Source organism: Phyllobates terribilis, unplaced genomic scaffold, assembly GCF_046119375.1.
Source record: "Phyllobates terribilis strain yellow unplaced genomic scaffold, ASM4611937v1 Scaffold_13__5_contigs__length_258822181, whole genome shotgun sequence".
Classification (NCBI taxonomy): domain Eukaryota; kingdom Metazoa; phylum Chordata; class Amphibia; order Anura; family Dendrobatidae; genus Phyllobates; species Phyllobates terribilis.
Genome location: NW_027362773.1, coordinates 227,584,393 through 227,697,312, shown reverse-complemented (window position 1 = coordinate 227,697,312; position 112,920 = coordinate 227,584,393). Strand labels below are relative to the sequence as shown.

The following is a 112,920-nucleotide window of genomic DNA, read 5'->3' as shown; positions in this document are numbered from 1 at the left end:
GTGTCTGAGGGGTAAAATTTCTCCTTCTGGAGAGGGTCAAGTCAGTGTAGGGAGACTTATAGGTCATGCAATGCTCCACTGGGAATTTGAATATGCAAATATCCTCTTCGGAGAAGAAGAGGACTGTAACGCTACTGCCACCTATTAGGAGTAACAATCCTAAAAGTCAATATCGACCCTTTAGAGGGTTTTTGCCATGCTTCGGCATGTTTGCCCCTCAACAGTGCAATAAGGAACAAATGATTAAACACAAGTTGTAAATGGAGTTTTTGGTTTGCCTTCTTATCTCATAAGTCTCTGTCAGGGATCGACAGTGACCACACAATATCCCACCGCTGCCGTCACTTTGTCCGGGTTTCATCAGGGATTCATGCACACACGACCCCGATTACTCACTACGTAGGTATCGGCAAGCGCGCAGTGAGCATATGGTGTATACACCTCCGAATCCCAACCCATGGAATATGTGTATATGTCCCCGTACGATCACCACTAGCTTCACGATAGCCCAATTATTATTCGCTGCCACCACCGACCCAGTTTGAAATAGAATACAGGCCTGGTCGTACTGAAAAATAGGAATAATCCTGCCTGAAAATTAATTGTGAAGGGAACTGATGCAGTGGCAACTTCATGCCAGGATGGTCCTCAGCCCAGTTCACATACACCTATGCTTGGTAGAATTAATGGTATAATAAAAAGTAAAATAAGCAATACATACATTGTGTGAACAATTATTAGGCAAGTGAGCTTTTGGCCATATCATCATTTTATGCAGATGTTCCAACTCCAAGCTGTATAAACTTGAATACTTATTGGATGAAGCAGATCAGGTGATGTGTACTTTTGTAATGAGAGGGTGCCGTCTAAAGATACAACACCATTTATGAGGATGTGCAGAATTATTAGGTAGCTTGTTTTCCTCAGGCAAAATTGGCCAAAAAAAGAGATTTACCTGACTCTGAATAGTAAAAAATTGTTACAAGTGTTACAGAGGGAAGCAGCACTCATGAAAGTGCTAAAATATTGGGGTGCGATCACAGAACCATCAAAAGTTTTGTTACAAATAGTCAACAGGGTCACAAAAAAGTGTTGAGAAATTTAGACAGGAAGATACAACTGTTGTTGGTTTAGGAGGCATGGGGAACCTGTCAGGTTCCCTTTAACATGATTCCTCCCAATATAATGTAGCTTACATATTGTATGTGACTTTCTGACATAGATCAGTTTCACATGAATGCGTTTCAGGTGTATTTTTGCACCATTTTAAGGCTAGGCATTCCTGACCATCCATATGTTTAGTGAACTGAACTGACAGCATCAGAGATCCCATGATGTTCTCGGTCTGGGTTATTATTATTATTAATTTATATAGCGCCATTGATTCCATGGCGCTGTACATAAGAAGGGGTTACATACCAAGTAAAAATATCACTTACAGTAAACAAACAAACAATGATAGACTGATAAGGAGGGAAGAGGACCCTGCCCTTGCGGGCTTACATTCTACAGGAATGGGGAAGGAGACAGTAGGTTGGGGGATTGCAGTAGCTCTGATGTTGTTGGGGGTGGCAGCAAGCAAGGTCATGGCGGGCTGTAAGCTTGTTTAAAGAGATGGGTTTTCAGGTTCCGTCTGAAGGATCCGAATGTGGTGGATAATCGGACGTGTTGAGGCACAGAATTCCATAGGACGGAGGATATTCGGGAGAAATATTGGAGGCTATTGTGTGAGGAACGAATAAGTGTGGAGGAGAGAAGGAGGTCTTGGGAGGACCGGAGGTTACGTGAGGGAATATATCGGGAGATTAGTTCAGAGATGTATGGAGGAGAGAGGTTATGGATGGCTTTGTAGGTCAGTATTAATAGTTTGAACTGGAGGAATGGGAGGGGGGGTCGCAGAGGAGTAGCAAGGCGAGAGATGAACCAGTCGCGCAGCAGAGTTAAGGATGGACTGGAGGGGTGCGAGAGTGTTTGCAGGTAGGCCACAGAGGAGGATGTTGCAGTAGTCGAGGTGGGAGATGATGAGGGCATGCACAAGAAGTTTAGTAGATTGAGGGTTGAGGAAAGGACGGATTCTGGAAATATTTTTGAGCTGGAGGCGACAGGAGGTGGTGAGAGCTTGGATGTGGGGTTTGAAGGACAGGGCAGAGTCCAGGGTTACTCCAAGGCAGCGGATTGTCGGTACAGCGGGTTATTGAATCTGTATATACAGTACATTCACCATAAGGTCCACACGCAGATCATTATTGTGAAGATCAATGACACAGTCATGAGATACAAAACAAGGACCAGTCGATCCACGATCTGTGCTACTATCAACCAGTCTGATTGCGCTTCTTTTTCTTCCTTAGCAAAATTCAAGTCATCACGAATTTTCAAAATTTGTGACAAAAGTTTTTTCAAAAGTTTAACTTCTTGGCTATTTGTTTCTTTTTCAAAATGCTTCTTTTTCTTTCTGTCTTTTTCTTCGTTTGTCACAACTTTTTTCGCACTGTCAGGTTCTGTAAAATGACAAAAAGCTAAATGAGCCAATGATTTTTTGTCTAGGTAAATTACATTTTCCTTTTTTTTTTTCTTACACTCACCATTATCTACAGTGACTAATGTGACAAGTTCAGCTGTTATAGCTTTCTTGAAGCATAATATTCGTGCCAAATATCTAAAGACAACTTTCTTTATCCAAAGTGGGAGAATTGCATTGGTATTGGACTGCTCCAGCATGTATAAGGTAGCAATAGTTCCGAGGATACTGAGGACCATCATTGCCATACAAATACAACAGAAAATACCTAAAATGGATCAGGATTACAAAAAAAACAGAAGAATGTTCAATTTACAAAAAAAAATTAAATCCTTTAAATCTGTGATAATTATTACTATTTTTGAAACATTTCAAACTACAATGGTCCTTGAGGGAACATACCTAACATAGGAGTGTTATCCGAATTGGGCAACATGTCATTCAGAATCAAAAGAAGTACAGAAAACCCTAAAACAATGGTAATTTTAAAACCCAGCCTTTCGGAGTAACTCTGAATGAACATACTGGCAACGTCTAGGAAAACCAGGAAGCATGCTGGGATGATGAGGTTGAGTATATAAATCATAGGAGTTCTTCTAATATAAATCTAGAGAAAGAAAACAGCTATTAGCACTTATGAAATATCCTACAAGTTAACCATCCTTTATATTATTCACATAACATTGATCGAAAATTGAAAAAAATAATAAAATTATCATTAGCCACATCTATTCCTAGAGCTAAATGAAGGCATTCATACTATCCTTATTGAAAAAATGCCCAAGTATGGGATTGACAAGACTACGGTTAGGTGGATTCATAATTGGCTCAGCGATCGTATTCAGAGTGGTAATAAATGGTTGCACATCCAATTAAAAGAGTGTTATAAGTGGGATACCACAAAGCTCTGTCTTGGCCCCAGTGTTGTTCAACATTTTTATAAATGATCTAGATAAGGAAACTGAAGGTAAACTAAACAAATTTGCAAACCATGCAAAGCTAGGTGGGATAGCTAACACTTGAGAACACAGAGAAAGGATTCAGAAGGATTTATATAAGCTTGACCAATGGGCAGTGACTAATAGAATGGTATTTAACAGGGAAAAATGCAAGATTCTAAATCTGGGCAAGAAACATGAAACATATCTACAGAATGGGAGGAATAGAACTAAGCAACAGAACGTGTGAAAAAGACTTGGGTATACTAATAGATCACAGACTGCACATGAGTCAGCAGTGTGATGCAGCAGCTAAAAAAGGCAAACACAGATCAAGGATGTATTAAGAGAAGCATAGCATCTAGATCACGTGAAGTAATTATCCCCTTCTTCTGCTCCTTGGCCAGACGTCACCTGGAATGCTTTGTCCAGTTCTCGGCACAACATTTTAAAAAAGACATTGAAAAACTGGAACAAGTTCAGAGAAGAGCTACCAGGATGGTGAGCGGACTGCAAAGTATGTCCTTCGAGGAACGATTAAAGTATCTGGGAACGTTTAGCTTGCAAAAAAAAAGTTTAAGAGGAGGCTTAATAGCTGTCTACAAATATCTAAAGGGATATCACAGTGTAGAGGGATCAGCCTTATTCTCATTTGCACATGGAAACATGAGAAGCAATGAGATGAAACTGGAAGAGAGAAGATACAGATTAGATATTAGAAACAACTTTTTGACAGTGATTAATGAGTGGAACAGGCGGCCACGAGAGGTGGTGAGTAGTGTTGAGCGAGTATGTTCTGTCCGAGTATGCTCGGGCCGAGCTCCGAGTATTTATAGCTGCTCGGTGCTATGGTTAAATCGCTCCCGTGTGCTTGATTTGCAACTGTTTGACAGTTTTATTACATGTGAGGAATGTGTAATAAATAGACATTCCTCCCATGTAATAAAGCTGTCAAACAGTTGCAAATCATGCACACGGGATCGATTCAACCATATCACAGAGCAGCTATTAATACTCGGTGCTCGGCCCGAGCATACTCGGCGAAAGGGTTAATAGAACATACTCGCTCAACACTATTGGTGAGTTCTCCTTCAATGGACGTCTTCAAACAGAGGCTGGACAGACATCTGTCTGAGATGGTTTAGTTAATCCTGCATTGAGCAGAGGGTTGGACATGATGACCCTGGAGGTCCCCTCCAACTCTAACATTCTATGATTCCAGCATAAATTAGATTAATTGCTTACGGACCACCCAATGACTTAAAGCTTCAGGCCGGTCTGCATATTACTCTGAAGTGACATTTTGAAACAGCATTGCAGAGTCAGAAGCTCCACAGAGATCATTCCAATACAGGATTGGGAAACACTCTGTCAGAAACACCCAGACTCTCTATAAAGAAGGCAGGAATGGTTTATAATCATCTCTACCTTCCTGAGCACTGTATAGACAGCACTGAATGAGCAATGTTTGTACAGTTTAGGAAGTGCTGATAGTATTTCCTCCCCCTGTCCTAACAATCATGTGATCGTCGGGTGCCAGGAGGGAGCAGTTGCTGCTTGACCTTAGCAGACCCCGATCAGCTCTCCAGTGCAAGCAGGAGGCTGAATTTCCACTGTAATAGGGCCTGGCATAATAGCAATAATAAAAATGTATTTACATTTTGAAATTCCTCCTAAAGGTCTTTTATGACCTAATGGGGGCCACAATGTGTGAAATAAAAAAGTAAATAAAAGATTGGGGAAAAAAAATAAAACAAAGAGAATAAACCCAAAAACCTACAGAAAAAAAAAAAGTATAGCGCCTCAGAGTAAAATGAAATAACTTTTATTAAATTAAAAAGAAGACATAAAAAACAAATAGAAAAGTGGAGAGTGTACACAGAGATACTATGTCACTCAGGCAACCCAGTGTATAATAGGGACTAATGTCATGTAAATTCCAAGATCCAATAAATGTGTACCGTAGTTAAAATGATACAAAAAAAAAAAAAAAATCAAATAGCTGCTGATATGAAGCGTTAGATTAATCCAATGGCTGATGGCAGCAGTAATAATTAAAAAAAAAAAAGTCTAGAGATTAAGGCCGAGTGGCCATACAAAAGTTTGCATTTCACATTTAACAATAGTTCAAATAGTGTCAAACATTTAGGCTGCGTGCCCACTATGCGTTTTTTAAGAGTTTCCACAGCGGCAATTCCGCTGCAGAAACGCTTAAAAAACGCTTGGTAGAAGGCCTGCCATGTTCCCCAATGATAATCCGCATGTGCTGTGCACATGCTGCGAAAATTTCCGCTGCGGTTTATCATTGCGAAAAAATCCGCAGCACTACCAATTATTTTGCGGAATCGCGGCGTTTTCGCCGCCATTGATTTGCATTAGAACGCATGACATCCGCATCACTACATGTGTGTGGCACCCCAGGGGTCTGGTTTCCACAGTAACAGCAATGTTATGTCTGAGAGCAGGTGGGAGGTCTCTTGGTCAGGGATCCTGTGCATGCCACACCTCCTGCCCAGTCCTGGGAGGGGAAGAACTTCCCCTATATAAACCTAGGGCTGAGGCAGGGTGAGTGAGTAGAGAAGAAGTAGAGACAGAGAAGAGAAGCAGCATAGGAAGAAACAACAGGAGCTCTGTGGGAGCAGTACTACAAGGAGTGAGGGGCTGGCAGCTGCAGAGCTCGCCTTGACTGAGAAGCTATCACCGGACCCGGAGTCCGAGGCTGTGGGGACTAACTCCTATCCAGCAGCAGAAACCGACCGGCAGGGGATTTCAGGTCCTCTGGCCAAGAAACCCGAAGGCACGGTCACACGCGTGGGACCAGCACCGCCGTTGTGGAGCGGAAGCTACTAGAAGGCCCCGAGTCACCGGCCATACGGGTGAGCACCACACGGTACACTCAGGGACGTGGGCTACTTATACCCGCCTCTAGCAAGGTAGCCAGAAGAGTACAGTTAGTTTGGGAGGCCTACAACTCCGCCTGGCCAGGGGAGATCCCATCTGCTCAAGGACTGACCAGGCCCCAATCGCTAGCCAGTACTCCGGGAGGGTCTATCTTTGTCACCAGTAAAGACCCTGAACTACACCGTACCGTCTCCGAGTGGTTCCTGCTACCCCCATCATCCACGTCGGCTGCCCTGAGGCCATACCCCTCCCGTTGGGGGTGATACTATCACGCTGCACAATCCTACCACCGGCCTCAGCGGTCTGCCCTGCAGCGGCAGCTCCTTCGCTGCATTCAACGGGTGGCGTAGTCGTACAACATCTACCACTAATACAGCGCCACTTAGTCTGACTCCCTGGGCACGGACCGGGTCACCGCCACGAGACTACAACCCTCAACAGATCCGGCTCCGGGTAAGCTCCCGCGTGCGCAACGCTGCGCGACACAGGCCCAGGGGTGCGTCAACTTTTGGCGTAGTCGGCAGGATTTCGTGCCCGCAACCACCGGGTACTGCGTGCCTGAAAAAGACTGTTCAACTTACCTGTGGTGAAGATTCCCGCCATCCGGCGCCATCTTCCGCTTCCTTCCCGCCATCGGTGGAGTTTTCCCGCCATTCGGCGCCATCTTCGGCCTTCTTCCCGCCAGCCGTGGAGTTTTCCCGCCATTGGACGCCATCTTGAGGATGCCGCGCGGGAAGAAAAGGGGCGTGGACTCCGAAAGCGCGCGAGAAACTGAAGCCCCGCCTCACGTCCGGACGTTGCGTAAGGTCCTGGAAGGAGCCCAGCAGACGCCGACGTCACAGGAGCGCGACAGAAGGTCCTCAACCCTGACGATCCACTGCGGAGCCGCGGCCTACGGAAGAGGATCATCGCAAAGTAGGCCACGGTCCACTAGGGGGGAGAAGGATGTCGGATACGGAGGAGAGCTTCACCGCTTCAACCCCCGCCAGCGCCACCGCCGTTGCGGTCATGCCTTTCACCATGCCCTATATCCCGGGGGCAGCCTGGCTACCCCAGTACTCAGGGGAGTCACATACCCTGCATGACTTTAGAGAAAAGCTCGATAGCCTCTTCCAGGTGTATCCCCTCACAGAGGAGCAAAAAGTGAGCATCCTGGTGGCCCAATTAACCGGGGCAGCCCAAAGGGAGGTAAAGTCCTGGCCACCTGGGAGGAGGACTGTCGCAGAGATACTAACCCGGCTGAGGGACACCTTTGATACCCGCACCTCAGCCGAGATCAAGCTTAGATTCTACCGGTGCAAATAGCGGGCACATGAGAGTATAAGGGACTATGCCCTGAACCTACAAGAGGCCCTGAGAGCCATTAAGCAGACCGACCCTGACGGCGTGGGAGACGAGGACAGGCTGTTGACTGAACAATTTATAGAGGGTTTATATTGCAATGCCCACCGAACCCAGTTGCGGGCAATGGCCTTACAGGACCCTCATCTGGGATTTGCACAGTTCAAGGACAGAGCCATCCGGGTGCTCCGAGAACCAGCACCAGGTGGCGTTGTGACCCACAGACGCCCCACTACCACTTACCACCAGGAGGCGGCGCCCTTGTCGGCAGGGCCTGTGGGAGCTGATGCGCAGGCTTTGAACAATGACCCGGCTCCAGACCTGCACCATCAGGTCCAAGAGCTAGCTAAAAGCGTTGCTGCGCTAACCCGAACTGTGCAGTCTTTACAGGTTTCCACTCCAGGGAAGATCCAGCTGGCATCCGGACCGGAGGACATCCCGTGGCGTCGACCAAGGAGGACCCCACCGGCCAGAGGAAGACCCAGCGACCGATACAACGAGGACAGACAACCCATCTGCCGCCGCTGCAATCAACCCGGACATATGGCAAGGTACTGTCCTTTAAACTGGCACAACCTGGGGTAGAGGGCCAACCCCCAGGAAAAAGATCATCAGGCCTATCGAACTGGCGCGACAGATATGTGGGAGGACGTCCAGTCTTGCCTGTGGTACTGGATGGCATCCCTATGAGTGCCCTATTGGACACCGGGTCACAGGTCACCACTATCCCGTACGTGCTCTTCAAGCAGTACTGGAATGACTCGGATATCACCCGCTACCCTGACGACGACTTGAGTATCATCGCTAGCAATGGTCAGCCCGTGCCACAGATTGGATTTAAAGAGGTGACCATTAAAATCGGTAGAGTCGAACTGGCAGCACAGGGACTGATCATTGTAGACATTGACAAACACGAGAGTCACCCAAAGATAACTCTAGGAACTAATGTAATTGAAAATTGTCTTGCAGAGGTGATTTTCCTTTTACAACAGGTTGCCAAGAACGCCAGCTCCGGCCAGCAGCGAGTGCTCCAGAAAGAGATCCGGGCACTGATGCGACGGCAACAGCTAGAACTCTCCGGTGGTGAGATTGGTAGCGTGCGAATGTGTGACCCTTTCCCTATTGCCATGCCCCCGAAAAGTGAAATGATGATTTGGTGCCGGGCAGCTATTGGTCTGAGAGGTAGAGATTACCAGGCAATGGTAGAACCAGTTTACTCAGACAGTAGGCCCACCATTTTGACAGCACGGGGGGTGGTCAATGTACGCCATGGGAGGGTGCCCGTTCGCATAATAAATATCGGGAAGAGGGAAGTGTACCTGCCCCGGTATGCCACGCTAGCCAAATTGTATACCATCAATCAAGATTCCATACAGTCTGTAGAACCCTTGCCTCCATCTTCCCCGGAGGAAGGTAACGGCTCTCAGAAAACAATGGAGGACTGGTGTCAGCAACTACATTTGGGTACTGACTCCACTCCCTCACACCAGAAACAGGGAGTCTATCGGGTGGTTCAAGAGTACGAGAGAGTGTTTAGTAAACACCCGTTAGACTTCGGGCGAGTCAAGGGGGTAGAACACCACATCCCCACGGGAGACCATCCTCCCATAAAAGAGAGGTATCGACCCGTACCCCCTGCACACTACCAACACGCCAAGGGGATGCTTAGAGACATGAAGGAGGCTGGGGTGATCAGGGATAGCTGTAGCCCCTGGGCAGCTCCACTAGTCTTAGTCAAAAAGAAAGACAACACCATGAGGATGTGTGTAGATTACCGGAAAATCAACCGTATCACACACAAGGATGCGTACCCCTTACCAAGGATAGAGGAGTCTTTGGCTGCTTTAAGATCTGCTAACTTCTTCTCTACCTTGGATCTCACTAGTGGGTACTGGCAGGTTCCTGTAGCAGAGGCGGACCGGGAGAAGACCGCATTCACCACCCCGATGGGACTTAGCGAGTTTACCTGCATGCCGTTCGGACTCTGCAACGCACCAGGAACCTTCCAACGATTAATGGAGTGCTGTCTGGGCCACAGAAACTTCGAGACGGTCCTGCTGTACCTGGACGATGTCATCGTATATTCCAAGACGTATGAGGACCACCTGAAACACCTGGCGGAAGTGTTCGAAGCTCTGGCAAGCTACGGCCTAAAGGTGAAACCCTCCAAGTGTCACCTCCTGAAACCAAAGGTGCAGTACCTGGGACACGTGGTGAGCGCTGATGGAGTGTCTCCCGACCCTGATAAGATCACCGCAATTAAGGAATGGCCAAGTCCCTCCAGTGTAAAGGAAGTGCGGCAGTTCCTCGGGTTGGTAGGCTATTACCGCAGATTCATCCCCGGTTTCACCAAAAAGGCAGCTCCTATGCAGGACCTCCTGATAGGCCAGTCCCGGAAGGCCAAGAACCAGAAGCCGCCCTTCAAATGGGAGAAGTTAGAAGAAGAGTCCTTCCGCCAGCTGAAGATGGCCCTCACGGGGGATGAAATCCTGGCGTACCCTGATTACAGCCAGCCCTTTATCCTCTACACCGACGCAAGTAACATCGGGCTAGGAGCCGTACTGTACCAGATCCAGCAGGGGAAAGAACGAGTAATCGCTTACGCTTGCCGAAAACTGCGACCCACCGAAAGAAACCCTGAGAATTACAGCTCATTTAAGCTAGAGTTCCTGGCAGTGGTGTGGGCAGTCACCGAACGCTTTAAGCACTACCTCGCTTCTTCCCGGTTCACCGTGTACACGGATAACAACCCGTTGACACACCTGGACACGGCAAGACTCGGTGCCCTAGAGCAGAGATGGATGGCCCGTCTGTCCAACTACGAGTTCACAATCATATACCGGGCAGGACGCTCCAATACCAACGCGGACGCCCTGTCCAGGATGCCAAACCTACCGGACGTAGGAGAGGATCCAGAGGGACTGGAAGAAGTCGAACTCCCCGCGTTCCACCGTCATGGGACTATCCAGTATTCCCATCGGGTAAGGAGTAAGCAAGCCGCTACGTTTAACCCCTTGCCTCACTACAACTGGGAGGAAACGCAAGACAGTGACCCTGCCGTCCGGCTGGTAAAAGAGATGCTGACTCGGCCAGAGGCTCGCCTTGACCCAGACGCTCCGGAGGAAGCCAAGCAACTGTGGGCTGAGAAGAGTCGACTGTTCCTTTACAAGGGGAAGTTGTGCCGCAGAATGGTTAACTCCCGGACGCATGAACTAATCTGGCAAGTAGTGGTGCCACGGAGAGACGCAGCCATGGTGATGGAGGCATACCACGACGGGGCTGGACACTTCGGATGGAAGAAGCTGGAGTTCCTGCTGCGTGGGCGGTTCCACTGGGTAGGCATGAGGGGAACCATCGAGAGGTGGTGCAGAGACTGTGGCCCGTGCAACCTAAGAAGGAAGGACCGTGCCAGCCAGAAGACTCCCCTGCAGTCCATCGTCACCCGGCAGCCGTTGGAACTGGTAGCCTTGGATCATGTAAAACTGACCCCAAGCAGAAGTGGCTACGTCTACGCGTTAACCATTGTGGATCATTACTCCCGGTTCTTGGTTGTCGTCCCCGTTAAGGACTTAACGGCTCAAACAGCAGCTAGAGCCTTCCAGCAGCACTTCTGCCGTCCACACGGGTACCCGGACCAACTGCTGACGGACCAGGGACCTGCCTTTGAAGCGGAGGTCTTCCAGGAATTCTGCAATCTGTATGGCTGCCGGAAGATAAGGACGACACCCTATCATCCGCAAACTAATGGACTTTGTGAGAAAATGAACCAGGTGGTAATGGATCTCCTGAAAACGTTGCCCCTGGAAGAACGCAGTCTGTGGCCTGAGAAGCTGCCCGATCTAGTGGACCTATACAACCACATCCCGGTAGGTTCCACCAACTGTACCCCGGCTTACCTAATGAGGGCGAGACCTGGTAAGTTACCTGTTGACCTGGAAATGGGAGTCCTGACACCCGAGGACACTTCACCAGAAGCAGACTGGGACACAGAGAGGCAGCAGCAGTACCGGAAAGTACAGGAGAGCGTGGAGCGAAGTCTCTGTCAGGCTAGGGAAAGACAAGAGAAAACTTACAACCAGTATGCTCCCGCTGTTCCCCTGGTACCCGGAGAGCAGGTCTTGAAGAGGAAAAGACGGCTCCACAAGTTGGACGACCAGTGGGAGAAGGACCCGTACACCGTACTGCCCTCAAGCCACGAGAACCCGAAAGTCTGTACCATCAGTAAAGACGGAGGGGAGACCATAGCCATTGTATCCCGGGATCACCTGAAGAAGTGTCCTGAACAGCTACGGAACCCTGAAGAGGAACAGGAAGACCATCGACCCGTAGGGGAAAGGGAAGATATGGTTAGTACTGTGCTCGGAGACTTCCCTCGGTCCTGGACTCAAGTCAATGGTGCAGTTGTGGTACCCGTCCTCACGTTCCTCCAACCAGCATCCCAAGTGCCTACGGAGCAACAGGTAGAGCTGGAAGAGCAGCCGGTCCAGGAGGCAGAAGACTCCACACAAGCAGAACAGGAGGATCAACCCTCTGCTTATAGTGAGCCTGCCGTACCCCTAGTGAGTCAAAGAGCCGGTAGACAGCTGCCCAGTTTACCCTTGACAGTTCCTACACCCTGTAGTTCGGGGCTAGACAGTCAGCTCCGTAGGTCTACTAGGGCCACTAGAGGCCAGTTACCCGCACGTTGGAGGATTTGAAGTGTATAAATTGTTTTATTTGTGGTTACCTGTTTTTCTTGTTGCTTGTGTATAATTATGTGTTTCTAGTTATTTATAGGAGTCCTTGGTGGATTTACCGGGAATCCTTGTACATGGTTGGAGCGTAACTTAGGAATGGACTAAAGACTGTTAAGGACTCGGGGCAGGACAGACCCCTACCTGGTTACGTCTCCCTGTTTTTGGTGAAATGGACACCTTTGTTTTCTTCAAAACTGCACCCGGTTGCGGACACGCCGTAACCATCTTTATGTGTTTTTCTTATTGTATTATTATTGTTTATACCTTGTTATGTTTTTCTAAAAATATGTTTAGTCCCGGAGTACTAAATTTCACTAGGGGGGAATGTGGCACCCCAGGGGTCTGGTTTCCACAGTAACAGCAATGTTATGTCTGAGAGCAGGTGGGAGGTCTCTTGGTCAGGGATCCTGTGCATGCCACACCTCCTGCCCAGTCCTGGGAGGGGAAGAACTTCCCCTATATAAACCTAGGGCTGAGGCAGGGTGAGTGAGTAGAGAAGAAGTAGAGACAGAGAAGAGAAGCAGCATAGGAAGAAACAACAGGAGCTCTGTGGGAGCAGTACTACAAGGAGTCAGGGGCTGGCAGCTGCAGAGCTCGCCCTGACTGAGAAGCTATCACCGGACCCGGAGTCCGAGGCTGTGGGGACTAACTCCTATCCAGCAGCAGAAACCGACCGGCAGGGGATTTCAGGTCCTCTGGCCAAGAAACCCGAAGGCACGGTCACACGCGTGGGACCAGCACCGCCGTCGTGGAGCGGAAGCTACTAGAAGGCCCCGAGTCACCGGCCATACGGGTGAGCACCACACGGTACACTCAGGGACGTGGGCTACTTATACCCGCCTCTAGCAAGGTAGCCAGAAGAGTACAGTTAGTTTGGGAGGCCTACAACTCCGCCTGGCCAGGGGAGATCCCATCTGCTCAAGGACTGACCAGGCCCCAATAGCTAGCCAGTACTCCGGGAGGGTCTATCTTTGTCACCAGTAAAGACCCTGAACTACACCGTACCATCTCCGAGTGGTTCCTGCTACCCCCATCATCCACGTCGGCTGCCCTGAGGCCATACCCCTCCCGTTGGGGGTGATACTATCACGCTGCACAATCCTACCACCGGCCTCAGCGGTCTGCCCTGCAGCGGCAGCTCCTTCGCTGCATTCAACGGGTGGCGTAGTCGTACAACATCTACCACTAATACAGCGCCACTTAGTCTGACTCCCTGGGCACGGACCGGGTCACCGCCACGAGACTACAACCCTCAACAGATCCGGCTCCGGGTAAGCTCCCGCGTGCGCAAAGCTGCGCGACACAGGCCCAGGGGTGCGTCATGTGCACATGCGGATATCATGCGATTCAATGTGTGGATGGTACCCGGGTTTGGAGAAGAGGAGACTCTCCTCCAGACCCAGGTACCATGGTACCTGTAAAAAAAATAGAATAAAATAAAAAATATACATTATACTTACCTTCTGATGGCCCCCGGTGTCCTTTTCCAATCCGTTCTGGCTTGCCGGCAGCTTGTGATGGTCTAAAAGGACCTGCCATGACGTAATTTAGTCATGTGACGGGTCACGCGACCGCCAACATCAGCAGGCCATCAGAAGGTAAGTATAATATTTATTTTTTACCATTCTCTCGGGTCACACTATATAAATCCATGCCTGTTGCATGGATTTATATAGTGTGACCAAGTTGTCAAACACTTTCCAAGTGATGCTAAAATCGCTTGGAAAGCGCTGTCACCCCGCATGTGGAAATGCATGTGAAGAACGCTTCACATCCGCATGTCCCTGGCAGGAAAATGCATGTACAATCCGCATGTACAATCCGCAAGTACAATCCGCATGTGTTTTTTCTGCCAGGGAGATGCAGAAACGCTCAGGAAAAATCCGGAGCATTTCTGCATCGTGTGCCATAGCCTTAAAGTGATTAGTGCAGCCAGATAGATTATAAAAGAAGTGTTAAACAGACAGATTAAATACAAGCAGTGCATAGAACACACAAATAACCTGCCAATGGAGTAAGTCAGAGCTGGGTAAGTAACATGAGTGGCAATAGAGAGAACCCAGTGCTCGTCTTGCGTATAGCTTCTTCAAGGTAAGGGGGAGTGGAGTCAATTGCATAATTGCAATAATAAAAATGTACAGTACAGACCAAAAGTTTGGACACACCTTCTCATTTAAAGATTTTTCTGTATTTTCATGACTATGAAAATTGTACATTCACACTGAAGGCCTCAAAACTATGAATTAACACATATGGAATTATATACTTAACCAAAAAAGTGTGAAACAACTGAAAATATGTCTTATATTCTAGGTTCTTCAAAGTAGCCACCTTTTGCTTTGATGACTGCTTTGCACACTTGTGGCATTCTCTTGGTGAGCTTCAAGAGGTAGTCACCAGAAATGGTCTTTCAACAATCTTGAAGGAGTTCCCAGAGATGCTTAGCACTTGTTGGCCCTTTTGCCTTCACTCTGCGGTCCAGCTCACCCCAAACCATCTTGATTGGGTTCAGTTCTGGTGACTGAGGAGGCCAGGTCATCTGGCGTAGCACCCCATCACTCTCCTTCTTGGTCACATAGCCCTTACACAGCCTGGAGGTGTGTTTGGGGTCATTGTCCTGTTGAAAAATAAATGATGATCCAACTAAACGCAAACCGGATGGAATAGCATGCAGCTGCAAGATGCTGTAATAGCCATGCTGGCTCAGTATGCCTTCAATTTTGAATAAATCCCCAACAGTGTCACCAGCAAAGCACCCCCACACCATCACACCTCCTCCTCCATGCTTCACGGTGGGAACCAGGCATGTAGAGTCCATCCGTTCACCTTTTCTGCGCCGCACAAAGACATGGTGGTTGGAACCAAAGATCTCAAATTTGGATTCATCAGACGAAAGCACAAATTTCCACTGGTCTAATGTCCATTCCTTGTGTTCTTTAGCCCAAACAAGTCTCTTCTGCTTGTTGCCTGTCCTTAGCAGTGGTTTCCTAGCAGCTATTTTACCATGAAGGCCTGCTGCACAAAGTCTCCTCTTAACAGTTGTTGAAGAGATGTGTCTGCTGCTAGAACTCTGTGTGGCATTGACCTGGTCTCTAATCTGAGCTGCTGTTAACCTGCAATTTCTGAGGCTGGTGACTCGGATAAACTTATCCTCAGAAGCAGAGGTGACTCTTGGTCTTCCTTTCCTGTGGCGGTCCTCATGTGAGCCAGTTTCTTTGTAGCGCTTGATTGTTTTTGCAACTGCACTTGGGGACACTTTCAAAGTTTTCCCAATTTTTCGCACTGCCTGACCTTCATTTCTTAAAATAATGATGGCCACTCGTTTTTCTTTACTTAGCTGCTTTTTTCTTGCCATAATACAAATTCTAACAGTCTGTTCAGTAGGACTATCAGCTGTGTATCCACCAGATTTCTGCACAACACAACTGATGGTCCCAACCCCATTTATAAGGCAAGAAATCCCACTTATTAAACCTGACAGGGCACACCTGTGAAGTGAAAACCATTTCCGGTGACTACCTCTTGAAGCTCATCAAGAGAATGCCAAGAGTGTGCAAAGCAGTCATCAAAGCAAAAGGTGGCTACTTTGAAGAACCTAGAATATAAGACATATTTTCAGTTGTTTCACACTTTTTTGTTAAGTACTGTATATAATTCCACATGTGTTAATTCATAGTTTTGATGCCTTTAGTGTGAATGTACAATTTTCATAGTCATGAAAATACAGAAAAATCTTTAAATGAGAAGGTGTGTCCAAACTTTTGGTCTATACTGTATTTAAATATTGAAATTCCCCCTAAAGGTCTTTTATGACCACATGGGGGCCACAATGTGTGAAATAAAAGAAAAAAGTAGATAAAAATTGGGGGGAAAAAAAAAATTAAGAAACCCATTGGCAGTCTGAATGTAACGCTGGAGGGTGTCGACCCACTACTCCATGGGCCGGACTTACTAGGTATCTACTGGGTCTTCACTAGAGCCTCTGATGCTGAGGATAGACTGGGCTGCCAGTAGATACCAGGTACTATTCCAGGGCAGTGCCTGGGACTGCAGCAGCAAACCAGTGGGTCAGAGGCATGGGTACAAGGTACACAAGGGCAAAGACAAATACGTGATCAGACAGTCCAAGGTCGAGGCAAGCAGCACAGGATCAGAATGCCTAGCCGAGGTGAGGAGCAGAGAAGTCAGACTGGATAGGTATACGAGCCGGGTCAATAATGGGAGAAGCAAAAACACACACACACACCAACTAACCAAAAACTAACAAGTCACTAGCAGGTAACACTACAGTAGCAGGCAAACTGACTAAGAACCAACGTTCAGGCCAGGAGTGGTGGGAGGAACTGCCTAATAAAGAGCCTGCTAGCATGGGATAGACAGGGGAACCTAATCTCTGCAGGACACAGCAGGGTTAAATTCCTGCCGAGACCTGCCATGCCCTCCTAAGCCAAATGGAAATACATTGAAATGCAGCAGTGCTGAGGAGTGCGGCAAGAGGCAAAACTCAGCGAGCCAGCCTGTCGTGAGGAGAAACCACGTGGTGACCACAGTGAGTAGGGCTGAGGATGCATGCGAGTTACCACCATGAAACTGTATTCCTGATTTCTAGCCCCGCTCCCATATTTAAAAAAAAGCATGAGCATAATATATGAAAATAATTGCTACAGAATGGTGAACACGATTTAAAATACAGGGTGGGCCATTTATATGGATACACCTAAATTATATGGGAATGGTTGGTGATATCAACTTCCTGTTTGTGGCACATTAGTATATGGGAGGGGGAAAACTTTTCCAGATGGGTGGTGACCATGGCGGCCATTTTGAAGTCAGCTATTTTGGATCCAACTTTATTTTTTTCAATGGGAAGAGGGTCATGTAACACGTCAAACTGATTGAGAATTCCATAAGAAAAACAATGGTGTGCTTGATTTTAACGTAACTTTATTCTTTCATGAGTTTTTTTACAAGTTTACGACCACTTATAAAACGTGTTCAAAGTGCTGCCCATTGTGTTGGATTGTCAATGTAACCCTCTTCTCCCACTCTTGACACACTGATAGCAACACCGCAGAAGAAATGCTAGCACAGGCTTCCAGTATCCGTTGTTTCAGATGCTGCACATCGTTAAGAAGCCTTCCTACTCTGCACTCATTACCTGTATTAATTGCACCTATTTGAATTTGTTACCTATATAAAAGACACCTGTCCACACACTCAATCAAACACAATCCAACCACTCCACCATGGCCTAGACCAAAGAGCTGTCTAAGGACACCAGGTACAAAACTGTAGACCTGCACAAGGCTGGGACGGGCAACATGACAATAGACAAGAAGGTTGGTGGGAAGGCAACAACTGCTGGTGCAACTATTAGAAAATGGAAGAAACACAAGATGACTGTCAATATTCCTCGGTCTGGGGCTCCATGCAAGAGCTCACCTCGTGAGGAAAGGATGATTCTGAGAAAGGTCTGGAATCAGCCCAGAACTACACGGGAGGACCTGGTCAATGTCCTGAAGAGAGCCGGGACCACAGTCTCAAACATTACCGTTTGTAACACACTGCGCCGTCATGGATTAAAATCCTGCTGGGCACGCAAGGTCCCTCTGCTCACACCAGCACATATCCAGGCTCATTTGAAGCTTGCCAATGACCATCTGGATGATCCAGAAGAGGCATGGGAGAAGGTCATGTAGTCAGATGAGACCAAAATAGAACTTTTTGGTATCAATTCCACTCGCCGAATTTGGAGGAAGAAGAAGGATGAGTACAACCCCAAGAACACTGTCGCAACCATGAAGCATGGTGGGGGAAACATCATACTTTGTGGGTGCTTTTCTGCAAAGGGTACAGGGTGACTGCGCCGTATTGAAGGGTGGATGGATGGGGTCATGTATTGTGAGATTTTGGCCAACAACATCCTTCCCTCAGTAAGTCGTCATGTACACATACCCTAATTATTAATGGATCCATCAAGTGTTTGGTTACATAATTGAATAAATAGCACAACCAGCTATATAATTCTGCTGGTCATAAAGCGAAAGTGAATAAAAGCTATAAAATTGTGAAAAAAACTTAAAGGGGTTGTCCCCTTTCAAAAAATATTCCATCCTTACTGCAGTTCATTATAAAATAAAAAAACATGCTGTACTCACCGTTCCCACATCCAGCACAGAGCCTCTGGTGATGTTCCTTGGGTCCTGTATTGGTAGTGATGTCATGTCGACAGCCAACCAGTGAGCTCAGCAGCTCTACCCAGGTAGATAGACTGACCCTTTCAGAGCTGCTGAGCTCACTGATTGACTGTTGTGGTGTCAGCCCTAGGAAAATTATGCAATATCACATGTCTATGAGTGGCAAAAGTATGTGACCCTTTACTATCATTATCTGGTGTCAACCTCTCATGCTGTAATAACGTCTAATCGTTTGTTTCTAGTAATTGTTCATTAGTCTCACATGTCGGTTTGGAGGACTTTCAGCCCATTCTTCACTATCCATCAGCTTCAACTCTGTTATGTTGTTAGGTTTTCTCCTATGAACTGCTCACTTCACATACTTCCTAAAAATGTCCATAGGATTAAGGTTAGAACTTTGACTTGGCCATTCCAAAACTTTGACTTTATTCTTTAACCATTTATTAATGGAATGGTATGTGTGGTTCTGGTTTATCCATGTGATCTATAGCAAACTGTACACAGGCAGAAATATCCTTTTTGGAGAGCAGGGGTTTTCTCCTTGCAATCCTGCCATGCTCACCATTGTTGTTCAGTGTCCTTCTGATAGTGGACTTATGAATATTAACATTAGCCTTTAGTTGATTAGAGGATACCTTAGGTTCCTTTGTGACCTCACAGATTATATATTCCTTGCTTTTAGAGTGATCTTCATTTCTCAAATATTCCTGAGGAGGGCAATACTGTTCTGGAATTTGTTCCATTGTGTACACAATCTGACTGTGGATTAATGGAGTCCATACTCTTTAGAGATGGTCTTGTAACCTTTCCCAGCCTGATAATTATAAAGATTTTTTCTTCTGTGGTCCTCAAAAATCTCCTTTATTCGTGACTTGATACACTTTCACAAATGTGTTGTGAAGATCAAACTTTGATATATCCCCGTTGTTTAAACAGAACAGGTCACCCAATTGTTTCTGATTGTCATTCCATTAAATAAAAACCCCAGACTTTATTTCACCTTCAAATTATCCTAAAGTTTCACATAATTTTGACACTCACAGAAATTTGGCATTGCATAATTTTTCCTTTATAAAAAAATGAAAAAAATCTAATAATTTTGACTCATTTGTCTTTATCTACTTTTAGGGCTTGTATGAACATCTGATGTAGTTTTAAATCAAATTCATCCAGAAATATAGAATACTGTTAATTGTTCACAAACTTTCAAGCACTACAATACATGAAGATAAACCAGATCCAGAATAGAGATGAACAGTCCAGAGATGGAGAATCATCATCAGAGCGCTCTTTCAGCAAAAGCTAACAGATGTATATTTACCTACACTGTAAATGACTTGGTTATATTCCTCTCCCTCAGTCACATACGACTTTTCTTGTACCGTGACAGCTTGGAGAACCCAGTCACCTTTGCTGGTAAAAACATCCCAGGCATTTTTGTTGACCACAGAGGAGTTACTTTTAGGCAACATGACGATATCTGAAACTGTAACATCAAAGAGGGTTAACTTTTGGGTTAACGTTTTTACAAAGGCTTAAACTCTTTAATATAGTTCCACCCAACATAGCTTAGATATTGTACAATGAAAAGGCTTTGTGACCTTCGGATATAGTACAGTTTCACACAAAGCAAATTACGGGTGTATTTTTGCATTACATTATGGTCAGGGAACCGAGTCCGTGGTGCTGATGGTGTTACAAAGAGCAACTTCCCTCTGACCTGGCCTGGCCATACTCTACTCTAGCCTATTAAACTTTTCTTATAATATCCAATACTCTTTTTAGGTATATTTTTATTTATTTTTCCTTAAGTGAATGTGTCACATACATTTTTTAAAATGATCAATAATACCATATACAAAGGACAAATACTGGCACACCATGCCCAGACCACATATTACCACCACAAAGTAACCGAATAATACCACATACAAGGAACAAATACCGCAACACCATGTCCAGATCACATATTACCACCACATAGTGACTAAATACTACAATACTGATCATTAAAATACCATACTAATATTACCATAAGTTCCATAATACACAGGAGCTCTGTGTATAGTGTATAGGTAATACAGGGATCATCGGTGAAATTATACACAGGAGCTCTATATATGGTGTATAGTGTACAGGTAATACAGCGATCACCAGTGACATTATACACAGGAGCTCTGTATATAGTGTCAGTGTACAGATAATATAGTGATCACCAGTTCCATTATACACAGGAGCTCTGTATATAGTGTCAGTGTACAGGTAATACAGTGATCACCAGTTCCATTATACACAGGAGCTCTGTATATAGTGTCAGTGTACAGGTAATACAGTGATCACCAGTTCCATTATACACAGGAGCTCTGTATATAGTGTCAGTGTACAGGTAATACAGTGATCACCAGTTCCATTATACACAGGAGGTCTGTATATAGTGTCAGTGTACAGGTAATATAGTGATCACCGGTGACATAATACACAGGAGTTCAGTACATAGTATGCAGTGTGTAGTGTAAGTGTACCAGGTAACATACTGACTCACCGGCGACGCCTCTAGTTGCAGTCCTCCATCTACACCTTGACAAACATGGAGGGATACACTACATTTAAAAGGAACAAATACCGCAACACCATGTCCAGATCACATATTACCACCACATAGTGACTAAATACTACAATACTGATCATTAAAATACCATACTAATATTACCATAAGTACCATAATACACAGGAGCTCTGTATATAGTGTATAGGTAATACACGGATCATCGGTGAAATTATACACAGGAGCTCTATATATGGTGTATAGTGTACAGGTAATACAGCGATCACCAGTGACATTATACACAGGAGCTCTGTATATAGTGTTAGTGTACAGATAATATAGTGATCACCAGTTCCATTATACACAGGAGCTCTGTATATAGTGTCAGTGTACAGGTAATACAGTGATCACCAGTTCCATTATACACAGGAGCTCTGTATATAGTGTCAGTGTACAGGTAATACAGTGATCACCAGTTCCATTATACACAGGAGCTCTGTATATAGTGTCAGTGTACAGGTAATATAGTGATCACCGGTGACATAATACACAGGAGTTCAGTACATAGTATGCAGTGTGTAGTGTAAGTGTACCAGGTAACATACTGACTCACCGGTGACGCCTCTAGTTGCAGTCCTCCATCTACACCTTGACAAACATGGAGGGATACACTACATTTAAAAGGAACAAATACCGCAACACCATGTCCAGATCACATATTACCACCACATAGTGACTAAATACTACAATACTGATCATTAAAATACCATACTAATATTACCATAAGTACCATAATACACAGGAGCTCTGTATATAGTGTATAGGTAATACAGGGATCATCGGTGAAATTATACACAGGAGCTCTATATATGGTGTATAGTGTACAGGTAATACAGCGATCACCAGTGACATTATACACAGGAGCTCTGTATATAGTGTCAGTGTACAGATAATATAGTGATCACCAGTTCCATTATACACAGGAGCTCTGTATATAGTGTCAGTGTACAGGTAATACAGTGATCACCAGTTCCATTATACACAGGAGCTCTGTATATAGTGTCAGTGTACAGGTAATACAGTGATCACCAGTTCCATTATACACAGGAGCTCTGTATATAGTGTCAGTGTACAGGTAATACAGTGATCACCAGTTCCATTATACACAGGAGGTCTGTATATAGTGTCAGTGTACAGGTAATATAGTGATCACCGGTGACATAATACACAGGAGTTCAGTACATAGTATGCAATGTGTAGTGTAAGTGTACCAGGTAACATACTGACTCACCGGTGACGCCTCTAGTTGCAGTCCTCCATCTACACCTTGACAAACATGGAGGGATACACTAGATTTAAAAAGGACAGGAAAGACAAGAAAGATGGAAGGGTGCCTATTTTCATGAAAAATCCAATTTTAGACTTGTGCTCATTGATGACATTGGGAGGAGCTGCAACAATGTAGAGTCAGTATGGGCAAATGTGCATGGGGATGGCCATAATGGAAAGCTGATAATTGGAGTTTGTTACAAGCCTCCTAATATAGCTGAACTGGTAGACGGTGAAATGCTGCAATGAATTAAAGAGGCAGCAAATAGTAGTAGGGTCTTTATTATGGGGAATTTTTGCTATCCAGTCATTTAATGGGATATAGAATCGTCCAGTTGTGCTAAAAGCTGCAAGTTCTTATCCACAGTTCAGGACAATTACCTCTCTCAGCTGGTAGATGAACCAACCAAGGGTGGTAATCTGCTGGATCTGGTTCTGTCAAAAAGACCAGATACAATTTCATTCTACAGGTCCGGGAGCATTTGGGAAGCAATGACTATAATATGGTAAGTTTCAATCAAACATTCAAAATGGGAAATGCAAAAACCTGCCAGTTTAGAAAAGCTGATTTCAACAAGGGAAGAGCTTAATCGTGTAGACTGGGACCATGTAATTTAAGGAAATACTATTAGAATCCTGCAGAAAATGTATGCCCTCCAGGAATAACAATAAACCATTATAGATACAGTACAGACCGAAAGTTTGGACACACCTTCTCATTTAAAGATTTTTCTGTATTTTCATGACTATGAAAATGGTACATTCACACTGAAGGCATCAAAACTATGAATTAACACATGTGGAATTATATACTTAACAAAAAAGTGTGAAACAACTGAAAATATGTCTTATATTCTCTGTTCTTCAAAGTAGCCACTTTTTGCTTTGATGACTGCTTTGCACACTCTTGGCATTCTCTTGATGAGCTTCAAGAGGTAGTCACCGGAAAAGGTTTTCACTTCACAGGTGTGCCCTGTCAGGTTTAATAAGTGGGATTTCTTGCCTTATAAATGGGGTTGGGACCATCCGCTGTGTTGTGCAGAAGTCTGGTGGATACACAGCTGATAGTCCTACTGAATAGACTGTTAGAATTTGTATTATTGGGGACAAAGTATCCAGTGTAACTATCCACTTTGTTTCAATCTGGGCCAATAGATGCTTCACATGGTTGACTTCCTTGACGTCAGCCTGGAGGTGGACGTAGATTTCTCCATCAGGACTGACGTATTTAGGAAGCCGACTGCTGTAAATTCACTCATTCATGCCTCTTCCGCACATAATCCCGCAACCATTGGGGCCGTCCCGGTTGGACAGTACCTGAGGGTGAGACGGATCTGCTCCTCTTCTGAGGCATTTGAAGATCAGGCCAGATCCCTTAAGTCTCGATTTCTCGAACGTGGCTACAGCAAGCGTTCGATCAAAAGAGGATATAATAGAGCCAAGGCAACACCCCGCTCCCAACTTTTATACGGTCAGAGAAATACCAGATCCGTTGATAATCAGACCCGTTTTATCTCCACATACACACAAAGTGGAACGAGATGCGTACTATCCTCAAGAGACACTGGCCAATCCTATTGACAGAACCCGCTTTGGTGGACACACTTGGAGATTTTCCGTCCATGACCTCTAGGAGAGCAAAAAATCTTAACGACTTGATGGTCAAGAGCCATTATGTCCCTCCCAATAAGACTTTTCTTTCAATGTTTCAACCCACTCTGGGATGCTTTCCATGCGGCCACTGCTTGGCATGCAGCAATGTCCTACGTACCCGGACTTTTGACTCTGCGGCAGGGGATAAACAATATGTTATTCGACATCGTATCTCCTGCAGTTCCACTAATGTTATCTACTATGCTACGTGTGGATGTCCACTCATTTATGTGGGCCTTACATCTAGGGAACTCAGAGTCAGAGTTCGGGAACACGTTAGGGACATTGCTGCGGCCAAGTCCATGACGGACCCCTCTAAGTTAAAAACTCTTCCCCGTCATTTTCGCCTCTTTCATAATTGTGATTCATCATCACTGCTTATCCGTGGCATAGACATAGTCCATCTTGGGGCAAGAGGGGGTAATGTGAAGCGTCTATTGGCCTAGATTGAAACAAAGTGGATAGTTACACTGGATACTTTGTCCCCAAAGGGTCTGAACGAGACCATTAGTTATGCCCCATTTCTATGAACTACCATGCGTGTGCCTCCTCCTGGTGATATTTTCTTCATGGTCTACAGTGCGTATTCGTTGAGTTCTACTTTAGCAGCTTTTATTCCCAAAAAATTTTTTATTTTTATTTTTCCCTTGGTGTGGTTTCTTATGTTTTCTAATTTTTATTTTTATATTTTGCCGATTATTTTTTGTTTAGGTCTTCCTTATTCCCCCAAGATATGCAGCTGTGCACCAACCTCACCCCAGCAACCACTATCTCTGATTTTCTGTATGCATCATAACTATGTATGGATATTGTTATATGTACTCATATGACCCATTGATATCTCTGTATCCCATTTATGAAGAGTTATCGGTGCTTGGGCACTCTATTATCACTCTGTGCTAACTTGTTGATTTATGTGGTGATGTGTCATTCATATTTATGTATCCTATTCATAGAGTGTTATTCATGTTCTGTCTCTTTAAATGCACCCTGTGTCATTTTGCCATTTACATTCTGTGCGCGTGAGTGTGGCGCGATCTTGCCCCGTTCAGCGGCGCCCGGCGTCTTCCCTTCTGTGACTACGCAGCCCACCGCTGCGTACTCCCGGAAGTGACCACCGTGTTGCCGCTGTGGGACCTGCTCGCTCCACTGCGCATGCGCCGTACTATGGATGTTATTGGCTACGTGACGGTCATGTGGTGCTCCACCTGACCGCCCACCTGATGTATTTTAAGGTCCTGCTGCCACACCAACATACCTTCCCTTGAGAAAGCCGAACAGATTACACGTGAAACGCGCATTGGGAAGCGGCTTATCCCCTTTATCTGCTGATATACTGGCTCAGGGTAAGCACTGTCACTTGCCATCCTCCTCTACTGTGGTTTGTTCTATATGCCCCAAATGGGGGGTCTTTCTCTGCTGTCTATTGGACTTCTATGGCTGAAGCACCTACCAGTGATTGAATCATTTGAATATTGCCATAGTCCATAGTCTATTTGCAGAGCTCTACTTAGTGGAGTTTTATTGCCATAGTGAGGGGTCTAGGGGTTTCATGGGTGCAAGCCATATTTATTGATGTGTGATTACTATTTTGGCATGTATCCCTCTGTAATCCCCTTTTCACCCTAGTATTGCCAGTATCCGCTGCTATTTATTCTAGCCCTCTTGCACATGTCTTTTTAATTATATGTCTTGTTTTGTCTCATATTCTGTGTTAATAAAATTTATACATTTTTTATCTTCAAACAAAAGCTCCATTCTCTCTTTTTTGTGGTATATATGTTTTTGGAGTCTAGTACTTGGAACTGCACACAACCTGTGGTTCGTATTGTGTGCTATAGGGCAATATGCCTTTGGGATTTCTTGTTGCATGTATAAATATATGTGTGGTCAATACAAAGGACTAGCACATGACTTATTTCTTCCAAAGACCATACTAAGGACCAGGAGGCACTCATTACGGGTGGAAGAAAGGTGATTCCAGCACCTAAATAGGGTTCTTTACAGTCAAAGCAGTCAGACTGTAGAATGCCCTACCACAAGAGGTAATGATGGCAGACACTATAATAGCTTTTAAAAAAGGGCTGGATGATTTCCTCGATACATATAACATTGTGGGTTATAATTAAATTAGTGACAAAATGTACAATTGGTGGAGGAAGGTTGAACTTGATGGGCCGAGGTCTTTTTTCAACCTATTGTAAGGTGGCTAATGGTCGCGTAGTCGATGGACACACGCTATCCTGAAGCGATTCCACTGAGAAATCCTCCTCAAAGAGTATAGCCCGCGTTTTTTCCCGAACATGCTTACCAAAGGAGATCCTGACCAACGAGGGAACTCCCTTTATGAGTAAGGTGATGAGGGAGTTATGTAAAGTCCTGCAATTCTCCCAACTGAGGACTTCAGTATACCATCTTCAGACAGATGGCCTTGTCGAGAGGTTTAATAAGGCTTTGAAGAGTATGCTGAGGAAGGCCATAGAAAAGAACGGTAGACATTGGGACTGTCTCCTACCGTATCTGTTGTTCTCCATCCGACAGTTTCCACAGGCCTCTACGGGGTTCTCGCCATTCGAACTCCTGTATGGCTGATATCCGCGGCTACAACCGGTCAGCCAGAGTGAGGCAGTTCAATCAGGGAGACTGAGTCCTCGTGTTAATTCCTACGGTGGAGAGTAAGTTCTTGGCCAAATGGCAAGAGCCGTACGAGGTGGTGGAAAAAGTTGGTGAAGTAAACTACAAGGTTTATCAATCGGGACGATGTAAGCCATACCAGATATACCACGTCAACCTCATCAAGCCGTGGCAAGACAGAGAGGCTGTGGAAGCTCCATGCTTGCTGGGCAAGCAGGAAAGTGACATTGGAGGAGTCGCAATAGCGGAAACGCTAACGAAGGTCCAGAAACAGCAGTGTCCGGAGTTGCTGCAGAAGAACCGGGATCTGTTCTCTGAATTACCGGGCTGCACAAGGGTCATAGAACACGAGGTTCTGACGGAGCCATATGTGCGGGTGAACTTGAAGCCCTATCGGATACCTGAGGCCCCACGAGAGTTGATCTCCAAAGAGGTGGCTTGTATGCTGAAACTCGGTGTCATTGAAGAATCCAAGAGCGGTTGGTCGAGCCCGATCGTCTTGGTCCCAAAGCCCGATGATGAGTGGAGATTCTGCAACGACTATCGGAAGTTGAATGAGGTCTCCAAATTCGATGCATATCCCATTCCACACATCGATGAGCTGATCAAAAGGCTTGGGCCAGCAAGGTACATAACCACCTTGGATTTGATGAAGGGATATTGGCAGATCCCCATGGCACAGGGAGCCAAGGAGAAGACTGCGTTTTCTATGCTGGACGGATGCTTCCAGTATGTCCGGATGCTGTTTGGACTGCAAGGGCCCCCTGCAACCTTCCAGAGAGCCATGTATCGCATCCTCACATCCCATAAGAAATACGCCGCAGCATACCTGGACGATATTGTTATCTTCAGCCCAGACTGGGAGAGTCATCTGGAAAAGGTCCAGGCAGTGTTTGATGCTCTGAGAAAGGTGGGGTTTTCAATAAACCCAAAGAAATGCGCCTTGGGGAAAGAAGAAGCCAAGTACCTCGGATATGTAGTGGGTAGAGGCGAGATCAAACTCTAAATTGCTAAAGTGGAAGCAATCCAAACTTGGCCCGAGACTGCTGTCGAAAAAGCAAGTTTTTACTTGGGATACTGCAGGAGGTTCATCCCAAACTTCGCCATGATGGCCGCACCCCTGACTGATCTCCTTAAGGGGACAAAATCAGCCATGGCCAAGTGGACTGCAGAGGCGGAGACGGCCTTTCAAAATATGAAAGTGGCTCTGTGTAGGCAACCGGTCCTGGTTGCTCCAATTTCAAGAAAGAGTTTATACTCCAGACAGATGCCTCAGATGTCGAATTAGGAGCAGTCCTTTCCCAGGAGATACAAGCGGAGGAGCACCCTGTCCTCTACCTGAGTAGGAAGCTGGCCTCCTGTGATAAAAATTATTTGGTCATAGAGAAGGAGTGCTTGCCCATAAAAGTGGCGGTGAACACGTTACGGTACTATCTGTTAGGTCGAAAATTTAGATTGGTATCCGATCATGCCCCACTCAGATTGATGAGGGAAACAAAGAGGAAAATTTCCAGGGTCATCAGCTGGTTCTTAGCCCTACAGGAGTTCAACTTCCATGTAGAACATAAAGCAGGGAAGCTACATGGTAATGCCGATGCCCTCTTGAGAATCCCCCATCTGCTAGTAGAAGGTGCCAAGCCCCATGGCTTTAGGCAGAAGGGGGAGGTATGTAAGGTGGCTAATGGTCGGGTAGTCAATGAGAGATATGTTGTTGTTTGTCTTCCATACATGAAGCAACAATTTTCTTGGCATGTATCTGCAGTCTTCGGCCACTTACTCCAATTGTGGTTAATTGTGTCGGGTCTTTGCACGCCTAGAGCCAAGTTTTTATGAAAACTGGCTTTGTCGGTAGAACATTAAATAAAAAAAGAGTATGGCCAGATGAGTACGGTGTTATTGTAGATATGGACAAGATCTTTCAGAAGTTCCGGACACTCAATTCCCTTGATGACAAAACCAAAACTCAGCGGAGCAGTGATGACTTGGCTTACTCTCCTCCATTGTCCTGTACATGGTAAGTGGTGGTGCATAGTTTCTTACAATTGTGGTACTTTCACATCTCATAGAAGTGTTGAGATTCAAAAGCCTTGGAGTCTTGGACGAACTCTGTATAGATAATGTCATCAGTAGTTTTAGCCATAAGATCTTTGACAGAAGCAACAGCGGCAAGGGTGGTGCAATGGTTCACCACTGTGAGGCCATATGTATAGCCAGAGCGAATTGGATCCAATTTAAACCGATCAAGAGCAACAATTTCACATGGTTTATGTGAATTGTTAGGGTGTAGGAATGCCTTTTGTTCTTCACACCCAGATGTTACACGTGGGTGGGGCATTTTCAGCATCAAAAGAAACCTTAAAATTTAAATTCTTTATTAGTTTATTATTAAAATAACCCCATATAAATAGACAATATTATTGGTCCTAATAGAAAAAATATGTTAAAGCTGCCATAAATATGGTGCACATATACAGTGGCATGTAAAAGTTTGGGCACCCTTGGTCAAACAAAATTACTGTTATTGTGATCAGTTAAACATATTGAAGATGAAATGATCTCTAAAAGGCCTAAAGTTAAAGATGACACATTTCCTTTGTATTTTCGGCAAAAAAGAAATATACTGTATTTTTCGGACCATAAGACGCACTTTTTACCCCTCAAATTTGGGAGGAAAATGGGGGTTCGTCTTATGGTTCAAACGTAACTTACCGGTGGTGGTGGAGCGGGATCGCAGGGCCCTCCATTCCCTCACTCCATCAGGAAGGCGGCGGCAGCAGAAGAGGTGAGGCGGGCCGGTATCTGGCTGGGAGCCAGGGCCTGGCCGAGTACCAGGGGCGGTGTCTGGCTGTGATCTACAGGAAAATGGGCGCCGGAGCTGGCGCATGAGCTCTGCCACGCCGGCGGCCATTTTCCTGTAGATCACAGCTTCAGGAAGATGGCCGTAGCTCTGTCACGCGGCTCACAGCAAGACACCGGCCCCGGTACCACACCCCGAGCCCCAGCGCCACACCTCAGTACCCCAGCACCAGCCCCCAGCACCAGGCCCAGACCCCCAGCACCACGCCCCAAGCCCCCAGCACCAGGCCCCCAGCACTAAGCACCAGGCCCCCAGCACCAAGCCCCAGGCACCAGGCCCCCAGCACCAGGCCCCCAGCCCCAGGCCCCCTGCCAGGTCCCAGCCAACAGCCAGACACTGGCTCCGCAGCATCTCACATCTTCTGCTACAGCCGCTGGGTTCCTGAGGGAGGGAACGGAGGGCCCTTTGATCCTTTTTCATCACCACCGCAACTCCTTGCTGCTGGAGCACCGGCTTCTGGCATCCAGAGTCCGCAGCATTCCTCCAATTCCGCCAGCTTCCTGAAGGACCCTGCCACCTGTGACCCCCGCTCCACCGCCCCCCCCAGGTAAGATACCTATTCAGACTATAAGACGGACCCCCATCTTTTAAAAAAAAAAATTTCACCACAAAATTTGGGGTGCATCTTATGGTTCGGTGCGTCTTATAGTCTGAAAAATACGGTATATGTTTTCATCTTTTACATTTTTAAAAATTATAAAAGGGAAAATGGGCCTATCCAAAAGTTTGGGCACCCTGCATGGTTAATACTTAGTAGCATCCACTTTTGAAAGTATCACAGCTTATAAATGATTTTTGTAGTTAGCCAAGAGTCTTTCAATTCTTGTTTGAGGGATTTTCTTCCATTCTTCCTTGGAAAACTCTTCAAGTCCTGTGAGAATCCATTCTTCCCTCTACCCGTGAAATGTTCCCCATGCCGTTGGCTGCAACACAACCCATCGGTCCACAGGACTTGTTTCCAAAAGGCATCAGACATGTGTAGATGTTCTTTTGCATACTTCTGATGTTGAATTTTATGGTGAGGACGCAGGAGAGGTTTTCATCTGATGACTCTTCCATGAAGGCCATATTTGTGCAGGTGTCTCTGAACAGTAGAACAATGTACCACAACTCCAAAGTCTGCTAAATCTCTCTGAAGGTCTTTTGCAGTCAAGCTGGGGTTCTGATTTGCCTCTCTAGCAATCCTACGAGCAACTCTCACTGAAATATTGCTTGGTCTTCCAGACTCCGTACTGTCCCGTACTCTATTGGGTCGTTTGTATGGGCCTCTCAAACCTGAGTTACTGGAGGTCTCACTACTAGAGATGAGCGTTGTTCTACTCGAACTGTTCGCCAATCTCAAATTCGAGCTGTTTTGGGCGGTGTTCGAGCCGGTCGGCGAACACGAACAATTTGAGAAAAATTCGGCTGTTCGAGGTTATGTTCGATAACTGTTCGTGCACCAAAATCATAACTGGATTTTTTCTCAGTAATGATGAAAATTAATGTTAATACGCAGTTTGAGTGTACAGCGGGGCGGGGGGAGGGGCAGGGGATGGATCTCTGCAGGAACAATGAAGATCTCCATTTTTTTTTCTCTTTCCCGCATTTGCAGTGGGGAGGTGCAATCTGTCAGCCTATCAGCAGCGCACACACGGAGCGAAGTGCTTTTTTTCACACAAGCAAGGGCATGTGTGATTGGCAGTGTATGTCACATGTCCTTGCCCTATAAGACCAAGCCATTTTCCCCGTCGCCACCATTTTCTCACTGCTGCAGCTGCGTGTTAGACGGCACCGCTGTTGCTGTGTGCGATATACCTTGTTAATTTCAAGCCAATTTTCGCACAAATATACAGATAGCTTGGGAGTAGGGAATAGTTGTGATTGCAGTCCTTTTAAGGACTAGGTTACAGCATTTCCTACGACTTTTATCAGGCAGGTCTGTGCTCTTAAATAGATAGATTGTGGGAGTAAAGACTAATTGTAATTGGAGTCCTTTTCAGGACTAGGTTACATCAGTTCCTATCAGTTTTTGCCAGGCAGGTCTGTGCCAGTGCTGTGCAAGTTTTTTTCACAGCATTTGGCTGAATCTAGCAAAGCTAATCCTTTTTGGCCTATTGCAGAGTGTGTTAGTCAGTGGAGTAGCCTATCTGTGTTGCAAGATATACCACCTGTGTATAGAATACCAATTTTTTTACTGCACCTAGTGAAGTAAAATCTTTTGGGCATAGCATCATTCTATTAGTCCATCTATACTGACCTCCATCAGGTTGCAAATTAAAAATAATTTTTTTCTGCATCTAGCTCTGAAAAAATATTTGGGCTTCTAGCAGTGTGTGGGACTTGGTCTATTAGTCCATCTATACTGACCTCCATCAGGTTGCAAATTAAAAATAATTTTTTTCTTCATTTATCTCTGAAAAAATATTTGGGCTTCTAGCAGCGTGTGGGACTTGTTCTATTAGTCCATCTATACTGACCTCCATCAGGTTGCAAATTAAAAATAATTTTTTTCTGCATCTAGCTCTGAAAAAATATTTGGGCTTCTAGCAGTGTGTGGGACTTGGTCTATTAGTCCATCTATACTGACCTCCATCAGGTTGCAAATTAAAAATAATTTTTTTCTGCATCTAGCTCTGAAAAAATATTTGGGCTTCTAGCAGTGTGTGGGACTTGGTCTATTAGTCCATCTATACTGACCTCCATCAGGTTGCAAATTAAAAATAATTTTTTTCTTCATTTATCTCTGAAAAAATATTTGGGCTTCTAGCAGCGTGTGGGACTTGTTCTATTAGTCCATCTATACTGACCTCCATCAGGTTGCAAATTAAAAATAATTTTTTTCTGCATCTAGCTCTGAAAAAATATTTGGGCTTCTAGCAGTGTGTGGGACTTGGTCTATTAGTCCATCTATACTGACCTCCATCAGGTTGCAAATTAAAAATAATTTTTTTCTGCATCTAGCTCTGAAAAAATATTTGGGCTTCTAGCAGTGTGTGGGACTTGGTCTATTAGTCCATCTATACTGACCTCCATCAGGTTGCAAATTGAATAAAAAAATTTTCTGCATCTAGCTCTGAAAAAATATTTGGGCTTCTAGCGGTGTGTGGGACTTGGTCTATTAGTCCATCTATACTGACCGCCATCAGGTTGCAAATTAAAAATAATTTTTTTCTGCATCTAGCTCTGAAAAAATATTTGGGCTTCTAGCAGTGTGTGGGACTTGGTCTATTAGTCCATCTATACTGACCTCCATCAGGTTGCAAATTAAAAATAATTTTTTTCTGCATCTAGCTCTGAAAAAATATTTGGGCTTCTAGCAGTGTGTGGGACTTGGTCTATTAGTCCATCTATACTGACCTCCATCAGGTTGCAAATTAAAAATAATTTTTTTCTGCATCTAGCTCTGAAAAAATATTTGGGCTTCTAGCAGTGTGTGGGACTTGGTCTATTAGTCCATCTATACTGACCTCCATCAGGTTGCAAATTAAAAATAATTTTTTTCTGCATCTAGCTCTGAAAAAATATTTGGGCTTCTAGCAGTGTGTGGGACTTGTTCTATTAGTCCTTCTATACTGACGTCCAGCAGGTTGCAAATTGAATATAATTTTTTTCTGCATCTAGCTCTGAAAAAATATTTGGGCTTCTAGCGGTGTGTGGGACTTGGTCTATTAGTCCATCTATACTGACCTCCATCAGGTTGCAAATTAAAAATAATTTTTTTCTGCATCTAGCTCTGAAAAAATATTTGGGCTTCTAGCAGTGTGTGGGACTTGGTCTATTAGTCCATCTATACTGACCTCCATCAGGTTGCAAATTAAAAATAATTTTTTTCTGCATCTAGCTCTGAAAAAATATTTGGGCTTCTAGCAGTGTGTGGGACTTGGTCTATTAGTCCATCTATACTGACCTCCATCAGGTTGCAAATTAAAAATAATTTTTTTCTGCATCTAGCTCTGAAAAAATATTTGGGCTTCTAGCAGTGTGTGGGACTTGGTCTATTAGTCCATCTATACTGACCTCCATCAGGTTGCAAATTGAATAAAAAAATTTTCTGCATCTAGCTCTGAAAAAATATTTGGGCTTCTAGCGGTGTGTGGGACTTGGTCTATTAGTCCATCTATACTGACCTCCATCAGGTTGCAAATTAAAAATAATTTTTTTCTGCATCTAACCCAGCCAATAGTTTTGGCCTAATACCACAGTTTGGCCACTCAGCTCTGCTCGGTTACCATCCATTGTTTTTTTGTGCAAACAACTCCAGAGTTGTGAATTAGTTAACCACCAAAATGAGTGGAAAAAGGCCTGCTGCTGGTGGAAAGGGCAATAGGCGTGTTGGGAAGGGGAAAAAAGGTTGTGTCCGTGGGGTAGGTGCAGAAGAAAGACCATCTTCCAGCCAAACTAAAATGTCTACTTCTTTTAGCGGACAATGTGATAAGATCCCTTTCTTACGGCCACGCCAATCGCTACAAATTCCAGATGAGGCACAAAAACAGCAGGTGCTTCAACGGATATCAAGTGCTCCTTTAAGTGGGCTCTCCTCCACATCAACTTCAACATCACAAATACTCCAGTCCTCAAAGGTGTCACCCAAATCGCACTTGCTTCCTCACAGCTCCCAAATCTCCAGCTGCCCGTCTGAGTATGAGGTAGAACAGATGGTTGAGTCTGCAGAGCTGTTTACTCATACTATAGCCTGGGAATCAGAGGTCGACTCCAGCGCTTCTGTGAATCCAGACGAGGAAATGATCTGCACTGATGCCCAGAATCTTTATGAGTCGGATCCAGGACCAGACGCAGAAGGTTCTGACCATAATGTAGACCCTCATTCCCAAACTGTAACTCTTGTTGGTGGAGACAATGAGGAAGACGATGATAAGACTCAAATACCTGATTGGAGCGACAACTTTAGTTTTTTGTCAGGGCAGGAACAGGTTGGCTCTGAGGACGACGGGTGTGATAACGCACAGGGTGATGATGATGAGGTCGGAGATCCCACTTACTGTCAACCCACAGTCAGCCAAGAGATGAGGTCAGCAGAGGAGGTGGAGGAAGATGCTAGTGACGACGAGGTCAGGTTGCGCCTTCCTGGACAGAGACGTAGTACTGGAAGCACGTCAACAACTGCATCCTCAAACACAACTCTGCCTCTCACCACAAGTCGTGGTGGCTCTTCAGGTCGCATGGGTGCTAAGCCTTGCATAGCCTGGGCATTTTTTCAGATCGATAAAGATGACCCAACTCGTGTTATCTGTAACATTTGTCAGCAAAAGCTAAGTAGAGGCCAAAAAATACATAGTTTGAGTACTTCATGCATGAACCGGCACATGGACATGAAGCATAAGTTGCAGTGGGAAGCTCAGTGTGCTACAATGCGGTCTAGCCGGCCGGGCCAACCACCGTCTGCCATATCTTGTGCATCCGCGGCCTCTTCATCCTCTGTGACTGGGGGGACAGCAGTCACACCTGTTTTGGGGCGCAGACCTGCCACCTCTTTACCCGCAACAGCCAGCGTGATTGGCAGGTCATCATTTTCTTTGGAGGTGGTAACACCAGCTGGTCTTGAGCGCTGTCCGACATCGATAGCACCACCTTTGGATCAAGGCAACCTAACATGTCCGCCTGCATCTTCCTCACAGACCGGCAGTTTGCCGGGGACACCCTTATCAACCCCGTCTAAGCACAATAGCCAGCCCTCGGTCCCTCAGATGTGGACAAGTAAAAGACCATTTCCTCCTAGCCATGAGAAAGCTAAGAGGTTGAATTTCACCATCTGCAAGCTCTTGGCTACAGAAATGCTGCCTTTCCGCCTGGTGGACACAGAGGATTTTCGAGACCTTATGTCCGTCGCAGTGCCCCAGTACCAGATGCCCAGTCGGCACTACTTCTCAAAGAAAGGTGTGCCTGCGCTCCACCAGCATGTCGCACACAACATCACCGCTTCTTTGAGAAACTCTGTGTGTGACAGGGTGCATTTCACCACAGACACTTGGACGAGTAGGCATGGACAGGGGCGTTACATGTCGCTGACTGGGCACTGGGTAACTATGGTGACAGCAGGACAAGGGGCTGCTGTCCAAGTCTTGCCGTCCCCACGAGTTGTGCGTCAATCCTCTTTATGTCATTTTTCCTCCACTGCTTCTGCCTCCTCAACCTCCTCTCGGTCTTCCACCTGCACCCAAAGCCTGTCTGGTCATGCCACAAGCTTTCTAACTGCGCAGAAGGGATCCTGCACACCTCCTTACTATGCTGGCAGTAGGGCTCAACGTCATCAGGCGGTTTTTACATTGAAATGTCTGGGAAATGTGAGTCACACAGCTGAGGAGTTGTGGTCAGCTCTGGAGAACCAATTTCATGAATGGTTGTCTCCACTGGACCTGAAACCAGGGAAGGCCGTGTGCGACAATGCTGCAAACCTGGGTGCGGCCCTTCGCCGGGGCAATGTCACACACGTGCCTTGTATGGCTCACGTGTTGAACCTGGTTGTCCAGCAATTTTTAGCCCACTATCCCAGACTAGATGGCCTTCTGCAGAGGGCACGGTCGCTGTGTGCTCACTTCCGCCGTTCGCATCCCGCAGCTCAGCGACTTACATCTCTACAGAAGTCGTTGGGCCTGCCACTTCACCGGCTAAAATGCGATGTGCCTACCCGGTGGAATTCAACTCTGCACATGTTGCAGCGACTGTGGCAGCACCGACAAGCCCTGGTGCAATACGTTCTGACGTATAGCCTGGGCCAACGAGATTCAGAGGTGGGGCAAAGCACGCTGGAGGAGTGGTCTCAGATCAGGGACCTATGCACCCTTCTGCACAGTTTTGAAATGGCGACGAAGATGTTTAGTGCTGACGATGCCATTATCAGCATGACTATTCCGGTGATTTACATGCTGGAGCACATGTTAAACAGAATTCGGAGTCAGGTGGTGGCACAAGAGGAGGTGGAGGAAGTAGAGGAGGAGGAGTTGTATGCGGAAGGGCTAACATCTGCAAGGTCCAGACGGTTGGCAGCACCAAGGCGGCAGGCATGTGAGGGTGGGGGAGATGGTTTAACCAGGGCGCATGGTAGCAGCCAAACTAGTGAGGAAGGTGCAGGAGCCCCGGAAGAAGTGGAGGACGAACTGATGGAAGACTCATCAGATGAGGGAGACCTTGATCACATTTCTGTTGTGCGAGGTTGGGGGGAGAGGACAGAGGAAGGAAGGAAGCATAATTGTTACCTCGCCACCAACACAACAGGGACTTGGTGCTCCTGGATGCGCAACACACATGAGTGCCTTCTTGCTGCACTACCTGCAACATGACCCTCGAATTGTGAGAATTAGAAATAATCCTGACTACTGGGTTGCCACACTGTTAGATCCCCGGTACAAAAGTAAATTTGCAGAAATTATTCCTGCCATAGAAAGGGATGCACGCATGCAGGAGTATCAGCAGAGACTGTTGCAGAATCTTACATGTGCTTTTCCACGAAATACCAGTGGTGCACGTAGTGAATCTCACAGTTCCAACTTGCCAACCGTGGGACCGTCAAGTGTTCAGCACTCAAACCGTAACAGAACCACAGTATCTGCTGGTAACATCAATTTTGCGGAATCATTTCACCATTTTTTTAGCCCATCCTTTGCAAGGCCACAGGAGACAAGAAGTCTGACACATAGTCAACGCCTAGAGACGATGGTACAGGAGTATCTCCAAGTAAACATTGAAGCCACGACTGTGTCACTGGACCCTTGCTCTTTTTGGGCTTCCAATCTGGATAAATGGCCGGAGCTAGCCACTTACGCCTTGGAGATCTTGTCATGCCCCGCAGCCAGCGTTCTGTCTGAACGTGTGTTCAGCGCTGCTGGTGGTGTGCTGACAGATAAGCGCACGCGGCTCTCCACTGATAATGTAGACAGACTCACGTTCATAAAGATGAACAAATCATGGATCCGAAACGACTTTTCTACCCCTGTGTCATCCTGGGGAGAGTAAAAGCTTGATGATTGGTTAAAATCACCCTACCAACCGTTTTAAGCTTTCAAATTACTAATCATGTTTATCTGTATCTTGACTGGAAAATAATTTGGGCTTTGTAGCAGTGTGCAGCACTGATCCTATTAGGCCATCTATAATAAGCTTCACCAGATTTAAAATTAAAAATAATTTTTAGCTGCATCTAGCCTGGAAAATAATTTTGGGGCTCCGAGATGCGCAAGACACATAAGTGCCTTCTTGCTGCACTACCTGCAGCATGACCCTCATATTGTCAGAATTCGAAGTAATCATGACTACTGGGTTGCCACACTCTTAGATCCCCCAAACTTTTCGATCAACCTTTTCATTTTAATAAAGACCAAAAAAATGGTCATTTTTGAAATTATAAGCATTAGCAGGTTGTTAGAAACTGAAATCAAACAGTTTTCAACTCAAAACTTTATTCTAGGTGATGTTACATTTTCACATAGGACCCCTTGTTCGAAAGGAGCTTCTGAACTCTCTCGTCCATTGAATTTGTCAGGTTTTGGATGGTTTCTGCTTCAATTGTTTTGCATGAGGACAGAATACCCTCCCAGAGCTGTTGCTTAGATGTGAACTGCCTCCCGCCATCATAGACACTCCTTTTAATGATGCTCCAAAGGTTCTGAATGGGGTAGAGGTCAGGGGAGCATGGGGGTCACACCATAAGTTTGTCCCCTTTTATGCCCATATCAGCCAGAGATGCAGATGTTTTATGTGCAGCATGAGATGGTGCATTATCATGCAGAAAAATGATCTTGCTGTGAAATACACGGTTCTTCTTCTTGAACCATGGCAGGAAGTGCTGTTTGAGAAAATCCACATACATTATGGAGTTCATCTTTAGCGCCTTCAGGGATCCTAAAGGGGCCGACAATCTCTCTCCCCATGATTCCAGCCCAAAACATTACTCCACCTCCTCCTTGTTGGCGCTGTAGCCGTGTTTGCGTGGGGTGTCCATCAACCAGCCATCCTCCACTCCATTCATCTGGACCATCGAGCGCTGCACGGCACTCATCCGTGAACAAAACAGTTTTGAAATCAGTCTTCATGTAATGTTTGGCCCGCTGGAGCCGTTTCTGCTTGTGTGAAGTGGATAGAGGAGGTCGACAGGATGGCGTATGCACAGCTGCAAACCTCTGAAGGACCCTGCATCTTGTTGTTCGGGGGACGTTGGAGGCACAAGCAGCTTCAAAAACTTGTCTGCTGCTATGACAAGGCTTTTTTGCCGCTGCTCTTTCAACCTGACGTAATTGCCTGTAGGAAAGAGTCCTCAATTTGCCCTTATCAGCACGCACACGTGTGTACTGTGAATCAGCTACATACTTCTTGATTGCCAAGACACTTCATCCTGATCATCGCACAATGTTGATTGTAGTCATGCCTTGACCTAAACACTCCACAATTTGTTGCTTCTCAGCAGCCGACACATCCTTTTTCTTTCCCATTTTGGCAGAAAATGTAGGCTGCTTAATAATGTGAGAGAGCCTTCTTAAGTAGTCTTGCCTTTCATTGGACACACCTGCCAAACTAATTAGCACAGGTGTCTGCAATTGCTTACAGTGATATAAAGAGCCCTGACACACATCACCATCAATGAGTTTAACTGACAAACAAACAAATTCTTCCCTTATCACTCCTAAACACTTTTTGCATAATAATTTGGAACGCGGTGTACATGTGCTTTTCCACAAAACACCAGTGGTTCACGTAGTGAATCTTACAGTTCTAACTTGCCAACCGTGGTCTGTATGGAATTGTTCAATAAAGGGCCCAAAATTAAGATAACATAGATGGGAGAGGTCTCTATGAATAGGAATTCCTAAGTATTTGATACCCTGTGAGGGCCAGGCAAAGGGAAAGTTGGACTGGATGGAATCCTATATGGATTTAGGGAGGGAGACATCGAGGGCCTCAGACTTCGCTGCATTGATTTTAAAATTTTACCATGTAACAAAGTGATCTATTTCAGCCATAACAGCAGGGATGGATATATGTGATTGAGTGATATATACTAGGACATCATCAGCAAATAGAGAGCACTTGTACTCGGTGCCTCCCACCTCAATCCACCTAATATTGGGGTTATGGCGAATTGATGAGAGCAGGTGCTCCGTCACTAGGATGTATAAGAGAGGGGACAGAGGACATCCCTGCCTTGTCCCATTGGTGATTGTGAAAGGTGATGAAAATGTTCTGACGCACCCCCTGGGCCTTGGGACACCCGGAGCCGGACCCTTTTTGGTGGATGCTGGTGGTTGTAGTCTTCGTGGCGGCGATCCGGTTCCGTGGCTCAGGGCGGTCAAACCAGTGGCGGAACTATTTATGTGGTTTTGATGTTTAAATGTCCGACTAAGCCACCCGTGGATTGCGGTCAGAGTGAACCGCCGCTACAGGGCAGACCGCTAAGGCTGGTGTTGTGGGTGCAGCAGAGCGTAGCATAACTCCCCACGGGAGGAGTATAGCCTCAGGGCAGTGTATGCGGAGGATGGGGGTGATGGTGCAGGGCAGCAGCAGTAACGACACGTAGTCAGTGATGCAGTTCAGGGCCTTTACTCACAGTTCTTATTATCCAGACCACGTCTGCAGGTAACGGCTGCCCACGTCGTACTGTGCTCACCAGGTGAGGGGCTCAGACAACTCCCAGATAACTTTGGAGCGCTTCACAGGACCCCCTTTGTGTGTCCTTTGTCTGGCCTTTCTTACCAACACTTCTGTCCGGCTGCCTCGGGCCTCCTCTTGGTAAACTTGGCGCCAGTTTCCCTGACCCTATGTGGTGCCTTCCTAGCGGGTGGAGCAAGGGGCTGCGCCATATAAAATGTCAGAGCCTCCGGTTTCTAGCTGAGGGTCGTTTCCTGCCTCCACTAGTTCGGGGACCGGTCTCCCCCTTTGGCCTGACCCCTCCACGCAGGTGGATTCGGGCGTGCGGTGGCGACTCGCCCGTCCGCACCCCTGGGATCCCTTCATTCCTCGTTCCTGGAGCCTTCTCCGCTCCTCTTCCTTCCTTCTCCCTCTTGCAGGCCTGGGCCTCTGTTACTAGGCCCGCCTCCGGAGCAGAGCTCATGCAGAGCCCCTGCTCCCTGCCACTTCTGCTCAGACTTCTCTGCACTGAACTAAGATGGTGCCCACCTTTTATACTCCCTTCTCAATGCACCCAGGAACTGCTTCCTCCCTGCTCCTGCACTGCAGGGTTCCCCTTCCTCAGTGTTCCCTCCCCCCACTCCAGCCAGGGACAGGGACTGTCGTGCCCATCTCAGGGGCATATTGGTCGCCCTGCCCCACGGCAATGTGGTGTAATGCATGCAGGTGTCGGGTCCTGATCCACACTCCATCCTTATCTGAGAGTGAGATATCACACCTCTGGGTGAGGTGCAATACGTCTGTAGCAACCGAGCCCTCGGTGCTACAGTTCCATTTATCTTCAGCCTAGGTGACGTATTGTGATACAGGGCCGTGATTTTGGCTATAAAAGGGTCCCCTAGACCCCTACCCCAAGCTTTTTAAGAGAATCATATATGGCGTGCCAGGAGACTCTATGGAATGCTTTCTCAGCATCCAACGAGAGTATCTACTTACAAATTTTTAACTGCATCTAGCCCAGGAAATACTTTGTGCCTAGTAGCAGTGTCTGCTAGTCAGCGGATTATCCCGGCTGTTAAGCAAGCTACACCACCTGTAGTTTGGACACTTAATTTTTTCAAAGGAAATGCTTCGGGACCACGGGATACTTAGTGAAGAGCATCAGGAGGCACCCCAAGGCATAGGGGCTGGGACTGGCACTAGGATGCCTTGCGGTGGACAGCCGAGCTCGATCCTTATAAAAGCTTTTTAACTGCAGCAGCTTTAGTGGACGCTACTGGAGCTGGAATTACGCGGCTGCTGGCATGAGACTTGCCCTCCAATAGATCCTTGTAAATGGATTTAAAGTGTATTCATTCAAATTAGAGGGACAATTTAAATTAAAAAGCTTAGAGCTGCCTCCACCACAGGGGGGCTCTCTCGACCCACCAGCGGACAGGCACCAGTATTGGGAGAGGGGGGCTGGCCGTCAGGGTTCACCGCGGCTCTGGCACAAACCCGGCGACACGGAGGTGGCACGGGCAGGAGCGGACTGGCCGTCTCGGCTTCTCACTTTTTGGATTTTAGAAGGGCATGACATGCCTATATCTGTGTCTCCCCCTCCTTTTACTCCTCCACCTCTTTTCTTTTCGCATGACTATATGTACTTGTCACTTTTCCATGTGTTAGTTGTGTCTTCTGAGCAGTTTGTCAGCTTTTGGACACCTTTGAAGGTGTTTTCTATGTGTTTCTATGTGTTTTTGTTTGCCTGCCATTGGTTTTAACGGTGTTCGAAGGTGTTCGACGAACAGTTCGACGAACAGTTCGGCGAACACACGGGTGTTCGACGAACCGAACCGAACTCGAACACTACGGGGGTGGCTCAATACTACTCACTACCTCTAAACCCATGCCCACTACTCTCAGGACATCTTGAAAGGTCCCTAACTTCAGCTGTAGCTGTTCTGTTATTTAGGGGGCCCTTTTTCTGTCTGGTCTCACAATTTCTAGACTGCTGCCATCTTCTGCTGCTCAGGCTATTCTGTCTTTCCATTCGCACTCTAGCGAGATTCAACTGTTCTACCTCTCGCAGGTAGGTCACTCGGTACTCCATCAGCATGCGTATATATGCAAGACTTTCTTCCGTTCCTACAGCGGAGAATGACACCATGCCGTCTTCATCTGGTATCCAGTCCTGTCGATCACGTGGACTGCTTACTCTCATCACACCAGACTTCTTTACCATCATCTGCATGGCTCGACCATTTCTCCCAATGAGCTTTCTCACCAGAACATGAGGCACCCGGATGACCTCTTCCCGCAGACTGTGAGCTTTTCTCATAAGCTCCAGTTGTCTAACTTCTTGTTCCGTCTTCAACCGGAGAAACTGCTTCGTGCGAATACATCACCAGTGCATGTCACTTAGGATCGCCACCCTCTTCACTGTGACTTCGGTCATGGACAGGACCACCAGCTGTTTAGCTTCTGAGGTCGAGTACACCTTACAGGCTCCCACGGCCTTCTTAAACTCTTCATGCACGTACTCACTGGTGCATTTGTCTCTCAAATCCTCGGGTACATCTATGAGGCACTTGTACCGAGAGGTTTCTGTCTCATCAGTGGTCTCCAAATGATCATCTGGCTCAGGTTTCAGGGGCAACTGACTTTCAGCTTCTTCACCCAGTATGCTTACCCTGAGCTGACTCACAGCTACAAATTCAAGAATTTTGGTCTTGACCACTTCCATCTCATACTTATCTTCTGTTAACACACTCTTAGCTCTCCTCAGGTCCACCTTCTCATGGTATAAAGGATTAAGTGCAACTTTTTTTCCCTTTTCCTTCTCCAAGGAGGCCTCGTTCACTGAGTGATACTTTGCCAGGCGACTTTTGAGCCCGAAAACTTCTTCCTCTGGCTCAGCTACTCGCCTCTCAGCAGCCCATCTCTGAAGCTCTTCCTGCTTCAACTGCTCCTTTAACAGTAGAGTTCTCTCAGACCTCTCTGTCTCCAATGCGCCCACTCGGCTCTCAACAGCCAGTCTCTCAAGCTTCTCTTGCTTCAAATGGGCTGTAGCGACTCCTTGAGCTCCTTGATCTCGGCTCCTACATCCACCGAATCATCCGAGCTCGCATTATTCGAGTAGGTATTTGTTTCATACCTCCCATCTCCAGTGGCCAACTCCTGGCCCTGGTCTGTGGCTTCTCCGATAGACTCCTCCATCTTTTTCCGCTCAGCTTCCAGCTTGCTGATTCTTTCCTTAAGGCACGTCTCTGCCCTCTGGAGATTATCACAGAACGTCTGCAGCTCCTTCACCTGAGCTTCCAGACCTAGGGTCTTTCTGCAGAGATCACCATTTTCATCACGGGTATCCTGCAGAGTGGTCTCAACCACTTGGCGCATGTGCTCTGCATCCGCCTTATCATTCTCTAGTTTTTCTTTAACCCTGAGGAGATCCTCATAGTCTCTCTTAATTTGTTGCAGTTCCCCACTGCGTTCACCATATTCCTTCTTGGATTCACACAGCTCCCGGTTGAACTGTTGGCGCAGTCGTTCTAGGTTTTGTTCACACCCAGAAACTTCATCCTGCAGCGCCTTCTTCTCAAGCTTTTACTGGAAAACCTCCTCCTTGGTCCTCCTTAATTTCCTGGAACATTTCCTTCCATTGGTTAATTTCCTCGTTGCTTCCCTCCAGGTCTCGCTGTAAGTTCCTCACAACCTGGTATATTTTCTGCCGTTCAGACTCCAGGCTCCGCTGGTCTGAGGACACGTTCTCCAGGTTTTCCCATAGTTGCTGTACATCACTCTGACACTGCTGCCTGATAGGCTCCAGTTCTTGGTCATGACTGGCCGCCTCCTCTTTCAGGGCTGTCAGATCCTGATCCTTCTGTCTCAGTACTGTACCGGAGGTTGCTACTGGCAACGTCACCTCCTCTTCTGCCTCTAAAAGAGGATCCACACTTGAAACAAAGGCACACAGTACTACATTTTCTTTATTTTCACTTTCAGCAAAGACTACAGGAGCAACCTTTCTGTGGCCCTTGAGCCGTCGACGACGAGAGGGAGACTCTCTCCCCTCGTCTAGCCCCTCCTGACTGACCTATCTTTCTACTTTCATAGTGTCACCATCAGCTACGGGGTCTGTGTCACTCCCCATGGTTTTGTGGACTAACAGGTCACCTCCCACTTTGACGTCAACCCCTTCTACTGGAGCTACCCCGTTATCAACGGTCAAATCGTCATTTTTAGGCGGTACCAACCCACAACCAGTAACAAATTTTGGTTTTCTATACTCCACGCTCTTGTGAAAATCCGCCCCCTTTTGAGACTCCGCCTTCTTTTGGACACCCACACCTGTAAGGGGAATTTCACAAAAAAAATCAACAATAGTCTTAGGACTCAGTTCACAACATCTCTTTCCACCTCCCCGGGCACTCTGGGACAATACTGGCGCCCCGGGAGAGTTCCCAGAATGGTCCACTACCGCCATTCTATACAGTGCCCACAGCTCCTGCCGTTCCTGCACCATGTCCTGTAGACGTTTCTCAAATACCTGCTGCGGTTTTAACCGGCACTTTAATCGCTCAATAGCATCATTTTCTTTTGCTGCTCCGTTCACAGCCATCGCGGTATACTATTCACACTAGACACTTCACCGCTTTCCCCGGAAAAATTTTCGTGGCCCCGCCGAACCACAGCAAGCCAGGTTTGAGTGCGAGGACAATTTTTGTAACCCCGCCGAGTTACAGCAAAGCAGGTTTAAGTGAGAGGACAATTTTCGTAACCCCACCGAGTTACAGCCAGATGCTTTAATTTTCGTGACCCCGCCGAGCCACAGCAAACCAGGTTTGAGTGCGAAGACAATTTTCATAACCCCGCCGAGTTACAGCAAGATGCTTTAATCTTCGTGACCCCGCCAAGCCACAGCAAGATGCTTGTATCCACTCTCGTCGTCCTGTGCCGTTGCCCCTAGCAACCGGGCTGCAGTTGCCCGCATTCTCAAACCACATGTAAGGCAGCGCTAGTCATCATGCTGGGGGACACTCACTGCACCGGGTCAATTAAAGCACACCAGCCACGTTTTCCAGTATTTCACAATCCAGCAGTTTATTACACTTCACTACTGCTTATCACCGAGTCCAACTCCGTGGCTCGCCGACATACACATATAATGTCCAGGAGCCTTTCAAGTGGCAGACAGGCCCACTTGGCTCCTGTTACAGCCTCCAGCAAAGTCACTTATAGCAGCGTTCATATAATGCAGTGTTTTACCTTTGCCGGGTTTTAGCTGCTTCAATCAGTTTTGTTCTGCCACCACTGTGACTTTATGGCTTCACAGATGGGGATCTCCAGCCCTCGTACCTTCAAAGGCTACTGGTATGTTAACACACCTTACATCCAGCTTCTGCCTTCCAGGACTCTTGTCTTCCAAGCCTCTTGCCCTCCAAGGCTACTGGGATCGCTTACACCTAAGGATCCAGCCTCTGCCTTTCAGGCTTCACCAGGCTTCACTAGGCCTCACTAGGCCTCACACTCTAGCGGTGTCCCACACATGGGAACAGGCCTCACGCCTTACACACCTGTTTCAAAACTACCAGGGTTTAGATATCTTCTAGTGCACACACAGGACCTGTGCTGATGTCACAGTCATGTGATCAGACCTTCTGTGTGCACAGGACCTGTGTGATGTCACAGTCATGTGACCATTCACCTGAGGGGGAGGTACATGGTCGGCCAAAACACACCCTGGACCATTACAGTAATGCCGCAAGCCGCTGCATTACAGTGTATATATACGTCATCGTCAGGAACAACTTCTAGACCGATGCAGTATATATACATCATGGAGCACACAGAATCAGCTGACACCCAAGACTCAGTGACAGGAGTGGTGCCTGCATCGCTCCTGGCACTTTAATCGATTGCAGCATTTAGCATGCTGGCAGAGGGAAGAAAGCCCCTTTGCCCTTGGATCAGTGACCCTGCGATATAATCGCGGGGCCCGATCGTTGCCATGGTGACCCGATGTCATCATGACATCCGAGCCACCAGAGCTAGCAAAGTTGCTAGATCATGCGCAGTGCATGATCTAATAAGTTTGCCTGGCAGTGCAACGTTGACAGTTTGCATAGCATAGGAATGCTCCTGCATCCCTATGATATACAGCGATCAGCCTGCAAAAAGTGAAAGTCCCATAGTGGGACAAAGTCAAAAATTAAAAAAAAAGTCAAAAAGTAAAAAAAAAAAGCAACATAAAATAAAATAAAAAAATTGTAAAAATATTTTAAAAAAAATCACAAAATAATAAAAAAAAGAAATATATTGTACCCATATATACATATTTTTATGTAAAAAAAACAAAAAAAGTACACATATTTGGTAATGCTGCATCTGGAATGACCTGACCTATAAAACTGTCCCCTTTAGTGAACACCGTAAAAAAATGAACAAAAAACTAGGCAAAATAAGATGCTTTATCATGATACCGCCAAACAAAAAGTGGAATAAAACGCAATCAAAAAGGCGAATGTAATAAAAATGGTATCTCTGAAAACATCATCTCGTCCTGCAAAAAAAAAGCCGTCATACAGCTCTATCAGCAGAAAAATAAATAAGTTATGGCTCTCAGAATAAAGCGATAATAAAAAGTAATTATTTTTTCTATAAAATAGTTTTTATTGTGTAAAAGCACCAAAACATAAAAAACTATATAAATGTGGTACCGCTGTAAACGTACTGACCCAAAGAATAAAGCTGCCTTATCAATTTTACCACACGTGGAGAACCACAAAAAAAAAACACTATTCCTGAATTGATGGTGTTTGTTCATTCTGCCTCCCAAAAATCAGAATAGAAAGCAATCAAAAGATGGCACATGCCCGAAAATGTACCAATGTAAACGTCAACTTGTCCCGCAAAAATCAAGCCCTCACATGACTCTGTAGGCCGAAATATGTAAAAAATAGCTCTCAAAATATGGCGATGCCAAAACTAGTTTTTGCAATAAAAAGTGTTTTTAGTGTGTGACAGCTGCCAAACATAAAAACCCGATATAAATCTGATATGGCTGTAATAGGACTGACCCGAAGAATAAAGTCGCCTAATCACTTATACCGCACAAGGAACGGCATAACAAATAAATAAAACCAATTCTTCACCTGCTTTTCATTTGTTAATTTTGCCTCCCAAAGATCGCGGTATGGCTCGGCTCACATTTATCCTGCGATCTGCGCTGAGCGCTTACACTGGGGTTTCCATGTAAATCTCTGAAATACGTGCTTCAGACGGAACCCCCGGTGGAATATTCAATATAATGAGGCAGATGGAGGCACTGTGGACGTCATAGAACCTGTGATCTGGCGGTGTCTATCTTTTTATTAGGCTTGCATAAAAATGCCGTCGGCCACAGTTTTGTGCATTTCTGAAAAGAAGGACACTGCTGAACAGAGGCCAGACGGAGTCCAGAGTAACTCTTCTGCCTCAGTATAGTGAATGGATCCCTCGGGGGTTTCATCTGAATCACGTTATTCAGAGATTTAGATGGAAACCCCGATATAAGTGCTAAGCGTAGAGTGCCGGATGCATGTGATCCAAAATGTTATGTAAAATGTTCCTAACAAAAGCTTCAAATCAATCCACAAAAAAAGCAAGTCCACACTCAGGTCCGTCATCTGTTATCGGAAATATAGGGGCTTACACATTACTGATTGTACAAAGACTCTGGAAAATCGCTATGGCACTCCCAAATCCAAATGCTGCCTTCCCTTCTGAGCCCCACAGTGTGCTTAAACTGCAGTTAGCGTCCACATGTTTGGCATTTCTATAGTGATGAGAGCCCACCTAATTTACAGGTGCCTGTCTCCGGAAGCATGAGCTGAACACAATGTACTGGTCACTACAACATACTGGGCACTAGAGCGTACTGGTCACTACAACGGCAGTTTGCAATTTTCACTCAGCAACAGCCACTGCGGCTTGTTTCTGGAAAACACCCATGGAGTCAAAATCGTCACTACAACTGTAGATAAATTCCCAAAGGGGTACAATTTCCAAAATGTGGTCACTTGAGGGGGGATTCTGCTATTCTAGCACTTAGAAGCTCTGTATATGGAGTCCACATACTATTCTAGAAAAATCTGCGTTCCAGGAGGCAAATATCACTCGCCGAGTCGCTAAGCAGCCACATATGGGGTATTTCTACATTCAGCTGAAATTGAGGGACAAATTTTGATGCCAGTTTTACCCATTTCTCAGTGTAAAAATGTAAAATTTGGGGCTAAAACGAACTTTGGGTGGTAAAAATGTAATTATTTTTTTCTTCACTGCCCAATGGTATAAAATTCTGTGACCCACCTGTGGTGTCAATATGATCACTGCACCCCTAGATGAACTCATTGAGAGGTGTAGTTTTCAAATTGGGGTCTCTTATGGGAGGTCTGCTGTTCTGGCACCTCAGGGGCTCTGCCAATGTGACATGGCACCCTCAAACCAGTCCAGCAAAATCTGAACTCCAATATGGTGCTTCTCCCTTTCTGCATTTTGTACTGTGCATCAAAAGTAGTTTTTGACCACGTGTGGGGTATCGGTATACACAGGAAAAATTTCACAACACATTTTGGAAAAATGTGAACATTTTATTTTCATGGCTCATTGTTATAAACTTATGTGAAGCACTTTGGGGTTCTAGGTGCTCACCACACATCTAGATAAGTTCCCTGAGGGGTCTAGTCTCCAAAATGGGGTCACTTGTGGGAGGTTTCCACTGTTTAGGCACATGAAGGGCTCTCTTAAAGCGACATGACGTCCGCTAATTATATAGGCAAATTTTACATTCAAAAAGTCAAATGGCACTCCTTCCCTTCCGAGCCATGCCGTGTGCCCAAACAGTGGTTTCCCCCCACACATGGGGTAACGGTGTTCTCAGGAAAAAATGGACCCCAAACTTTGTTGTACAATTTTTGTACAATTACAATTAATAAAATTTTTGTGAAAAAAAGTTAAATGTCCATTGTTTTCTTCCACAGTCCGAAAATTCCTCTGAAGCACCCGAAGGGTTAAAAAATTTCTTGAATGTGGTTTTGAGCACCTTGAGGAATGCAGTTTTTTTTTTTTTCACTTCAAATATAATGTGAAAAAGAGGTGCACAGGCAAATCCAATAATAAAAAATCTTCAAGCTTTATTCCAAATACATATCTTTAAAAATCCATACAAGGATGATGTGGTACAGGAAACGCTCTGACACGTTTCTGGCACCTACTGATAGAGCATGAATACTAAGGTGTTACAACCACATTAAAAAACACCCAAAAAAACATCAAATGTGATATGGTCCCTAAAAAAAATTATTTTGTAAATTTGGTTGGAAAATTGAGAAATCCCTGGTCAACTTTTAACCCTTATAACTTCCTAATAAAAAAAAATGTTGGTTCCAATATTGTGAACATTTTTAAACTTTTCGCCACATTTCCGATTTATTCACAAATAAACATCAGTCATATCAAATAATACCACTATCATGAACTACAATATGTCACAAAAAACAGTCTCAGAATTAGTGGGATCCTTTGAAGCGTTCCAGAGTTATTACCTCATAAAGCGACACTGTTCAGAATTGGAAAATTTGTCCCGGTCATGAAGGGGAAAACAGCCTTGCGGTGAAGGGGTTAAAGGAGCAGCAGCAAAGAACTGGGGGCATGTATATCTGCCACGATGTCAAGGAGCCAAAGTTGGCTATGTAGCAAACTCTTGATTAGATCTGTATCTTTATATACAATGCTGTCATAAATGAGTACACCCAAACAGATTCGTAAAAAAAACAAACCTTTAGCTTCCTTTCAGAATCAACATTTTCTCTGAGATAACATACTACAAACTAGTCCCTCAAGTGTGGGCCATTGATTGCAAACAAGATTTGTTATTTTTCCCACATAAAAACTTTCCTGCCTACAATTTGCCAGGGCCCATGCTGAAAAATACAAAGATTATTGGGACTCTATACTCTGGAGTGATGAGACTAAGATAAACATCTCTGGAACTGATTGCTTCAAAACTGTATGGAGTCGCAAAGGTGAGGCTTCTCTTATCTCCTTAGTCGTGTACGACACTCGGTCATTCTATGAATCACTGATCACCAGGCAGTTCTATCGCACTTTGCTTCTTTTAGTTCACCAATGGTCATTCCCATGTCACTCTTAATGGTGTCAATCCAGTGGGTTCTTGGCAATTCTTTTCTTCTTCTGCAACTGACCGATCCAAGCATGACGTCTTTCTTCAATGACTGATTCTGCATAATATTGCCAAAATAAGCAAAGTTTTATTTGGCTACCTTAGCTACCAGTGACATTTTTTGCTTGACTTAGTCCAAGACGTCTCCGTTGGTGATCCTTGCTGTCCATATAATCCGTAAAAGTCTCCTCCAGCAGCAAAGTTCAAATACATCAATTTTCTTCTTGTCGGCCATATTGAGTGTAAAAGGTGAGGAGTACAAAGAAAAGTGCATGGTACCAACAGCGAGGCATGATGGTGGCAGCATCCTTATGTGGGGTTGCATGAGTGCTGCCGGTCTATGGGGGCTACATTTAATTAATGATATCATGAATTCACTGATATATTGTTCCATATTGAAAGAGAAGATGCTCTGTGCCTTTGGTAGACGTGCACTTTTCTAATATGACATTGAGCCAAAACACACATCTAAGGCTACTGTTTTATTGTTGAAGAACAGGGTGAAAGTGATACAGTGGCCAAGTGTCTCCTGATCTGAACCAAACTGAACACCTAGGGGGAATTCTGAAGGGACAAGTTGATCATCATGCTCCAACCAGCATCCAGGATCTAAAAAAGGTCGTTCCTGAAGAATGGAACAAGATGCTGCAATATGTCGCCAATTTGTTCCTTCCATGCCTAGAACTTTGTGCTGTCCTTAACAATCATGGAGATCACACAAAATTCTAGATGTAGTAGTTTTTGGTGTGGGATGTACTCATTATTGTATTAACTAATTTGAGTACAACTGAAGATTTTGTAATGAAAGTTGTATTATTAACCTGACTTTCAAGTTATGTGTTAAAAAATATTCTATGAAACTCAGTCTTGTCATAATTTGGGAAATTGTTCTTGTGTTCAGGTGAGGTATTGAGTAAAATCTTACTTTTAAATGGGGTGTACTCATTTATGCTAAACACTATATACAGTGCCTACAAGTAGTATTCAACCCCCTGCAGATTTAGCTGGTTGACACATGCGGAATTAACTTGGCATTGTGACATTTGTACTGTAGATCAGCCTGGAAGTGGGAAATGCACTGCAGCAAATTTTTTTTTTTTTTTTTTTTTAAAAAAACGTTAAAAGTTAATTCAGAGTGTCATTTATTATTCAACCCCTCAAACCACAAGAATTCTGTTTGGTCCCCCAAAAGTATTAAGAAGTAGTTCAGGCACCAAGAATAATGAGCTTCACATGTGTTGATTAAAGATCTCTTTTGCCAGCCTTTTCTGACTATTTAAGACCCTCCCCAAACTTGTGAACAGCACTTAGACATGGTCAACATGGGAAAGACAAAGGAGCATTCCAAGGCCATCAGAGACAAGATCGTGGAGGGTCACAAGGCTGGCAAGGGGTACAAAACCCTTTCCAAGGAGTTGGGCCTACCTGTCTCCACTGTTGGGAGCATCATCCGTAAGTGGAAGGCTTATGGAACTACTGTTAGCCTTCCACGGCCAGGACAGCCTTTGAAAGTGTCCTCCCGTGCCGAGGCCAGGCTTGTCCGAAGAGTCAAGGCTAACCCAAGGACAACAAGGAAGGAGCTCCGGGAAGATCTCATGGCAGTGGGGACATTGGTTTCAGTCAATACCATAAGTAACGTACTCCACCGCAATGGTCTCCGTTCCAGACGAGCCCGTAAGGTACCTTTACTTTCAAAGCGTCATGTCAAGGCTCGTCTACAGTTTGCTCATGATCACTTGGAGGACTCTGAGACAGACTGGTTTAAGGTTCTATGGTCTGATGAGACCAAGATCGAGATCTTTGGTGCCAACCACACACGTGACGTTTGGAGACTGGATGGCACTGCTTTTGACCCCAAGAATACCATCCCTACAGTCAAGCATGGTGGTGGCAGCATCATGCTGTGGGGCTGTTTCTCTGCCAAGGGGCCTGGCCATCTGGTCCGCATCCATGGGAAGATGGATAGCACGGCCTACCTGGAGATTTTGGCCAAGAACCTCCGCTCCTCCATCAAGGATCTTAAGATGGGTCGTAATTTCATCTTCCAACAAGACAACGACCCAAAGCACACAGCCAAGAAAACCAAGGCCTGGTTCAAGAGGGAAAAAGTCAAGGTGTTGGAGTGGCCTAGTCAGTCTCCTGACCTTAACCCAATTGAAAACTTGTGGAAGGAGCTCAAGAATAAAGTCCACATGAGACACCCAAAGAACCTAGATAACTTGGAGAAGATCTGCATGGAGGAGTGGGCCAAGATAACTCCACAGACCTGTGCCCGCCTGATCAGGTCTTATAAAAGACGATTATTAGCTGTAATTGCAAACAAGGGTTATTCCACAAAATATTAAACATAGGGGTTGTATAATAATTGACCCACACTTTTATGTTTAAAATTTAATAAAATTCAACTGAGCAACATAACTTTTTGGTTTGTAAGATTTATGCTTCTGTTCATAAAACCTACTCTCGTTTGCAGTTTGAAGGCTCTAACTTATTTGCATCTTATCAAACCAGCTAAATCTGCAGGGGGTTGAATACTACTTGTAGGCACTATATATGATTATAGTCTTCAATGTACCAAGAAATTTTTATGTATTTTGAAATACTCTAAGAAAGGATATATTTACTAACAACATATTAGTAATGCTAACAGGTATTTTTTTTTTACTAAATTGGGCTATATGCAGTGTTAGTGCCTACTTTACATACAGCCCTAGCCCCAGCACACCAATCATCTGATCTCACGACTCTGGCTGAATGCCATCATGCCCCACATATACCTTCTCACTGTATAATTGCTTGCAAAGCCCTTCATAAAGTATAATGGCCCTCACAAAGCTCTTCAAATATTATAATGGCCCCCGCATAGCCCTCCAAATATCATAATGGCTCCCACAAAGCCTTCCATATAGTATAATGGGCCCCATAGTCCTCCATATAGTATACTGCACCCCATATTCCTCAATATAGTATAATGCACTTCCCATAGCCCTGCATACAGTATAATGCATTCCCCATAGTTCTCCATACAGCATAATGCGCTCCCCATAGTCCTCAATATAGTATAATGCACTCTCTATATTCCTCCATATAGTATAATGCACTCCCCATAGTCCCCCATAAAGTATAATGCGCTCCCCATAGTCCTCAATACAGTATAATGTACTCCCATAAACCTCCATACAGTATAATGTACTCCCCATAGTCCTCCAAATAGTATAATGCACTCCCCATTTCACGGGTATGTCAGAAGTGACAGACAGCCACCCTGCAGTTGGTTGCAGGAGATCTCTTTGTTTGGCATTACAGACACCTTCTTAGAGGCTGTCTTTCTAGTACCCAGCGGCTGCCTTCCTCTGGCTAATTAACACCCTGGCCTGGTTGTATAAATACCTGCTGTCTGCTAGAGGGAGGTGCCGGCGATACTCACATTACCCCTTGTGAAGGCTCGGAGCAAGTGCATTACTTCTTCCCCTCTGGAGCTATGAGAACAGGTGTTCATCTCTCTGAAGTCGACTAAAGCTAAGCTGTCTTCCCTTGTTTGTTCCCCTTTTTGTCTTTAGTTGTCAGTGGGGATCGACTAGCGCTCACCCCCCTCCCTTCCCTAGCCAGGGCCCAATGCCAGAGAAAGACAGGGTGAGGTTCGTGTGCAGCGATTGGTGAAGAACCAATATAGGGTGATATTAGATCAGCCTAGGAGGTCTCCACTCCCCCCTTCCCCTAGTGTCTGGGCTTCCTTTCCCTCTTCCCTTTGTCTTGCACTAAGTCTTTCCCCCACCTTGCGTGACACCCCATAGTCCTCCATATAGTATAATGCACTCCTTATAGTCCTCCATACAGAATAATGTGCTCCTCATAGTCCTCGATATAGTATAATGCACTCCCCATACTCCTCCATGCAGTATAATACGCTCCCCATAGTCCTCAATATAGTATAATGCACTCCCCATAGTCCTCCATATAGTATAATGAACTCCCCATAATCCTCCATACAGTGTAATGTGCTCACCATAGTCCTCCATAGTCCATACAGTATAATCCACTCCCCATAGTCCCCCATACAGCATAATTCACTTTCTATAGTCCTCCATACAGCATAATGCACTCCCCATAATCCTCCATATAGTATAATGCACCCCATAGTCCTCCATACAGTATAATGCACTCTCCATACTCCTCAATATAGTATAATGCACCGTTCATAGTCCTCCATATAGTATAATGCACTCCCCATACTCCTCCATAGTCCATACAGTATAATGCACTTCCCATAATCCTCCATATAGTATAATGCACCCCATAGTCCTCAATATAGTATAATGCACTCTCTATATTCCTCCATATAGTATAATGCACTCCCCATAGTCCCCCATAAAGTATAATGCGCTCCCCATAGTCCTCAATACAGTATAATGTACTCCCATAAACCTCCATACAGTATAATGTACTCCCCATAGTCCTCCAAATAGTATAATGCACTCCCCATTTCACGGGTATGTCAGAAGTGACAGACAGCCACCCTGCAGTTGGTTGCAGGAGATCTCTTTGTTTGGCATTACAGACACCTTCTTAGAGGCTGTCTTTCTAGTACCCAGCGGCTGCCTTCCTCTGGCTAATTAACACCCTGACCTGGTTGTATAAATACCTGCTGTCTGCTAGAGGGAGGTGCCGGCGATACTCACATTACCCCTTGTGAAGGCTCGGAGCAAGTGCATTACTTCTTCCCCTCTGGAGCTATGAGAACAGGTGTTCATCTCTCTGAAGTCAACTAAAGCTAAGCTATCTTCCCTTGTTTGTTCCCCTTTTTGTCTTTAGTTGTCAGTGGGGATCGACTAGCGCTCACCCCCCTCCCTTCCCTAGCCAGGGCCCAATGCCAGAGAAAGACAGGGTGAGGTTCGTGTGCAGCGATTGGTGAAGAACCAATATAGGGTGATATTAGATCAGCCTAGGAGGTCTCCACTCCCCCCTTCCCCTAGTGTCTGGGCTTCCTTTCCCTCTTCCCTTTGTCTTGCACTAAGTCTTTCCCCCACCTTGCGTGACACCCCATAGTCCTCCATATAGTATAATGCACTCCTTAAAGTCCTCCATACAGAATAATGTGCTCCTCATAGTCCTCGATATAGTATAATGCACTCCCCATACTCCTCCATGCAGTATAATACGCTCCCCATAGTCCTCAATATAGTATAATGCACTCCCCATAGTCCTCCATATAGTATAATGAACTCCCCATAATCCTCCATACAGTGTAATGTGCTCACCATAGTCCTCCATAGTCCATACAGTATAATCCACTCCCCATAGTCCCCCATACAGCATAATTCACTTTCTATAGTCCTCCATACAGCATAATGCACTCCCCATAATCCTCCATATAGTATAATGCACCCCATAGTCCTCCATACAGTATAATGCACTCTCCATACTCCTCAATATAGTATAATGCACCGTTCATAGTCCTCCATATAGTATAATGCACTCCCCATACTCCTCCATAGTCCATACAGTATAATGCACTTCCCATAATCCTCCATATAGTATAATGCACCCCATAGTCCTCCATATAGTATAATGCACTCCCCATACTCCTCCATACAGTATAATACACTCCCCATACAGTATAATGCACTCCCCATAGTCTTCCATACAGTATAATGCACTCCCCATACAGTATAATGCACTCCCCATATTCCTCCATACAGTTTAATACACTCCCTATACAGTATAATGCACTCCCCATAGTCCTCCATACAGTATAATGCACTCTCCATAGTCCTCCATATAGTATAATGCACTCCCCATAGTCCTCCATATAGTATAATGCACTCCCCATAGCCCTACATAGAGTATAATGCACTCCTCATAGTCCTCCATATAGTATCATGCACTGTCCATAGTCCTCCATACCGCATAATGCACTCCCCATAGTCCTCCATATAATCTAATGAACTCCACATAGTCCTCCATACAGTATAATGCACTTCCCATAGTCCTTCCTATAGTATAATGTGCTCCCCATAGTCCCCCATACAGTCTAATGAACTCCACATAGTCCTCCATACAGTATAATGCACTTCCCATAGTCCTTCCTATAGTATAATGTGCTCCCCATAGTCCCCCATACAGTATAATGCACTCCCCATAGTCCTCCATACAGTATAATGCACTCCCCATAGTCCTCCATATAGTATAATGCGCTCCCAATAGTCCTCTATACAGTATTATGGCCGCCACAATTTACTCATTGATTTAAAAAAAATACAGTACTCATTGATTTAAAAAAAATACAGTACTCACCTCTCTTCCTCATTCCCCTGCTGCTCCAGTCTTTGCAGCGAATGTTCTGAAGCGCCTGCACATCTCAGCACAACGGGCACCATGTAGTAACTTCATCGCGCCTGCTGCACTGAGACGTCAGACACAGAGGAGGAATGATGGGAGAGGGAGCATCAACTGACACTCCCTCCTCCATCATTGTTTTCAACTGAATTTGCATCCATTTGAACAGCCGATACAGTTGAACTTGCAATGATGGGCGGAGGGGGGCCCGGTGCCAGCTCCCTGGCTCATGGGCCCCATAGCAGCCAGGTGGCCTGTTGCCATTGGCGGTGTGCCACTGACTCAGGGCCCTATTCATCATTGCATTTCTGCCAGTTTTTAGGTGTGAATACCTCTCAATTTGTGTCTTTTTGATTTACAACAATTTGGTATTACAAATATTTTTGATTTTTATATCAATATGTCTTTTTCAGATGTTTTAGATAGATTTATGAAATGTGGCGCAACTCTACTCCAGTTATGTATGCTGGTTATTTCGGCACATTTTTTGTGAAATTGGATAAAAAACTTTGCAGGAAGTATAGGGATTGGACTGTAGAGGAGTGGGGTAAAGTTATTTTCGCTGATGAAGCCCCCTTCAGACTGTTTAGAACATTTGGAAAAATAACTGGAGATGAAAAGTTGAGCGCTACCATGCGTCCTGTGTCATGCCAATTGTAAATCATCTTGAGGCCATTCATGTGTGGGGGTTTCTCATCCATGGAGGGGGCTCAATCACAATTTTGTCTAAGAATACGGCCATGAATAAAGAATGGGATCTAACCAGCCTCCAAGAGCAAATTCTCCCAATCATCCAGGAGCAATTTGGTGATGAACAATGAACTTCCAGCATGATGGAGACCATGTCACAATCCAAAAGTGACAACTAAGAAATTTTGGGGCCATGGCCAGGAAATTCCCCAGATCTCAATCCCATTGAGAAACACTGGTTAATCCCCAAAAAGCATAAAAAAGCACACAGAAAATGTGATAAGCTTCAAGCACTGAAGACTGGACGGTCATCAGTCAAGGTTTGGCCCAGAAACTGATATCCAGCTGTCAGGGTGAAGGGCAGAAGTCTTGGAAAATAAGGGTCAACACTAAAAATATTGAGCCTTTGTATAAACTTGATGCATTTGTCAATTAAAGTGTAAAATCTTATGAAATGCTGATATTTGTACTTCAGGAACCATAGAAACATCTGAGTAAACCATTGAAAAATGCTGAAGCAGCAAATAAGAAAAAAACTAAATTTCAGTCAGTCTCAAATTTTAGGCCACGACTGTACATGTTCTATGGCAAGCATCGTCACTTTCAACAAAGGAGTGCCCGAGTTTTTAGACTTTTTCACATATTTTGATAAGTATAACTTATTTGGTCGGCAATTATTTGGGCAGTACAGGGAACAATATTGTACATTGTTGCTTCTGTCATGTAACCATACCTGTGTATACGTAGGACCCAAAAGACAATCTGCAGGTTTGGTTGTCGAAGGGAAAAGTAAAGACGTCTAATTTGCAGCTAACAACAATCCGCAGTGGCATTGCATTTACAATTTTCCCATTGTAGCTTATTCTGTAATATGGGATATTTGGGGAGTTGTCATCAGATTCAATCCTGGAAAATTGATATGTAAGGAATTTAATTAATATAAAGTGCTAGCACAATATATTTAACTATGAAGTCATTTTTTTTTTTAAAGAAATCAGATTGTAATAACCATAAGCTCTGTTGTTATCACTCCATGATATGTGTAATCTTTAGGCCACGTTCACACATTCAGTATTTGGTCAGTACTTTACATCAGTATTTGTAAGCTTTGATGATAAAATCATGTGTGGATTACATGCGTTTTTATTGCTTTTCCACTGTGTATATACAATAATAACTCTTAGGCCATGGCTCCACTATCCATATTTGGTCAGTATTTGGTCAGTATTTTTTCTCAGGAGTGGGAGCCAAAACCAGGAGTGGGTGATGATTTAAACAAAGTTCGGGTTGGGTACAAGAACCTGAATGTCTACCGGTCTGTCCATCCCTAGTACTTAGGCTATGTTCATACTGAGTTTTTAAAGGGAACCTAGTCATTAGCTTCATGCTGCCTGAACCACGAGCAGCGTGAAACAAAAGCTGGCTATATGATTGCAGCTGTGTGTATTTTACTTTGTGCATACACAAGGAATTGGGCAGGGAGTTGCCCCTCGGAAACTGCACTAGTCAGGTCTCTCCCCACATCTGTCCAAGCTATTGTATGTGTTTTCTGAAAAGCTGCAGAGTTTCCCAGTAAAACCTACATGTCAGCAATTACATAGGCAGGGTCTGATTCATACTGCCCGTCGTCCAGTCAACATGAATTTAATAACAAGTTCTCTTTAGGCTATGTGCCCACGATGCAGAAATGCTCTGGATTTTTCCTGAGCGTTTCTGCATCTCCCTGGCAGAAAAAACTCATGCGGATTGTACATGCGGATTGTACATGCAGATTGTACATGCAGATTGTACATGCGTTTTCCTGCTAGGGACATGCGGATGTGAAGCGTTCTTCACATGCATTTCCGCATGCGGGTTCACAAGTGCTTTCCAAGCGATTTTAGCATCACTTGGAAAATGCTTGTCAACTTGGTCACACTATATAAATCCATGCAACCGGCATGGATTTATATAGTGTGACCCCAAAGAATGGTTAAAAATAAAAAAATAAATATATACTTACCTTCTGATGGCCCCCGGTGTCTTGCTTCCCTCCGTCCTGGCTGCAGGCACATCGCGGTACACTGAAGGACCTGCCGACGTCAGCATCGCGTGACCCGTCACATGACTATGACGTCAGCACAGGTCCTTCAGTCCACGGCGATCTGCTGGCAAGGGAGGACGAGCGCAGCGGGGCCATCAGAAGGTAAGTATAATATTTTTATTTTATTTTATTCTTTTTTTCACAGTTTTCTATGGTACCTGGGTCCGGAGGAGAGTCTCCTGTCCTCCACACCCGGGTACCATCCGCACATTGGAACGCATGGAATGCGCATCTACATATACAGTGATGCGGAATCCATGCATTCCAATGCAAGTCAATGGCGGCGAAAATGCAGCGCTTCCGCAAAATAATTGGTAGTGCTGCGTTTTTTTCCGCAATGATAACCCGCAGCGGAAATTTCCGCAGCATGTGCACAGCACATGCGGATTATCATTGGGGAACATGGCAGGCCTTCTACCATGCGTTTTTTAAGCGTTTCTGCAGCGTTTTTGCTGCTGCGGAAACGCTTAAAAAACGCATCGTGGGCACAGCCTTAAAGAACTTTTTGATGTGGATTTAAGGCTGTGTGCCCACGATGCGTTTTTTAAGCGTTTCCGCAGTGGCAAAAACGGTGCAGAAACGCTTAAAAAACGCATGGTAGAAGGCCTGCCATGGTCCCCAATGATAATCCGCATGTGCCGTGCACATGCTGCGGAAATTTCCGCTGCGGATTATCATTGCAGAAAAAAAGCAGCACTACCAATTATTTTGCGGAAGTGCTGCGTTTTCGCCGCCATTGACTTGCATTGGAACGCATGGATTCCGCATCACTGTATATGTAGATCCGCATTCCATGCGTTCCAATGTGCGGATGGTACCCGGGTGTGGAGGACAGGAGACTCTACTCCGGACCTGGGTACCATAGAACCTGTGAAAAAAAGAATAAAATAAAAAATAAATATTATATTTACCTTCTGACGGCCCCGCTGCACTTGTCCTCCCTTGCCGGCAGATCGCGGTGGACTGAAGGACCTGCGCTGACGTCATAGTCATGTGACGGGTCACGCAATGCTGATGTCGGCAGGTCCTTCAGTGTACCGCGATCTGCCGGCAGGCAGGACGGAGCGAAGCAAGACTGCGGGGGCCATCGGAAGGTAAGTATAGATTTATTTTTAACCATTGTTTGGGGTCACACTATATAAATCCATTCCGTTTGCATGCATTTATATAGTGTGACCAAGTTGTCAAGCACTTTCCAAGTGATGCTAAAATCGCTTGGAAAGCGCTTGTCAACCCGCATGCGGAAATGCAAGTGAAGAACTCTTCACATCCGCATGTCCCTGGCAGGAAAAACGCATGTACAATCCGCATGTACAATCCGCATGTACAATCCGCATGTACAATCTGCATGTACAATCTGCATGTACAATCCGCATGTACAATCCGCATGCGTTTTTTCTGCCAGGGGAGATGCAGAAACGCTCAGGAAAAATCCGGAGCATTTCTGCATCGTGGGCACATAGTCTAAATTTGATTTGTTTGGAGTAACCTTCTTATTCATTTCAAAGGGAACACCACTTTTTATTATATTTTTGACGTTTTTTTTCCCAGATGCATTTTTGAAGAGGTTTTGAATTGTTCATTATGTCCATACTTTGAATTGCAGCCTTTTGACTTGTTTGGAGCAGATTGTACAAAGATTCCAACACAGAACAGTGACATCACTTTTTTCTGCAAGGAGGGTTTCAGAACTTTGATGTAAAAAACCCTCAAAAATGTACTGCATGAAAAGCAAAATGGATTATTTACTGGAAAAAAATAGGATTTTTTATTTGGATTTTGTAGTGAATCCACTCCACATAAGGCTCTATGTGAATGACGCGCCCCCTGGGACATATTCCTTTTTGAGGGGAATACCCGGCACCGGATCAGATGGGGGGTTGTAGTCTCCGAGCGGCTGCGACCCGGCCCGTGCCCAGGGCGTCAAGCTCAGTGTTATGTGGCAGTCCTACAGATGTTATTAAGAGTTCTTTTGTGTCGACTACGCCACCCGTTGTGATGCGGTCACTGTGGCCGCCGCTGCAGCAGGGTCCGCTGAGGCTGATGGTGGGTGCGCAGCTTGGTGGGATAACCCCCCAACGGGAGGGGTATAGCCTCAGGGGGGACAGGTGCAGAGGATGGGGGTTGTGGTGGTGCAGTGCAGACGGCAGTGAAGACAGAGTCGGGTTGTGCAGTTAAGGGTGTTTACTTACTGCAGATGTTGTACTGGTCACTCCAGCTTCGAGTGACCACCCGAGCCGTGCTGCGTCCACCAGGTCCTGGATCCAGCCAACCCCCAAACAAGTCCGGAGCGTAGCCCTGAGCTCTCCTTCTGTCCCGTTCTCTGGCCGTCCCCACCAGTGATCCACCTAGGTCCAGCTCCCTCGGGCCTTCTGTTGGGACACCCTTGGCCTTGGGTTCCCTGACCCTTCATGTGGTGTGCCTTCGGGGTGGATGTGGTGGGTGACCGTGGCAAACGCTGCCCACGGTCTCCGGTCTCTGGCTGGGGAATGTTTTTACCCCCACCAGCTTGGGTTCCGGTACCCTGATGCCGACTCTTCACCCGGGGTTTTAATTTGGGATCTTAGAGTCCTTTTTCTTCTGTGCCTCTGGGTCTCTCTCTCTCCTCTCTCACTCTGGGTCTTTCCGTCTCCTCTGCTCACTCTGGCTTGTTCTCTGCATCTGACTTGTTCTCTGCATCTGACCCTGTTCTTAGTTGGTGCCCACCTTATATACACCCTCTATGTGTGAGCTCAGGTGACCAGCACCCAATGAGCTCCTAACTTTACCCAGGCTGCTCCCCCTATCTGCCCCTACACTACTTGGGATGTACCACCCCCCTCCCACTCCAGCCAGGAACAGACTCGGTCGTACCTGCACATTTCTAAGTGGGAGTACCGTCGGTCTGCTCCTCGGAAATGGGATGTGTGTAGTGCATGCAGCCTACCGAGCTCAGTTCCACACTCCATCCTTACCCGGGAGTGGAATATCACACCTCTGGGTTGAGGTGCAATACCCCTGTAGCAGCCGAATCCTCAGGGTGCTACATGAACGTGCCTTGAAATGTTACTACTCTGAGGCTGATTCCAATTTGTTACTGTCAAGTCAAAAGACTGCAGAACACCACATGGAAAAAAACACTTCCAAAAATGCTTCAGGAAAAAAAGCCATCGGTGCATATGTGGCTGCTTTTTATGGTAAGGAGCCATGTCCACCAGTGGGGGTGATTAAGCGCACGTTTGTGGTTCAGTAAAGTTGTATTGGCAAACTTGTGTGCTTCTTCAGCACCACTAATGGTGTCTTTGCCGGTAGGCGGCAGTCACACCATTGGACTGTACCCACCCTGTACCCAAGTGCCACAGATGATTACACACAGCATATTTATTTTATCTGCTTCATATAAAAAATAGCCTTACATTTCATAGATGTACAAGTCTGGTGTCCAGAAGTAATCACTTGAGACAAACATTTTCTTAATCCCACAAAAAATATCTGGGTTCCATGAGACAAATTCATCTTTCCAAGACTGTAAATGAAGGAAATTCAATTTCAGGGAGAAAAAAACAGACAAAATTAGTGTTATTGAAACATGTTATTCTAGAACATTTGATAAAGAAAGAATGTAAAAATGGTGCAAACAACTATATATTTATATCACTGTAGATATATACTGTATATATATTGTATATACACATACATGTGCATACATAATGCACACACACACATCTGCATAGGAATGAATGTAAGAAAACATGATAAATATATACATGTAAGAAAAATGTGTATATAGACATACTGTATGTGTCCACAATGGAAAAATTATAATGATAAAAAATAAAAACCGCTATACACATTTGTTTATATATAAAAATATTATCATTGCATGGACATAGATACCTAGTGGCTATATTATAATCACATGCATACATCTAGTATATCTCTTACTGTTCATTCTGTATATACTTTTTCTATGCTCGGTGCCTTTTATTATTGGGGTTCCCACAGTGTCTCAGCCACCATTCTTTCTTTGTGTCTGTATGCTGGGATTTTTACATGTCCTTTTTAATGATTAAATGTTTTTTACATTTAAGTAAAAGAAAAACAATGTTCTGAGAGGTGGACAACTCCTTTAAGATGCACACACAGCGCTTTGAACTTTTTTCCATAACATTTTGATTTGAGTTTTTATTTTTAACAGTTTTTTTTCTTCTTCTTTTAGGTCAAAAAGTCGTCAAAAGATGTTACTTTACATTCTATAGTGTAATACAACACACACTACATGCAATGTGTTTTAGTTTGTGGCATATAAAATGTGGTTTTGTTTCAAGACACAGCCAAGGGCGTATTAACCATTAGGGCAAGTGCCTAGGGCGGCATATTGAAGAGGGTGGCACCAGCTGACAGTTACTCTTTTTTTATTTCTTTCACCTCCTCTCATGCTTCATGCTGGTCTAGCAAGTAAACTAGCATCTCAATGTGGTACTGGTGGGGAGGAAAGCACTGGCCACATACGGCTCCACAAAAGCCACTCACTGTTCCGATCAACATGTCCTGGCTAGCTGCTGCTGCTTCTGTGTAGACACACTGACTGTCATAGTACCAATCTTATATTAGCTAATCACCGAGCAGCTCCAACAACCAATATCACACAGTTTTCTCAGGACCCAAAACAGCTCAAGACACCTTCATAATTTAGTTGGATTTGCCAATTTTAGGGCTCTGAGAAAGCTGGGTGCTATTACTCTTTCTGGTTTTCTGATGATTTCCCAAGGGATTAATCTACTTCTCTAATTTCACATTCTCAGACAGGAAGTCATTCAGTCAGTAGCTAGCATGGCTCTGGTATATGGAAGTACCACCCTCCTTTGCTCAGCTGCTTTTCCGCTCCTCGGGGGGGGGGGGGGGGCTCCAACAGACAGTGCTGGGGCTGGGAGTGGAGTCACCAGGGTGCGGCTGCTGCTGTGCACAGGTATCTTCTTGTAATCTTCATTGTCCTTACATGTTCTGCTTAGAAAATAATCCAGTGCTCATGTATGGAGATGGAATTATTGCCACATACCCCCTTAAAGACACCAATGTTACTATGATATGTTATATATAATGTGATAAGTGTTAATGATGGGCAATAAATTATTGTAATATGTACTGTTAGTGATAGACTGTGTTGTACCAGACAGCAGGCCAAGATAGAGTTAATATTTGCCTTTTAATATTTTGCACAGTACTGCGAGGAAGCTGTGTTCTGCCCACCAGGGACAGTTTAAGTTAATGGTTGAGACTAGCCCAGAATGTGAGGGGCTAAGTTGAGGGGAAGTTACAATTTCCTGGTAGCGGCGCAGATAGGGCCTGGAGTGTATAGAAAGAGGACCTAAGGTCTATTGTGAGTAGTGCCACATTCTGGAGTGTGCATAAAGTGAGAGGAGACCAAAAGAAAGAAATAGCGAGATCCGGAGCAGAAGTGACTAAGAGACAGAGTGATCTACCAGAGGCGGGTCCTGGTAGCAGATGCCTACCAGAAAGGTCCAGAGTTTATATCTCTTGAAGGTAACTGGCCTAGACAGGACTGAGTATCACAGACAAATAGATTGTCCCGGGCGGGAGTTCCAGAGTGTCAGCACTAGAGATAATATGGACCGGCCATACTGGCAGCCTGAGGACATGAGGAAGAAGACGTGGAACCGCGGGTCGAGTAAAAGACTCTTGCTAAACAGGACTGGGTTATGGTGAAGTAGTGCAAAACAGTGAAAACAGAGGACAAGTTGAGAGAGTAATGAGGAAAGGAGAACAATAGAGAAACAAAGGAAGGAAATTTTGTGGAAAATGCTCTGAGTTGTGAAGGAAACGTTCATAAGATTGTGTACCTGCTATCCCTTGTATATATTCCCTACCAGTTTCCGTTCAGTAAAAAGTTTATTTTTAAATGGTGGTCTCCCTCATTGAACTGTAAAACATCTGGTCCTGGCAAACCAGCAACATCGGTTACATGTGGCCTGAACGTGCATAGCGCCCCCCACAGCACAAGTTCACACACCCAGCCACAGTGGAAATGCACTAAAAACACAGATACTTTTTTTACCTGCAGATTTTCCACCACAAATGCAATTCTATGGGGAAAATCTGCATATAAAACTCAGCGCCCCCGCAAGAGAAATTAGCATGTCTCGAATTTCAACCATGCAGCACAGGTCAATGCATAAGAAAACACAGAGGGCATGAGATTTCTATAAATCCCATCCATTTTGCTGGAACTGTAAGACGCTGCATATTTTTGCCTCAATAATCCCTCCTTAACATGTCTGTGTTTACAGCACATCGGGTATCCGTTTTTTTTCACAGATACTACACGTACCCATTATAACCTATTGTGCTATTTACATGTCTGTTTTTTGCAGGCAGCATGAATGACAAGGGTCAATGCAAGTCTATGGATCCATGTAAAACACGAACAGCATACTTTAACCCCTTCACGACATCCGGCATACATGTATGGCGCAATTCGAAAGTGGGTGTATGGAGTCGGCCCCATGACCGGCAGATCATGGCTGTGTGTGTTTCAGCCAGGACCTGCCTATAATCGCGGGTGGAGCGGAGCTTAGCCCGAGATTTTTAACCTGGTAAATCCGTCTGTCAAACTCTGACAGAGGCATTTAACATGCGCCGGCATGGGGGAGCGTCATTCTATGCACCTGTCGGCGCGCCTGTGACGTGATTGCAGGTCGCCATTAGGTTGCTATAAGAGCCAGGGGGCCAGAAATCAATATGCAGAGATGCTGTGACATTGCTGTATATAGCACAATCAATCAGACGATTGCAGCTTCAAATCCCTCTAGGGAACTAACAAGAAAGTAAAAAAAAATGTTTTAAAATATCTGAAAACAATAAAAAAAACATAAAAGTTCAAATCAGCGCCATTTAATAATAAAGATATCAAAAAATTAAAAATACACATATTTGGTATCTATCAAAATATAAAAATAATTAACCAGATCAGTAAAAATTGTAAACGGAAAAAATTCAAGCACGCCAAAATTATATTTTTTTGGATCACTGCAATTCCACAAAAAAAATGCTGTAACAAGCAATCAAAACATCACATCTATCCCAAAAAAAACCATCATCTTGTCCCACAAAAAATAAGCAGACAGCTCTATCGGCCGAAAAATAAAAACATTACGGGTCTCGGAAAATGGCGAAACAACCCAAATAATTTTTTTTTGCAAACTTCTGATTTTTTTTTTCACCACTAAAATAATAAAAAAACAGACATGTTTGGTATCGGCGTAATTGTACTGATTCGCAGAATCATATTACGAGGTAATTTTTACCACAAAATGTGCACCGTTAAAACAATTCACAAAAAACAATCTCAGAATTGCATTTTTTTCACAATTTATCCCCACTTGGAAATTTTTCCCATTTTCCAGTACAGTATGTGTGAAAATGAATTGTGTCATTCAAAAGTACAACTGATCTCGCAAAAAACAAGCCTGGCTAAGCGCATGTAACCAGTGCCTGATACATGCTGTTCGTGTATCAGCTGTCAGGTTCGCTTTAATCTTTAGGGTATGTTCAGACTGTGCCTTTTTCTTGCATTTTATGAGCAGCAGCACTCCTAAAAATGCCAGAAGAGGCGCTCACAAAACACTCAAAAGAATGGTCTTTTCTGTACAAAAATGACTTGCTGTTTAGGCTTTTGAACGTAGAAGGAATCTATTTTGTCCTATAGATGCCAACCAGACTATACAAGACAGGGCGTAGAAGGTGAATGTGTGAAGAACAACCACTAAATGTGCATCAGTGTCCCTTTTCCTGCTAAACATGTCTGGCATCTACCTGCTATCACCCACTGAGCTTGTTGGAGAACCTTTAGGACACTGTTTCTCATAGAATTTTGGCAGTAGTGGTCTGACAGTTAGAGCTCATACCCATATGTATGAAAAAAAACATTCCAATATCTGGACCGAAAAAACGGATTAGTGTCACGCGAGTATCATGTGATTTTCATGCGAGAACAATGCGATTTTTCACAACTAGCATTCAATTTACATCCGATTGCCATGCATATGCGATCCGATTGCAATACGATTTTAACATGAGCTTTCACATAGAGAATTCCCCTATGTAATTTTCACCAAGTTTTCCAATGAAATATTCTTCACTACATGTATAAATATATATATGTATATATATATATATGATAAATATAGAGTAGATAGATACAGTGACTCGCAGTGACGTGATAAAGTTGAGCGGAGTTAATATCCAATGAACTCCGATCATCTCAATGATGTCAGCGCGGGAAAACTGTCATTGCTTATGCGCTGACGTCATTGAGATGATCGGAGTTCATTGAATATGAACTATGAGGACCTTTCTGCCGGCACCGCGAGCATGAGAACTTTCTCACGCTCGCGGTGACGTCAGTGAGGTGAATGGAGTTCGTTGGATATGAACCCCGCTCAACTTTATCACGTCACTGAGGTGCGCAAGCATGCGCAGCTCAGTTTCTCTGCAGGATGGCAAGCTATATAGTCGCATCACGCAACAATGCAGCCTGCCATCTAGATGTAGCAGAGGTAGACCCATTGTGGGACAAATGGATTATTTTCTTCACGTCAGAAAGGTGAAGATGAGGTTGTTTTTATTATTTTATTTTTATTGCAGGTGACATGGGCTTCAATGGAATGGGCGTAACGGTAAGTATAAGGCTTTTGGTTAAATTTAGGCTTATTAAAGGAGTCTGTGTGTTTATTTCAACTAAATTATTATTATTCTGGGTGTTGGTGTTTTATTTCACTATTTGACTATGGGGATAGTAATGGGGGCGTCTTATAGACTCCTCTCCATTATTAACCCCAGGACTTGATGTCAGCTGCCAATACTAAGCTAACATCAACCCCAACCCTATTACCCCATTTGCCACGGCACCAGGGCAAGTGAGAAGAGTGGAGGCTAAGTGCCAAAATTGGTGCATCTTATGGATGCGCCTTTTCTGGGGCAGCAGAGAGCTGATGTTTGTAGTCTGGGAGGGGGTGAATATTCATGGCCCCTTCCTAGGTTATTAATGTCTGCCAAGCTTTTGCTGGATGTTAACCCCTTTACCCCTGAGGGTGGTTTGCACATTAATGACCAGGCCAATTTTTACAATTCTGACCACTGTCACTTTATGAGGTAATTACTCTGGAATGCTTCAACGGATCCCCCTGATTCTGAGACTGTTTTTTAGTGACATATTGTACTTCATGATTGTGGTAAAATTTCTTCAATATCACTTGCGTTTATTTGTGAAAAAAATGGAAATTTGGCGAAAATTTTGAAAATTTTGCAATTTTCAAAATTTGAATTTTTATACCCTTAAATCAGAGAGATATGTTACACAAAATAGTTAATAAATAACATTTCCCACATGTCTACTTTACATCAGCACAATTTTGGAACCAAAATTTTTTTTTATTGGGGAGCTATAAGGGTTAAAAGTTGACCAGCGATTTCTAATTTTTCCAAAAAAATTTACAAAACCATTTTTTTAGGGACCACATCATATTTAAAGTCACTTTGAGGGGTCTTTATGACAGAAAATACCCAAAAGTGACACCATTCTAAAAACTGCACCCCTCAAGGTGCTCAAAACCACATTCAAGAACTTTATTAACCCTTCAGGTGCTTCACAGGAATTTTTGGAATGTGGAAGAAAAAAATTAACATTTAACTTTTTTCACAAAAATGTTACTTTAGACCCAATTTTTTTTATTTTCACAGGGGTAACAGAAAAAAATGGACCCCAAAATTTGTTGTGCAATTTCTCCTAAGTAAGAAGATACCCCATATGTGGGGGAAAACCACTGTTTGGGCGCACGGCAGGGTTCGGAAAGGAAGGAGCGCCATTTGACTTTTTGAATGTAAAATTTGCTTGAATAATTAGCGGACGCCATGTTGCGTTTGGAGAGCCCCTGATGTGCCTAAACAGTGGAAACCCCCCACAAGTGACACCATTTTGGAAACTAGACCCCTCAGGGAACTTATCTAGATGTGTGGTGAGCACCTTGAACCCCCAGGTGCTTCACAGAAGTTTATACCATTGAGCTGTAAAAATAAAATTTTCACATTTTTCCCACAAAAATGTTTTTCAGCCCCCACTTTTGCATTTTCATAAGGGTAACAGGAGAAATTGCACCATGCAGTTTGTTCAATTTCTCCTGAGTAAGCAGATACCCCATATGTGGGGGAAAACCACTGTTTGGGCGCACGGCAGGGTTCGGAAGGGAAGGAGCGCCATTTGACTTTTTGAATGTAAAATTTGCTTATTAATTAGCGGACGCCATGTTGCATTTGGGGAGCCCCTGATGTGTGTAACGGGTCTGGGAGGCGGAACCTCTGAGCTACTATACAAGGGGGCGGACCTTGTAAGGGAGCGGGTGGCAACCAGGGATGACGGGCAGGCAGTCACAGCAGGTGACCGGGACAGTCTCTGAGAGAACGGGCTGGAGGTCACGGCAAGTGACCGGGCAGTCTCTAGATGAACGGGCAGGGGGTCACGGCAAGTGATCGGGGCAGTCTCTGGAAGAACGGGCAGGGAGTTACGGCAAGCGACCGGGGCAGTCTCTGGGTAAAGGGTAGGTACGACCTGTGATGGCAGAGCCTCCGGGTAGGCTAGCAGGCAGATGGTAGATGTGTGCTCCCAGGTAAGCAAGCGAGAGTCTCTGGAATGGTAGGTGGTCACAACACGTGACGGCGAAGCCTCCAGGTAGGCTAGCAGGCAGGTAACAGGTGGGCGCTCCCAGGTGAGCGGGCAGGAGTCTCTGGAAAGGCAGATGGTCACAGCACGTGACGGCGGAGCCTCCAGGTAGGCAAGCAGGCAGGTAACTGATGTGCGCTCCCAGGTGAGCGGGCAAGCTGGTCCATAGACAGACTGACAGGAGTTGGAAGGCAGACCGTCGGACCTCAGGCTAGCAGGCAGGTAGCAGACGTGCGCTCCCGGGTGAGCGGGCAAGCTGGTCCTTAGACAGACTGACTGGAGTTGGAAGGCAGACCGTCGGACCTCATGCTGGCAGGCAGGTGACTGGATATCAGGCAGGACAAAGACAGCAAGCTGGCAGGAATCTGGCAGGTAACTGGCAACGGGACCTGAGGGCTGAAGCACAGGAGAGACACAGTGCAAACAACATTGCTCGGGCACCTCCATTTTGGAGGAGGTGCCTTTTATATGGGAGGTCCTCCGGCAATTGGCCGGGGACTCCTTAGGACGGCGCGCGCGGTCCCTTTAAGAGAGGGGGAGCGCGCGCGCGCGCGCCCTAAGCACACTGCCGGGGAAGGAGCGCGCGCCGGAAGCAGCGGGGAGAGCGGCGCTGGAGGACGCCGTGCCAGGAGCGGGGAGGTGAGAGGGACGGCGTCTCTGCCTAGAACGGGGCAGAGACGCCGATGCTACAGTACCCCCCCCTTTAGGCCCCCTCTTTTTTTGGCCAGAAAGAAATTTTTCAAGGAGAAGCGGGGCGTTGATGTTCTCCCTGGGTTCCCAAGTTCTCTCCTCAGGACCAAACCCCCTCCAATCTACCAGAAAAAAGGTTTTTCCTCTTACCCTCTTGGAGGCCAGAATACTCTCTACCTCAAAGATGTCATCAGCGGAAACCGGAGCAGGAGGGACACCTGGATTTTTGGAAAAAGAGTTAAAGACAACGGGTTTGAGGAGAGACACGTGGAAGGAGTTGGGGATCCGTAGGGTGGCCGGGAGTTTTAATTTGTAGGCCACAGGGTTAATTTGCCTGAGGACTTCGAAGGGACCGATGAATCGAGGACCCAACTTGTAGGAGGGTATTTTGAGCCGCACATGTTTGGATGAGAGCCAAACCTTGTCTCCCGGACGGAATTGGGGCGGATCCAGACGTCTCTTATCAGCATATCTTTTCATCCGCTCAGAGGAGAGAAGAAGAGCGGACCTGGTGCTCTCCCAAATAGTAGAAAATTCGCTGACTAGAGACTCCGCAGCAGGGTTGTCCACAGAAACGGAGACAGGAAGTGGAATCCGGGGATGTTGGCCACCAACTATAAAGAACGGGGATTTGGAAGAGGACTCGCTCTCATGGTTGTTATAAGAGAACTCGGCCCACGGTAGGAGATCCACCTAGTCCGAGTGGTGAGCATCCACGAAGTGCCAGAGGTAGCTGGACAAGATCTGATTGATCCGCTCCACTTGACCATTGGACTGAGGGTGGTAAGCGGAGGAGAAATCCAGGGTAATGTCCAGCAGCTTACAAGTGGCTCTCCAGAAACGAGAGGTGAACTGAACCCCACGATCCGACACGATGTGGAGGGGCAGACCATGGAGACGGAAGATGTGGCGGATAAAGTCTTTAGCCAACTCGGGTGCAGACGGAAGACCAGGCAGGGGAATAAAGTGGGCCATCTTAGAAAAACGGTCAGCGACAACCCAAATGACGGTACAACCGCCAGAAACTGGAAGATCGGTGATAAAGTCCATAGCGATGTGTTGCCAAGGAGCAGCAGGTACGGGAAGGGGCAGGAGATGGCCGGCAGGTAGATGTCGGGGAACTTTGTTACGGGCACAGGATGAACAGGCCGCGACGAAGTCTACCACGTCCTTACGTAGGGTAGGCCACCAGTAATGCCGGGCAATAAGTTGAAAGGTCTTCTTTTGGCCAGCATGGCCAGCTAGTTTAGAAGAATGTCCCCAGCGAAGAACCCTCTCCCGATCTGGCACAGCTATGAACGTCTTACCGGGTGGAAGACGAGTTAGATCCAAGGGGGCCACATTCATCACCTTGGAGGAGTCGATGATGTGCGTAGGTTCCTCCTCTTGATCGGAGGACAGGAAGGACCGAGACAAGGCATCAGCTTTGACGTTCTTGTCCGCCGGACGGAAATGAAGAGTGAAGTCGAAGCGGGCAAAAAACAACGACCACCGGGCCTGGCGAGGATTGAGCCTCTGGGCATTTTGGAGATATGCCAGGTTTTTGTGATCCGTGTAGATAATTACCGGGTAGAGAGCCCCTTCAAGCAGATAGCGCCACTCTCCTAGTGCCAATTTGATGGCTAGCAATTCCCGGTCTCCAATGGAGTAGTTGCGCTCCGACGAGGAGAAGATTTTGGAGAAGAAGCCGCACGTTACCATTCTCCCGGTAGAAGACTTCTGGGTGAGCACCGCTCCGGCTCCGGAGGAGGAAGCATCAACCTCCAGGTAGAATTGTTTATTACAGTCCGGACGGTGCAGGACGGGAGCAGAGGCGAAGGCTTTTTTTAGGGAAAGGAAGGCCTCCTCGGCTTCAGGCGACCATATCCTGGGGTTAGCCCCCTTACGGGTAAGTGCAGATATGGGAGCAGTCCGAGACGAGAAGTGTGGGATGAAAAGACGATAATAATTAGCGAAGCCCAGGAATCGCTGTATCGCCTTCAAACCTTCAGGACGAGGCCATTTTAGAACGGAAGAGAGCTTCTCGGGATCCATTTGCAGACCTGTTTGGGAGATGACATAGCCCAAGAACGGAAGGGAGGTCTGACCGAAGAGGCACTTCTCGTATTTGGCGTAAAGGTGGTTCTGCCGAAGCCTAAGCAGGACCTGACGAACATCCCTCCGGTGTGTGGGGAGATCCGGAGAGAAGACCAAGATATCGTCCAGGTATACCACTACGCAGGAGTACAGGAGGTCACGGAAGATGTCATTGACTAGTTCCTGAAAGACCGCGGGAGCATTACAGAGACCGAAGGGCATCACAAGGTACTCGTAGTGACCGTCCCGGGTATTGAATGCCGTCTTCCACTCGTCTCCTTGACGGATACGGACCAGATTATACGCTCCTCGAAGATCCAGCTTGGAGAAGATCCTGGCGCCCTTGAGCCGGTCAAACAATTCGGAGATGAGTGGCAGGGGATATTTGTTTTTTACCGTGATGAGATTGAGTCCTCTGTAGTCAATACAGGGACGTAGCGAGCCGTCTTTCTTTTTGACAAAGAAGAATCCGGCTCCAGCCGGGGAGGTAGATTTTCGGATAAATCCCCTAGCCAGATTCTCTTCAATGTACTCAGACATGGCTCGGGTCTCGGCTGCAGATAACGGGTAGATACGCCCACGGGGAGGAGTGGTGCCAGGTACCAGGTCGATCGGGCAATCGTATGGCCTATGGGGTGGCAACGTCTCAGCTTCCTTCTTACCGAAGACATCCGCATAGGGCCAGTAGGGAGCCGGGAGACCAGGTAAGTTAGCTGGAGTAGGCTGAGGGCGAAGTGGACGGACTGGAACCAGGCAGGTCCTATGGCAGTCAGGGCCCCATCGGAGTACTTCACCGGACCGCCAGTTCAATACGGGTTCATGTGTCTGGAGCCAAGGTAGACCTAGCAACAAGGAGTGAGAAAGTCCGGACAGCACATGGAATGAGATCTCCTCAGAGTGCAGCATTCCCACCTGTAGGGTTATAGGTTCGGTGACGAGCAGGATGGTCTCCGAGAGAAGTCTTCCATCCACGGAGGCAACTGACAATGGCTCAGCCAGGGACTTGGTGGGAATATGGTATCTCTCTACCAGAGACTGGGCGATGAGGTTTCCAGCAGCTCCAGAATCCAGATGGGCGAGTTCAAAGAGACGGTTTTCTCCCCAAGCAATAGAGACCGGTAAGGTCAGAGACGGAGAGGACTTACTTTTGTCTAGGACGACCTCTCCGAGTGGTCCTAGACACTGGCGTTTCCCGGCTTTTCCGGGCAGGAACGGATGAAGTGCTTCTTACTGCCACAATAGAAACAGCTTCCCTCGGCTCGGCGAGATTCTTGGCGAGAACCGACCATCTTGGTCTGGTCGACCTGCATAGGCTCAGGAGAGACGGAGGGAGTGACGGGTTGCTGAAAAGTAGGAGCTAGGCGTGGAAACCTCCTCTCACGGGTGACCTCTTGGGCACGCTCCTGGAACCGCAGGTCAATCCGGGTGGCAAGAGTTATCAGGTCATCGAGGGTGGTAGGAATGTCCCGACCGGCAAGTTCATCTTTAATACGGCCGGACAGACCCTCCCAGAAGACGGAAACCAGAGCGTCATTATCCCAGGCCAGCTCCGAGGCAAGGGTACGGAACCGTATGGCATATTGGCCCACGGTGAGGCTTCCCTGACAGAGGCGTAGCAGTGACGATGCGGATGAGGTCTTCCGTCCGGGTTCGTCGAAGACTTTCCGGAAAGTCGTGAGAAAAGCAGGCAAGTTGGACACCAGGGGGTCTCCTCTCTCCCATAGAGGATTTAGCCAGGCCAGGGCCTCCCCGGTGAGATGGGACATGATGAATGCAATTTTGGCTCGGTCGGAGTTAAACTGGTGGGACAATAGTTCAAAGTGCAGGGTGCACTGATTTATGAAGCCCCGAGCCTGGGCGGAGTCGCCTCCGAAGCGAGGAGGTGCAGAAAGCCGGGGTCCGGGGTAGGATATCATGGTATTAGTGGGCAGCGGAGCTGCCGGATTGCGAGACATGGCACTGGCGGAGGTTGCTGGTGGAGCAGTCAGAGTGTCCAGGCGAGTATTGACATTCCGCAGGTGACCCAGGATGGACTCCTGTTGGGACCTTTGACGGGACAGTTCATGACACAGGTCCGAGAGCGAGGGGGCTTGGGTGCCACCGGGTTCCATGGCCCGAGCAAACTGTAACGGGTCTGGGAGGCGGAACCTCTGAGCTACTATACAAGGGGGCGGACCTTGTAAGGGAGCGGGTGGCAACCAGGGATGACGGGCAGGCAGTCACAGCAGGTGACCGGGACAGTCTCTGAGAGAACGGGCTGGAGGTCACGGCAAGTGACCGGGCAGTCTCTAGATGAACGGGCAGGGGGTCACGGCAAGTGATCGGGGCAGTCTCTGGAAGAACGGGCAGGGAGTTACGGCAAGCGACCGGGGCAGTCTCTGGGTAAAGGGTAGGTACGACCTGTGATGGCAGAGCCTCCGGGTAGGCTAGCAGGCAGGTGGTAGATGTGTGCTCCCAGGTGAGCAAGCGAGAGTCTCTGGAATGGTAGGTGGTCACAACACGTGACGGCGAAGCCTCCAGGTAGGCTAGCAGGCAGGTAACAGGTGGGCACTCCCAGGTGAGCGGGCAGGAGTCTCTGGAAAGGCAGATGGTCACAGCACGTGACGGCAGAGCCTCCAGGTAGGCAAGCAGGCAGGTAACTGATGTGCGCTCCCAGGTGAGCGGGCAAGCTGGTCCATAGACAGACTGACAGGAGTTGGAAGGCAGACCGTCGGACCTCAGGCTAGCAGGCAGGTAGCAGACGTGCGCTCCCGGGTGAGCGGGCAAGCTGGTCCTTAGACAGACTGACAGGAGTTGGAAGGCAGACCGTCGGACCTCAGGCTGGCAGGAAGGTGACTGGATATCAGGCAGGACAAAGACAGCAAGCTGGCAGGAATCTGGCAGGTAACTGGCAACGGGACCTGAGGGCTGAAGCACAGGAGAGACACAGTGCAAACAACATTGCTCGGGCACCTCCATTTTGGAGGAGGTGCCTTTTATATGGGAGGTCCTCCGGCAATTGGCCGGGGACTCCTTAGGACGGCGCGCGCGGTCCCTTTAAGAGTGGGGGAGCGCGCGCGCGCGCGCCCTAAGCACACTGCCGGGGAAGGAGCGCGCGCCGGAAGCAGCGGGGAGAGCGGCGCTGGAGGACGCCGTGCCAGGAGCGGGGAGGTGAGAGGGACGGCGTCTCTGCCTAGAACGGGGCAGAGACGCCGATGCTACAATGTGCCTAAACAGTGGAAACCCCCCACAAGTGACACCATTTTGGAAACTATACCCCTCAGGGAACTTATCTAGATGTGTGGTGAGCACCTTGAACCCCCAGGTGCTTCACAGAAGTTTATAACATTGAGCCGTAAAAATAAAATTTTCACATTTTTCCCACAAAAATGTTTTTCAGCCCCCACTTTTGCATTTTCATAAGGGTAACAGGAGAAATTGCTCCATGCAGTTTGTTGTTCAATTTCTCCTGAGTAAGCAGATACCCCATATGTGGGGGAAAACCACTGTTTGGGCACGCGGCAGGGTTCGGAAGGGAATGAGTGCCATTTGACTTTTTGAATGTAAAATTTGCTTGAATAATTAGCGGATGTGCCACTGATGTGCCTAAACAGTGGAAACCCTCCACAAGTGACACCATTTTGGAAACTAGACCCCTCAGGGAACTTATCTAGATGTGTGGTGAGCACCCTGAACCCCCAAGTCCTTTACAGAAGTTTATAACCTGGAGCCGTGAAAATAAAAAAATCAAACTTTTTCCACAACAATGATGTTTTAGCTCCAATTTTTTTATTTTCACAAGGGTAAGAGGAGAAAATGGACCCAAAAAACTTTTGTGCAATTTCTCCTGAGTACGCCAATACCCCATATGTGGGGAAAATACAGTGTTTGGGCGCACGGCAGAGTTCAGAAGGGAAGGAGCACTGTGTGACTTTTTGAACGCAAAATTGCCTGGAATCGAGAGCGGACGCCATGTCGCGTTTGAAGAGCCCCTGATGTGCCTAAATAGTTGAAACCCCCCACAAGTGACCCCATTTTGCAAACTACACCCCTCAAGGATTTTATCAAGGGGTATAGTGAACATTTTGAACCCAGAGGTACGACACAGAATTTGATGACATTAGGTCATCATATTGAATAAGTTGTCATTAGTCTTGAGCGCAAGTGCTCGCTACTTGAGTTTGCATCGGGTACTCAGGTATGCACCATGTATTACGGGTGCTCAAGTGAAATGCTCGAGACACCGCCCGCATGTTTCACGGTTATTAGACACCCCCAAAAAAACATGCGGGGATCGCTCGAGCATGGCAGGCAATCCCCGCGAGGTTTTTTTGACGCGAAGCATATGGGGCAGAGACTCGAGCACCCGCGATACTCAATGCGTACCTGAGCACCCGATGCAAACTCAAGTAGCGAGCACTTGCGTTCAACACTAGTTGCCATATCATCATTTTTTTTCTATAAAAAAAAAAACAACCCTAACCCTACCATAGCCTAACCCTGACCCCAACCCTAACATTAGCACAACCCTAACCCCAACCCCAGCCCTAGCGTTTATTTTTTACGCCGTTCCTCGTGCGGTATAAGTGATGAGATTACTTTATTCTTCGGGTCGATGCGGCTACTGAGATACCAGAATCATATCGGGTTTTTATGACTGACAGCTGTCACACACTAAAAGACACATATTTTGTAAAATCTAGTTTTTGCATCGCCATATTTTGAGAGCTATAATTTTTCCATATTTTGGCCGACAGAGTCATGTGATGGCTTGTTTTCTGCGGGAGTTGACGTTTTTATTGGTGCCATTTTCAGGCACGTGACATTTTTTGATCGCTTTCTATTCCAGCTTTTGGGAGGCAGAATGAACAAAAACCAACAATTCAGGATTTGTTTTTTTAAAAATTTTTTTATTCTACTCCGCGTGTGGTAAAATTGATAAGGTAGCTTTATTCTTTGGGTCAGTACTTTTACAGCGGTACCACATTTATATTGTTTTTCTATGTTTTGGCGCTTTTACACAATAAAAGCAATTTTATAGAAAAAAATATTTTTTTGCGTCCCTTTATTCTGAGAGCTATAACTTTTTGATCTTTCGAATGATGGAGCTGTATCACAGCTTGTTTTTTGTGGGACAAGATGATGTTTTCAGCGGTACCATTTTTATTTATATTCGTCTTTTTGATCGTGTGTTATTCCATTTTTTGTTTGGCGGAATGATGATAAAGCATTGTTTTTTGCTTCGTTTTTTATTTTATTTTTTACCGTGTTAACTTAAGGGGTTAACTAGTGGGACAGTTTTATAGGTCGGGTCGTTCCGGACGCGGCGATACCAAATATGTGTACTTTTATTGTTTTTTTGTTTTTTTTTTCATAATATTTATTGATGGGTACATTATATTTTTATTTTTGGTGGATTATTTTTTTATTTTTTAAAAAATATTTTTACAATTTTTTTTTAGTTTTTTTTTTCCACTTTCTGAGAGTTTTTACACTTTTTTACTTTGTCCCACTCTGGGACTTTCACTTTTTTTATTATGATCGCCTGCATAGCATAGGAATGGAGCACCATCCCTGTGCTATGTAGGCAGTCAGTGCTGCACAGCGAGACGATTGTTTGCTCATGAACTGCGCATGAGCAAACAATCTTCCTGCTGTCTGGTGACCCGGATGTTGTCATGACGACATCGGGTCGTCATGGCAACACCCGGGAAGCTGCGGCAGACAGCGCTGGAGGCCGGAAGAGGAGGTGAGTATTGCGGTCACCTCCCCTTAGCCACCGCAATGCTGCGATCGACTTTGATCGCAGCATTGCGGGGGTTAATGTGCCGGGAGCGGTGCGGGACCGCTCCCTGCACATAGTACCGGGTGTCAGCTGTGACAATCAGCTGACACCCGGCGGCGATCGCGCCCGCACAGCCTGTGTGCGCGCGCGATCGCCATGACGTACTAATATGGGTCAGGCTCTTAAGTCCCAGGGCACAGACGCATATTAATACGTCATGGGCTGTAAAGAGGTTAAAATAGGGGGACCCAACATCAATTTTTTTGGGGGGTTCCTCATTTTAATAACCAGTAAAGACTAAGTACACAGCTTAGAATTGATATTAATAGCCTGGGAACCTCTATGGGTATTACCCCCTTCTCAGGCTATAAATATCTGCTCCCAGCTGTCCACTTTCCCTCCGCTGGTTAATAAAATTACGGGGGATCTCACGCCATTTTTTCAAAAATATATTAATTTAATGCTAAAATACATGTACAGTAAACTACACAGTCACTGCATTAATTATATATATGTCACTGACATCTTTCTAACTATTCTATGTATATATCTATTCTCTCTATTCTATATTGTCGGGTACCGCTGTGATTTTACTGTACGTGGCTGATGAATTGTCAGGTTTTCAAAGAGACGGGTGCTTAAAAATCGGATGGCACTCCCATGGTCTGAGTGCCGTGCGATTTTTTTTCTCGCACCCATTGACTTGCATTGGCGAGTCTCGTCCAAGATACGCAGCAAAACGCAGTATGCCACAATTTTTTTCTCAGTCCGATTGCAGCTGAGAAAAAAAATCACAGATGAGCTGTGCTTCATAGAATAACATTGGTCAGAGTGCAATCCGATTTTTCCATATTGCACTTGTCCGTTTTTCTCGCAGATGAATATGAGCCGTTTGGAGAAAACCCTAATTGCTGTGAGCATTCCTATTTGATTAAATACTTAGAATTGAACTATGAAAGAATTTGCACTTTTCTAACATACTTTGTGCTTCTTTTTCTTTCAGTTTTTTTGAAAATCTCTGCTTGCTGTCAGTAAATCAGAGAAAATTCACAAGCAAAGTCTGAAACCCTATCCTGGACATTATCACAAGAATACATAGCTTACAAAGCAATGTTGCTGATTCTACTGTGTGACCTAAACCTGCTAACATGGCCTGCAGAGTCTCCAGACTTGTCTCCTATCGAGCACATCTGGGATGTCATTAGTAGGCAATTGCAAATGGAGCTGTCAGCAGCGGATCTTGATGATTTGCCCAAGTGCATTCATTGTAGCAGAACATTCCTCAGACAACCATTAATAGCCTCATTGATAGCAGCCAAGGTGTGTAAGTGCAGGGATTTCTGTGCATGGCGCTCATACTCCATACTGAATAAATCGAGATATTTTGAAAGTTTTGTTTCTATTTTTTTCATTTGCATATCATCAACTGTTAGAACCTTCCTGTTTGTTTTTTCCATCTTCTGTTTTGCGGTCATGTGACCATCTGCCTTTATATTCCAGCTCCGCCTTCTTGGCTGTGCTGGACTTCAGTGTTGTTTGACTGTTTAGCTAGCCAGGTGCTTCTGCGCCTATATCTCTCAGTTCGATTGGTCCTTTTGGGACCTCTAGTACCTTTTTGTCAGTTTATCTTTTGTGTTCTGCAACAACCTTCTCTGTTCAGGAGGTGTCCCATTTTTGTTCCAGTCCTTAGTTCTTTTAGGGACCCCTTCTCTTTATTCTATAGGTCTTCGTTCAGACTAGCCGAGGACTAAGGCGGGTCTGTTCGCTAGGAACAGGCAGCCTGCTACATCGTAGGGATTCAGCTTAGTCTTACTGTAGGGAAAGCTTTCCCCTTCTTTCCCTAGTACTTGTTTGCAGATCATAACAGTAAGTCCAGCCCAAAAAAAAAAAAGAAGGAAATATTAATACGGGGATCAGTATGGCTTCCGTCCAGGATTTGGCTCAATGCTTGTAGAGGTTGACTCTGGAGGTGGCCGAGCTCCAGCAACACGTGAGTAGCTGTTCCGGAGCGCATTTTGTGGAACCCAAGGTAAGATGTTTTTTATGGTAAACAGCAAGATTTTTTTTCCTTTAAAAATGCTTGTTTGTTATATTTTCGTTTGAGACCAAGGTCCTCTGGGAATGAATCACAGCGCATTGGTTTTATTATGTCATTTTTTCGCAATGAACCACAGGGGTGGGCCTTTTCTCTTCAACCTAAGGATCCATGTTTGAGGTCGGTAGAAGAGTTTTTTTCTGCTATGGGTCTATTATAAGACGATCCTGATCGAATCTTATCTGCTGAGGCAGAACTCAGGCGTTTGAATCAGGGGTCAGATGATGCTGAGATTTATTGCACACACTTTAGAAGGTGGGCTTCTGAAGTCAGATGGAATGATCCTGCTTTGAAATGTCTATTTCTTGCTGGTCTGAGTGAAAGGGTTAAGGATTTGCTAATTGCATTCCCTGCACCTGAGACTCTGCAGGGTGCCATGCAATTAAGCTGTTCGTGTGGATAGGAGGCTGAGATCTAGGTTGAATGAGGTAAAGACTCCTGTAATGCCAGGTCCTAGTCCTCAGAAGATCTGCTCAGACGGCGGAGAACCTATGGAGGTTGGGAAGATGTTGCTCCGCTCTCAGGAAAGAGACTGGAGGTTCGCCGAGGGATTGTGTTTTTATTGTGGTAAAGCTGACTATTTGATTAAGTTTTGTGAGCTTCGTTTAAGTAAAGAAAAAAAAAAGGTCAGGTATGCCCGTATTGCTTGTTTACGCTCTGCAGGAGTATTTCTTTCTGGGAGTACTACTTTGCAGGAAAATTTGATTGAATTTCAGGTATTTGTGGATTGTGGTTCAACACTTAATGTGATTGATAAAGGGTTTTTGGAAAAACTTAAATTGAAATCCAAACCTTTGTCATCACCTATTTCTGTGATTGCAATTGATAACACTCCCTTGAAATGTATTACTCACAAGGTTGCTGCATTTCCCCTCACTATCAATGGTCTTCACCAAGAAATTTTGGACTTGGTTGTATTAGATAATTTACCCTCTCCGGTTGTTCTAGATTATGTCTACTAATATGAAAGTCTTGAAGTCCGAAATGCTATGATAAATGCTGTAACGGTCGCATTGCGGCTGTGGGAAAAGGGGAATTACCTGTACCTATTCAAGATTTTGGAGGTTTTTTTTGGAGGAGGAGTCGCAAGTTTTACCTCCTCATAGGGATTATGATTGCGCCATTGAGTTTATTCCGGGAGCTACTCTTCCCAAGAGTCATTTGTTTAATCTAACTATCCCTGAAAGAAAGGCCTTGGAGGAGTACATACAGACTAGCCTGGCTGCTGGTCACATTAGACCTTCTAAGTCGCCTGTGGCAGTTGGATTTTTCTTTTTTTTAAAAAAAGGACGGGGGTTTGCGTCTGTGTCTGGATTTTCGTGAAATTAATAAGATTACCGTACGCAATTCCTACCCATTGCTGTTAATTCTTGACTTGTTTAACCAGTTAGTGGGGGCCAAGTGGTTCTCTAAGATTGATCTCCGGGGGGCATACAATTTGTTACGAGTGAAGGAGGATGATGAGTGGAAAACTGCTTTTAACACTCCGGTAGGTCATTTTGAGAATCTGGTGATGCCTTTTGGTCTTACCAATGCACCTGCATTTTTTCAGAACCTTATTAATGACATCTTGAGACCTTTGATTGGTAAGAATGTGGTTGTGTATTTGGATGACATTTTGATTTATTCGCCAGATCTGGAGTCCCATTGGCCGAGTGTACGTGAAGTTTTGCAGTTATTGAGTGATAATTCACTCTTTGCTAAGCTGGAGAAATGTGAGTTCGCTGTACAGAAAATTAGTTTTTTGGGCTACATTGTCTCAAGTGAGGGCTTTAAGATGGACCCGGTGAAGGTTCAAGCTGGGCAGGAATGGCCTAGGCCTATTGGTTTGAAATCTATACAGAGATTTTTGAGTTTTGCCAATTATTACAGGAAATTCATTAAGAATCTTTCTGTAATTGTTAAGCCTCTAACCGATCTCACCAGGAAAAGTGTGAATACGGTCCAATGGACTACTGAGGCCATTGAAGCGTTTAAGTATCTCAAAGAGAGGTTCAGTTCAGCCCCTATCCTTATGAAGCCTGATGAGACCAAGCCTTTTTTGGTTAAGGTCGATGCTTCATCGGTGGGGGTCGGAGCAGTTTTGTCTCATGAGAACAGGGATGGAGTACATCCTTGTGCCTTCTTTTCGAAAAAAATTTCGGAAACCGAAATGAATTATGATGTTGGAAATCAGGAGTTGCTGGCTATTAAACTCGCGTTTGAACATTGGCGTCATTTTTTGGAAGGCGCTAGATTTCCTATTCAGGTTTTCACAGATCATAAGAATTTGATCTATCTGGATGCTGCCATGAGATTGAATGCCTGTCAAGCTAGGTGGGCACTTTTTTTTCTCGGTTTCATTTTTCTGTTACCTCTGGTACTAAGAATGTTAAAGCCGATGCTTTATCTCGCAGCTTCTCTCCTGCAGTCGGTGCCGAGGAGGAGGAGAACATTTTACAGAAAGGAGCTGTGGTGGCGGCATTGGACTCCGTTTTGGAGAATGGGATTCTAAAAGCTCAAGGTGATGCTCCATCTAACACTCCCCATGGGAGGTTGTTCGTGCCTAGAACCTTTAGGGGAGACTTGTTTGTGGAGTGTCATGAGTCTCGGTTGGCAGGTCATCCATGAATTTCTGAGACTAAGAGACTTATCAATCGCAGTTTTTGGTGGCCTGGATGACAGAAAGAAGTCATCAAGTGGGTGCGTCAATTTACGGTGTGTGCTAGGTCAAAGGCTTCACATACTCCTGCATCGGGGTTGCTTTGCCCTCTGGAGGTTCCTAGTGCGCCTTGGATGCATCTCACAATGGATTTTATTACTGATCTGCCCATGTCCGAGGGTTTTACTGTCATCTGGGTGGTCGTGGACCATTTTAGTAAGATGTGTCATTTGGTTCCATTCATTAAGTTGCCCTGCGCCAAGACACTTGATAAGGCGTTTGTTAAGGAGATTGTCAAGCTTCATGGCGTTCCCACGGATACTGGTTCTGATAGAGGACCTCAGTTTGTGGCTCGCTTTTGGCATGCTTTTTCTGACAGGTTGGGAGTCCATTTGTCATTTTCGTCTGGGTATCATCCTGAGTCTAATGGACAGACTGAAAGAAAGAACCAGGATGTAGAACAGTTTTTGCGATGTTTTGTGGCGGACAATCAAGAGGTGTGGTTTGAGTTTCTGCCTCTCGCAGAATTTGCTCTTAACAATTATACATTCTCCTCAGCTGGGTGTTCTCCTTTTTTTAGTTGTACTCGGAGACATCCGTCTTTTGGTACGTTCTCCAAATTGGGGTCGGCGGTGCAGGAGGAGGATAATTTTCCCAGTGATTTGGAGAGAGTTTGGACTAATGTACGTTGCAACCTTCAAGAGGCTAACAAGATGTCCAAGAAGTATTTTGACAGGAAAAGAAAGGAGGTTTCGTTTACTGTGGGTGACATGATTTGGTTGTCCTCAAGGAACCTGCGGTTGAGGATTCCCTTTAAAAAACTGGGTCCTAAGTTTGTGGGTCCATTTAAAGTGCTTCAGGTTGTTAACCCGTCTGCGGTTAGGTTGGATGTTCCTACTTCCTGGAAGATTAATCCTGTGTTTCATGTTTCCTTGTTGAAAAAGGTGGATGTATCTGATAGGGATGCCACTGTCTCAGTTCCTCCTGTGGTGGAAGACTGCGAATATGAAATTTCACATATCTTGAATTCTAGATGGCATAGAGGGAGATTACAGTATCTTGTCTCCTGGAAGGGTTTCGGTCCCGAAGATAACTCCTGGGTAAGGGCGGATGATGTCTCTGCTCCTAGGCTTGTTAGAGCTTTCCACAAGAGGTTTCCGGACAGGCCTGGGCCTGGTGGATCCGGAGGATCCTCTTAAAAGAGGGAGTACTGTTAGAACCCTCCTGTTTGTTTTTCCATCTTGTGTTTTGCGGTCACGTGACCATCTGCCTTTATATTCCAGCTCCGCCTTTTTGGCTGTGCTGGACTTCAGTGTTGTTTGACTGTTTAGCTAGCCAGGTACTTCTGTGCCTATATCTCTCAGTTCGCTTGGTCCTTTTGGGACCTCTAGTACCTTTTTGTCAGTTTATCTTTTGTGTTCTGCAACAACCTTCTCTGTTCAGGAGGTGTCACATTTTAGTTCCAGTTCTTAGTTCTTTTAGGGACCCCTTCCCTTTATTCTATAGGTCTTCGTTCAGACTAGCCTAGGACTAAGGCGGGTCTGTTCGCTAGGAACAGGCAGCCCGCTACATCGCAGGGATTCAGCTTAGTCTTACTGTAGGGAAAGCTTTCCCCTTCTTTCCTTAGTACCTGTTTGCAGATCATAACATTAACTTGTTTATCTATCCTTTGAGTGCTATCATTCCACCACTTTTCCTTCTTGTTGAGGAGAGTATATATACTGGCTGGGAACTGCCAAAAACTCAAATTTCAAGGTTGGTTAGTCTCTATAGATAGCAGTATGGGAAGGAGAATAGGTGCCGATAGGGCTGAATATAAGATTATAAGCTTTAGTATATATATATATATATATATATATATATATATATATATATATATGTGTATTATAAATTATAATATTAGAAGTTACCGATGAGTACCATTATTAAAGAACAAGGCCTCGAGCTGGGTGGATTCATATAGGTCATGTAAATGTAAGAAGACTTCTAAAATTCATTAGAATTTATGGTAGAGGGGCATCTGTGCTGTGTAAGAAGATATTGTCCAGCAGTTGGGACACTGAACAGAATCTACATAAAGGGATGATCCAGTGGAAATCGTCAAGTTCTGCTCCCTATCTCTAATGTGTATGGTCACCTTACCAATCTTCCATTGTGAGAAATCAGTAGAATCTGTAGAGTGTCACTCATCTCGGAACCACAGCTTATCACCTATTGATAGCATTGACAAGGTAGTTAATAAGTGCCTGTGACGCGCCCCCTGGGCCTCTGTTGTGCAGCGTTGCGCATGCGGGGAATACCCGGAGCCGGATCTGATAGGGGTAGTAGTCCTCGTGGCGACGATCCGGTCCGTGCCCAGGGTGTCAAACCAAGTGACAGAATTTAGTAGAAGATGTTATAGTGTTCGACTACGCCACCCGTTGAATGCGGTTATGAAGCCGCCGCTGCAGGGCAGACCGCTGAGGCCGGTGGTACAGTTGTGCAGCGTGGATAGTATCACCCCCAACGGGAGGGGTATGGCCTCAGGGCAGCGGACGTGGATGATGGGGATAGCAGAATTGCACGCAGGCACTAGGAACCACTCAGAGACGGTGCGGTGTAGTTCAGGGTCTTTACTGGTGGCAAAGGTAGACCCTCCCGGGAGTACTGGCTAGCGATCGGGGCCTGGTCAGTCTGTGAGCAGATAGGATCTCCCCCGGCCAGGCGGAGTTGTAGGCCTCCCCGACTTATTGTACTCTCCCTGGCTACCTTGCTAGAAGCGGGTAAAAGTAGCCCATGTCCCTGAGTGTACCGTGTGGTGCTCACCCGTATGGCCGGTGACTCGGGGCCTTCTGGTAGCCTCCGCTCCACAACGGCGGTGCTGGTCCCTTGCGTGTGACCGTGCCTTCGGGTTTCTTGGCCAGAGGACCTGAAATCCCCTGCTGGTCGGTTTCTGCTGCTGGGTATGGATCAGTCCCCACTGCCTCGGACTCCGTATCCGGTGAGATCTCTTCAGTCAGGACGAGCTCTACAGCTTCCAGTCTCTGACCCCTTTTATCACTGCTCCCACATAGCTCCTGATCTTGCTCTACCTGTATCTGCTCCACTACAGACCAGACTGTGTCTCTGTCTGGGACTCCTCTTCTTCTCCTCTAACCCCGCCTCAGCCCCAGTTTATATAGGGGAAGTTCTTCCCCTCCCAGGACTGGGCAGGAAGTGTTGCATGCTTAGGGTTCCTGACCAGGAGACCTCCCACCTGCTCTCAGACGTAATATTGCTATTACTGTGGTAACCAGACCCCTGGGGTGCCACATTCCCCCCTAGTAAAATTTAGTACTCCGGGACTAAACATATTTTTGAAAACATAACAGGGTATAAACAGGAACAATATAATAAGGGAAAACACGTTAGGGCGGTCACAGCGTGTCCGCAACCGGGTGCAGTTTTTGAAGCAATAAGGGTGTCCATTTCACCAAAGAACAGGGAGCCGTAACCAGGTGGGGGTCTGTCCTACCCCGAGTCTTTAACAGTCTTAGTCCATTCCTGGGTTACGCTCCAAACATATATACAAAGAATTCCGGTTAATCCACAAAAGACACCTATAAAATAACTGGAAAAACATAATTATTTACAAGCAACAGTAAACAGGTAAATACCAATAAAACATTCTGAACACTTTAGATCCTCCAACGTACTGGCAACTGGCCTCTAGTGGCCCTAGTAGACCTACGGAGCTTACTGACCGGTCCTAAGCTACAGGGTGTAGGAGCTGTCAAAGGTAAGCTGGGCAGCTGTCTACGGGTTCTTTGGCTCACTAGGGGCACGGCAGACTCACTATAAGCAGAGGGTCGATTCTCCTGGTCTGCTTGTGTGGGGTCTTCTGCCTCCTGGACCGGCTGCTCTTCCAGCTCTACCTGTTTTTCTGTAGGCACTTGGGATGCTGGCTGGAGGAAGGTGAGGACGGGTACCACAACAGCGCCATTTACTTGTGTCCAAGACCGAGGGAAGTCTCCGAGTACAGTACTGACCATTTCTTCCCTTTCCTCTGCGGGTCGAGGGTTTTCTTGATCTTCTTCAGGGTTTCGTAGCTGCTCGGGACACTTCTTCAGGTGATCTCGGGAGACAATGGCTGTGGTTTCTCCTCCATCCTTACTGATTGTGCAGATTTTTGGGTTTTCATGGCTTGATGGCAGTACGGTGTACGGGTCCTTCTCCCACTGGTCGTCCAACTTGTGGAGCCGTCTCTTCCTTTTCAAGACCTGCTCTCCAGGTACCAGGGGAACAGCGGGAGCATACTGGTTGTAAGTCTTCTCCTGTCTTTCTCTTGCTTGACAGAGACTTCGCTCAACGCTCTCCTGTACTTTCCGGTACTGCTGCTGCCTCTCTGTGTCCCAGTCTGCTTCTGGTGAAGTGTCCTCGGGTGTCAGGACTCCCATATCCAGATCAACAGGCAGCTTACCAGGTCTTGCTCTCCTTAGGTAAGCCGGGGTACAGTTGGTAGAACCTACAGGGATGTGGTTGTATAGGTCCACCAGATCAGGCAGTTTCTCAGGCCACAGACTGCGTTCTTCCAGGGGCAACGTTTTCAGAAGGTCTATCACCACCTGGTTAATCTTCTCGCAGAGTCCATTGGTTTGCGGATAATAGGGTGTTGTTCTTATCTTCCGGCAGCCATACAGAGTGCAGAACTCCTGGAAGACTTCCTCTTCAAAGGCAGGTCCCTGGTCCGTCAGCACCTGCTCTGGGTATCCGTGTGGACGGCAGAAGTGCTGCTGAAAGGCTCTAGCTGCTGTTTGAGCCGTTAAGTCCTTGACGGGGACTACAACCAAGAACCGGGAGTAGTGATCCACGATGGTTAACGCATAGACGTAGCCACTTCTGCTGGGGGTCAGTTTTACATGATCCAAGGCTACCAGTTCCAACGGCTGCCTGGTGACGATGGACTGCAGGGGAGTCTTCTAACTGGCACGGTCCTTCCTTCTTAGGTTGCATGGGCCACAGTCTCTGCACCACCTCTCGATGGTTCCTCTCATGCCTACCCAGTGGAACCACCCACGCAGCAGGAACTCCAGCTTCTTCCATCCGAAGTGCCCAGCTCCGTCGTGGTATGCCTCCAGTACCATAGCCGCGTCTCTTCTTGGCACCACTACTTGCCAGATCAGTTCATGCGTCCGGGAGTTAACCATTCTACGGCACAACTTCCCCTTGTAAAGGAACAGTCGACTCTTCTCAGCCCACAGTTGCTTGGTTTCCTCCGGAGCGTCTGGGTCAAGACGAGCATCTGGCTGAGTCAGCATCTCCTTTACCAGTCGGACGGCGGGGTCACTATCTTGCGTTTCCGCCCAGTTGTAATGAGGTAAGGGGTTGAACGTAGCGGAATGCTTACCCCTTACACGGTGGGAATACTGGGTAGTCCCATGACGGTGGAACGCGGGGAGTTCAACTTCTTCCAGTTCCTCTGGATCTTCCCCTACGTCCGGTAGGTTTGGCATTCTGGACAAGGCATCCGCGTTGGTATTGGAGCGTCCTGCCCGGTATTTGATCGTGAATTCATAGTTGGACAGGCGGGCCATCCATCTCTGCTCCAGGGCACCGAGTCTTGCAGTGTCCAGGTGTGTCAACGGGTTGTTATCCGTGTACACGGTGAACCGGGAAGAGGCGAGGTAGTGCTTAAAGCGTTCGGTGACTGCCCACACCACTGACAGGAACTCTAGCTTGAATGAGCTGTAATTCTCAGGGTTTCTTTCGGTGGGTCGCAGTTTTCGGCTGGCGTAAGCAATTACCCGTTCTCTCCCCTGCTGGATCTGGGACAGTACGGCTCCTAGCCCGATGTTACTTGCGTCGGTGTAGAGGATAAAGGGCTGGCTGTAATCAGGGTATGCCAGGATTTCATCCCCCGTGAGGGCCATCTTCAGCTGGCGGAAGGACTCTTCTTCCAGCTTCTCCCATCTGAAGGGCGGCTTCTGGTTCTTGGCCTTCCTGGACTGGCCTATCAGGAGGTCCTGCATAGGAGCTGCCTTTTTGGTGAAACCGGGAATGAATCTTCGGTAGTAGCCTACCAACCCGAGGAACTGCCGTACTTCCCTTACGCTGGAGGGTCTTGGCCATTCCTTAATCGCGGTGATCTTATCAGGGTCGGGAGCCACTCCGTCAGCACTCACCACGTGTCCCAGGTACTGCACTTTTGGTTTTAGCAGGTGACACTTCGACGGTTTCACCTTCAGACCGTATTTTGCCAGGGCTTCAAACACTTCCGCCAGGTGTTTCAGGTGGTCCTCGTAGGTTTTGGAATAAACTATAACATCGTCCAGGTACAGCAGGACCGTCTCAAAGTTCCGGTGTCCCAGACAGCATTCCATCAATCGTTGGAAGGTTCCTGGTGCGTTGCAGAGTCCAAACGGCATGCAGGTAAACTCGCTAAGTCCCATCGGGGTGGTGAATGCGGTCTTCTCCCGGTCCGCCTCTGCTACAGGAACCTGCCAGTACCCGCTAGTGAGATCCAAAGTGGAGAAGAAGTTAGCAGATTTTAAAGCAGCCAAAGACTCCTCTATCCTTGGTAAGGGGTACGCATCTTTGTGTGTGATACGGTTGATTTTCCGGTAGTCTACACACATTCTCATGGTGTTGTCTTTTTTTTTAACCAAGACTAGTGTAGCTGCCCAGGGACTACAGCTATCCCTGATCACCCCAGCCTCCTTCATGTCTCTAAGCATCCCCTTGGCGTGTTGGTAGTGTGCAGGGGGTACGGGTCGGTATCTCTCCTTTATGGGAGGATGGTCTCCCGTGGGGATATGGTGTTCTACCCCCTTTACTCGCCCGAAGTCTAACGGGTGTTTACTAAACACTCTCTCGTACTCTTGAACCACCCGATAGACTCCCTGTTTCTGGTGTGAGGGAGTGGAGTCAGTACCCAAATGTAGTTGCTGACACCAGTCCTCCATTTGTTGCTTAGAGCCGTTACCTTCCTCTGGTTGAGATGGAGGCAAGGGTTCCACGGCCTGTACAGAATTCTGGTTTATGGTGAACAATTTGGCTAGCGTGGCATACCGGGGCAGGTGTACTTCTCTCTCCCCGATATTTATGATGCGAACGGGCACCCTCCCATGGCGTACATCGACCACCCCCCGTGCTTTCAAAATGGTGGGCCTACTGTCTGAGTAGACTGGTTCCACCATTGCCTGGTAATCTCTACCTCTCAGACCAATAGCTGCCCGGCACCAAATCATCATTTCACTTTTCGGGGGCATGGCAATAGGGAAAGGGTCACACATTCTCACGCTACCAATCTCACCACCGGAGAGTTCCACCTGTTGCCGTCGCATCAGTGCCCGGATCTCTTTTTGGAGCACTCGCTGCTGGCCGGAACTGGCGTTCTTGGCAACCTGCTGTAAAATGAGAATCACCTCTGCAAGACAATTTTCAATCACATTAGTTCCTAGAGTTATCTTTGGGTGACTCTCGCGCTTGTCAATGTCCACAATGATCAGTCCCTGTGCTGCCAGTTCGACTTTACCGATTTTAATGGTCACCTCTTTAAATCCGATCTGTGGCACGGGCTGACCATTGCTGGCGATGATACTCAAGTCGTCGTCAGGGTAGCGGGTTATATCCGAGTCATTCCAGTACTGCTTGAAGAGCACGTACGGGATGGTGGTGACCTGTGACCCGGTGTCCAGTAGGGCACTCATAGGAATGCCATCCAGTACCACAGGCAAGACTGGACGTCCTCCCACGTATTTGTCACGCCAGTTCGATGGGCCTGGTGATCTTATTCCTAGGGGTTGGCCCTCTACCCCAGGTTGTGCCAGTTTAAAGGACAGTACCTTGCCATATGTCTGGGTTGATTGCAGCTGCGGCAGATGGGTTGTCCGTCCTCGTTGTATCGGTCGCTGGGTTTTCCTCTGGCCGGTGGGGTCCTCCTTGGTCGGCGCCACGGGATGTCCTCCGGTCCGGATGCCAGCTGGATCTTCCCTGGAGTAGAAACCTGTAAAGACTGCACAGTTCGGGTTAGCGCAGCAACGCTTTTAGTTAGCTCTTGGACCTGATGGTGCAGGTCTGTAGCCGGGTCATTGTTTAAAGCCTGCGCATCAGCTCCCACAGGCCCTGCCGACAAGGGCGCCGTCTCCTGGTGGTAAGTGGTAGTAGGGCGTCTGTGGGTCACAGCGCCACCTGGTGCCGGTTCTCGGAGCACCCGGATGGCTCTGTCCTTGAACTGTGCAAAGTCCAGATGAGGGTCCTGTAAGGCCATTGCCCGCAACTGGGTTCGGTGGGCATTGCAATGTAGACCCTCTATAAATTGTTCAGTCAACAGCTTGTCTTTGTTTCCCACGCCGTCAGGGTCGGCCTGCTTAATGGCTCTCAGGGCCTCTTGTAGGTTTAGTGCATAGTCCCTTATATTCTCATGTGCTCGCTGCTTGCACCCGTAGAATCTAAGCTTGATCTCGGCTGAGGTACGGGTATCAAAGGTGTCCTTCAGCCGGGCTAGTATCTCTGCGACAGTCCTCCTCCTCCCGAGTGGCCAGGACTTTACCTCCCTTTGGGCTGCCCCTGTTAATTGAGCCACCAGGATGCTCACTTTTTGCTCCTCTGTGAGGGGGTACACCTGGAAGAGGCTATCCAGCCTTTCTCTGAAGTCATTTAGGGTATGTGACTCCCCTGAGTACTGGGGTAGCCAGGCTGCCCCCGGGATATAGGGCATAGTGAAAGGCATGACCGCAGCAGCGGTGGCGCTGGCGGTGGCTGTGGCAGTGAAGCTCTCCTCTGTATCCGACATCCTCCTCCCCCCTAGTGGACCGTGGCCTACCTTGCGATGATCCTCTTCCGTAGGCCGCGGCTCCGCAGTGGATCGTCAGGGTTGAGGACCTTCCGTCGCGCTCCTGTGACGTCGGCGTCTGCTGGGCTCCTTCCAGGACCTTACACAACGTCCGGACGTGAGGCGGAGCTTCAGTTCTCGCGCGCTTTCGGAGTCCACGCCCCTCTTCTTCCCGCGCGGCGTCCTCAAGATGGCGTCCAATGGCGGGAAAACTCCACGGATGGCGGGAAGAAGGCAGAAGATGGCGTCGGATAGCGGGAAAACTCCACGGATGGCGGGAAGAAGGCAGAAGATGGCGTCGGATGGCGGGAAAACTCCACGGATGGCGGGAAAAAGGCAGAAGATGGCGTCAGATGGCGGGAATCCTCACCACAGGTAAGTTTAACAGTCTCTTTTTTTTTTTTTTTTTTTCAGGCACGCAGTACCCGCTGGTTGCGGGCACGGGATCCTGCCGACTACGCCAAAGTTGACGCGCCCCCTGGGCCTCTGTTGTGCAGCGTTGTGCATGCGGGGAATACCCGGAGCCGGATCTGATAGGGGTAGTAGTCCTCGTGGCGACGATCCGGTCCGTGCCCAGGGTGTCAAACCAAGTGGCAGAATTTAGTAGAAGATGTTATAGTGTTCGACTACGCCACCCGTTGAATGCGGTTATGAAGCCGCCACTGCAGGGCAGACCGCTGAGGCCGGTGGTACAGTTGTGCAGCGTGGATAGTATCACCCCCAACGGGAGGGGTATGGCCTCAGGGCAGCGGACGTGGATGATGGGGATAGCAGAATTGCGCGCAGGCACTAGGAACCACTCTGGTGGCAAAGGTAGACCCTCCCGGGAGTACTGGCTAGCGATCGGGGCCTGGTCAGTCTGTGAGCAGATAGGATCTCCCCCGGCCAGGCGGAGTTGTAGGCCTCCCCGACTTATTGTACTCTCCCTGGCTACCTTGCTAGAAGCGGGTAAAAGTAGCCCACGTCCCTGAGTGTACCGTGTGGTGCTCACCCGTATGGCCGGTGACTCGGGGCCTTCTGGTAGCCTCCGCTCCATAACGGCGGTGCTGGTCCCTTGCGTGTGACCGTGCCTTCGGGTTTCTTGGCCAGAGGACCTGAAATCCCCTGCCGGTCGGTTTCTGCTGCTGGGTATGGATCAGTCCCCACTGCCTCGGACTCCGTGTCCGGTGAGATCTCTTCAGTCAGGACGAGCTCTACAGCTTCCAGTCTCTGACCCCTTTTATCACTGCTCCCACATAGCTCCTGATCTTGCTCTCCCTGTATCTGCTCCACTCCAGACCAGACTGTGTCTCTGTCTGGGACTCCTCTTCTTCTCCTCTAACCCCGCCTCAGCCCCAGTTTATATAGGGGAAGTTCTTCCCCTCCCAGGACTGGGCAGGAAGTGTTGCATGCTTAGGGTTCCTGACCAGGAGACCTCCCACCTGCTCTCAGACGTAATATTGCTATTACTGTGGTAACCAGACCCCTGGGGTGCCACACCTGATTTCTTGGGTTCTCGTCACTGGGACTGACACCAATTACGAGAATAGGGGTTATCTGTTTGAATGGGGTGTCTGAACTTGACTATCTCGGTCAGTCAAAAAGCCGTGTTATAGTGCAGACAGTCGCCCTGCTGTTGGTTGCAGGAGATCTCTACGTTTGGCATTACAGACATCTTCTTAGATGAGAGGCTGTCTCTAGGACCTAGCGGCTACCTCCCTCTGTTAATTAGCTCCCTGGCCTGGGTGTATATATACCTGGTGTGTCTGAGAGGGAGGTGACGGCTATATTCATTTCTACTTGTGAAGGCTTAGCAAGAGCAGTACTTCGTCCTCTCTGGAGCTTCAGGCCGAGTTCGCATTTGTCTGGAGTCGTCTAAGCTAAGCATTCTCCCCCTGTTTGTCTACCCTTGTTGTCTATAGAATTTAGTGGAGATTGACTAGTGCTCATCTCCTCCCATCCCTAGCTTTAGCCATACGCCAGGGAAAGACAAGGCGAGGCACGCATGCGGCGATTTCTGAAGAGACAATATAGGGACGGTAGTTGAGACAGGGTGACGCTAGAGCAGACTAGAAGGTATCCACTTCCCCCTTTTTCTAGTGTCTGGGCTCTGTTTCCCTCTTCCCTCCGTGTTGCACTAAGTCTTTCCTTCACCTGGCGTGACAGCGGCACTGCACTTACATGACCACCACTCTATTCAACCGGGAAAGGAGATCCTATAATCACTGAGGGTTCCAGCAGGACTTCCAGCGAGCCTTAATTTCCACTTGTGTAGGTAATACTTAAATTCTGTGAACATCCTTCTAATGGAAATTACCCACTGACTTGTAAGATAAAAGTATTACACTAAAGTGATATCTTTCTCATATCAGAAACATTTCAAGCTGTGCAATTTATGAAGAGTTTGAGTCATGAGACTGTGTACTTGCAAATTACTATCTGTAAGAGCTGAAATATTGGAATCTTACCATATAAAACCAGATGAAAATGATTGCCGTTTGCTTATTCATATCCTAGAAAATGGAGAAATCATTAGATTATAAACCATCAATATGAAGTCAAAGAGTCAAATTTGTCACTTTTTAGCCACACACCAGTGTCTCCTTCGGGGTGCAAAATGGGATTCAGACAGAACTGCTGATGGAGGCATTGATTTTAAGAAAGCAGGTGGAGTCACTTTGTTCTCTGTTTGATCTATTTTTCGCCAGTGTCCGCCTTTCTGAGGGGGCAACAAAAGCAGAGTTGACCATACTTTTGTGCCCACCTCAAAATGGCGGACACTGCGGAAAGCCCTGACAGAGCCACTGACGTGTGGCTAAAACAAGATGTGAACATACCCTTAAGGAGATGTCCAACGTTCCCTTTTCTCTACATATTACTAGTAATCAAATACATCTAATATATCTATTCTATATCTAATATACAATATAATCCAATACTAAAATATAAAACTGTAATCTAATATAATATCTAATATACAATACTAAATAGCTTTTTTTACCATCTTGAGAAGCAGCGATTATTGATCTCATCGATGGATTTTTAGAACTTGTTACAAAACTCTATCTCTTCTGTAAACAGATCTAAAACGAGAGTGTTAATAAGATAAATCTCACCAAGTCCACAATGGTGTATAATGTCAGGTCGAGGTATACAGTGGATGTGTCCCTCCAGTCCTTCACTGGACGCACACTCGGGGCCCTTGAGAGGTTTAAGGTTTCCAGTACATTTTGGAAACTACAGGCAAACTGACATTGACCTGTATCTGGAGAGAATCACATAACAATGATTTATAGTATTTGTCATTGACAATAGATTGCCAATGCCATGTACCTACTTCTGATGCAACTTTATAGTCACAGAATATTTTATTGTTTATGATCTATAATGAATCATCACCTATGTCATTAGTTCAGTAGGGTACCTGCTAGGAAGGTAAGGAATATGATTGTCAAAAGGCTTGTATGAGAGGAGGTCCAAGTGCTTGGTTTACACGTACTTGAAAAAAAAGTCAGAACATCTATTTCTCAGAGCCCAACTGACCCCCCAAACCACCAGAGGATCTTCCAGGGAGCCAAGGCTTAGACACATTAGTGGGCTTCAAAGTTACAACAGAAGACAAGCCCATTTGAAGCTGACACTAGAGCCAATGTTTTTGCAGTACAGCTTATCTCTTAATAGGATGATTAACAAATAACTTATTTGACCTTATTGATGACCCAAATAACCCCATCTCAGCACTGCTGCTTGCTGCATTTAGTGTTGTAAGAAAGCAGGCGATAAGGTCCTTGATGGCAGGTATGTGTTACTGAGATGGTTTTTATTTCCACTGGATTTTGGGTCCGGGATTTAGGAGCGACCAAAAGAGCCTGGTGGGAAAGGTTGTTCCTATACTCCAGTATGAGTCTTATAGACCTAATAACAGGCAGCTAGGTTAGCTCAGCAGAGTGTGTATTGTGTTGGAGCTAGAGAATGACTGTTCATGGTGGATAGTCTATGCTAGAGACTGAGAAGTGCCTGCAATATAAGGTGAGACCGTTTTATTTACATTGCCCAGAGAAAGGACTGTTTTGTTATTCATTTGTTCTGAAGAAAGGCTGTTTTCATTTTGGAGTTGTAAAGTTTATGAAGGACAATAAACTTTATGCTGTTTTGATATAAAAACCCTGTGACTGTGCATACCCACAAGGCTACCCGAGAGCTGCAAACCCTACAGTGTATATTAACATGTGGCAGATTTGCAGAATTGTCTTCAGGCAGTATTGTGAATCCAGGGCTTTTTATATATAGTATATTAAAACTGCGATTATTGGCGACAAGAAGATCCCAGTATTACATTGCAACTTAGCATTTGTTGATTGTCAATGGCGTAATATTCCTTCCCATGACCAACTGCAACCATGATGTGACTGCTGCAAAAAAAAATCACAAATGGATATTTGGACGCAAATCGCTAGTGACTTTGGCTCTACATACTTTAATTTAGGTTTTGTGCAACTGCAATGAGCCAAATAATAAGGTTTATGTTGGCAAAGTCAAGTGCCACCTGCACCCAAAAAGTGTTGAATATTTTGCCACACTCACATCTCAGCCCCTCCATTCATTAAATCATTAGTTGCAAAGTAGCAATGTAACACCAGAATTTTCACATTGTGCGATCAGGATCGCAGTGTTGCACAAGCCTAATTGTTTTACAATAAAAGCCCTAGTATGCCATGACTGTTCCAAACATTCATAGTCGTCTGCAATTCACATAATCACTGCATTGCTTCATGCAGACTGGAGCCATGGTTAGGGAATGTGGGTGACATACAGATGAATCACTTTCATTATTAGGTCAGGTGCAGACAGCCGTAGACTTTCTCATCTGATATTGCAAATGACACTTGGCTCAAACTCTGATAAGAGTTTGATTAGAGTGTCAGCATAGTGTGATCTGATTCTCTCGGATGAGGAGAAGATGGTGAAAAAAATGTCTCCAGCTTCTCCATTGTGTGAGTGACCAGAAATCTAACTGCACTCAGATGTCATCCGAATGCAGTCCGAAGGTTCCCACTCACTCATTAACTTGCATGGCTGAGTGCAATCCGAATATCGGATTAAACTGAAATATCGGACATGTGCACATCCCCATACACTAACATTAGCCTGAGTGTGATCCGATGTTTTGTTGGATCGTGCTTGGACTGAAAATATCCTTGTCTGCACCTGCCCTGAGGTTTAAATCACACGTCCGTGTCTCACGGTTTGTGTACAGACCCCAACACCTGTACCGACTGCAGGTATCTTGACCCCAACAAACCGTCTCGTAAGCATATATGAGGCTATTAGTTGGGGTCAGGAGACCTGCGTCTAGTCCAGTCATTGTAATCCGTCAGTTTATGGGGGATACAGGGGAATCGTGACAGTGTGCACATCGCATACTGAGACAATTCAGCAATCTGCAGTCACATAGAGTTACTACAAACTCTTCTTTTCAGCTCAGATAACCCCTTTAGTATGCAACCATGGCAGGTTCTACAGAGATAACAGGTAATACTTGTTGCACATTACATTTACATTCATTAGACCACTAAAAGCTAAGAATGAACTTACATGGGTGTCACTTGGTGTATAGTTTGTCAAAGGTGGAACTAGAATTCATAGAGACCATTGGAAGCCAAGAATAGACATTTTTGACTGTAAACCGAAGAGTAGTAAGGCAAACAGAAGCATGAACACTAGGTTCACACAAGCATTAGGAATTATGTATTTTCTGTTCCATTATGAGAACAAGAAAAAGGTCATTTATACAGGAGACGTGTCTGACTCACGACGTAGACCAACAGTGCCCGACGGATCCAACTGACTATAATGGATTTCATTAGGGTGTCTGTCATGGTGAAAACTATGAAACCTCCAATGGTGGCTTTTAAACACAGGTGTGAACAAAGTTTTATGAAACTACTAAAGGATTGATAGTGTTACATCAGATGTCTGCACTAAGTAGTACTAACACTGTAGAGCTAGATATCTAGAAGCGCAGGGTTTTACCCCCATAAAAAAATTAGGCAGATTAATCAATTCGGTTTTATAGTAAAATTGTCTTTGTAGCTGGTCTCTTACAACGGGGTACAAACCAGCAGAGGGCAAAATAACCAACTTTTTGTTAAAAGTTTTAAATCTGCCATTAAAGGGAACCTGTCACGTGAAAAAACACTAATAATCTGCAGACATGTGGTTAATCTGCAGGTTAATAGTGTTCTGAACCAGCCCTGTGCCTGGTGCGAAGTCGCACCCATTAACTTGCATTGAACTGCATAAAATCCGCATGTATAGATGCAGAATTTATACGGATGGTACCTGGGTCTGGAGAAGAGAAGACTCTCATCCGACCCAGGTACCAGCATACCTGCAAGTTATAAAGTAAAAAATAAAAAAATTATTCACACTAACCTCTCCGGCTGCCCCCGATCTCCTCCCGGCGGCGATCCTCTCTCCTCGGTGGCCCGCGGTGTACTGGCAGGACCTGCGGTGACGTCATTTAATCAGCTGATGGTCACACGACCATCACTTGACCACTGACGTCAGCGGTCAGGTGATGGTTGTGACGCACCCCCTGGGCCATATTCTTTAGGGGAATACCCGGAGCCGGATCAGATGGGGGTTGTAGTCTCCGAGTGGCTGTGACCCGGTCCGTGCCCAGGGTGTCAAGCTCAGAGTATGTGGCAGTCCTACAGATGTTATAAAGTTCTTTATGTCGACTACGCCACCCGTTGTATTGCGGTCACTACGGCCGCCGCTGCAGCAGGGTCCGCTGAGGCTGATGGTGTTGGTGCAGCTTTTGATAGTATAACCCCCAACGGGTGGGGTATAGCCTCAGGGGGTCAGGTGCAGAGGATGGGGGTTGTGGTGGTGTAGCATAGATGGTAATTAAAGACAGAGTCGGGTTGTGCAGTTTAGGGTATTTACTTACTGCTGATGTTCCGGTCACTCCAGCTTCAAGTGACCACCCGAGCCGTGCTGCGTCCACCAGGTCCTGGATTCAGCCAACCCCCAAGCAAGTCCGGAGCGTGACCCTGAGCCCTCCTTCTTGTCCTGTCTTCTGGCCGTCCCCACCAGGGATCCACCTAGGTCCAGCTCCCTCGGGCCTTCTGTTGGGAGACCCTTGGCCTTGGGTTCCCTGACCCTACATGTGGTTTGCCTTCGGGGTAGATGTGGTGGGTGGCCGTGGCAGATCCTGCCCACGGCCTCCGGTCTCTGGCTGAGGTGTGCTTAAGCCCCCACCAGTTTGGGATCCGGTACCCTATTGCCAACTCTTCACCCGCTGATGGACTTTGGGTTCTCAGAGTCCTTTTCTTTCACCCCCTCTGGGTCTTTCTTCCTTTCTCCTCTCTCTCTCTCTGGGGCTGCTCTGCTCCTCTTCCTCTACTCTGCTCTGACAAAAGGCTGACAGACTGACCCTGATCTTAGATGGTGCCCACCTTAAATACTCCCTCTATGTGTGAGCTCAGGTGACCAGCACCCAATGAGCTCCTATCTTTACCCAGGCTGCTCCCCCTATCTGCCCCTACACTACTGGGATGTACCACCCCCCTCCCACTCCAGCCAGGAACAGACTCGGTCGTACCTGCACATTTCTAAGTGGGAGTACCGTTGGTCTGTTCCTCGGAAATGGGATGTGTGTAGTGCATGCAGCTTTCTGAGCTCAGTTCCACACTCCATCCTTACCCGGGAGTGGAATATCACACCTCTGGGTTGAGGTGCAATACCCCTGTAGCAGCCGAATCCTCAGGGTGCTACAGTTGCGTGACCATCAGCTGATTAAATGACGTCATCGCAGGTCATGCCAGTACACCACAGTCATGCGACCATCACCTGACCGCTGACATCAGCGGTCAGGTGATGGTCGCGTGACCATCAGCTGATTAAATGACGTCACCGCAGGTCCTGCCAGTTCACCGTGGGCAGCCGAGGAGAGAGGATCGCCGCCAGGAGGAGACGGGGGCCGCCAGAGAGGTGAGTATAAGGTTTTTTTTTTCTTTTTACTTTTTAATTCTTTTTTTTAGCATAGATGCACCATTTGAAAGCAGAACTCTCCTCATAAGTTGGTCACACAATATAAATCCATTGCAGTTGCATGGATTTATATTGTGTGACCAACTTATATTGTCAAACTCTTTTCCAAATGCATTTGAGCGATGCTCAAAATAGCTTGGAAAACCGCATGAAAAAACACACGCATAAATGCATGTAAAAACACTTAAAAAATGCATGCTAAATCCGCATGTGTTTTTTTTCTGCCAGGGAGAGGAAAAAACACTCAGGAAATTTCTGCTTCAAATCTGCATCGTGGGCACATAGCCTTACAGGTGCCTTCCATTTATTATCTGTTTTTGTTTTCTACTTCTTAAACTACATTGAAAACCCCAATATAGAAGTCTAGCCTTAGAAATTAGTATTTTTTTAATTCGTTTTTACAGCTGGATGATAGATGCCGAGCCTTATTAGTGCACAAGAGAAGCTGGTTAACACATTCTTCAATAATTCTTTTTAAATGTAGCACATACCTCTCCCCTAATAAATGAAATAGAGAAGGTTATTTATGATGATACACTGTATACTATGATATTTATAATGGTGCATTGTATATTGATACATTGTATACCATGATATTTAAAATGACAGCTTACAATGTATCAGAGAATATATGATCAGCTTCAAAGCAAAACAAAATCAGCATTAAATAACTTAAACATCTACATTTTTTTAGGATGGATGCTAAGTGATATTTAAACAGGTTAGATATGTATTATATATTATAGAAGAGGATATTAGCATCGATATTCTATTATTTTATTCACAAGAATGTCAGTAATATGTCCACCCGTCCTATATATAGGGAATAAAAGTAGCACATACCACAGAGGTCACCACATACAAGTTAGTAGATAACTGACATCGTTGTCTGCATTCTCAATAGAAAGGTGAATATGGTCAGGGAGGATCACGAGACAAATCCATAATGATAATTAATTATATGTCATAACTTACCGAATATAATAACTGTCAATAGCAGAAGCACAAGGTAGGGGGACATTCTGCAACTTGAATCCAGGATGACTTAACTCTACCAAATTCACAGGTTTCCCTGCGCTGTAGAACATGTTTGTGGGAGGGAACCACTATAGTAACACTTAGAAAATGGAAAAAGAATGCAAAAGCTTTTTATAAAGTGGAAAGACTTGTTTTAGACGTGTTGCTATCAGTCACAGGCAGTAAATCTGGTGGCATTTAGATATTTCTTTTAGTATGACTCTAATCATAAGCTCCTGCATACACAAGTGGACAAAATTGTTGGTATCCTTTTGTTAAAGGGGTTGTCCAGGTTTATCACAAAAGTTTGCAGTCACTCTATGTGATTGCAGACTTGTGAATCCTCACATCGCGCACAGCACGCTCTGTCAGGATTCTCCAACACCAGCAGCGAGACCAGGCAGTCATATATGTGTGGCACCCCAGGGGTCTGGTTTTCCACAGTAATGTAATGTTATGTCTGAGAGCAGGTGGGAGGTCCTTTGGTCAGGGATCCTGTGCATGCCACACCTCCTGCCCAGTCTTGGGAGGGGAAGAACTTCCCCTGTATAAACCCTGGGCTGAGGCAGGGTTAGTCAGTCAAGGAGAGTAGAGACAAGAAACAGTCACAGGAAGAAACAGCAGAAGCTCAGTGGGAGCAATACTACTACAAGTCAGGGGCTGGCAGCTGCAGAGCTCGCCCTGACTGAGAAGATTTCTTACCGGACCCGGAGTCCGAGGCTGTGGGGACTAACTCCTACCCAGCAGCAGAATCCGTCAGGCAGGGGATTTCAGGTCCTCTGGCCAAGAAACCCGAAGGCCCCGAGTCACCGGCCATATGGGTGAGCACCACACGGTACACTCAGGGACGTGGGCTACTTATATCCGCTTCTAGCAAGGTAGCCAGAAGAGTACAGTCAGTTTGGGAGGCCTACAACTCCGCCTGGCCAGGGGAGATCCCATCTGCTCAAGGACTGACCAGGCCCCGTTCACTAGCAAGTACTCCGGGAGGGTCTATCGTTGTTACCAGTAAAGACCCTGAATTACACCGCACCGTCTCTGAGTGGTTCCTGCTACCCCCATCATCCACATCTGCTGCCCTGAGGCCATACCCCTCCCGTTGGGGGTTATACCATCTACGCTGCACCATCCATCCACCGGCCTCAGCGGACTGTCCTGCAGCGGCAGCTCCATAGCTGCATTCAACGGGTGGCGTAGTCGTCCTGCATCTACCGCTGTTACATCGCCGCTCAGTTTGACTCCCTGGGCACGGACCGGGTCACCGCCACGAGACTACAACCCTCAAGAGATCCGGCTCCGGGTAAGCTCCCGCGTGCGCAACGCAGCGCGACACAGGCCCAGGGGCGCGTCAACTTTGGCGTAGTCGGCAGGATTTCGTGCCCGCAACCACCGGGTACTGCGTGCCTGAAAAAGAGACTTTTCAAACTTACCTGTGGTGAAGATTCCCGCCATCCGGCGCCATCTTCAGCCTTCTTCCCGCCATCGGTGAAGTTTCCCGCCATCCGGCGCCATCTTCTGCCTTCTTCCCGCCATCCGTGGAGTTTTCCCGCCATTGGATGCCATCTTGAGGACGCCGCGCGGGAAGAAGAGGGGCGTGGACTCCGAAAGCGCGCGAGAACTGAAGCCCCGCCTCACGTCCGGACGTTGCGTAAGGTCCTGGAAGGAGCCCAGCAGACGCCGACGTCACAGGAGCGCGACGGAAGGTCCTCAACCCTGACGATCCACTGCGGAGCCGCGGCCTACGGAACAGGATCATCGCAAGGTAGGCCACGGTCCACTAGGGGGGAGGAAGATGTCGGATACGGAGGAGAGCTTCACTGCCTCAACCCCCGCCAGCGCTACCGCTGCTGCAGTTATGCCCTTCACCATGCCCTATATCCCGGGAGCAGCTTGGCTACCCCAGTACTCAGGGGAGTCACATACCCTGCATGACTTTAGAGAAAAGCTGGATAGCCTCTTCCAGGTGTACCCCCTCACAGAAGAGCAAAAAGTGAGCATCCTGGTGGCCCAACTAACCGGGGCAGCCAAAAGGGAAGTAAAATCCTGGCCACCTGGGAGGAAGACTGTCGCAGGGATACTAACCCGGCTGAAGGACACCTTTGATACCCGCACCTCAGCCGAGATTAAGCTTAGATTCTACGGGTGCAAGCAGCGAGCGCATGAGAGTATAAGGGACTATGCACTAAACCTACAAGAGGCCCTGAGGGCCATTAAGCAGACCGACCCTGATGGAGTGGGAAACGAGGACAGGCTGTTGACCGAACAGTTTATAGAGGGACTGTATTGTAATACCCACCGAACCCAGTTGCGGGCAATGGCCTTACAGGATCCCCATCTGGGCTTTGCACAGTTCAAGGACAGAGCCATCCGGGTGCTCCGAGAACCGGCACCGGGTGGCGTTGTGACCCACAGGCGCCCAGCTAGCACTTACCACCAGGAGGCGGCGCCCTTGTCGGCAGGGCCTGTGGGAGCTGATGCGCAGGCTTTGGACAATGACCCGGCTCCAGACCTACACCATCAGGTCCAAGAGCTAGCTAAGAGCGTTGCTGCGCTAACCCGAACTGTGCAGTCTTTACAGGCTTCCACCCCAGGGAAGATCCAGCTGGCATCCGGACCGGAGGACATCCCGTGGCGTCGACCAAGGAGGACCCCACCGGCCAGAGGAAGACCCAGTGACCGATACAGCGAGGACGGACGACCCATCTGCCGCCGCTGCAATCAACCTGGACATATGGCAAGGTACTGTTCTTTAAACGGGCACAACCTGGGGTAGAGGGCCAACCCCCAGGAAAAAGATCACCAGGCCCATCGAACTGGCGCGACAGATATGTGGGAGGACGTCCAGTCTTGCCTGTGGTACTGGATGGCATTCCCATGAGTGCCCTACTGGACACCGGGTCACAGGTCACCACCATCCCGTACGTGCTCTTTAAGCAGTACTGGAATGACTCGGATATTACCCGCTACCCTGACGACGACTTGAGTATCATCGCCAGCAATGGCCAGCCCGTGCCACAGATCGGATTTAAAGAGGTGACCATCAAAATCGGTAGAGTCGAACTAGCAGCACAGGGACTGATCATTGTAGATATTGACAAACATGAGAGTCACCCAAAAATAACTCTAGGAACTAATGTAATTGAAAATTGTCTTGCAGAGGTGATTTTCCTTTTACAGCAGGTTGCCAAGAACGCCAGCTCCGGCGAGCAGCGGGTGCTCCAGAAAGAGATCCGGGCACTGATGCGACGGCAACAGGTGGAACTCTCCGGCGGTGAGATTGGTAGCGTAAGAATGTGTGACCCTTTTCCTATTGCCATGCCCCCAAAAAGTGAAATGATGATTTGGTGCCGGGCAGCTATTGGTCTGAGAGGTAGAGATTACCAGGCAATGGTAGAACCAGTTTACTCAGACAGTAGGCCCACCATTTTGACAGCACGGGGGGTGGTCAATGTACGCCATGGGAGGGTGCCCGTTCGCATAATCAATATCGGGGAGAGGGAAGTGTACCTGCCCCGGTATGCCACGCTAGCCAAATTATATACCATTAACCAAAATGCTATACAATCTGTGGAACCCTTGCCTCCATCTCACCCGGAGGAAGGTAACGGCTCTAAGAAAACAAAGGAGGACTGGTGTCAGCAACTACATTTGGGTACTGACTCCACTCCCTCACATCAGAAACAGGGAGTCTATCGGGTGGTTCAAGAGTACGAGAGAGTGTTTAGTAAACACCCGTTAGACTTCGGGCGAGTCAAGGGGGTAGAACACCACATCCCCACGGGAGACCATCCTCCCATAAAAGAGAGGTATCGACCCGTACCCCCTGCACACTACCAACACGCCAAGGGGATGCTTAGAGACATGAAGGAGGCTGGGGTGATCAGGGATAGCTGTAGCCCCTGGGCAGCTCCACTAGTCTTAGTCCGAAAGAAAGACAACACCATGAGGATGTGTGTAGATTACCGGAAAATCAATCGTATCACACACAAGGATGCGTACCCCTTACCAAGGATAGAGGAGTCATTGGCTGCTTTAAGATCTGCTAACTTCTTCTCTACCTTGGATCTCACTAGCGGGTACTGGCAGGTTCCTGTAGCAGAGGCGAACCGGGAGAAGACCGCATTCACCACCCCGATGGGACTTAGCGAGTTCACCTGCATGCCGTTCGGACTCTGCAACGCACCGGGAACCTTCCAACGACTAATGGAGTGTTGTCTGGGCCACAGAAACTTCGAGACGGTCCTGTTGTACCTGGACGATGTCATCGTATATTCCAAGACGTATGAGGACCACCTGAAACACCTGGCGGAAGTGTTCGAAGCTCTGGCAAGTTACGGCCTAAAGGTGAAACCCTCCAAGTGTCACCTCCTGAAACCAAAGGTGCAGTACCTGGGACACGTGGTGAGCGCTGACGGAGTGGCTCCCGACCCTGATAAGATCACCGCAATTAAGGAATGGCCAAGCCCCTCCAGCGTAAAAGAAGTGCGGCAGTTCCTCGGGTTGGTAGGCTACTACCGAAGGTTTATTCCCAGTTTCACCAAAAAGGCAGCACCTATGCAGGACCTCCTGATAGGCCAGTCCCGGAAGGCCAAGAACCAGAAGCCGCCCTTCAAATGGGAGGAGCTGGAAGAAGAGTCCTTCCGCCAGCTGAAGATGGCCCTCACGGGGGACGAAATCCTGGCGTACCCGGATTATAGCCAGCCCTTTATCCTCTACACCGACGCCAGTAACATCGGGCTAGGAGCCGTACTGTCCCAGATCCAGCAGGGGAAGGAACGAGTAATCGCCTACGCCAGCCGAAAACTGCGACCCACCGAAAGGAACCCCGAGAATTACAGCTCATTTAAGTTAGAGTTCCTGGCCGTAGTATGGGCAGTCACCGAGCGCTTTAAGCATTACCTCGCTTCTTCCCGGTTCACCGTGTACACGGATAACAACCCGTTGACACACCTGGACACGGCAAGACTCGGTGCCCTGGAGCAGAGGTGGATGGCCCGTCTGTCCAACTACGAGTTCACAATCAAATACCGGGCAGGACGCTCCAATACCAACGCGGACGCCCTGTCCAGGATGCCCAACCTGCCGGACGGAGGAGAAGATCCGGAGGGACTGGAAGAAGTTGAACTCCCTGCGTTCCACCGTCATGGGACTATCCAGTATTCCCACCGGGTAAGGAGTAAGCAGGCTGCTACGTTGAACCCCTTACCCCACTACAACTGGGCGGAAACGCAAGACAGCGACCCTGCCGTCCGACTGGTGAAGGAGATGCTGACTCGGCCGGAGGCTCGCCTTGAACCAGACGCTCCGGAGGAAGCCAAACAACTATGGGCAGAGAAGAGTCGACTGTTCCTTTACAAAGGGAAGTTGTGCCGCAGAATGGTTAACTCCCGGACGCATGAATTACTCTGGCAAGTAGTGGTGCCATGAAGAGACGCAGCCATGGTGATGGAGGCATACCACGACGGAGCTGGACACTTCGGGTGGAAGAAGCTGGAGTTACTGCTGCGCGAGCGGTTCCACTGGGTAGGCATGAGGGGAACCATCGAGAAGTGGTGCAGAGACTGTGGCCCGTGCAACCTGAGAAGGAAGGACCGTGCCAGCCAGAAGACTCCCCTGCAGTCCATCGTCACCCGGCAACCGTTGGAACTGGTAGCCTTGGATCATGTAAAACTGACCCCAAGTAGAAGTGGCTACGTCTACGCGTTAACCATCGTGGATCATTACTCCCGGTTTCTGGTTGTCGTCCCCGTCAAGGACTTAACGGCTCAAACAGCAGCTAGAGCCTTCCAGCAGCACTTTTGCCGTCCACACGGGTACCCGGACCAAGTGCTGACGGACCAGGGACCTGCCTTTGAAGCGGAGGTCTTCCAGGAATTCTGCAATCTGTATGGCTGCCGGAAGATAAGGACGACACCCTACCATCCGCAAACTAATGGACTTTGTGAGAAAATGAACCAGGTGGTAATGGATCTTCTAAAAACGTTGCCCCTGGAAGAACGCAGTCTGTGGCCTGAGAAGTTGCCCGATCTGGTGGACCTATACAACCACATCCCGGTAGGTTCCACCAACTGTACCCCGGCTTACCTAATGAGGGCAAGACCTGGTAAGTTACCTGTTGACCTGGAAATGGGAGTCCTGACACCCGAGGACACTTCACTAGAAACAGACTGGGACACAGAGAGGCAGCAGCAGTACCGGAGAGTACAGGAGAGCGTGGAGCGAAGTCTCTGTCAGGCTAGGGAAAGACAAGAGAAAACTTACAACCAGTATGCTCCCGCTGTTCCCCTGGTACCCGGAGAGCAGGTCTTGAAGAGGAAGAGACGGCTCCACAAGTTGGATGACCAGTGGGAGAAGGACCCGTACACCGTACTGCCCTCAAGCCACGAGAACCCGAAGGTTTGTACCATCATTAAAGACGGAGGGGAAACCACAGCCATTGTATCCCGGGACCACCTGAAGAAGTGTCCCGAACAACTGAGGAACCCTGAAGAGGAACAAGAAGACCATCGACCCGTAGAGGAAAGGGAAGATATGGTTAGTACTGTGCTCGGGGACTTCCCTCGGTCTTGGACTCAAGTCAATGGTGCAGTTGTGGTACCCGTACTCACCTTCCTCCAACCAGCATCCCAAGCACCTACGGAGCAACAGGTAGAGCTGGAAGAACAGCCGGTCCAGGAGGCAGAAGACTCCACACAAGCAGAACAGGAGGATCAACCCTCTGCTTATAGTGAGCCTGCCGTACCCCTAGTGAGACAAAGAGCCGGTAGACAGCTGCCCAGTTTACCCTTGACAGCTCCTACACCCTGTAGTTCAGGGCCAGACAGTCAGCTCCGTAGGTCCACTAGGGTCACTAGAGGCCAGTTACCCGCACGCTGGAGGATTTGAAGTGTATAAATTGTTTTATTTATGTTTATCTGTGTATTGTTGCTTGTGTATAATTTTGTGTTTCCAGTTATTTTTAGGAATCCTTGGTGGATTTACCGGGAATCCTTGTACATAGTTGGAGCGTAACCCAGGATGGACTAGAGACTGTTAAGGACTCGGGGTAGGACAGACCCCTACCTGGTTACGTCTCCCTGTTTTGGTGAAATGGACACCTTGCTTTCTTCAAAGACTACACCCGGTTACGGACATGCCGTGACCACCTTTATGTGTTTCTTCTTATTGTACTATTATTGTTGTTATATCTTGTTATGTTTTTTCTAAAATATGTTTAGTCCCGGAGTACTAAATTTCACTAGGGGGGAATGTGGCACCCCAGGGGTCTGGTTTTCCACAGTAATGTAATGTTATGTCTGAGAGCAGGTGGGAGGTCCTTTGGTCAGGGATCCTGTGCATGCCACACCTCCTGCCCAGTCTTGGGAGGGGAAGAACTTCCCCTGTATTAACCCTGGGCTGAGGCAGGGTTAGTCAGTCAAGGAGAGTAGAGACAAGAAACAGTCACAGGAAGAAACAGCAGAAGCTCAGTGGGAGCAATACTACTACAAGTCAGGGGCTGGCAGCTGCAGAGCTCGCCCTGACTGAGAAGATTTCTTACCGGACCCGGAGTCCGAGGCTGTGGGGACTAACTCCTACCCAGCAGCAGAATCCGTCAGGCAGGGGATTTCAGGTCCTCTGGCCAAGAAACCCGAAGGCCCCGAGTCACCGGCCATACGGGTGAGCACCACACGGTACACTCAGGGACGTGGGCTACTTATATCCGCTTCTAGCAAGGTAGCCAGAAGAGTACAGTCAGTTTGGTAGGCCTACAACTCCGCCTGGCCAGGGGAGATCCCATCTGCTCAAGGACTGACCAGGCCCCGTTCACTAGCAAGTACTCCGGGAGGGTCTATCGTTGTTACCAGTAAAGACCCTGAATTACACCGCACCGTCTCTGAGTGGTTCCTGCTACCCCCATCATCCACATCTGCTGCCCTGAGGCCATACCCCTCCCGTTGGGGGTTATACCATCTACGCTGCACCATCCATCCACCGGCCTCAGCGGACTGTCCTGCAGCGGCAGCTCCATAGCTGCATTCAACGGGTGGCGTAGTCGTCCTGCATCTACCGCTGTTACATCGCCGCTCAGTTTGACTCCCTGGGCACGGACCGGGTCACCGCCACGAGACTACAACCCTCAAGAGATCCGGCTCCGGGTAAGCTCCCGCGTGCGCAACGCAGCGCGACACAGGCCCAGGGGCGCGTCATATGCATATCATGTACCCGTGGCCACATGACCACCTGGTCTTGCCGCCGGTATTGGAGAATCCAGACAGCGTGCGCTGTGCGTGATGTAAGGATTCACCAGTCTGCTGTCACTTTATGCGACTGCAGACTTTTTTGATATACCTGGACAACCCCTTTAAAGTAAGAAAAGAAAAACCCACCACAGTTACTGAAATACCTTGAAATAGAAAGTCAAAGCACAGCATTTCAGGTAAGTTGCTGCACAAGTAGGATCCTATCCCATTAATCAGTATTTAGAAACTTAGCACTCAAATGTGATTAAAAAGGATGATGATTTGTGAAACAATCCAGAAAACAGGAGAAATGTATTGGTCTGTAATTCAACCTCCATCAGTCTATAGCTTGATTTTAGAATAACTGCATATACAGCTCTGGCAGAGTAGTGCGGTGTCCACTGCTATGCAGGAGAAGTGCTTCTTCTGCATAGCGGTGGACACCGCATTACTCTCCCAGCACCGTATATGCGGTTATTCATAGTGAACATAGTTAAAGAGGTGGTGTGATGACACAGTTTTTCTTCTTAATTATGCCAGACATACATACCATATTTTTATGTTGACTTTTGAGCTAGTGCTCTTCTTTGGTTGGTAACCACAGACTATTGTTTGAATAATCCTGAATGTTGATCATTTGAGTTGATATTTGGTAATTGATGAATGGCTGTTATCTACATCATATTGTCTGACAGTTTTGCAATACAGCGACTCAGGGTCTTTAAACAATGGATGTTTGCTAGATAAGTTAAATACTATTGTAGGGTGGTTGCCAGTCAACATTAGGGGATAAGCTGTGGCTACTCGAGCATTGTGAATTAATATCATGATCTCTGAACCTTGACGTGTGAATGATGGCTTGAAAGGACAAATGTGAACTATAAAAAGGGGGTCTCTGTGTCTGTGCTGGGAGACACTGCAGGATGACAGCCTAAGGGACCACAGCCCTGGCTGGAAAAATACAGAACTGCTCCATTGACCATTGCTGAACTCTTAGAAAGACGATTTGAAGAATCCAGATTGGGACAATCAGGTCAACTGGCCACATATCTCACTGCCCTAAACTCGGCGGGCCAAAGGAAGGGTGAGACTCTGTAATTTGCACCATCTTGTGTTTTGCTGGGACTGTTCTATATGGTATTGATTGCTGGTGGTTCAATAAGTTATTGCCACACTGTTTACCATCACCCTGTGTTGTCTGAGTAGTATTATGCCCACGGTAAAAGAGAGTGTGTGTTAAGTGGTATGAGCCCTGGTCCATGCAGTCTTTCTAAAGATAACTGGGCCAGCAGACAAGAGCACCCATTGATCCCCGTGCCTTCCCAAGTGGATCCAAAATGCATAATGCGCCCATCGATTTAAACCTTTTAAATAAGTATATTTGTAAATACCTTATGTTGTCATATTTGCCTGTGTGCAGTCTCACCGCCCAGTCAAATAGGGGGAGTGCGTGTGACTGGGTCATTCCTTGGTGATGCAAGGGAGTCCGGAAGTTGACGTGACATCAGTGAATATCAGTGGAGGCTGCAGCAGGGGGTCACGTGATTGGGACCGAGAGAGCAGTGAAGCAGTGATAGCACCGCTCACAGGCAAATATGGCAACATAAGGTATCTACAAAAATACTTATTTAAAAGGTTTATATCGATGGACGCATTATGCATTGTAGTGGACACCCTTTTTAAGTTCTGAAACTTTCAAATACATTATACATTTGAGCACAATTGTTAAACAATTTGTAATTTTATTTTTTATCATTGAACAACTACAATGCTTTTGGTCAATCCAAATGGCTAATAAACCTGCATATTTAAGAAACTAAAAGTGAGGTTTTGAAAAGGTCCTACGAGATAATCTTTAATAATATTAGCCTATAGCAGGGTCCCACCTCCACCTTGTTGGTGTCTTTGTAGAAGTGGAGATCTGTGCCCGTTACTGAACGAGCCATGGGCCCATCCGTCTGGTTCTTCAAGAGTCACTCTCATCTCATCAGTCCATAAGACCTTTAAAAAAAATGTGTCTTCAAATATTTATTGGCCCAGTGTTTAGGTTTCCCCTTCTGTGTCTTGCTCAGTGGTGGTCGGGATTTTGGCCTTCCTTACTTCGGCCATGTCTTGAACATTGAGCACCTTGTAGTTCTGGGCACTTCAGGGGTGTCGTAGTTCTGCAATATGATAGCACTGGAGGATAATGGATTCCTGGACGTTTAACTCTTCTCACATCTTTGGCAGATAATGTGCGCCTTTTTATCTCAACACAGTTTTTGCAACCCTGTTGACTGTTTGCAACAAGACTTTTGATGGTTCTGTGACTGTGTTAACAGGTACGCGGATGCAACAGTACAGACAATGAAGAGACAGTGGTACTTAACAAACAACTATTTATTTAACTAACATCTATCTGTACATATAAGTAGGCACAGTGTTATGGGTGTCCGTAAACAACAGTATAATGAATTATGACACACGGCATTGCAACAAAGCGAATATCTATACCACATTTTATATATGTATATACATATATATATATATATATATATATATATATATCTACACTGTCCTCTATATCTTGCAGTTAAAGGACTGTTTATCAGTAATGCCTAGTCCTAATGCCTGAGCCTAATGGGCGTCACTCTCACTGAGCCTGTCACCGTTGTCTTTTCTCTAGGCGGCTCAAAATGTCACACAGGCCCTAACGGAGGTCACCGATATTTTCCGCTGGGCCGCAAGTTCCGGATTGATGAGTTACTTGGTACACAGCACGCTCATCACACTGGCCGTCTTAATTCCCTGAAGCATGGTCCTGGCTCTCACTCTGTACCTCTACATGTACGCTGGAAGTAATGGCTCACACGAACGTTCCTCTCCCCAGCTTGGTCTTCTCTCTCAGCTCTGGCTCGGCTCACTTGATTCGGATCTCTCAGCCCTGGTCTTAGGTCACCTGGATCTCGTCACTCATTCTTCTCAGGGAGCTGGGTACTCAGTCCTCCTCTCGTTACTGTTTATTTGTAATGGTGGCTGTAAGCCAAATCCACTGCAACACATGTCCAGGTTCAGGTACCGACTCCTACCCTTCACTGCCCTCTTGGGCCTTATATAAATACTAACTGTGCCACAGGACACATCTGGATGGCTCTTCTAATGGAATTTCTGTTCAATGAGCCGTCTCAGCATCTGCTGATGTTCCTGCACCCAGGTGGATGTGTTCATCCTGGTGCAATCTTCCTCTGGGTCAAGCTCTAGTTCAGTTAGTTAACGGGCATTATAGCCAAACAGCAACGTATAGGGCGTGTACCCTGTAGTGGCATGAGCTTGCTTGTTCTACACCCACAACAGTTCGGGAACAAATTCAGGCCACTT

The 112,920-nt window shown here is 46.7% G+C and overlaps 1 protein-coding gene across 1 annotated transcript; it reads right to left on the bottom strand.

Moving 5' to 3' along the window:
• Positions 1-2,217: 2,217 nt before the first annotated feature.
• LOC141174676 (5-hydroxytryptamine receptor 3A-like) lies at positions 2,218-101,363 on the bottom strand. The gene is made up of 9 exons (XM_073659598.1): positions 101,303-101,363; positions 95,386-95,534; positions 94,738-94,782; positions 62,915-63,024; positions 58,170-58,342; positions 19,960-20,120; positions 2,924-3,128; positions 2,586-2,789; positions 2,218-2,501 (listed from the first exon to the last, which is right to left on the bottom strand). The coding sequence occupies exons 1-9, from the start codon at positions 101,346-101,348 to the stop codon at positions 2,218-2,220; spliced, it is 1,377 nt and encodes a 458-aa protein (XP_073515699.1). The 5' UTR covers positions 101,349-101,363.
• Positions 101,364-112,920: the final 11,557 nt, after the last annotated feature.

What these genes read in the sequence shown, in the direction of transcription:
- LOC141174676 (XM_073659598.1), bottom strand. Translation starts at nt 101,348, where the DNA reads ATGTCCCCCTACCTTGTGCTTCTGCTATTGACAGTTATTATATTCG. An exon ending in GACTTGTACATCTATGAAAT is followed by an intron (nt 58,343 to 62,914) that starts GTAAGGCTATTT and finishes TCAATTTTCCAG; the next exon opens with GATTGAATCTGATGACAACT. An exon ending in ATTAGTCACTGTAGATAATG is followed by an intron (nt 2,502 to 2,585) that starts GTGAGTGTAAGA and finishes GTCATTTTACAG; the next exon opens with AACCTGACAGTGCGAAAAAA.